The sequence below is a fragment of the Vipera ursinii genome (assembly GCF_947247035.1).
Source record: "Vipera ursinii genome assembly, chromosome: 1".
Taxonomy (NCBI): Eukaryota; Metazoa; Chordata; class Lepidosauria; order Squamata; family Viperidae; genus Vipera; species Vipera ursinii.
This window is the reverse complement of record NC_139512.1, coordinates 102,410,637-102,553,880: the sequence shown is the minus strand read 5'-3', so window position 1 is coordinate 102,553,880 and position 143,244 is coordinate 102,410,637. Positions and strand designations below refer to the sequence as shown.

Genomic DNA, 143,244 nt, shown 5'->3' with positions numbered 1-143,244 from the left:
GTGCTGAAGAGGATGAAATTGACCAGTTCTATGAAGCACTACAGCACCTTATAGAACTAACACCAAAAAATGATGTTCTTATCATCATGGGGGATTGGAATGCTAAAGTAGGAAGCCAAAAGATAACTGGAATAACAGGCAAGTTTGGCCTTGGAGTGCAAAATGAAGCAGGGCACAGGCTGATAGAATTCTGTCAAGAGAATACGATGGTCATAGCAAACACTCTTTTCCAACAACCCAAGAGACGGCTCTACACATGGACATCACCAGATGGTCAACACAGAAATCAGATTGACTATATGCTCTGCAGCCAAAGATGGAGAAGCTCTATACAGTCAGTAAAAACAAGACCAGGAGCTGACTGTGGCTCAGACCATGAGCTTCTCCTTGCAAAGTTTAGGCTTAAACTGAAGAAAGTAGGGAAAAGCACTAGGCCAGTCAGGTATGAATTAAATCATATCCCTGTTGAATATACAGTAGAGGTGACAAATAGATTTAAGGAATTAGATCTGATAGACAGAGTGCCTGAAGAACTATGGACAGAGGTTCGTGACATTGTACAACAGGTAGCAACCAAAACCATCCCAAAGAAAAAGAAATGCAAGAAAGCAAAATGGCTGTCTGAGGAAGCTTTGCAAATAGCTGAGGAAAGGAGGGAAGCGAAAGGCAAGGGAGAAAAAGAAAGATACACCCAATTGAATGCAGAATTCCAGAGAATAGCTAGAAGAGATAAGAATGCCTTCTTAAATGAACAGTGCAAAGAAATAGAAGAAAACAATAGAATAGGGAGGACCAGAGATCTTTTCAAGAAAATTGGAGAAATGAAGGGAACGTTTAATGCAAAAATGGGCATGATAAAGGACCAAAATGGCAGGGACCTAACAGAGGCAGAAGAGATTAAGAAGAGGTGGCAAAATTACACAGAAGAACTATACAAGAATGAGCTTAACGTCCCTGATAATCACAATGAGGTGGTCACTGACCTCGAGCCAGACATCCTAGAATGTGAAGTGAAGTGGGCCTTAGAAAAGCTGAGCAACAACAAAGCTAGTGGAGGTGACAGTATTCCAGCTGAGCTATTCAAAATCTTAAAAGACAATGCAGTAAAAGTGCTACACTCAATTTGCCAGCAAATTTGGAAAACTCAACAGTGGCCACAGGATTGGAAAAGATCAGTTTACATTCCAATTCCTAAGAAAGGCAGTGCCAAAGAATGTTCAAACTATCGCACCATTGCACTCATTTCTCATGCTAGTAAAGTCATGCTTAAAATCCTACAAGCTAGACTTCAGCAGTATGTGGATCGAGAACTACCAGAAGTGCAGGCAGGATTTCGAAGAGGCAGAGGAACTAGAGATCAAATTGCCAACATACGCTGGATCATGGAGAAAGCTAGGGAGTTCCAGAAAAACATCTACTTCTGCTTCATTGACTATGCTAAAGCCTTTGATTGTGTGGATCATAACAAACTGTGGCAAGTTCTTAAAGAGATGGGAGTACCAGACCATCTTATTGGGCTCTTGAGAAACCTATATGCGGGTCAAGAAGCAACAGTGAGAACTGGACACGGAACCACTGATTGGTTCAAAATTGGGAAAGGAGTCCGGCAAGGCTGTATACTGTCGCCCTGCCTATTTAACTTATATGCAGAGCACATCATGAGAAAGGCAGGGCTAGATGAATCAAAAGTTGGAATTAAGATTGCCGGAAGAAATATCAACAACCTAAGATACGCAGATGATACCACTCTAATGGCAGAAAGTGAAGAAGAACTAAAGAGCCTCTTGTTGCAGGTGAAGAAGGAGAGTGCAAAACTTGGGTTGAAACTTAACATTAAGAAAACCAAGATCATGGCATCTGGCCCTCTCAATTCCTGGCAAATAGATGGGGAAGAAATGGAGGTAGTGACAGATTTTATTTTCCTGGGCTCCAAGATCACTGCAGATGGGGACTGTAGCCAAGAAATTAAAAGACGCTTGCTCCTGGGGAGGAAAGCCATGGCAAATCTAGACAGCACACTAAAAAGCAGAGACATCACCCTGTCAACAAAAGTGCGTATAGTCAAGGCTATGGTCTTTCCAGTTGCAATGTATGGTAGTGAAAGTTGGACCATAAGAAAGGCTGAGCGCCAAAGAATTGAGGCCTTTGAACTGTGGTGCTGGAGAAGACTCCTGCGAGTCCCTTGGACTGCAAGGCGATCAAACCGGTCAGTCCTAGAGGAGATCAATCCTGACTGCTCTTTAGAAGGCCAGATCCTGAAGCTAAAACTCAAGTACTTTGGCCACCTAATGAGAAGGAAGGACTCCCTGGAGAAGAGCCTAATGCTGGGGAAGATCGAGGGCAATAGAAGAAGGGGACGACAGAGAATGAGGTGGCTGGATGGAGTCACTGAAGCAGTAGGCGTGAGCTTAAATGGACTCCAGAAGATGGTAGAGGACAGGAAGGCCTGGAGGAATGTTGTCCATAGGGTCGCGATGGGTCGGACACGACTTCGCAGCTAACAACAACAACAACAACAACATAAGTTGTCTGTACTGTTAACTTGTCACTGTACCGAAACAGTATTGGAGTTATGATGTTAACTGTCTTGTGTAATATAATGGAAGTCTATTCATTCTGACTAACTGATGCTATAATGTTGTTTCACAAGTAGTTGCTACTGTATGATGTTAAGTCTTGTAACTTGTATTGCTTGCCAATTATTGCTATGATGTTGTCTGATCTAAGAGGGGAGGGGTGTTATGTATTGGCATCAAGTGTAACACCACGTGGTAAGCTGGAGCAGCTAACGGCTCTCCAGCAACCCAGACTCCAGGTCTCCAGTGCTGCTATAGGCTGCCCCTAGGTGGCAAAGCGTTACTTTAAACCTATTGGCTGCCGCCTAGGGGCCAGGCTATAAATTGCTGCAAGCTGCAGCCCAATTCTCAGTTCAGATCCTGCAAGCAATAAACCATGAGCTTTGCTGAACTCACTTGCCTCATCTCCTTTCCTGCGCAAAGAACTCACTACACAACACAAAGTTTAACACTTACTTTGAATGAGCTCATGATGGTTATGATTCAGGGCGATGATGCTGGGTTTCCTCAAGAAGTTCAGAAAAACCTTGGAATTGGAAGAGGAAGAACAATAAGTCAACTCACTTAAGCTTTGGAACATACATCAAGTCATATCACAATACTCTGTCTCATGAGTTCTTGTCTACTTCACAGAGTCAGTATTAAGTAACTTTCAAGTACAGTAAGTCAGTCAACCACCCTCGCTTGTCTTTCAGGAAGAGCATTCCATGCTGTTGTAGGACCAAGAACCATACATACAACATTTAAAAATTGCAAAAAGAAAAGAATGCTGTGCCTTAACTTCTTATTAGGATTTTTATTCGTCTTAATAAGCAAACGTTATGGGTAACCATAAAACACGGTGACTGTTTTTGTTAAAATGATAATAGCAACATTGTGCCACAAACTCTCCTCCTTTTCAACATGCGCATGATGTCATAATGGACATTTAAAAGGGGCAGGAATTGTATCATGTTACTATGAGCATCACTGCAGATGCCACCACGTCCAAGTAGAATCCACTCTAGCAACCATATTAAGAATCTTCTGGGGTTTTTTTTAGAAATTTACATGGCACAAAACATTTGTGGACTAGACCCAATTTCATCACCAAACAATTTTCATCATCCTCAGTCTATTGGTTTAATCATTTTAAAATTCTTACCAGGTATTTCAGTATGTCTCATACAAACAGAATGACAAGGCCATCATATAGGAATTTGGAGGGGGGGTTGTTTTGCTTGTTGAAATAAGTCAGTATTTGTGGCTCATTTTTTTTTTTTTTTGCATTTTGATATACTGTTTAAAGGTTTCTGTCTTCTATTATAGGTGGCAATTACCACACCAGCAAAGTAAGAATCAAACTGATATAGTTTGGGGAAGTTTTATGAGTTCTTCCAAAAGATAACATGCTGCAATCCTGTGCCATAAACAGTTTTTGATCCATTATAGTTATATACTTCCTTCCTTTCCCCTGTGCAGACAGACATGGATATAGTTAAGTCATAATAAACCTAGAGCAATGTGGAAGCAGGCTGGATGCCACTAAAGAGGTGATATGAACAGTCACATAATCTCCTGACTTGGAATAAAGGACCATCACTAGTAGTTACATACTGATTGTGGGCTGTTTAGCATCTACAGTAGGTCAGTAGGTCTATCAAAAGGTGGCTCAAGGACCCCTATGGGTCCCCCAAGATCCCTTCAGAGGTCCGACAATTCAAAATTATTTGCCAGCCTATGTAGAAAAATAATACAATATAAAAATCCCATCAAATATTTGAGAGAAACATTAGTGGCAGTGAATGAATCAATTTTAATTTTCAGTAGAATAAATATTGATAAAAATAACCGAAAGAAACAAAAGCTCTTTTAAGGTCCTCTGTAAGTTTTAAAGGTGGGAAAAGGTGCTGAGAGCAAAAATTTAAGAAACACTGATCTGGGTCACAGATACCAACAGCCTACATAAGCAAATTCAGCAAAATACTTGCTTTCGCTCAATAATGTTTATGGTGGAGTGACTAATAGGCCAATACATAGTCCTTTTCTTTATGTAGCTAACACTGCTTACGCTACAGTTTTCCCTCTTTCCATTGTTATTATTTAGTGAGTGAGAATTTTGGATCCATCACAACAATTGAGAAACAATTGCACATTCAGTTGTTGGAAAATAGTCACTGGTCTGGATACTCCTTCAGTAAATAGAGTATTTATGTATGCGTCCAACTTACCTGTTGTATTCAGTGTTAAGCTTTTTTCCTCAGTAGATGTTAGATGTTTAACTTCACATCGTATTGTCTTCCCAAAGACCAGTGCTTTTGGATCTAAGTGTATTTTACTAACAAAATAACATAAGTGATCTTCTCCAATCTCAACGTTCCTGGGATTGATATTTTCAGATATTTGTCTCCAGCCTTGGTACCATCTGACTTGTATATCATGAGGTGCAAATTGTGATATAGAAATTGCAAGGAGGATATTCTGATGATCTGGGGTCGCCTTTATTTCTCATTGGCTAAATGAGAAGAAAAAAAATATTGAGCAGAGATGACAGTGTAAATACTGTAATATGTTTCCACACCTTGGCTTAATATGATTAATGAAAGAACGACTTTTAATGTAAGGAAATACTTTAAGGATTGAGCCTCTGGAGTCTTTGCATAAGGGAACTATTGCATGAGACAATTGCATAAGACCAACTCCACAATTTTTACCAAGCACAAGGTACACATTTGTAACAAAACCCAATGAATGGAAATCATGTCTGCAACCCTCTCTTTGGCTGACCGTTTAAGCTGGACACAACAACCCTTTCTGTTGTTGTTTTTCTCAATGTTTGTTTTATTGAAATGATTAAAATGCAAACTCCAAAAAAAGAGGAAAATATGCAAAAGCAAAATAAAGCTAAACAAGACTACATCAACAAAAAAAGTGATAAGCAAGACAAAACAAACATATACATGTTGTTGTGGCTTATTCTACAGTTTTCTTTATGTTTCCATCACTTGGTTGAAATTCAGTAACAGCAGTGCATATGATAGCATAGGCATTTGCAGTATGAGGAGAATGTGTGTGTGTGTGTTGTGATGCGCAATTGCAATTCAAGTATGAAAGGACAGAGATTATGTTGTGTCATTATGCTTCACTATTTGGGTGTCATTGAGGTTGGAAATTTATTTTTATTTTAATTCCATTTATATCCCGCCCTTCTCCGAAGACTCAGGGCGGCTTTACAAACTTAGCAGTAGCCTTCATTCTATGTATATGCCTGCTTATTAGGGCTTTCACACACACCCCAAGCGGCATTATTACAAAGTCAGCTTAATTGCCCCCAACAATCTGGGTCCTCATTTTACCTACCTCGGAAGGATGGAAGGTTGAGTCAACCTTGAGCCTGGTGGGATGCGAACCTGCACTAATTGCAGGCAGCTGGTGTTACTTAAGGAGGCATTAGCCCACTGTAAAATTATAGGTAAAAATTGTACATCACCAAGGTCAACCCTGCTGAGAAATCAGGAGCATAAATCATAATCATAATAGTAAAGTTGGAAGGGACCTTGGAGGTCATCTAGTCCAACCCCCTGCTCAGGCAGGAAACCCTATACCATTTCAAACAAATGGCTGGCCAGTCTCTTCTTTAAAACTTCCAGTGTTGGAGCATTCACAGTTTCTGGAGGCAGGTTGTTCCACTGGTTAATTGTTCTAACTGTCAGGAAGTTCCTCCTTAGTTCTAGGTTGCTTCTCTCTTTGTTTAGTTTCCATCCGTTGCTTCTTGTCCTGCCTTCGGGTGCTTTGGAGAATAGCTTGACTCCCTCTTCTTTGTGGCAGCCCCTGAGATATTGGAACACTGCTATCATGTCACCCCTCATCCTTCTCTTCGTTAAACTACACATACCCAATTCCAGCAGCCGTTCCCTATATGTTTTAGCCTCCAATCCCCCAATCATCTTTGTTGCTCTTCTCTGTACTCTTTCCAGAGGACCATTTATTTAATATAATACTTTAAGTATAGAGAGTCCTCAACTTACAGCCACAACTGAGCCCAACATTTCTGTTGCTAAGCAAGAAGAGTTGTTAAATTTTCATAACAAGTACCTGTTACTGTTAAAGTTACATCGTAGACTGGATATCTGGCAAATGACTTATGCTTCACAGTACAACTATAGATGTTTCCTTGATCTTGTGGTTGAAGTCTCAGTTTGCTGGTGGTTTTGTAAGTGTTATTGCCATTTCTCACAGAAGTACACCTTTATCCAATGTGTAATTAGAATGCTTTTGCCAAAGAATGACAATTGAATCAGGATAGAATTTATTCAATGTACATGTCATTTCCTTTTTCAATTTCAAGTTCCTTTGGAGACAGTTGGACAGTTGGTTCAGCTATATTGCAATTGAATAAAAATGGGATTGGTTATTGATTTTTCTACACATCTTGTATTTTATTTTGCCTTTCAGCCTCTCAAACAATATTTGCATTAACATCCAATTCAAATAACAACTAAAGGGAAAACACACTACAGGAGAAAGAAAGAAGAAAGAAAAGAAAGAAAGAAAGAAAGAAAGAAAGAAAGAAAGAAAGAAAGAAAGAAAGAAAGAAAGAAAGAAAGAAAGAAAGAAAGAAAGAAAGAAAGAAAGAAAGAAAGAAAGAAAGAAAGAAAGAAAGAGGAAGGGAAGATAAATAACAGCTGAATAGTATGAAGCTATTACTCTTGAGTTGAGCTCGTTTCAAATTCATACACAGATCCAGAGCACGGAGTTTAAGGAATAAGAGGGCTCGTTTCCTGTGAGGAACAAGTTAAGGAATTCACCTTTGCTCTGGGCGAGAAATGCATTTTTGCAAAATGGAGGAGCGCTCATTGGAGGAGAGAGGGCAGGTAGCTCCGCGCCAGAGATCCACCTGTGTCCACTTGCCTTGCGCGGTCGGCCCCGTTTCTCCTCAAACAGCCCCCCCCCAGTCCTCCCACCCACCCACCCCAGCCAAGTCTCAACATTTTTCCCGCACAACTTCTATTGCTTTTGCCCTTGAGGCGCCCTCACCTCGCCGCCACTCAAACATTTCCATGATCCTCGCCCCTGCCACCTTCCTGCCCACCACCTTGGATATACAGCAGGGTTTAGCGCTTAGTTTTTGCTTCCTTCCCTGCTGGTCCAGGAACAGAGCCGAGACATGCCCAGAGGCTAAATAAAAGATAAAGTCGCCTTCGAACGGAGCTTGTCTCCTGGCAGTTTACGTGGACACATCCAGGCAGTTTTCTTAGCCGGAGAGCAAAGTGAGTCGCCATTGCCCTTTTTTCTTTTTAATTTCTCAATCCGGACTATCATTCTATTAAAGAGTAACCGGAATCCACCCTTGCACAGCTCTTTATATCCTTTGCCTGAACGACGAAGTCTTTTTTTTTTTTTTTACCTGCGAGGCAGGCCAATGATCTTTGTCCGGGAAACTTTCATTTTCCCTTCTGATCTTCCAATAATGTTTTTTTCAGTTCCTGAAAAACTGGGAAGGAAAATAATTAACCTGATACTGTTTTAAGAGTCTCAAGGAAGCATGCTGAGGCACCTGCTTAAGTAAAGGAGGACCAATAGTACACACTCGGAGTCTGGAAGTTTTTTTTTAGTTCTATTTTAAGTTGGAAGACTGCTAACAGAGACTCCTATCAAATTTTAAAAAACACAAAAAAACTTGCATTTCATTAGATTAGAAAACATTTAATATACTGAAATTTCCTGTCCGTGGGAACAAGTGGAATGGCTTACCTCTAGGCGGTGTGGGTGCTCCATCAGTGGAGGTTTTTAAAGAAGAGATTGAACAGCCATTTGTCCGGAATGGTATAGCACAGGGGTAGGCAACCTTGGCTCTTTTATGACTCGTGGACTTCAACTCCCAGAATTCCTGAGCTAGGCTGGCTTAGGAATTCTGGGAGTTGAAGCCCAGGAGTCATAAAAGAGCCATGGTTGCCTACCCTTGATATAATCTCTTAGAAACCTGGTTTGCAGATTCTACCTTGACATTATTTCACAAGTGTCAAAAATGAAACACTTTCATATGGCCTTTAAGGTGGAGCCTGACACCTCATCAATGTTTTATTGGATCATTTTATCTCTGTATTTTGTCACAGTTTGTCTTTATTTGCTTGTAACCCTCCATGAATTGTTCTTATTTGACAGCATGCTTTGTTGCATGTCTCTGCAACTGCTGAGGCCAAGGAATTCTGATGAATGGAGGGATTGTATCTTTCTATGATCATTGTACAGAATACCTCTCTTTCAGTAAGGGATGGCAAGGATTATGGATAGTAAAAAAGAAAAGGGCAAACCAAAGTGTATTTTGAAACCAGGCCTTTTCCTACAGGAGCACAGGGAAGTTCCTCAAAAAATACCTAGGGTATGTAAGGAAGAATAGTATGACAATTACCTGCATTTTTGATCTGAATAGTTCCCATTGTGAATCCATTTTTTATCTGTAAACCAGGGCTTTTTTTTGTCATAGAACACCCAGAACAGAGTTCCGGCACCTTTTTTGGATGGAACCTTGTACGTTAAGCAAGGCAGATTGTATGACATGTGTGAGTTCTGGCACCTTTTTTTTTAAACAAAAAAAGCACTGCCGTAAACTACATGTAAAATAAAAGCTGGAACAGAATGCAATAGGCCAGAACCTTAGAATTAACACCAGAAGTACTGAGGAGTGTTAAAGACCCTTGATGGCAGTATTTAATAACGTTTCTTTTCAAAATTGTAATTGCATAAACTCTTTAACATGCAGAATGATACCAAACAGGGAAATATTGTCCAGAATGTCTATGTGCTAGCTAAATGGATTTGCATGCAGAAGACATTCATGTAATAAATGGTGAATCTTATTCTGTTACCCCTTTCATTCAAAAGTTTGTATTCCTGCTAATTTGATAGCTCACAAAATATAACAATGACTTGATGAAACAAGACTAAAACATTTATGTGGAAAAAACTACATTCTGCTACCCACTCTGGATAATATCTAAGATGGCGGCGCCTGGAATGGCTGCGGCTGCATTGGCTCTTGAAGGCGAATAGTTTTGGGAGGGATAGTAAGGGCTATAGACCACATGATCAGGAAGATTTTAATGTGTTTGAGCAACATGGTGGAACTAAGGGCTGTTTCCAGAGGAGGCAGAGGAGGAGAAGACCTGGAGCTTATGGAGTGAAGGAACTGGATGAGGATGTCGGCAGGCCCAGAGGAAGAGAGAGAGGCTTTTGGAGGACTTGGTGGCGGCGGCAGTGTGCTCCAGGGGTGAAAAGAAGCAAGGCCTCTTTAAGGAAAAGGTGGAAGAGTCAGGATCAGAAAAAGGAAAGAATACAAGCTAACCTGAGGGCTAATCCACATGGAGCCCCATTTCCATCTGTCCTGTTTGCCATCGTTCACTCCCTAGAGACTAAAATGGACAATGTGAAATTTGAGCGGGCCCCGAACAAGGAGTATATATCGGAGGTGGTGACCCTTTGAGAGCTGTATGCAACGAAATTTCATTTTGATGTCCGCCGATTGGTGTACATTCAAAGTGACAATAAAGTTATCATTATAATAGTATTTAAGAAAAACTCTGGAACAGCAGTATTTACATGAATCAAACCAAGCAAATTGACAAGAATAAGAGGGTGTTGATGCCATAAGACTCCAAACTCCCAACAGACATCTTTCCTGAGCACTTCAAAATGGAGAGGTTTTACTTCTACTAGCCTAAAGACTTTCCCTCTTCGAGGTATTTTGTTTGGGCAGTATGGAAAAACGAAGGTTGGCTAGAGGGGAATAAATGGAAGTTAAGAATAAACCTTTGGGAATAAGATTAATAAAATCCTTGTATGAAAAATTCCCCAATTGGGGGGAAGTAGAGGTTAATATCTTGCTGTACAAATGACCATTGATCTTCTACCTCTATTATCCTGCTTTGAACCAACTGAGCATAATGGGATATTTTCTTTTCTTCCCCTCTGCAAGGATGCAGAAGAAGATGCTCCAACTCTGTGGCATCTTGCTGAACTGCACGGGGAAAGGGCTAACTAAACAAATTAATCCAAGGCTGTTTGCATTTAGGGAGAAATTCAAAGGGAGAGAAAAAAGTCAAGCGGGATGTTAGAATTTATTTCAGATGGTCAAAAATTAAGAAAAGTAAATTACGCTTTCTTAAAATATTTCAGTAGGAAATAGATTCGAAACACTGAAACAGCCAAGTTAGGTTAAGTGTATTTTAAATGCTGATGGGAAATATGGAGAACGAATTGACTGAAAACATTTTCAAAATACTCAAATGCTGCTAGCAAAAGGCCTGTTTTCCAATTGAATTTGGTAATTAGTCTGTTTTAAGGATGAAGGTTATAGGATTTCGAAATTTTTATAATTCCTGGAATTAGAGCAGCTTTTTTTTAAAAGTAGTAAGTTGTCCATAGTTATTTCTAACAAACTCATTTTATAAATCACTCAATTTAGTTAAACATGATTGTCGTTATTTTGATTTGCTCTAGATTTGCTAGAGCAGAGCAGAGCAGAGCAGAGCAGAGCAGAGCAGAGCAGAGAATTATCCTAAGTTTGGGATCAAAATTGGGCAAAGTTCCAGAGTATGACTGCAGCTTTGTATATGTATGTTTTAATTTCATCCAATTTCATCCAATGTTAAAGCACCATCTAACCATTATTACCAGTATGTTGACAAAGGGAGGCACTGTAGAAATTTAAGAAATAGGTTGTACTGACTGTTAACATGCCACTATTTTTTAAAGTCTTATTTATGATCTCTAGATGGTTTTGATAGGGGTTTTTTTTTCATTCAAAGCCACCAGAAGAAAAAGTTGGAAGCAGTAACCAAAGAAACTTGAGTTTGAATTCAATTTAATCTGATTAAAAATTATACAAAGCACAAGTGGAACAACATTCTTCTTACAAATATTGCACTTGAGAGCATATGGATATGTACAACTCTGCCATTCTTTACATCCAAGGTACTCTTGTCCTGATAAGGTTCAAGATGAAGTTGTGCAAGGAAAAGGAAAGCTGATAATAATCCAATTACTTCCGTGATAAATTGGCAACTACCAGAAATGTACCACCTGAACACAAATTGCTTTAAGAAATGAATATAACTTATCTTGCAATGCATTTATGAATTGAAATGCCAGGGGCTCCCTCCTGAGGGAAGGCAAATGGGATAGTGATTTTCACAGTTCCTTTTTTGCTCAGGTGATTGGATGGGTGATTTTGGGATGAGGAGCCTGGAAGAGGAGACAATTTGGCAACTGCCAAATCTTCCCGTAGATAATTCAAACTCATGGCCTTCCCCTCTTCTCAACTCTAAATTCCACCGCTATCAAATTCCAGTTAACAATAATTGGGTGGAAAAGTATGCAGTTTGAAATTGTGCTGTGAAAGTTACTTTCCCTTATAACCAGCCCCTCAAACTATACCCAGTACTTCTAAGATTCCAACTGATTTAATAGTCAGGGCAAACATCATCCCATTCCCATTTGTCAGCTTCCCTGGTGCTATGAATAATTTCAGTGGCCTCTGTGGGTGATCATACTCCATCTCTCTTTGCAAATTTTACTTGGTACGGAATAGGACATTTAAAACAAGACATTGGTAATCTGAACATTTTTGAAGCAAACTGAAAAAAGACAATAACTGGAATTGGATTCCGCACTATCCAATTCTTTGATTATATTTATAATCTAAAACAAAGGGATGAATACCACATAAAATTAAAGGACAGTGTATTAATGGAGCTATAAACATGTGCACGACTGCAAATAAAACACAGAAGATACCTTTTTACAGGTCATATTTGTAACCCACAAGAAAGGTTCACAATATGTGTTGAAGATGTTTACTCTAGAAAACAGAAAACTTTCTGTGGAAGTTTCTGTTGATTGGCTAGTTGGGTCTTCGGTATAAGAAATAAATAAGAACTAAGCCATGAATACTCTTTTGGGCTACAGCTGCATAATCCAAATAAGAATTCATTCAACAAGGGGTTCCCAGTGGTTCCTTCCATTTGGCTGCCCTATGCCATGCAATGTATCCTAGAACTACACATAGCAAATAGAGAAGTATCCAGCTGAGTTAAAAAAGGGGAACAAACTCCATTCACAAGCCTAACAATAGGCTGACTGCATTAAAAAAATATCCAATATTATCTTTCCAACTGTAAGAGGCGAGTTGTGAGAACTTACTATTTTATAGAGCCTCTACTTTACATTCTGCTTTTGGCACATTTTGCCATTGGGTTCAATTACAGCCTTGGGTAAGTGAGATTGAAGGAAAATACTGAACAGGGTAGAGCCCACATATTCCATTTAATCTAAGAGAGAGAGAGAATTTCCACAGGATCTTCAAAGTATCTACTTGGAGTCACATGGTCCTTAATAAGATCCAAAATGGGAAACTTCCTAGTTCTGTGTAATGTAAAGCTTGAAAGGATTGCTCAGGGAAGGACAGGTTTTCTAATAGTTAAAATTGTTTTATAAAAGAGAATTTAATCCATTTGGAGGTCAAAATCAGTATTAACAAGGGTCCCTTTTAATTTTTCTACTGAAAAGAGGGTGTTTTTCATTTTGTTATATACAAAAACTGTATTTTTTTTAAAACACCTATATAAATAATTATACATTATGTTCCATTTCCTGGAAATAAAAGTAATTATAATTCTTCAGTGATGGCTTTGTGTTCTTATTTTTTAATCATCCCCCTTTTTCTTCAGTCAGAGAGAAATGTTACCTTCAGAAAATAATTTGGAATTTAAGTCTTATTACGAAGTGAGAATTTAGACCAGCAAACATTTCTCTTTAGATCAACGGTACTTGCATCAAAATAAAAGTTAATATAATGGAGGAGTGGATGCATTTACCAGCTGAAAGAATGAGTTGGATTTGAACTGTAAGGGTCAGGACATTTCTATTCGTGTTAAAATGATGGAGAATGTTTGTATGCATGCCTTTTATATTTGTAGTCCTCTCAAATAATGTAATGTGATTAAGTATTTCAATAACATTCAAAATGCAGTTTCTGACAAACATTGTTGGAAACTCACTGATGATTTTGAAATGGCTCTTTTGTGATGAAAAAACAATGCAAGGTCTTTCTTAATTCTAAAAATATTTCTGCTTCTAAAGAGCTTCCTTTCGTAGTTCGTAGAGAGATAAATGCAACTGGCATGTTACAAAAGGGAGAAGAAAAGTATCCTCTTTGCAGCCAAAATGCAGCGATGAACTGCATTTAGTTAGCAACAATAAAGATGGCTAAGTCAATGCACTTCAAGCACAGTATTTCAGTGTAAAGAATTTTCACATTGGTATTCATATGCTTTTATAAAAACAGAAGATACATTCACTGTTTCCCATGGCTCTATGCTGCAATTACACTTCTTTTAAAAAATTAGAATTTTCTGACATTGGATCACAGATGTTTCTTTTCAATGGATATTGAAAACCAAAGGAATTGTTACAACTCATTCATCCATAGCCATGAAATTACAGCTCTAAGGTGTTGGCACTTTTAAGAATATATTATCATGAACTGAAATGGGGGTGGGAGGCGTTGTCTCTTGTTTAGACCAGTTCTAAACTTCTCCAACTTCAAACCCATTACCAATGGAGAACTTCGAGAAATTTAAGGGGTTTTACTCATCTTAGACTTTCTTCTTTACAATATCTCTATAGATGATTTAAAGGAGAAACAGGAAAAAGATTTTCAAAAGCATAAATGATAGGAAGCCAAATTATACCTCAGACAAAAAGAAGACTCTGCAGGGAAAAAGTTACGATATCCTTTTGTCTACCTATGTGTAATGACAAAACTAGAATATCCACAACTTTAGGATCCTGTATTATATCATTTGTGCCTTTGAAGATCTACACACTGAATTTGGATTTTTAAGCCTATATGAATCCCACAGGAGAAATGAAACTTAAAATTATCCTTCTTTTCACATTTCTTTTTAGTCTCTGATTATTTCACCCACCCACCCCCAAAATGTGTATAAACCGAGGCACAACTGGTTAAGGATGAGACTGGACATGATCCGATCTAGCAGCTGCTTCTTGCACTGGTATATTTCCTGGCGCTAACGGCTGATTGCTGCTCACTGGATGATTTTGCACATTTCCATCTAATTGTGACACAGCTGTAACACAAAAAGTTTTTTTTAAATGTTAATTGTTTCATAATACAAAGCTCAAAAACTCATTAAGTAATGTTTTTGAAAAAGTCCAAGTACAAACAGTATTTGCATAAGGGAACAGAATATTTCATCTACATATAAAATATTGCACAAAATATATAATACACACTATTATTTGACATATTATTCTGATATAATGGTAGAAGCTTTGAACATGATGCTCGCTGGTGGGACACACAGCCATATAACCTGTGGACGCCGAGGGATGGAGCAGCTTGCTCTCCTTCTCAACATGAGCTCCAAAAATTCCTGGAGGAAATTTCTAGTAAAAGGTAACTAAGTAATTGGTGTGGGGGGGAAGGAATGTGGGGTTCTGGCAGGAAGCGGGTCCAAGGCCTTCAGGGATGCAAAGCACAGGTGCTCAGGCTGTGGGGCAGGCCCCGGGCAGAGCCTGCATTAGGTTTCCCAGGGGCCTTGTGTGAGCACATGGCCCTCTTAATGACCACATTGGGGAAGGCAGGGATGAGGAGGTCATTAAGTGAGGTCACATTTGTGTTTCACTTCATGGCTGTTATGATATCTGACTGTAATGGCCAGGTTTCATTATAGCAGGGGTCTTCAAACTTGGCCCTTTTATGACTTGTGGACTTCAACTCCCAGAATTCCTCAGTGAGCATGCCTGGCTGAGGAATTCTGGGAATTGAAGTCCACAAGTCATAAAAGGGCCAAGTTTGAAGACCCCTGCATTATAGTCATCGGTCGAGGACTGTCTGTATACTCTTGTGGTGAAGGAAGGGCAGGTAATTTTACTATCTTGTTTTTACTAGGCAGGCAAGTAAAAGGCAACCAATGGAAGAAAAACAGAGCAGGAGGAAGAAAAGTTACTTACATGGCTGAAATTTCAGTTCTCCACCTGGACCTGAAGGGGGATGTCCTTGCTGTAACTTCTTCTGTTGCATTTGTTTAAAGGCCTGTAAAACAGTTAATTTACATGTAACAAGATGGAGAACATTTAAAGCAAGGTCTCAAAATTTTCATTTCTTATAATAAACTGGCATTTATGTTTCTGGTCTTTCTTGCCATGCTAAGCCAGATTCTTCAGTTAAAAGAAGCCGGAATCTGCAATTTTGATGGACCAAGCAGGAACTTAAACTGAAACATATCACAAACACACAGGGCAGAGTTACAAGAGGACACCTCTTTCCTGAACTCAGTGTTCAAAACCAACCACATTATTTTGGCAAATAAAGCAAAAAGTACCAGAAGGGACAAAATAACAACATATTAAACTAATTAACTCATAACACCTAGCACAGCCTGAGGATTTAGGTGGTCGTAAAACACTAAGGGACGCGGTGGCTCAGTGGGTTAGGACGCTGAGCTTGTCGATCAGAAGGTCGGCAGTTTGGCGGGTCGAATCCCGAGTGCCGCGTAACAGAGTGAGCGCCTGTTACTCGTCCCAGCTTCTGCCAACCTAGCAGTTTGAAAGCACGTAAAAATGCAAGTAGAAAAATAGGGACCACTACGGTGGGAAGGTAACAGCGTTCCGTGCGCCTTTGGCGTCTAGTCATGCCGGCCACATGACCACGGAGACGTCCTCGGACAAGCGCTGGCTCTTCGGCTTTGAAACGGAGATGAGCACCGGCCCCTAGAGTTGGAAACGACTAGCACACATGTGCGGGGGAACCTTTACCTTTACCTTTAAAACACTAATAGACAACTGCGCATTCTCTAGTGAACTGGTTAACAGACAGACAGTTCAGAGGAAGGGCACTAAACATGGGGGAAGTTTATGTCCTACAACGTAATAAAAGATTCTAAAACAAAAGTAATCCAGTTGTAGAAATTTTTATAATCTCTTCAGCTTCCCTTTTAAATACATTTTTTTAAACAAAGAGACTCTATAAGAATCTTGCTTTAGGTCAGGGGTGGGGAACGATGGCCGCTTTATGACTTGTGGACTTCAATTCCCAGGATTCCTCAGCCAGCATGGCTAGCTCATGGATTCTGGGAGCTGAAGTCCACAAGTCATAAAAGGGACATCTTTCCCCACCTGTGCTTTAAATGAAGTTACTGCCAAGGATCTGACATTCACTTTGCCCATCAAAAGAGCTGGCCCTTTTGGTCTCTCCAGTACTAGTGAGCCCATCCCGTATAGGCAGCGCAGGTCATCCTCGACTTAGTTCATTTAGTGACCACTCAAAGTTACAACAGCACTGGAAAAAGTGACTTATGATCATTTTTCACATGACCGTTGCAGCGTCCCCATGGTCGCATGATCAGAATTTGGATTCTTGGCAATTGGTTCATATTTATGAAGGTTGCAGTGTCCTGGGGTCACGTGATCCCCTTTTGCAACCTTTTGATAAGCCATGTGAATGGGGAAGCTAGATTCACTTAACAACTGTGTGACTAGCTTACTAACTGCAGTGATTCACTTAACAAATGTGAAGTGAGATGGGGCAAAACTCACTTAACAAATTTCTCGCTTAGCTTTGGGCTCAGTTGTGGTCATAAGTTGAGGACTACCTATATAGGCACTGTACATCACCGCATAGTTGTGATGCTCTATGTCTTTCTTACTGAAAGCAAAATGAACTAGCTTCCAAACAAGCAAAGGAAAGCTTGTAACTAGTTGTACCATTTCAAGTTCTTGTTTCTGAGCCTGAAGGAAGTCTTGTTGTTGTTCTAGCTCTTCCCTCTTTTTCTGAAGTTCTAATGCCTTCTTTTGCAATTCATCTTCTTGTTGGAAAATGTGACTTTCAAATTGCTTCAGCTCTTCTTCAGTGAAGACCTCCTGCTGGTCCAGAGTCTCAAAAACAAGAACAACAAAACTTAACTCCTTAAAAGAAAGCTCAATGGGAAAAATTCAGACTCACCTATATCTGTATTGGTGCCCAAGATTTAAGATATTTGATGATTGCTTACATTTGGATAAGGAGAAATTGTGCTTTTAGAGCGCTCTAACATTCCTCCCAAGTAAAGGCAGGACTACAATTTCTCAACATTGCCCTTACTGTTCCATCAGCTTCACATTTCCCTATTGCGTGTACACTCCTGGAAGTAATTTGCCTTTGGAGTAAATTTAAAAAGCAAATTGCAGTCAACCTCCTCCTCATTAAAGGGAGAAGAACTGACGTCTACCACATCACAGAGAAAACCCCAACAGAGACCACCTGCCAACAATAGACATAGCTAAGTCTGAGCATCTTCTGAGCTGCTTCTAAAACAGTTTGCACTTCCTCACAACAATAACAAAGCTGAACTATGTCTACTATACTTGGCTTTTTCCTTGGATGAAGTTGAGTCCAGAAAATATATGGTTATCCACAGACATAGTTTTCATACCCCCATGATTTCCCTTGAGTACCCTGAAATAAAATAGAAGCTCTTAAGCTCTTAAGGTTCCTTTGCAACTATGGACTATTACTGTAAGGAGAGAAATACTCCTTTGCTCAAATTCTGTGGCCATAATGGGCATGCTCATTCGGTTTCAAACAATGAAGTTGCTCCACAGAGAGAATTATGCCCAGTGTCCTCAGACTCACTGTTCAGATTTTATTTTTTTTATAATGTCGTTAATAATGACAGATAAATACAAAAGAAGAAACAGAGAGATGGTTAAAAGTTCAAAACAGTTGGGCCATTTGCTGATCACTACAATCAGTCTTAGTTCAAAAGTGACATTTGTACCTCCCAGCTTTCTGGCTCCGAAAACTCTCTTTTCTCTGTAATTCTCATGAACTCTTCCAAGGTGATTAACCGGTCTTTGTTAACGTCAACCTTTTAAAAGAGAAGCAAATATATATATATATATATATATATATATATATATATATATATATATATATATATATATATATATATATATATATATATATATATATATATATACACACACACACATACACATACACACACACACACACACACACAGAGTTTAGGCTATAGAATTTATTTATTTGCAGTCCTTAAAACAAAAGGAAACAAGATTGCAGAAAAGTTGTGACAGAAGTAATTGGTTAGTGCTACCCTACTTAAGAAAATCCGTATTTTGGTACACAATAAAACAAGCTAGGATCAGTTACATTGCATAAAACGTAATGGGAATAGGGATGGGAATAACTGATAAGTGCCCAAGGAGCAAAACACAAATTAATCTCATCTCATGGGGTGCTGCAAATATTTCCATCCTGATGTCATACGTGCAGTTTATCTGTAACATTTAGAATTACTCAAGTATCAATAGCATGTGAAAATTCAATATTTTTCTTGTTAAGTAGCAAAACAAGACAACTCTCCCCCCCCCTCACATAGCCAGACCAGAAATATCAAATTTGCATAATAATGGTGAATGTGAAAGAAAAATAGTTCATCGGGAAGCTGGTTTTCGCAATGACAATAGGCTGGTCGTCTAACAATCTGAACGAAAGGTAGAAGTTTTAATAATTTTATAGCTTTAAATATACTTACTGTAAAAAGTGGTAAAGAAAACCACCATGCCAACCTAACACTAGCTGGAATAGCATTCCTATTGATTAAAAATAAAGTTGGATTCACACAAACGTTCCCATCCCAAGGCAATCTGTTCATAAACAATTATTCATTGCACAATTTTAGTAGATATTCAACAGCTAACTATGTAATAAAGCTAGCCATATAAGGATAGACAGACATGTAGTAATAAAGTTACACTGTATTGGGGTGGGGTCAGGAAAGCTCTGAAACAGGCATCTTCAGAAACATTTGGAAAATAAGTCCACTACTGAAATGCATATTTATACATCTGTTTTTAATATTCAGTTCTTTAAATCTCACTGAATGCCCATCTCTACAATAAGAACTGCCCCAAATACAGACAAATATCTTTGTATTATTCTAAGAAGCTGTTTCTCCTCTTTTGCTCCTTGGTGTGCTTGCACGATGTGGGTTTTGTTTTTTTTTGCAATGTCCTGGGATGGTCCACAAAACTAAAACTCTGTGTGCACTTTCCAGATCCATACGCAAAGGTGCCCGACAGTTTGAAAACTAAGCAAACAGATATAGCAGTGACGGTGAACCTTTTAGAGACCGAGTGCCCAAATTGCAACCCAAAACCCTCTTATGTATCGTCGGGTGCCGGGTGGGTGTGGCCTATTGGGTGGGTGTGGCCAATTCGGTGGGCATGCCCCATTGGGTGGGCGTGGCTGCAGTGGTAACGGCAGACTGGGTGGGACTAAAAAGTTCAATCAATTCCAACTTTGCAAGATCTTTTTTTTCCCCGCGAGAAGTTGAAATTGACTGATTGATTGAACCTTTTTTATTTTTTGCACAGTGGCGGAGGCCTAAAGTGAAAAGGTTTTATAAAACCCAGCTGAAGGCTTAGGACTGGGGCAACGGTGCGTGTGCCCACAGAGAGGGCTCTGCGTGCCACCTGTGGCACATGTGCCATAGGTTCGCCACCACGGAGATATAGAATCTGAATGTGAATTAAGAGGAAAATTACAGAGCAGACTTTTGTTGCAATGACCTGTCAATCTACCTGTACAAAGTTCAAGGGAAGAATAGGGTCAGCATTCTGCCACGGCCTATGAGGATTTTGTCATACACGGACTCTGTATTCATGTAGGAACGAAATCATGCCTGTTATTTTTTACCTCCTGTCTAAAAATCCTGACAATTTGAATGAATATAATGCACAAACCAGTGGTTCATGGAAACAGTCAGACAGTCATAATAAAGTGTCATAAATACAGAACTGGAGCTATCAGAAGGTATCTTGTTTACTTGTTAAAAAATTTTACGTGTGAAATATGGGTTGGAAGCAATGATGGGCTCCACATAAATCATCCTGTGGACTAGATGCAGGTTCCGCTGCCATACCTGCAACAGAAGAAGTTTGCTAAGTTATTTGTAAAATGTGTGCCCTTAAACCTTACCTCATTCATGACATGTTCTCTCATTCGCAGCCTCTCTTCTTCCATTTCTATCATATCATCCTCTTCATTTTTGGGGTCGTAGACTTTCTCTAGCTAAGATCAAGACATTTGTTTTGAACAGGCCATCCAAATTTATTATGAAAATACATTGCTTTAATATTTATTTATTAAACGTACACCTCACAGACAACTCACAGCAACTTACTACATATATCAAAGTATAGCAAAAGTTAAAATAGTCACAGTATGATTAACCTCATAAACAGCAAAAAAAAACAGATTAAAAATCGATATTTATGAGACAAATGTTTTCTTTCAAATGTTTAATAGCACATACTTATATCTAACAATCCATTTGGAGATATTCAGAGAGGTGCCTTGAAAGAAGCCCGTTTTGAAGTGTACAGCACAGTCAAACCTCAGCACAGAAAATGTTTTGTGACATTAGTATTATATCATAAACTGTATTACAATGTTTACATCATAAAATGTTTTATGAAATTTGCCAAATTTCAGTTCCACGGGAGTCAGGAGTCTGGGATTTTTAGATGCATTCTATACTTTAGCCCATTTGAGATATCTTGGATCAAAAGGTTTTGCCCTGCAGTTAAAGGGTATTTATTGATGGGGTTTTACTAGTGTATAGATTGACAGAGGACACTGAAACTTCAATGTTAAAGATGACTAAATTATTAAGAAATTGAGGAATTAATCTTCCATCTATACTCAAACAACCCACATATCCTTGAATAAAAAGGTAAAGGTAAGGGTTCCCCCGCACATGCGTGCTAGTCATTTCCAACTCTAGGGGCCGGTGCTCATCTCTGTTTCAAAGCCGAAGGCCAGCGTTTGTCCGAGGATGTCTCTGTGGTCATGTGGCCAGCATGACTAGACGCCAAAGGCACACGGAACACTGTTACCTTCCCACCGTAGTGGTCCCTATTTTTCTACTTGCATTTTTACGTTCTTTTGAACTGCTAGGTTGGCAGAAGCTGGGACGAGTAACAGGCGCTCACTCTGTTACACGGCACTCGGGATTTGACCCGCCAAACTGCCGACCTTCTGATCAACAAGCTCAGCGTCCTAACCCACTGAGCCACCGCGTCCCTTTTTTATTCTTGAATACATATGCATAATTATGGGACATTTACACAATACTGCTAATCTGAGCTTAATGACTGCCAGATATTTTGAATGTACTTCTCATTAGTTTATGAAAGCCCAAAATGATGGGGGAGCCTGCTTAGATTAAGATATATCACTCTAGTGACATTCAGTACTACTGAAATCAATTCATAAGCTGTTTTTTATTATTCAATTAATATCTGAAATAGTAGATACTGATGACAACCTATGTTAAATATTTTGCTGACATTCACTGTATTTGTTAATGTAAATGATCCTTCAATTGTTACAAGTGCCCCAAAGAATACCTATAGAAATAGTATTACTATTCTGTTTTGTACAAATCGTATTAGAGTTTATGATATATTTAATTAAATATGACAACATATTTACCTCCCTAGTAAATAGAGCTTCTAATTCCTGTTCATCCAGAAAACCATCAGCATTGACATCTGTTAAAAAAGGCATGTAAATATAAATTACAGAGACACCCGTCCATAACTCTAGAACACAATCAATTCCACTTTAATATTTGTATATGTTGCTTCAAGTCATATGGTGGGCTATCTGATTAGGAAAAGTGAACACAAACCCATGTACAACAATGTGTGTGTGTGTGTGTGTGTGTGTGTGTGTGTGTGTGTGTACGAAAACATATATATATATATATATATATATATATATATATATATATATATATATATATATATATAGTGTGTGTGTGTGTGTGTATGTATATATAATATGTATGTATGTAGTTGGGTTATACAGTATATGAAAAAAAACATTTCGTGCATCTGTTGAAGTTCTCTAGAAAAGCACATGCCAAGATACATTTGTCAGTCTGAAAAGTGCAAAAGATTGTCAATGTTGTGATAATTCTATTTTCTAATGTTTTTAACTATAAATCTTACCATGCAACTTGAAAAAAGTCTTCGCATCAAAATCATTAGGATCTAGGCCATCTGCTTCCTCCCATACCTCTTTCAGTTGGTCTTTACTTCCCTGAAAGTTAATAATGAACACCATTTGTGCAAATGATTTCACAGAAGCTTTTAAATTAAAAGAATTAAAATCACACTATGTTACCCAAAGGACTTCAAAATCTAGTTAATTTTCCCCCAAGCACTCTTTGGTGGGGTTTTTTTTGTTTGTTTGACACGTACCTTGCAAGGAAAAGACTGTGATACATTATTTCTCTGCATCTTTAGTATAAATTCTTATGGTCACAGAAAACTATAAAGCTTTACAGATATAAAACATATTTTATATTCACCCTTAAAACAATTTCAATCCTTCCGCAATACGTATGTAGGATTGACATCATTTTGACAAAAAGATGGGTAGAATTTAGTCACACTGCAGTTTCCACAAAAAGTGAAAAATATATACTGCTCAAAAAAACAAAGGGAACACAAGATAAGACATCCTACTATTAAATACAGTACATTGTGTTGTTTAAGTGTTCCCTTTATTTTTTTGAGCAGTATAGATATTTTTGAAAAAGCCCAGAATCTTTCCATTTTTAAAATGTCCTAATTAGTTGAGAAATAATTGTGTGGGAAGCATAGGAAATGGCATTTATACTGGGTTATGGTCTAAAAGCTTAATGAAATCAATGACCAAAAGTCAAGCTCAAAAACTGTAATATTTTAACGTGATAAACACTGCCATGATATTGAAGTGATATTGAAATAAATGAAAATATAAATGATTTAGTATCCATTTAACTGACTTTGGTGAGCTTGACTTTTTCAGTAAGCCTAAGGATCCCTGCCAACATGTATAAAATTCTGATGAGTTCCATTATCCTGGTGTATGACCAAAATAGAAATTTTATTTGATGTGTTCCCTTTCATCACATTGTTTTTCTTTAATTTATCTTTGTTTTAAATGGCTTTCATATTATTATTATTATTATTATTATTATTATTATTATTATTATTATTATTATTATTATTATTATTATTATTATTATTTGTATACCGCCCTTCTCCTGAAGGACTAATGTTTTAATTGTTGGGGTCATTCTACACTACCCAGAGAGACTTTGTGTGAGATGGGTAGCCATTTAAATTTGATAAAAATAAAAATATATAAACAAATACACTTTATACAGTGTGGGTAAAAACAGCGAACTTACAGGATGGTTAACCTTGGGGTGATCATTGTGCTTTTTTTTCATTTCCTCATATTTTGCTTCTTCTTGGCGCCTCTTATCTTCATCCAGTGTTTTTAAATATTCTCTCCTTTCATGTTCTTTCATCATCTCATACTTTTTAAACTCCTCATGACGGGTATTGTCATAGTTTTCTAAGTCATGTGTAGCCTGCAAATAAGAAGAGTTAAAGATTAGGGGGGAAAAACCTCTTTTTTTTTCCTAGAGAGAAGATAAACATTGAGCTAAGCAGCATTGAGAAATTCCCGTTTGACCAGGCCATCTTCTTGTCTCCCTCAGGACATTTTTCTCGGGATATATCCAAGTTTGTAAAGAATTCCTGAACAATAAATTCCCAAACAACCACCATCTCCTTCAGATTAGCAGAAAATGAAGATATGAAGAAACTTAGAATTATTGTTGTATACAAAATATCTTCACTGCATCTAGACTTAAAGTAATTATGTAGTATAAGAAATTCTTAGCCATACTATCTAAACTTACATGTAGTTTTCATTTAGTGACTGCCTTGTTCTACAACCTTTCACAAACACAACAATGATGAAAAAATAACTTTATGACCAATCCTCACATTTGCAACCTTCACATGTCTCTAAAGCAAAGAAAGCTAAAGTAAGATCATAGGCAAAATTGCAGTTTCACTAAGTGACTGATGATGTTATGTAGTTGTGTAATGACACTTCTGCAAGCAAACAACTAAACTCAAAGAGCACCAAGGACTCCAGAATTCAACCCTAATTCTAATTCTTTTTACTAATCTAATTTTTTAAATTAGATTCTTTAATGATAATGAGCATTAATTCCTTAATACTTTTCAACATCTTATATAATGCTTTTAATACTTTAGTTGTCTCCCACAGAGAAAATTCAGCACTATTTCCTCAATCCCTGCTTCATTTATGGAAGTATACAGTACAGTAAGTAGTACATGGTGCTTACAGCAATTCTCATCATCAAATATCCCATAGTAAATATTACTGACACTAGGGGGTGCTAAAAGCTCATTTTTTATGCCTCTGCCTCCATCTCTACAAAATAGGAATAACAAAACTGACTTATTTCGAAGTGTGATTGTTAACACAGTTACTGTCACAATTAAACTGACCGGCCCTGCACACTTTATTTTATTTTATTATTTATTACATTTCTTTGCTGCCCATCTTGCTTTGAAGCAACTCTGGGGTGGCTTACAACATTAAAAGCAATAAAATCATAAAAGATAAATTATTTCTAAAAACAATAAAAGTAGAATAGACAAAAATCTTTAAAGTAAAGGGGTGCCATTTGGACTCACCATGCTTTGAATGCAGACCCCAAACACTCCCAAATTTGTTAAAATTATTAGAGATAGGCATAGACACATTAAATATTTAATTACGGTAATTAGTCTTGAACCCTTGCCGAGTTTTTGAAATGCAGCTCCCAGCACATCACTCAAAGTATAGACTTTCACTCAAAAGAGTTTGTGCATTTAGATTTGGATCATTTATCTGTAAATAATCCAGTTTGGGTAGTGTTGAAGGTGCTAGTCTAGAAATTAGGAGACTTGAGTTCTAGTCCTGACTTAGGCATGAAAAACCAGCTGTGTGATTTTGGGCCAGTCATTCTCTCTCAACCCAACCCTCCTCATGGGGGTTGTTGTTGCAGGGAAAATAGGAGGAGGAGGAAGGAATATTAGATATGTTCACCACTTTGAGTTACAAAGTAATAAAGGTGGGGGTGAGGTCTAATAATAAGTAATAAATATATGCGCAATCTGTGGCTTTCAACCATTCTTTTGATGGCCTACAAGACAGAAGCACTGATCATGGACCTGTAAATTCCAAAAGTGCCTTTTCAAAAGTCAACTGGACTTCGTTTTTCCTTGAAGATGTTTTGCTTCTCATCTAACAAGCTTCTTCAGTTCTGGCTGAATGGTGGAGGATGGAAGGATTTATATCCTTTGCAGCAATCCTCCTATCCTTTACCATTCAATAAGAACTGAAGAAGCTTCTTGGATGGGAAGCAAAACAGTTTCAAGGAAAAACAAAGTCTAGTTGCCTTTTGAAAAAGCACCTTTAGCCAACCATGACCCGGATGACTGAGAATCTCCATAAACATGGACCTGTAAGATGTGGACAAACAAAATTGTTTTCTTGCTACTGAGATGGGAAGAGAAGGGCATTAACTTCCTCTTTCCCTCCTGCATGCAGGGACTAGCACAGCTTCCTTCATGGAAATATGCCCTATCTTTATTTTTCTGTTCAACCTTTCCTGATTCTCGGAGATTGCCTGAAGAAGTTTGCCATTGCTTCCTTCCTGGGGCTGAGATAGATGACTGGACCAAAGTGGGAATAGAACTTACAGTCTCCCAGTTTCTGGCCTGGTGGCTTAGCTGTTACTCCACCTCTCTCTACAACCTATCTTTACACATTCATTTATCCATTCGTTTATTTCAACTATGCTTTTCATATCTGCAATTCTGTTGCCTGATGGAAGACCATCTTTTTTTAAAAAAAGTTTTTATTAATAAGTTAATAAATGCAATAGTTCACTTATCTGTGGAGCAGATGTTAAACAAATATATACTTAATTATATTTTAAAGCTATTCAGGATCTGCTGCATTGAAGAAGCTTTTCCTGCCATCACAGAATGATTTTTAAGTTGCAAATGATTATACCTTTCTAACACTGCAAAATAAACTATACTATTATTCAGAAAACTGAGTACATTTAAACTGATTTGAATATTAATTAAGCAGATTGTTAATCCAGTAAACCAATATTGGTTGACTAATATAAAGTTTCTTCCAAGTATAACAAAATGTGAGAAGGAATTAAATTGGCTCAGTTTAACGGTTTAAAGACTTAGTAAAAATATAAAGGTGCTTATATTGGCATGAGAACATTAATTCCATGATGCACTATAAGGAACATGAGCAGATGGGTGGGGGGCACTTATTAAGTGCACAAATCTTGTGTAACACAACATTATATTATGGATTCAAATTGAGTTCCAAGTTAAGATTCCTGAGATATCTATGAAAGATATTTAATACTGACAAATTAAGAGAGAGAATTGCAGACCAGTATAATTTTTTTAAAAAAAGAGCAAACAAGCATCTGAGAAAATATTTGCTGAACACTTACAGCTTTGATTAGCATGTCTAAATCTTTAACTTCAAAAGTGTGAGGGTTGTGATGGTTCAGATGCTCAAACTGTTTGAGAAGAGCTTGATGGTCTATGCCAGAATCTAAAAGCAACCCACACAAAAACAGAACTGTGGTGACTACATTGATAGGTACAATACAACAAGAACTGGGTAGAATTCAAGAGCATATTTTAAAAGACAATTCATATTTTAAGAAGATATTCACAACCTACAGCACTCATAAGGTTCAAGGGAGGTTTTAAATTTGATGAAAAATGCCCAGCCGATGTAAAAAGTAGGTCTCAACAAGGTGTTGTTGTTGTTGTTGCCACCAGCACACATCAGAAAGATACACGTACCCACAGACTCCAGATATAAAAACTGACTAGTCCAGATCTTGAATTGATTTTCAATCCTGGTAAGAGCATGACTTCCTCCATGTCATGCGAGGATAATAGGCCCGCTCAGGACAGGTCAAATCAGCCAGGGCGATTCTTCCCTCTAATCTCAAGACAATTTCTCAGTTAGCTTAACACCTATTTATGTGGAGATTATAAAAATCTGCTTGACCTTAACCACAGGGTCAAGGTTTAGAGCAAATGAGAATATACGCCAGTTAGGAAAAGCTATCAACAAGAGACAGAAAAACCTGTATAACTGGACCAGCATTGGATGCTTGAGATTATGAATAAATTTAGGTTGCAAACGACAGAGCTTGGGTGTTTAAATATATATATATAAAAGAAGGTATGTCCAGTGTTCTTAAAGTATGACAACATTTTTAGAGAAGAATGTCTCTACATTTGCTACTTGATGATATGCTATGCAATCCAAGCAAGATGCAGGTTCGCAGCTACAAATTAAATTATTAAATTATCAAATTATTTTCCCACAGATTTTTTTTAATACACCAAACAATTCTTACTAAGGAAATAAAGACACTAACCATTTCCAATCAGTAAATTATAATCCTATCCCTCTCCAAAGAATTATACCTTTGGGGGGGGCTCTTCATAAGATGAAGAAAATAGATTTTAAAGTAACAATATTTTATTGGTAATATTATTTATTATTCCTTATTTGGGTATGATCAGAGAGTTAAAAAATTGATATACAATTTTCTGAATTCCATTAAGGCAACACTGGTTGGGTATGAAGTGCTTTCTTCCTATACCCCACTCCATCTTCATAATATTTGTGAAGTGACCTGCAGTGTAGTGATATGTTTTGAAATGGAATAGATTTAGTCAAAATAAGAGAAGGAAAAAGAAATGTAAAAGGATGATTGTTTAAACTGGTCCTAACTCTTCGACTTGGTTTCTGGTGTTGACATGCATTGTACTGTTTTTCTGATGTCAATATGGAAGTGGTTTGCCATTGCCTGGTTCTGGATTGTTGCATTTTGGGATTTTCCACTTTGGTCTATAGACCCAGGACTCCCCGGTAGGGTCCCATTTAAACTCTATCCAGGTCTGACTATTTAACTTTTTGAAATCGGCCAAGGTCACTTAATTTCTACCATCTGCTGTAGACAAGATGTTAATTTCTACCATCTGCTGTAGACAAGACAAGTGTTCCACAATCAAAGTTAAGTTCTCATTACACATGATAAATTTTCACGAGTTTGAAAATATGGATTATTATTTAAAAACTGTTATTCCTCCTATACAGAGATTTACTTGAATAGTTAATTTAAAAATAACACAAAGCTATATGGCAATGTCACAATGGAAACTTTCTTCTTAAAACTAATTCAATGTCAAGCAATTTATTTTGCAGGTGTTGTTTCTTCAGAACTAGCTTGTCATTCTCACCCTTAATTTCTGAAGAAAACAAGAATAAGTAATGAAATCAAGAAAAACAGAGGAACACAGTTTTATCTGATTCAAACATAGCTGTAAATGAAGGTGAAAACTGAAACATTATTGCCAATTCATCCATTTTTTCCCTTTTGTCTACTTACCTTGATATGCATCCATCTTGGCTTTGATTAACATCCTTAATCTTGCAACTTCCTGCCTTTTTAGTTCATCCAGTTTTGTTCTCACCTTATGGCCAACTAAGTCTAGCTCTTTGCTTAACTTTCCATTCTGTTAACAATAAAAGTCACCACAATTATTTTTCTAGAGGGTAATTTCATTGGTTACCATCTATAACTGAATGCACAAAGTAAAATAACATTACATTGTCTTAAGAGAAACCAAGATCTGAAATTTTCAAACTCCAAGCAAAGCTTTTTTATCTATCATCTATCTATCTATCTATCTATCTATCTATCTATCTATCTATCTATCTATCTATCTATCTATCTATCCTCCCATCTCACCAAAGCTAATTCTCAGGCAGCCAAGATTAATCCAATAAAATAATCCATTTTTCAGCTCTCAGACAGATTTTTGAGGCACCGCTCCAAAGGCAGAGCCTTCAGCACTAACAACAATTTCTGCTTTCTCTGAAACATTTTAATAGATGTGCCACTTGCAGTATTTTTAAGCAATCTTATTTAGACTACAATTGAAAATATGCAGCGTCTTCTACATCACAATCACTCTGGATTAGACCATCATATCTTTTTTGAACTGAAATCTTTGTGGAGTGGATGACTCCAAAAACACATGCTGTAATTTGGCTGTAACAAGTCATAACTTGATATTGAGATGATCTGGCTTATTAAGATGCAAAAGATTGATCAATAACGTTTTTTTATTTAACATTAATTTCACAGGTAGTTTCCCAACACTATGTCTCAGCTGTTGTTTTTTTCACGCTGAGTTAGAAAGGAAAATCAGTCCTCACTTGAAGTGGGCTGCTGCTTATTAGTCATTGAACATCAAACAGCATCACAAAGCTAGATACTTTCAATTGGCCTGGTGTTTCCACCTCTGGCTGAAATACATCAGAAAACAGGCAAAATTACTCCCTTGCATAGGAAAGTAAGAATTAGTTGATATTTTAATCTGGATAAGAAATTTGTTCCAGAGTAGTGGAAGAAGATTGCATACAGAAATAATAAAAGAACTCCAGGAGATTATAAAGTATTTCTAAAACTCTTCAAAATACTCCAGTTAGTACTGTAGTAGTTACTCTGCACTACAGGTGCACTGGCATGGACACATACATATATACTTTTATACATTTAATATAAACACAATATAAATTAAAAGACATTTTGTGGGGTATGTTCCTAAGGAATAAAAAGGCTCCTCTTTAGGCTGCTTCTGTATTAAACAATGATTACTATATCCAGTTGCCAAAAATCTGAGCCCATGCTTGCAGTGCTACTTAGACTTAATTTAGACATTGAATATGGCCCTCCAGATGTTGTTGAGCTGTCCTTCCTCCCCACTCTGTAATTGGATTTTAGTGGTTGGCACTCACTTATGTTTTTATACATATATCCATATCCATTTACAGTACATGTACATATATAGTACATATACATACATACATATATATATGATTTTAAGCTGCCCAGCATTACCTACAGGTAAGATGGGTTTTATAAATCAATATTTATTTATTTATTTATTTATTTATTTATTTATTTATTTATTTATTTATTTATTTATTTATGGGACTTATATGCCGCCCTATCTCCCGAAGGACTCAGGGCGGCTAACAACAATAAAAACAACAATACAAAAGTTAAGAGAAATTAAATAAACAGCCCCAAAATCAATTAACTAAACAATTAAAAATTAAAACATTTTAAAAACCCATCGTCAGTCCAGGTCAGCCTGATGAAAAAGGAAAGTTTTGAGGTCGCGGCGAAAGGACCAGAGATCCAGGGCCATCCAGAGCTCAAGGGGGAGTTGGTTCCACAGGGCTGGTGCTCCCACAGAGAAGGCCCTCCCCCTGGGGGTCGCCAGCCGACATTGTCTAGCGGCACCCTGAGGAGGCCCTCTCTGTGTGAGCGCACTGGGCGATGGGAAGTCGTCCCCGCCAGCAGACGGACCTGCAAATATCCCGGGCCTAGGCCATGTAAGGCTTTAAAGGTAAGTACCAGCACCTGAAATCTCACCTGGAAGACAACCGGTAACCAATGCAGCTCACGCAGGAGGGGTGTAATGTGGGAGCATCGGGATGCTCCCATCACTACCCGCGCGGCCGCATTCTGCAATAAATGTCTCAGTCCACCTCCCCAATTGTCATCTGGACCAAGTATTGGGAGTTGTGTTCAGCAATTGCTGAAGGCTGCATGATATGGGTTGGGGAAATAACCTGAGCTTATACATAATACTAAGTAATAAATCATAGTTTATAGATCAGAATTGCTAGGTTCACATAATGTATTTAATCAAATCCACATACTATATTTTGGCTTAGCAATGTGAGAACCCAGTTGCTATTCGTATCTGCGCAAGTTACTTTTTAATTTTTGTAGCTTTGTGTTTTATTCTTGCCCTGTACACCGCCCTGAGTCCTTCGGGAGAAGGGCGGTATAGAAATATTAATAAATTAAATTAAATTAAATTAAGTTAGATAATGTAGAATTGCAGAACGTAGAAAAGTTTCAGATAAATATTCCATGAGAAAAAGATGTATCGATATGACAAATTAAATCAGGATCCAAAATAATTAATTTTATTTTTTGTGGATTTTTTTCTATTTGAAAACAGAATTGTAGGTTTTGGCTTTTAGGGATTTTTTCCCCCAAAAGAAACTACATATTTAGTATTGTTTCACACACATATTTATAGTGATTACATTCTCCCTCACTGAACACAGTGAAGATAAAACAACACAGCTCATTATTTTCATTTTATTAAAATTTGCTAATTACTATACGTACCTTTATATCTTCTACGTTTGTTGTTTGGAGTTTCTCTCTGAAATGTGCGTCTGTCTCCAAAACCTCTATCACTTGCCTGAGATAGGCATCATAATACAATCCAGTCTCCTTTAAGATATATATATACACATATAATTACCATTAGCTGGCAGAGATGAGAAATGTTCGTTTATCTATAAAAATATTATTATAACTACAGTAGGTGTTCTTTTCTTTGCTGATTTTCCAACAACCAAACAATCTTTTGTTATTCAGTGCTGAAGAGGTAGCAAATTCACACAGCAACAATGAATTTTAAATACACACACATCCTATGAATTTAGTTCAATTTGAAGTGCCAATTTGGATTTTACTGGCACCTAGAAAGAAGAAAAACTTTTTCTCTTTTCTCTCTGAAATTATAATGGAGACTTAAGCGAGCTAATGCTAACCTTTCCAGGTTTGAGGAACTGGTCTTGCAGTTCCAAACACTTTTAAAGACTGCCAGATTGCTTTGAATCTTTTCAGCCAGCCTTCCTTCAGAAGCAAGTCATGTTTGGCAAGTTCTTATTCAATGCATTAACTCTTTCTTAAAATGTTTCTGCCAACAGAAAGCAAAGGCCTGCTTCTCCTAACCAGGTCAACTTTGTTGTTTAGGAAAATAATTACAGTCTCTTCCACTTTGCAAAGAGGTTTAAACCAAACTACTGGATGTTATTTTTTCCTAAAGGTAAAGGTTCCCCCGCACATGTGTGCTAGTCGTTTCCAACTCTAGGGCCCGGTGCTCATCTCCGTTTCAAAGCCGAAGAGCCAGCGCTTGTCCGAGGACGTCTCTGTGGTCATGTGGCCGGCATGACTAAACACCAAAGGCGCACAGAACGCTGTTACCTTCCCACCGTAGTGGTCCCTATTTTTCTACTTTCATTTTTACATGCTTTCGTAGACCAAGCCAATCTCCCTGTAAAAAATTCAGGATCAGAAGTCAAGATGGGAGGAATTTGACCAATTTTATCTCTAAAACCCAAAATCAAGGATCCTGTGGCTTAGATCAAAAAAAGATTACAGCCTGTCAAACTCCCCCCTGAACAGATAGATAGATAGATAGATAGATAGATAGATAGATAGATAGATAGATGATAGATAGATAGATAGATAGATAGATAGATAGATAGATAGGCAGGCAGGCAGGCAGGCAGGCAGGCAGGCAGATAACCTTTATTGTCATTTTTTTCCTGTGGGCACAATGGCACACATTAAAAATTAAATTTAGTTGCTTCCTCTCAAAGTGTACACATACACAACACATTTAAAACATACTATATACAGCATATGTATATACAGACCTACACCCTTACATATAAGTAACATACAAATATTATTCACTGTCCATCTTGAATACGTAACGGAAGGAGAAAGCTTTAGAGTTCACAAGGTCAATACTGAATGGAACAAAGCTGTGACTGAATCTGGATGTTCTGCTTCGGATACCACGGAGCAGATAGCAGATAGCCCTCATTTTAAAGTCCTAACTGGAATCGGGGTTTCTGTCTCTAAGCAAAGCGGTCATTAGGTGACACATCATGTCACTGTGCTGCTTTGCAGTAGTAGTTCTGGTAGCCTCAGTTGTGGTCATTAGATGAGGGCTGTGCCATCATTAGGTGAGGACTTTACAGTTCTCCAGAAACTCTGGAGAGAGAGACCTAGAGAGAGAGAGAGCACCCTTCAGCATAGGAGACTCTACTGCCCTGCCCTGCTCGCCTCCATTTTAACTCTCCCCCATATGCCTAATTTCCCTATCTCTGCTTTTTGAAAAGTATTCTTTTTTCCCACCTAGGATGGGATTAGCTCAAATTCTAGCATTTACAAATGTCCCTCACTTAACAGCCATTTATTCAATAACCATTCAAAATTATGACCAGACCGAACAAGTGGTAGTTCGGATCAATCCTCAACATTACGGTCGGTGCAGTCACATGATTAAAACAGCACACCTTCCTTCTCCTATACTCCCCACAACAACCTTGTGAGGTAGATTGGGCTGAGAGAGAGAGAGAGTAGTTGGTCCAAAGTCATCCAGCTGGCTGTTCATGGCTAAAGCAGGACTTGAACTCACAGTCTCCTGCTTCCTAGCCTGGTGCTTTAAGCCAGAGTTCCCCAATGTTTCCGGCTTTATGGACTGAGGGGGGGGGAATGGGGGATGGTTCCATGCAAGTGCACGTGCACAGCTCCATTTGTACCTACTGCTCACTTAAATGGAGCTCATGAGCTCACCAGCTGTTTCTGTGCCCCAGTTGCAAACCCCTCATGGCCCACTAGTAGGCTGCAGCCCACAGGCTGGGGACCCCTGCCTTAACCCACTAGAGTCTAGACCACCCTGGCTATAATTAAGCATATTAAATGAGAAATAACCTTATAGCATGGCTGGCTCAGGAATTCTGGGAGTTGAAGTCCACAAATCATAAAAGAGCCAAGGTTCCCCACCCCTGGCCAAGGACAATGCTTTAAACATCACTTTGCTTTTATTTAACTTTTTCATCTTGGCTTTCTTTGGCTTAATATTCCCAAAAGCTAATAGGGAAATACCTAGATGCAGCTGATCTGTATGCCACACAGAGGACACTAACACCAGCAGTGTATTACATTCTAGTCTGAAATATTGCATTATTTAAAAAGCCACTATTAAGAAAACCACATTTATTTAAATGACTTACCGGATTATCTACTGTTGCGCTGTCTTTTTCTTGCTCCTGTACTTTTGTCTTGTCTACATCTATAGGCACTGCTTCCAGTATAATTACAACATAGGTCAGCAGCAAAACACACTGTTGTAATAAAGTAGTTCTCCATCTTATCTGAAATAAAACAAGATAGCTCTGAACAATTTCCAGTATTGCACACTGTATTTTTCCCTGCTTTTCCCAGTGCCAATATGTGACCCCACCATAATATCTTGCACTGATCTCTCCTCCGCCAATCTCTTTAAGGTCCTTACAACACACTGAAACTGATTCTAATGTGTAGCACATCTCTGCAAACCTAGCCTAATTCCTACCCACACATCATATTTATTACAACAGCCAGCATACTCTATTTTATTCACACCAGAACACAGCTATCTATACCTATTTTCCTCTTCCATTTTCAATTTACAATCAATCAATTTTTATTACGGTCACAGACCAGCATTACAAATAAAAGCATTAAAAACAATAATTATCATTAAAAAATAAACAACAAATTAATATACTACTATTAGTAGTGGATTGTCAGTGGACAGTTAAAGAGTCTGCCTAATTTGGCATACAGCATAACAGAATTTGGCCACATTCAAAGAAGCTACTTCGTACTGATTTGATAACAGTAGTTGTACATAAAAAGATCAGTAGTTCCTGGATTTATTGGATAAGGTGTTATAAATTGAGTTCATGAGTCCTTGTAAAAGGTGCAGTATAGCAGGGCATGAGCTGTAGTTTCAATGGACCCTGGTCTACAAAAGGGCACAATCTCAGCTTATATGTTGTTGTTGTTGTTTTGTATCAGGCTTCCAAAACTGCTGTGGGAAATGCATTGCAGCACGCTAAAGTTTCCCCTTTGAATTTTGGGGAAAGTTATTTGATCATCTCATGGCTTTAAAAGGAGAAGTATGACTGCTCAAGAAAACATTCTTTGGAAAAGCAGCCCAATTTTGCTGGATTTCCAGATCTTTAGTACATTGTTTAAATGCACTAAGTGCACACTTATATCCCATCATTAAAAGCACTTCCCAGGAGAAACAATACTGTACTGAAGTTTTTGTGAGAAAGCTTGAACCATATTGATTCGAAATTGTCTACTATAAGGAGAAAACTCAAACCTGTAGGGAAAAAGAGTAGTATTATGCAATGTGCAAAAATGTAGATCCATGCAACTGTTTTGGCTTCAGTTAGTCCTGCTTTAGTACAACATTTGGGACCCAGTGCACTACCTGAAATATAGCTCTTAGGAATTTAGACTGTATCCTTTCCAGAGTAGTAAAACAGGAGTAAGGTCCCAGCTAAGCACCAAAGAGCAGTTGTGCATGAGCCTTAGCTGAGTATAACTTCACTGCTACTGGAATACACTGTGGTCCTCTGGAAAAATGGAAAGACAGAATTGCTACTAATGTTTTTAGGCATTTTTGGGTAACAGTTTTGATGTGCACTGTGTTTAGTGGAGTTATGGAAAACTATGCCCAAAGATTTAAAGGATTTGACTTGCCTGATGTTCTGACCATTTATTTTACAGGTGTGCAGTTTAGATCTTTTTGCAAAGATCGTGATCTTAATTTTACTGTTGTAGATTTCAAAGGGCTCTTCAGTGCAGTAGCTAGCTATAACCTTAATAATAATAATGATGATAATGATGATGATGATGATGATGGTAATAATAATAATAATAATAATAATAATAATAATAATAATAATAATAATAATAGTTGGAAGGGACCTTGGAGGTCATCTAGTCCAAACCCTTGCTCAGGCAGGAAGCCCTATACCAGGGGTAGGCAACCTTGGCTGTTTTATGACTCATGGACTTCAACTCATGGAAGAGCCTTGGTGGAGCAGTGGGCTAATGCCTCCTTAAGTAACACCAGCTGCCTGCAATTAGTGCAGGTTCGAGTCCCACCAGGCTCAAGGTTGACTCAGCCTTCCATCCTTCCGAGGTAGGTAAAATGAGGACCCAGATTGTTGGGGGCAATAAGCTGACTTTGTAATAATGCCGCTTGGGGTGTGTGTGAAAGCCCTAACAAGCAGGCATATACATAGAATGAAGGCTACTGCTAAGCTTGTAAGCCACCCTGAGTCTTCGGAGAAGGGCGGGATATAAATGTAATAAAAATAAAAAATAAATAAAAACTCCCAGAATTCCTGAGCTAGCCATGCTGTCTTAGGAATTCTGGGAGTTGAAGTCCACGAGTCATAAAAGAGCCATGGTTGCCCACCCCTGCCCTATACCATTTCAGACAAATAGCTATCTAGTCTCTTAAAACTTCTAGTGTTGGAACATTCATAGCTTCTGGAGGCAGGTTGTTCCACTGATTTAATTGTTCTGTCAGGAAATTTTTCCTTAGTTATAAGTTGCTTTTCTCTTTGGTTAGTTTCCGTCCGTTACTTCTTGTCCTGCCTTCAGGTGCTTTGGAGAATAGTTTGACTCCCTCTTCTTTTGGCAGCCTCTGAGATATTGGAACATCGCTATCATGTCACCCTTCGTCCTTCTCTTCATTAAACTAGACATACCCAATTCCATCAACTGTTCCTTATATGTTTTAGCCTCCAGTCCCGTAATCATCTTTGTTGCTCTTCTCTGTACTCTTTCTAGAGTCTCAACATCTTTTTTACATCATGGTGACCAAAACTGGATGCAGTATTCCAACTGTGGCCTTACCAAGGCATTGTAAAGTGGTATTAACACTTCACGTGATCTTGATTCTATCTCTCTGTTAATGCAGTCTAGCACTGTGTTGGCTTTTTTGGCAGCTGCAGCACACCGCCGGCTCATATTTAAGTGATTGTCCACTAGGACTCGGAGATCCCTCTCACAGTTACTACTATTGACCAAGATACCACCTATACTATACCTGTGCATTTGGTTTTTCTTGCCTGAATGTAGAACCTTACTTTTCTACCACTGAATTTCGTTTTGTTAGATAGTGCCCAATGTTCAAGTCTGTCAAGAACCTTCTGTATCTTACACCTATCTTCTGGAATGTTGGCTATTCCTGCCAGCTTGGTGTCATCTGCAAATTTGATGAGTTCCCCATCTATCCCCTCATCCAAATTGTTGATGAAGATGTTGAAGAGTACTGGACCCAGAAACAGAGCCCTGGGGCATCCCACTACACTTCCCTCCATGTACATGCAGTTCCATTGAGGACCACACACTCAGTACGGCCGGTCAGCCAGCTACAAATCCACCTAGTGGTGATGCTGTCTAACCCACATTTTTCTATCTTATCAAGTAGTAGGTTGTGATCTACTTTATCAAATGCCTTACTGAAGTCCGAGTAAATTATATTCACAGCATTCCTCTGGTCCACTAATTTTGTCACCTGGTCAAAGAATGCAGTAAGATTTGTCTGGCATGGTTTGTTTTTGACAAACCCATGTTGGCTTTTAGTAATGATTTTGTTTGTATCTAGGTGCTCGCTGATTTGTTGTTTCATTATCTTTTCCAGAATCTTCCCAGATATTGAGGTCAGGCTGATAGGTCTGTAATTTCCTGGATCCATTTTTTTCCCTTTTTTGAAGATGGGAACTACATCAGCTCTTTTCCAGTCCTCTGGTAGTTCCCCAGTGCTCCAGGATTTTTGGAAGATATAGTTCAGTGGTTCTGAGACCACATCTGCCAGTTCCTTGAGAACCTTGGGGTGTAATCCATCTGGTCCTGGTGATATGAACTTGTCTAGGGTGGACAGGTGCTGACTTACCATTTTCTTCCCTATCTTAACTTGTGTTTCTAATGTTTTTTACGGTACTGTTTTGATAGGTTGGACTGTTTTTTCCCTTTGTGTAAAGATGGATGCAAAAAATATAAAAACAAAATATAGAGATTAAGCAGCAGAGGGGCTAGAATGCATCTCTGCCTTTCTCCTCTCTAAGTTAGAATAGTGTAGTGGTCTTGTGTGCTGCACTGAACTTTGATTCTGGAGTTCTTGTAAAGATTGTACATAAACAATAATAAGCGCATGTCAATGGATGTATGCAGAAGCTTAAACCAGAGCCTTTCTCTGGTAACTGGATCAAATGTGGACCTGAAATCAATAAATGCATGAGCCTGTTTCAGACATGTATATTTTTGCCAAGTGCTGAAAAATAATGGCATGTCTACAAATAGAGTCCACACCTGAAGCCGGCTTGCTCACCTGCCAGTAGGTTCTCTAGGTCAATCCAATCGACTGACCTATAAAGCTCTAAATGGCTTGGGTCCGGATTATCTAAGGGAACACCTGCTGTCTGCATCAACTTCCCATTGTCCTGTGCGCTCCCACAGGGAGGGCCTTCTCAGGGTGCCGCTGGTTAAGGAGTGCCGGCGGGTGATCCCCAGAGGGAGGGCATTCTCTGTGGGTGCGCCTGCCCTTTGGAATGATTTACCTGTGGAAATTCGGACCGCCCCCGATCTGAGTTCATTTCACCAGGACCTGAAAACTTGGTTTCTCGATCTATCAGGCCTGGACTGAAGGGGTTTTGGCTTTTTATATATTGTTTTAATTGTTGGGCTTAATTAATTTATTTTAATTTTATATTGTATTTTATGCTGCCCTGTAAACCGCCCTGAGTCCTTCGGGAATAGGGCGATATAAAAATCTAAATAAATAAATAAATAAATAAATAAATAAATAAATAAATAAATAAATAAATAAATAAATAATTTGTTGTACACTTATTCTGCTTAAGAGGCTGATAGGCTAATAGTTAACAGGCAGTAAATGGGCACCATAATGGCTAGGCCCCAATCCTCTGGAATTTGCTCAGAGCAATCAATATAAGTAAGCTGGAAAACAAAGATAGGGGTCTACCACTTCATATTATTTTGTAGTATTTCAGATTTTTTTTATTTTTTATTTTAATTCCATTTATATCCCGCCCTTCTCCGAAGACTCAGGGCGGCTTACAAGTTTAGCAGTAGCCTTCATTCTATGTATATGCCTGCTTGTTAGGGCTTTCACACACACCCCAAGCGGCATTATTACAAAGTCAGCTTATTGCCCCCAACAATCTGGGTCCTCATTTTACCTACCTCGGAAGGATGGAAGGCTGAGTCAACCTTGAGCCTGGTGGGATGCGAACCTGCACTAATTGCAGGCAGCTGGTGTTACTTAAGGAGGCATCAGCCCACTGCTCCACCAAGGCTCTTTGTGGTAAAATCATTGCCTGGAGCTTTAAGCAAGTTTTAACCAATCAATGAGTGACTTTATTTCAGTATTTGTAACTGGGGCCCAATTTGGGAGCAGGTTAGCCTCGGGGATCTCTCTTCTTGTGAATACTGCATAATGCTCTAAATGGTCCCTCCCGTACAGAAGGAGGTATAAGATAAAGAAGCAAAAAGGGATTATCAAATGGGAGGCTATCAGATGCCAAAACAGAGTAGAGTTCCTGGCTTGGGATGCTGTTATCTATAGCTGCCAGAAAATATTGGGGAAGTCTTTTTTTTTTGTATTGTTTGTATTGTTTCTTCAGGAACATAAGATCTTGAATAGGACGCCCTGTTAGGTTCTCTTTGTATAATTTAACCAATATACTTTTAAACTGAAAACATTCTGTGTATCATACCAGGGTGGAGAGAGGTATGCCTTACCCTCTTGTTTCATTTTCTTTGATATCTGGGTGGAGAGCACTGGCTGGAATAACTGCATCAATTTGGCAAAAATCTGCAAAGGGAATTCTAAGAGCTCTCACTAACTATGGTAGTATGGAGATGCAATGCTGCTTCAGATGAAAGTAGCTGAGAGGTTTACTCATTAAGTTTCTGGGAGCATTTACCGCAGATCAGACCCACTCTAGATCTGATTCCCAAACTGGAATGGGTTTTGTTTCCATAAAACAATTATCTAAAGCAGACATGCCAAACACAAGGCCCGGGGCCAGATCCGGCCCACGAAGTGGTTTCATGTGGCCCGCGAAGCCATCCTGGAAACAGTGAGGGAACGGCCCCCACTGCCTTGGCCCTGGCCCAGAGACCCTCCTCTTGCCAGAGACCCTCAGATCTGTCCCACTCCTGCCCAGGCCCCCATAGGCACCCTTGATGCGAACGATGTAGAGCTGGCCACGCCCACCCAGGCCATACGCACTCTAGCCACGCCCACCCAGTAGGCCACGCCCACCCTGGCCATACCCACCTGGCCCCCTGAGGGCAACCACAAAGCTGATGCGGCCCTCAATGAAATTGAGTTTGACACCCCTGATCTAAAAGTTTTATGGCTGTAATTTCTAGGAGCTTATCATTCAATTTACAACAATCCTGTTTAAAAACCTACCAGGACTATGTGCCCACAACCTTATGCCCTTGTTCTGCTAAGCAAGTCAGACTTTCCAACCTCCTTCATTCTCTTCCCAGGTTGCATGGCTCTCACTCCTGGACCTTGACATTAAAAACCACTTGCAATCTGAATTCCTTCCAACTCAATTTCTTTTTTTCCATCCTCCAGTTGACCTCTGCTGCAATGCTAAAGACAACTACTACAACAGCTACTTTCTGTGTTCATTCCTCCTGAGTCATCTGTTTTATCTCCAGCTCTCAACACCTGTCAGTCTCCTTTTCTCCCTCACTGATATTTTCAAGATGTGGCTTCCAGGGTACTTCCAACTATTTATTAAACATGGGGCAGGGCTTGTTCCTCAGCCACAGAGTTGTCCTCATCACTACACATTAATTCATTATCTTTGTGAGACAATTTGAACAGACAATGCTGCAGCTATAGCTTTCTGTCCTTCACCAAGGATCTCTGAAGCTACCCACTCACATCCAACATTAAAAGTGAAACACTACTTCACTTTTTTCCATATCTGAAACTTCTTTACTATCCTCTATCCATTTGAAACCGCTTTTCATTTATACCCAATCCTTTCATAAACCTCATTGGCATTCTCTCTCTCTCTCTCTCTCTCTCTCTCCTCTTCAGCTAACATTCTACTACCCCATCGTATAAAACCCCGCTCAAAAATGGTTTAATAATATTAATAATAGTATTTTAAAACAATAACTACCTGTATTTGCAACAAGAATAGCAAATTAAAAAGCCTAATTAATATATTTATTCTTTATTATTCCAAAATTTATTATTTATTTCCAATATTGGTGAAAAAACATGAATATACTTTATTCTAGCAAGGATGGAAATACCAGAGAAGTTCTCAATAGCAGTTCAAATATTCTATATAGTTTCCTGAATGGCAGAAGACAGAGGAAATGGCCTTTTGAAGGACTTACCTAAAAGGACAGGAAGAACTGCTACCAAGGCAATGGTCAGATAAAAGAAACATGAATCCTGGGCAGGAATGTAGCATATGTAAATGTCACAGACATTATCTTCCCTGATTCATATGAAGATATTTGGGGACATTTGCAAGATTCTGTTGCCATAACAATAAAAATAGTACAGTTTAGACCTACATGAGATTGATTTCCTAATGTGGTCTACCTTGAAAGGCTAATATTAGCCATACGTCAACAACTGTGCAGATTTAATTCCATTCTATTGTTGGAACACAGCCAGCTCCCACATATTTGCCAAATAAACCCTCAAGCAGTATTAGGAATAAAACCTTTTATGCAAAACAGGACAAAACACAGTGGGGGGATGAATGGCAATCCTAACTTCTGATTACGTTTGGAAGTATAAATAAAAGACAAAGACATGAGGCCCTCTTTTAATCTCAGACAGCTAAGAGAAATAGGTCCATGTTCCTTTTCTTCGTTTGTTTGTAATTGGAAAAGCAAACAGGAAGACTTACTCCTTCAGCTACATTTCAAAAGACAGAAATGCAGAGTGAGGCCACAATCCCTGATGGTTCTTGGGTATTCATGGGATTATCCTATGTGGGCTTTGGCAATCCAGATAATTAAATGAAGGCAAGAAATACAAAAAGTTAACTCTGCTACCATCACATAATCATCTGGATTGCTGCCCAGATAGGGTAAGTCTAAAACAAGCAAGGCAAAAAGAAAAAGATTCACTCCCAGCACATGACAGAGAAATGGCCCAGGTTAGTAACTGTCCCTACTCCAATTTACTCTTGCGCTATAGTTAAAAGTGTAGAATTGGACAGAAGTAATTAAAATGGGGGAAGAAGAAAGAAAACAGTAAAGTCAGCAGACGACAACTCAAGTGTCACCTGGTTTAGAGGTCAGCCATTCTCTCTTCGTCAAAACCATCTCACAATTTTGCTGCTGTCTAGGCAGCTTCAAAAAATAAATAAATAAAATAGAAAAAGTCTTTTGTGTGAAGATTATTTCAAAATCAGCTGGAAAAGGGCAAATACGTTTCTTTCTTCCCCTCTCTTCCCGCCCCCCAACACCATCCTGAATGGATGGAGCTCCAAAGTTCATCTAATGCAGGGGTGTCAAACTGCCGGCCCATGGGCTGGACGCATCATCCGGAAGCCACACCCATCCCACTGCTGGCAAAGGCAAAACTGTCCCAATACATTGCGCAACGTCACATGACGTCACAAGTTTGACATGAATTCACATTGTCTACTCAGTGGAAAGCCCATAACATGGCATAATTACAGCAGCATATTTCTGTTCTTCTTTCCAGCAGCAAGTATTGAGAAATACAGTGTACTACCTCTGGTACTAGTGGTAATATATAACTTCCATGTCTATTAGTCAGTGAGACATCAACAGTGAGAACAAAGTTCAATTATCCCACTTGGCAATGAAGGTCACTAATCATTTGCCCTCCTACAACTCATGCTGTGATAAAGATAGTGAACAGATAAGAATTGTGTAAGGATTTCCTCTGCGAATGAAATGGGGGGGGGAGGCAGAGAAAAAATATATGATTGAGGTCATAATTTGCAAGTATTACACACATTAATAAAAAAATGGGAAATGTTTAAAAGGAGGAGGTGCATCTCTGGCACAGCAAAAGAAGAAAAGGTAGACACTAGTCATACTTTCCTTAAAAATTATAACTGGGTCACTGCAACTACAATTTCTCATGACACATGTAAACATTATTTCCAATGACAGTCACAACACACATGTAGAGTGTTTTTAGATAGCTTGGTTTCAAAGCGTGTAGCACTTTTAAAGATAAATACTGGCAGTTCAGCTGAATCTTGAAAATGGATGATAAGCCACAAAGTTATGTAAGAAGTTGAAAATTATGCACTAGGAACTTTTAAAAATGCTCTTTGAAGGCAGGCAAATCAAGAGGTTGCCAGACCATGGTATCTGTGGTTATGTTATCTATAAGCAAGAATGGGCTTGATCGGACACACCAGACTCAGCTGAGTTACTAACAATGGTGACAAGACTTGTTCAAGAAGAAACATGTCTGAACTGCATATTTTATCTTTTAGGGGAAAGGCAGGGCTTTTTTTCTCATAGAACGCTCAGAACGGAGTTCCGGCACCTTTTTTGGATGGAACCTTGTAGGGTAGGCAAGACGGGTTGTATGACATGTGTGAGTTCCGGCACCTTTTTCTTTTACAAAAAAAGCACTGGGGAAAGGAATCCCCAAACAGAACAATTTAAAATGTGCTATCCATTAACCATTTCTATCATTTAAACTGGGTTTCAAACGATTGTTCTTTATCCTCTTGTTACTTCTTTCATGCAGGGGCTCAACTCATCTATATTTTAACATGGGCACACAGAAACACATGCAGAATACGAGCCAAAACAAAATCTAGAACCAATTTCCACATCCACCCGCCAAATATGAATCGCATTGCTGAAACGCATTCCTTCCAATTTTCATCCCAGGATTTCCAGAGGCTAAATGGTACTAAAAATTAAATTAAGCAAAGAAAAGTAAGCCAGAACCATACTTTCCACCTGTACTTTGATATAACTCTATAGCATTAGGTGGGATAGAAAAAATTAACGTCCACAGCTTGCTTATTCAATCTTCTGGACACACATACAAACAATTCAGTTTTTCTCTGTCCTGAGGGAACTGGGAAACCGAGCTACGGTTAACTGTTTATAAACAGTTTGTTATCTCACTTCTTGTGTGCAGTAAAAGCCAGAGCCCCAGTATACATAGCAACCTGTTTGGCTAACTATAGCAGGCTCATCTAATTGACGGCAATGTGAAGAGATGCATAGTCCCAACTAAGGTAATCTTACAGGTTGTCCTTGGTTAACAATCACTCATTCAGCAACCAGCATCATCAAGGTTACGTGATTGCAATCCGGGCACTTGGCGCCTGGCTAACAATTATGATGATTGCAGTACTTACATTTATCACATTTACCTGATTGCATTTGCGACCTTTCCTGTTGGCTTCCCACAAGCAAAGTCCATAGGGAAGGTGACCAAAATGGTTACAATATGCTTCAATAAGTCACACACACTCCAGCAGCTTTTTCCCCCCATAGTCAGGTTCCCCCAAGGAACCCGACTAAGGCGCCATGGCACCTTGCACCTATGGCAACTACCCCCAGCCTGCTCACCCGTGCAGCAGTCACCATTTGTACACCTAGCAGCAGTCACCATTGGCTCCCCCATATTGTGCACGTCTCAATGGCCACAAATTTACCTTCATTTACCTTCAACTACTTGACAGGAGTTATTCCCAGCTCAGCTGCATTCACATGCGCTAGAACAACCACTTTCACACTCTTGCACATCCGGCAGCAGACACCCCTGGCCCCACCATGCTGTGCCTCACTGGACACTCATACACATTCCCCCACTCATCGGCAGCCAGCCCCAACCCTGCTGTACTCACACCATTGCACCTTCGCCACCATGGCAGCAACTACTTACCTCCCCACCAGTCTGCTTGTGAGCTACCAGGGAATTGACTGTCGGCTTCCTCCCAAAGCAGGCAGAAACTTTGAGGTGAACAACAGAAATTGCCCTGTCTAAGCCATATGATCGTGTAACCTCACACTTTACAATCATATTGCTTAGCAATGGAAATCCCAGTCCCAATTGCCATCATAACCTAAGGACTACCTGTACATGCTAGCTTATCATGATCTGCAAAGAGCTCCCACATTTTTCTTAGAGATCAAAAGTCATTTAGAGGTACAAGTGATCTTTCTAGTCTAGAATCTTTCTGGCTGCAAACCAGCCTAAAATAAATCAAAGTCATTTTAAAAGAACCATAAAGCCTTTTATTTAGCAATGACATAATGTATATTTTTTGATCTACACAAAAGCCTGTGAAATAGAATAATTGAGAGTACAATAGATTCACTGAAGAGCAGTACATTCCCTATTTTAAAAAGTTTTGCCAATTATATTGGGGTCAACTATGATATTATCTGATATTTGCAACCACGGACTGATCAAACATACTGGTCTGGTCACAATAGAAAACTTAAGCATGGTTTCTCACAAGTTAAGCCCTGCAGAATGCAATGGAGCAGACTCCCTGAGAAAGTGCTTAGACTGTAGATTCAGACCTAAAACAAAAACTGGATGAAGCAGACAGACCTAAGATACATAGAACAGTATTCATTTCCTTATTGAAGAATGAATTAAATGTACCTAATACAATTTCTTCTGCCATAGTCAATGACATTTAATCAATAAAAAGGTAAAGGTTCCCCCGCACATGCGTGCTGGTTGTTTCCAACTCTAGGGGCCGGTGCTCATCTCTGTTTCAAAGCCGAAGAGCCAGCGCTTGTCCGAGGATGACTCTGTGGTCATGTGGCCGGCATGACTAGATGCCAAAGGCGCACGAAGCGCTGTTACCTTCCCACCATAGTGGTCCCTATTTTTCTACTTGCATTTTTACGTGCTTTCGAACTGCTAGGTTGGCAGAAGCTGGGACGAGTAACAGGCGCTCACTCTGTTACGCGGCACTTGGGATTCGACCCGCCAAACTGCCGACCTTCTGATCGACAAGTTCAGCGTCCTAACCCACTGAGCCACCGCGTCCCTGATTAATTAATTAATTAATGTATTTAATCAATACATTCTCTTTAAAGTGAAACTGATCTATATTTCTTCTTGGCGAAATGAACAGAGTTACTGGCTTCCAGGGAAGGACAAAGCTGCTATATTTTTGGCAGTTGTGATAAAGATAGAATTTTTGTTTTAATACAGTTTGGCAGCTAAGACTGAGAAAAAGTACACCTGAAAAGTTAAAGGAACAAAGGCTGGCAGATGCAGCTTTTCTCAGCCATACTTATGCAACTATTAGAGGTACAGAACATATATCACCATAATAAATGTGAGTCACTTGCTGAAACACAGGCAGTTTATAGCTTAGTTTTGACCAAACTAACTGAAATGCCAGTTTTCATTGTTTTAATTAAAAATTAAACTTAATTATTAAAAAGTAATTGCTGAGAAAGACTATTAGATCAAGGTATGCAGTTAAAAGGGAAACATTTATACATTTATAATAATAATAACAACTATAACAATAATAATAATAACAATAATAATAAAGTTGGAAGGGACCTTAGAGATCATCTAGTCCAACCCCCTGCTCTGGCAGGAAACACTATTTCATTTCCAACAAATGGCTGTCTAGTCTTAAAAACTTCCAGTGTTGGAGCATTCACAGCTTCTGGAGGCAGGTTGTTCCACTGATTAATTTATTTGATTTGATCTTTATTTTTGGTCAGCTCAAGACAGCATAAATACTTAATGCACCTGCCTCCTATTTTTCCACCCCAACAACCCTGTGAGGTGGCCTGGGCTGAGTGTAAGTGATTTACTAAAATTACCAGCCAGCTCTGTCTCCTGGTGCCTAGCCCAGCACCTTAACCACTATACCAAAGAGACTCTAGGGCAGACATGTCAAACACAAGGCCCGGGGGCTGGATCCGGCCCGCAAAGTGGTTTCATGTGGCCCGTGAAGCCATCCTGGAAACAGTGAGGGAACGGCCCCCACTGCCTTGGCCCTGGCCCAGAGACCCTCCTTCTGCCAGAGACCCTCAGATCTGTCCCACTCCTGCCCAGGCCCCCATAGGCACCCTTCATGCGAATGATGTAGAGTTGGCCATGCCCACCCAGTAGGTTATAGGCACTCTAGCCACGCCCACCCAGTAGACCATGCCCACCCTGGCCATATCCACCCAGCCCCCTGAGGGCAACTGCAATGCTGATGCGGCCCTCAATGAAATTGAGTTTGACACCCCTGCTCTAGGAAATCACTTAAGCACTGGGTCTGTTCCTAGATCAAGAAGCCCATTAAAAATCAAAATAATCACAAAATTATCAAGGAAACTTTGATATCCATAATTGATCAACTAAACTGAAAGCATGAATTTGGCTCCTTCTCCTCATCTCTCCCACAGCATTGCTTCTTCTGTTTGATCCCTTTTCTTCCTCTTGGCAACCCATCAACTTTGACTCTCAACAAGATAATGGAGGACTTAAGCCTGGGAAGCCCAGGCAATTGGCAGCAAATACTTATCTTGTATGATTTTTAAAAAAAACAAAAAGTCTAACCAGTGGTCTATATACTAGTATTTGGAAGGGAGGCAAGTAGGAATTCCTGTAACCATACACTAGCCTAAGAAATTGAAAAAAATCCTGGAATAAAATAAAATATTTAGCTTTTAAACTTAGAAAAATTGTATATTATCCACACAGAATCAATCCCTCGGACAGTTACCAAGAACAAGCCACTATTATAACATCGTTACTCAAAATGTATTGATATCCACTTTAGAAAAAAGGAACGTATTAACTGAAAAAAGATTTATAAATGATAATTGTTCGATATTCTGTTTAATGTTCACTGGCAATAGTTCACACACGCATGAGACAATGTGGATTACAAGTAACCTTCGACTTACAACCCTAACTGAGCCCAAAATTTTTGAGACAATTGTTAAGTGAGTTTAGCCCCATTTTACGACCTTCCTTGCCACAGTTGTTAAGTGAATCACTGCAGTTAATTTAGTAACACAGTTGTTAAATGAATCTGGCTTCCCCACTGTCTTTGCTTGTCAGAAAGTCGCAAAAGGCAACTACATAACATTGGGACATTGTAACCATCATAGAAACATGCCAGCACCCAAGGCTCTGTATTTTAATCATGTGACCATGTGGGTTGCTACGATGGTTGCAAATATGAAAAATGGTCATAAGTCACTTTTTCAGTGTTGTCGTAACTTTGAATGGTCATTAAATGAATGGCTGTAAATCGAGGACTACCTGTGTTCCACTTAAGACTGGAGGAATACTTTCACCAAAACAGGAATGAACTGCACACCTACCAATCAATTTTATTTTCCTGCTGCATCTCAGCGCATTGACATACACAAACATCATTTCAACTCTGATTCTTGTACAGAATCTTTCAGATGGTTAAAACATTAGACTGTGACAAAATGTTTTTACCAACAATTCTAAAATAATTGTAGATGGTATAATTTACCACACAGTTTTGTAAGTGTGAAACAAGAATGCCATTCAAAACTTCAGGAACAATAGCCATAATTAAGGAAGCTGAGAAAGCAGGAGCTCTTATGACCATGAGCGGGTTCAACCACTTATCACTTTATCAGATCCAATTAAAGAATACCAAAACAGGAAAGCGGATGAAAAAGCTTAAAGTTTATGACCAGATCTGCATAACAAACCTCAGAAATCTAACCTATCTACCACCCAGAGTACAGTCAGGCAACTTTGGATATCCACACTGTTTTTGGATCTGATATTATTGCCACTGGGTTATATGGTTTTACGGATCCCATCTCAAAATTCCAGGTTGCCTATGAGATTCTGTGAAAAAAAACACCTAACCATTAGTTATCATCATAAAAAATAACTCTAATTATCACAGATGTTAACTCATTTCACGCTAATTTGTCCAATAAAGTTGGATTAAAATCTTTAAAAATAGCATCTTTGCTGGGGCTAGAACATTTCTGATCGTTGTGTTTCTATGCATTAACAACTACGTTTTCTTTTATCTGATTTGATTCTAGGACTGCCCGACTGCGATGTGACTTACATAGTTGGCACTACAGTCATTCCCGTAACTACACAATACGTGTCAATGTCTTTTAGCTAACTCAAAGCTCGCTCATCTCTTATCCTTAAAAGCGGCTTCTTGGGGATAAAATTGATGGCATTTTTCATTAATATTATCCATAGATTGATACCCTGGCAATATTCTATCAGGATTTTGCTAACTTTCATATACACATACTGTCTCCAATACTAGGAAAATACGTAATGGTCATCATCAAATGTAGCATTTATAGCCAATCACAATACGAATGATATCTGTTCAGACTCAACAGAAAAAAAGCCCACAATGTGATTTAAATAAAAAATGTTTAAAATAAAATGATCACAGAACAAAATGAAAATAAAAGAATAAAAGAAAACACATAACACTACTTTTCATCGTCAATTCCAACTAAGACCAATTAAAAGGGGAAACATTTTTTACAGGCTTTTAAAGTAAGTCTATACTTGCTTAAAAAAAAAGACATTGATAACAGACGCAGAAAACAAACCCCACAATAGGCAGTCTCTAGATCAGTTCAAAGGATTTGCAAATAATTATTTTGGCAAGAAATAACAGCTTTTCAAGTTCTTCAGAGGTTCAGCACTATTTCTCCTTAACAAGACCAAACAGTTCTTACCACAAATGTGTCAATCAGCTGACAAATGCAAATGACACATCCAACAACTGGTTATTGCTCACTACAATGTTAGATTGCATCAACTTAAGTGTAGATTTCAAATTACAGAATATGACAGTTTCAATTTAAGTTTGCCTGATCAATTCCCATTTCAAGCATTATAGCAAAACTGGAACAGCAATAATCAGAGCTACAATAATTGGATTTCAGTCCTATGAAAATGCAGTGAAGGAACTAGGAATGTTTAGCTTTTTGAAGAGAAAACTGAATGAGACCATTCTAGAGTGCAAGGCACAGAATAATGATACTGATGGGAAAACAGATTCCAACTGAATATTAGAAAAACCTTCTAGACAGTAGGACCAGTTCAATGATTAAATCAATTACAAGCACACAAATCAATTACACAGATCCTCTAGGCTGGATAGTTCAAGCAGACAACAACAGCTATCTGTAGGGGATATTTAATTTGGATTCCTGGACTAAGCGGGGATTGGCTTCAATTGTTTAAATGGCCCCATTCCAACTCTGTGTTTTTACTCAGACTTTAATCAAGAAGGAATTGTTTTGTGTAGATATGTGACATCTTTCTGTAATCTTTCAATGCTGGCTTCTAATGTCCAGGTAGTCTTCTTTTCTGGCGCTTATAGCTGTTCTCCAAATTGTTTTATCCTACCTGAATTAGAATAGTTGGAGGCTATGCAATTCTTTTGAAATTCTCCTTGTTGAAGATTTTTTTGCCCCCAATTCTAACTCAAGTAATTAAATTTATGCCACTTTTATGTCTCAAATTAGCAATCTTACTTTGTTGGAATTAGAGGTTATATGGCTGACTCATGGTAAGACAAGCACTAATTTTCAATATTAAAATGTAGGAATAGCAGATGTTTGAAATTAATTGAAATATGCTATAAATCATATCCACTCGTGTTTTCCTACTTCATGGAAGAAATTATGGACATTTTAGTACATGTGGTATAGTAGCTACAGTAAGGCTGTGCAGCACTTTGGATGTGATGGGTAAAGGGGGGCTCCAGAGCTTGCTGGGTGTTTACGTACCTTCTCTCAACATGCAGCTATCTGCCAAAGCTTCACTGAAATCTTTTGAAAACATGTGATCAAAGGAGCTACTTCTATGTCCTACCTGTGTGCCTAGAACTTTCCAGCCAGCAGTTGCAGTTCACATATCTTGAAAGTTGCTGAGGTTGAGAAATACTGAGGAATCCAATGGATCTTCTGTCCCAGCATTACAAAACATGTGGCCCTCCAGATGTTATTGAACTACAACTCATCCCTCAAAATTAGCTATGTTCACTAAGTGAGATTGTTCCTTTGGAAAAGCTGGAAGATAAAGAACTGGATGTTTCTATCCATGTGGATTACCAAATGTATATAAAAAAAGAAACACCTAACGATCCTTCCTTATTCCCATTGTGTTTAGCCTTAATAGTTATCTGAAAACATTGCTACTTGCTAAAGCCACAACAGAATCATCAGGAATATTTAGTTTTATATCTAACTTTTCCACTAAGGGAAATGCCAGAATGACTAATAATAATAAAAATACAGAAAATAAAGTAAATCTACTATTAAATATAGCAACTGTAAAGACAAAATGAAAATACTTAGTGGTGAAGAATTAGTGACATTTTTTGTAATACAGATTTTGGATATTTGCATTCTCAAAATATTTCACCTAATGCTTTAAAAATACTCATCTAAGAAAATGTAACTCTCATGGTAAAACCGTTAGTCATTATTTCAACACTAAACAGTCGAAGTGTGGTCTGTGGTTATATGTATTACCTCAAGCTTAACAGTAATTTGACATTATTTTGAATTCTGATAATATAAAAACTATACATATATAAATGGCCCTTTCTTCAAACAGCTTAAGTATTATTAACTTATCTCAAAAACAGCTCTCAACTTACTTCTAAGTTTTTGTAATGAAATGGTGTGGTATTCAAAAAATACTTTAAAAGAGCAGTTGTTCCTAAATTAGTAAGCTTCATAGTTGAGGGCTGATTTAATTTCAGTTCTAATTTAATATCTTGCACTACATGGTTTATTTATACAGCACCCCCAATTATATGCCATTATAACAAACCCCACATATTAAAAAAGTACCAAAGGAGGCTACAATCTAAAAAAATGGGGAAGATATAGAAAAGATTGAAATCAAATGAAGTTGCAAAGACTTCAATCTGTTAATTACCTCATGCCAATACTCCCACATGGTAGGACACATAATAATGTTCTTAAATTATAGTCAGGTAGTTCCCAGTTTAACTTAATGATAACAGCACTTTAATAGTTTGTCCAATTATCAAGGGAAGAATGTTCAAATTTGGATTCCTGCACTATGCAAGTAAATGTTTTGAATGGTTCCAATAACATATGTTAAGATGTTTTAATATCTTTTTTTTTAAAATAAGCCCAATATTTCAGGGGGAAGACTAGCATGTAAGCATGAATCACCAAAGGAGGATGAAAAATCCCATGCATACAAGGGAGAAAAAAACAATACTAAATTCCTTCTCAAGTGTACTTTCAATAATAAACATTGCTAAACCTATATAAACATACTTCAGTCAAGTGAGCTAAACCATCACAATATGGACTTATTTTAAACTGGGCATCATTATCGTAAAGCAAGCTATAGAAGCTAATTTGCTTTTAAGCCATATATTTCAAATGCAAATATATCTAATAACCAGTTTAATACATATTAAACACTATATTTTATTCTAATCGGTTCTGCATTTCATATACATCTTAATAAAGCTGATAAATCATTTGCTAGTTTACTACAAAAAAGCTACTCAAGACTCAAGTCTCCTCAGTCTTCAGAGTAGGCAGTAGTTACAAAATGTGGTGTTAAAATATGCATCTTAACTTACAATAAATAACAGTTAATTCGGTGTTTGTTAATATAGATTACTGCTTTTTTATATATTGTTACACATTACAAGACTATAATTAGAGAAGTCAGTTTAATAGCAGTTCATCTTCTTAGAACATCATAGGAGTTTTCTGAATATAAATGACCATGACTAAAACAATGTTAAATAATAAACATATCATTTGTATGGGATCATATTAGAAGCTGATATGACAAACATTTCATCATCCAATAATGACACAATAGTGCAGTACTAGAAGCTTACATTATTACTCATCAGATTGCTTAAATGCCATTTCCCACAACCCCATTAATTACAGTTTAGAACTGTCTTTAACAAGTTTTCCTAAACTCTGGAAAACTAGAGTCTGAAATGCAGGACGGTGAAGCATAACAACAAGGTAACTTGTAACATTTTAGCTCCCCTACGTCTACTTTAATAAGTGATACCACAAGCACCCGACTGCTGTTCCAAGTGCTTTTGCACCCACTCAGGGCAGCATTATACAAATCTTTGCCATTTCGTATTGTACCTTTGCTGACTTTAAATCATTATCCACCCTGTTTGCAAAACGGGAGTGCTTTCATCCCACGGGCATTCAAGAAACTTTACTTCCTGCCATTCCTTCTCGTCCTCCAATGGGGAGCTCTGAATCCATATGCTCAAGGAAGAAATCCGAGATGCTAATAATCCCTCGGACCGGTTCCGCCTCACCCACGGACTGTCAAGTTTTCCAACTTCCCGCGGAGAAATGCACACGCTCCAGGGACAGCCAGCAAGGCCACCCTTCTAATCCCCTCTGATAATGCATGCAATTGCGAAACAAAACCCCGATCACTGCTGGGTTAGGAAGAAACTTGGGGTAACCCCTGCTGATCACCCATTGCTCGGCGCTCAGCTCCGGCTGCCCTCCCTGCTCCGGCGTTAAGAGAACATCTTACCTGCTTCCTCCGGCAAGGATCCATAACTCTAGAGTGGAGACCAGGTGATCCCGAACAGGTTTGCCTTCTCTCGACGGGAGCCCGAACAGCAAGATATCCCGGCGTCGGGGTTTGCTTCGTGCACTCCCTTCTTCCTCCCTCCCTCCTTCCCTTTCTTCCCCTCCCTCCTTTCTTTGCCGATACGCCCCCCCCTGAAGCTGCTCGCTAGACAAACCTAGTCCCCGTTCCCATGGTGACAGGTACCGCCTCTTGCAGCACAAGGATTGGCGGAGGCGCTCCCCTTTCTGGGAATCGCGTAGGGCTACGATTGGGCTACCTCAAAGACAACCAGTTTCGGTTGCGCGACCAGAAATTCAGCAACGAAGGTGGGTTGCACCGGGGAAGGTACGTGGCGCTAAATTAGAGTGGGCGGCGCTTTTTTTTTTGTGTGTGTGTTTTTTTAAACCTCGTTGACGCGCTGCTTTGAGAAGGGGAGCCGGAGGAGGAGCTACGGAATGAAGAGGAGCCAATGGGAGAAGCCTAACAGGTTTCTTTCGGAATCCGGAAGGGGAGCCAGCGAGGGTTCTTTTCTTTTGATTCTCTCGATGGTTTTCCTTAGGGGCGGGGGAAGGTGGGGGAGGGATTGGTGGGAGGATGGGGCAGCCTGCTGTCGAATGCACTGTCTAGCACAGGGGTCTTCAAACTTGGCCCTTTTATGACTTGTGGACTTCAACTCCCAGAATTCCTCAGCCAGCTTTGCTGGCTGAGGAATTCTGGGAGTTGAAGTCCACAAGTCATAAAAGGGCCAAGTTTGAAGACCCCTGATCTAGCATCTGGAATATACCATAGAAACAATGCCACCAATTGGAATAGCGCGCCAATCCATCGCACTGCAACGAAGATACAATATCGGGGCTCCCAGGTTGGGTGGGTGCAGAAATCCGATTGACCACTGAGCGGAGGGAAACGTGATGTAGAAATCTGGGATTTTTGCAGCTCAGATATGGTAGCTCTGCAGCAAATCATGCTTCGTGGAACTCTGCCGAATCTTTTTACTGACATGCATCAGCGAAACGACAGTAGTTTAAAGGCTAACACACTTACGATATGCCATGCTGAAAATCTGCTTTTCTCGTCTCCTAAGTAGTGGAATTTCAATTCCCAATAACGTTGCTGGGGAGCTGGAAGCACCAAGTGGACTGAAGCAAATAAGCATGGATTCAAGTATAGGTACCGTAGTCCGTGACTTGCAACAATTCACTTGGTGACTGTTCGAAGTTACAGCAGCACTGAAAAAAGTGACTTATGACCATTTTTCACACTTATGACCATTGCAGCATCACCATGGTCACATGATTTACATTTGGATGCTTGACAACTGACTCAAATTTATGACACAGTGTCCTGGAATCATGGGATCACCTTTTGCAACCTTCTGGCAAACAGTCAATGGAGAAACCAGATTCACTTAAAAAACTGGAAGCTATGTCTTCACACAATTGTGTGTATAATAGCTGCTGCAATATTACACAAATTAATTACAGGTAGCCCTCAATTTATGACCACAATTGAGCCCAAACTTTATGTTGCTAAGTGAGAAATTTGTTAAGTGAGTTTTGCCCCATTTTATGACTTTCCTTGCCACATTTGTTAAGTAAATCACTGCAAATGTTAAATTAGTAACACGATTGTTAAGTCAATCTGATTTCCCCATTGACTTTCCTTGTCAGAAGGTCACAAAAGGTGATCACATGACCCCAGAAAACTGCAACCATCATAAATGTGAGTGGTTGTCAAGCATCCAAATGTAAATCATGTGACCATGGGGATGCTGCAATGGTCATAAGTGTGAAAAATGGTCAAAAGTGACTTTTTTCAGTGCTGTTGTAACTTCAAATGAACTGTTATAAGTCGAGGATTACCTGTACAAATAATGGCATGACAAAGTAGCAACAATGATGCATTGGAATATTTGCAAGAATTACCACTTGCCTGCAAGCAAGAACTGGTGGGACTGCAAAATAGACAAAATAATAGAAAATTAAGAAGGTAAAGTATAGTGGTCTTTAGAATTCACACAGAGAAACACCTGCCACATAACACCTCAGATTTAACAGTTGCTGATAAGAAAGACAAAAAAGCCTGAATACTGTAATGCAGGGCTACTGCCGGCCCATGGGCCGGATGCCTCACAAGGAAACATCGCCCACCCCATTGCCGGCAATGGGGAAAAAGTTCTGTAAGGTTTTACACTTAGCCTCACAATTGCCCCAGTGTTAATCAGGAATTTAAAAGAGCCAAAGAAACTCTTGAGCTGAGGTTTTAACAAACAAACAACTTTTATTTTAATCAAAATAGTTGGGTTGCCCCATCTCTCTTCCTGGCTGGTAGAGAGATGAAGCCAACAACCAGGAAAGATGCCTTCCACCTTTTATACCTTTCCAGAACAAAGAGATCCAGTCTTGGTACTAGGAACCAAAAGGTACAGAAAAATAATTCCTAGATGATGACTCATACACAGCAACCCAGGTTCCATCCATAACTCCTTTCCCCCCTCCCCTTACCATGCTCTTTTCATGATCATTTCAAACTTATTTGTTCTCATCAGTCAGCCATACCCTTCTGAGATTCAAACCTGGGCCGACTGCGTCTTAAGCAGTTGTTTTAACCCCTAGGCCACAGGCTCTCTCTCTCTGTTAGCTGAGAAGCAAGGAAGATATGTGTTAAATGATTGTTAAGCATTTAGAATACACTTGCTTAGTCCCAGACACGGGACAAATCTTATTTTCTGTTTCAGCCTAGCCCAAGGCCATCTACAGGCAGTAGCCACAGCAGTGGCAGCTCATATTTGTGTAAATTTTTTTGGCTTGCTAACAAAGAATAAAGGGAGACCGATATGATATTTATATCCCACCCTTCTCCGAAGACACAGGGCGGCTTACAATTTAAGCACAAACCAATGTGCTTAGCAATAGCCTTCATTCTATGTATATGCCTGCTTATTAGGGCTTTCACCCCCCCAAAAGGCATTATTACAAAGTCAGCTTATTGCCCCCAACAATCTGGGTCCTCATTTTACCTACCTCGGAAGGATGGAAGGCTGAGTCAACCTTGAGCCTGGTGGAATGTGAACCTGCACTAATTGCAGGCAGCTGGTGTTACTTAAGGAGGCATTAGCCCACTGCTCCACCAAGGCTCCTTATATAATTACCTTTATAATATATAATTACAAATTATCACTACTAATATCAATATTAGTATCAACCTTAAGCATAATAAAATCCCTTCAGTTCCAATACATCGCACAACGTCACAATGTCGCAAGTTTGACATGTCTGCTGTAATGGATACTGCAATACCTGAAGGCAACAGAATAGAAGAGAAATAACTGGAGAAGAGTCACAAAATGTTAAGACTTCCAAATAGAAGCAGAATGACTGGCAAAATAAAGCAAAGATAGTACCAATAGTAATAGGTATCTTGGGTGTAATCCAAAATCATCTGGAGCACCATTTGAATACCACTGGCATTGACAAAATCAGATTGCAAAGGGCAGCTTTACTTGGAACAGCTTACTCCTGTGATGATACCTATAACACATCAAACAACTTCTGGCTATCATAGGTCCTTGGGAAGGACTTGATAGGTGGACAAAAATACCAAATCCAGTCTAAACATCTGGCTGATTCTGCAACCAACCATAATAAAAACTGTGTTCACTCAGGCTTATTTTAAAGGGTTAAATCTTGAGGATGCCCTAGCCAATTAATCTTTTGTAGTATTTATTTATTTACAAAATATACATAGTTCTTTATTCTGTGAGCCTTCAGGCAGAGTTTAGTTAGCTCTAAATTTCTCTACAGATAATGAAGTGATGCAGAGGGTTGGATGGTTCATTGTCAATTAAATTCTTAGCCCCACCCATCCTATACACTTGCCACCCTTCCTTTGAGCAATTTTTGTCTCTCATCTTATAGAGAGATACTGAAATTCCTATAGCCATGATGGCGAACCTATGGCACGGGTGCCACAGGTGACACGCAGAGCCCTCTCTGTGGCCACACATGCCGTCACCCCAGTCCTAGGCCTTCAGCTGGGTTTTATAAAATATTTTCATTTTAGGCCTCCGCTGCCGTGTACAAAAAAAAGGTTCAATCAATCAATTTCAACTTCTCGTGGGATAAAAAAAGTTCTCGCAAAGTTGGAATTGATTGATTGACCTTTTTAGTCCCAACCAGCCTGCCTTTACCACTGCAGCCACACCCACCCAATGGGCCATGTCCACTCGGCACCCGATGATACATAAATTGATTTTGGGTTGCAGTTTGGGCACTCGATCTCTAAAAGGTTTGCCATCAGTGTCCTATAGTCTCTGGGACAGAAGTTGGGATAGAATTATACCCTAAAGCATAATTTACAGTAATAACATGTAACATTTTGTGTATGTGAAAATATATATATATAAATTGTCAATTTCCTGGCTTTTCATAGAAACCTACACAAATAATATTAATTAATATGACTATTTCCTTTTATATAATATCTTTTATAAATGTATTAAAATGTTGGTAGATTCTTTAGACAAGAGGTAATGAAACTTGATAAAAATTGCTATGTTGCTAAGAAAACATTCTTTTTCATTACTACATTTTAGTCATTTTAGCCTGCACTTTAGTCACTGTAAAATAAGGAACTACTTTGCCTTTTGAGAGAAAATTATGCAAGAACTTTATAAATATAAGTTTAAATTCTCCTTTGCAAAGGTTCCCTATAAGGAATTAATCCAATCTGAGAGTTCATATAATATACTGAATATAAATTAAGCATGCAGGTTAAATTTACACAATTAAAATGTGATTCACTTATTTGTGTTTAAGTTGTATGTGAAGACATTCACTATATGATTTATTCATTAAATAGTAATGCTATTAATTATATCTGGGTGGAATCAAGAATTTCCTGCCTGAACTCTTTTTTTATTTCAACCGGATGGTTGAAGGAATTATGAATTGTGAGATAAGAAAAAAATGAAATGCAAGGGTTACAAGATAGTGTCAACAACTTCTTACCACTCCATGCTACCACCTCTTTGAAGAAATAATATACATATATTAAGATCCTAAACATTATTCTGCAATAAATGTTATCCCATCCATATAATACCTAAGCTTAATACTAACTTCTTCAGGTATTATTATTATTAGAAGGAAGGGAAAAATATTTTGTCCATAATCTTTGTAAAAAAGTCTTTCCAGTTGTTTTGTAAGACAGTTACAGGAAATCATGATTGATTTTCCAGTGAGAGTAAAAAAATTGGAACCCTTGCCAGGTATTTTCCCTTTCTCAAAGAAGGAAATCAAATTTGGCAAAACTGTACTAAATATCTGTTGCTAAGAAATTTGCTGTTTGTTCCTGAAAATTAGGCTTATTTTAGAATCTGTTCAGACAGTATTTCCTTAGTAATCATAGAAAAATTATCAAGTGGTATGCCCAGCCTATCAAGTACCATTTCTGTCATCAGTTTACTTTGAAAAAGTAATTAAGAACCACGGAAGAAAGGCAAGACAAGGTGTGAAGACCCACAGAGTTTCCAATATAGTAAGTCTGAGACGTTCACCTTTCACCATCAGCTCAGCCAGGTTGCTAGAGATGCATGGAATTTTCAAAAACAAAATCTGCACATTGTTATGATATTTAATAACACAAAAAGGCACACAGCTCAATTTAGACACAGGTTTCCTGGAAGAATTATATGTGAGAGGACTTAGTTTCATACTTAGAGTAATAGTAACATCCTGTGGCTCTCAAATGTGACATTAAACTAGAATACAAGATTTTATAGCAAATGATAAATAGTCAAAGAAATAAATATGGCTTCAATTCCATGGATTCTTTCTTCATTTCTGCAAGCGTAAATGAGCACAGAAACACTTTCATAGGGAAAATAAATATTACTTAAATATTAAATAAATATACATCCCAGAATATGAACAATTATACATGTCCTAAAGCAGGGGTGTCAAACTCAATTTCATTGAGGGCCGCATCAGCATTGCGGTTGCCCTCAAGGGGCCGGGTGAGTATGGCCAGGGTGGGCGTGGCCTACTGGGTGGGCTTGGCTAGAGTGCGTATGGCCTACTGGGTGGGCGTGGCCAGCTCTACATCGTTCGCATCAAGGGTGCCTATGGGGGCCTGGGCAGGAATGGGACAGATCTGAGGGTCTCTGGCAGAAGGAGGGTCTCTGGGCCAGGGCCAAGGCAGTGGGGACCGTTCCCTCACTGTTTCCAGGATGGCTTCACGGGCCACATGAAACCACTTCGCGGGCCAGATCCGGCCCCCGGGCCTTGTGTTTGACATGTCTGTCCTAAAGAGATAACTGTTATAAAATTATACATGGATTACTGGTTCACTTCCCAATACATTTAGGAGCTATATGAAAACAGCTGTGGTACCTGTAATAATTAGCATGCTTAAGAATTGGCAGATAAATATTGCTCAAATATCTAATGTGATTATAAGTATATATTAGTTTTACATAGTTTATAACTGGTCATTACAATTTTCAATAGAACAACCAGTGGTAGTTCCTATTTGATCTACAGTTCTGCTTGGATGCCCTCCCTACCGTAAATATAAAATGCATATATGATACAATGTATATCCTTGTGTATAAATACAGTCTGTTTATTTCTTAGAGATCCCAGGTGGAAAGATCTGATGATTTTAAGGGGTATGTATATTTTTTATTCACAACACTTCCACATTGGCTAAAGGACCAGAAATAGTGTTGAGCCCAATAATGCCAAATAAACAACACACCTCCTCAGTTTTGGACATCAATAGATATAGTGAGAATTGTCCATATCATTCTGACTGAATGTACATTAAATTATACAAATATGCAATTCTCTAAAAATGAAACATAGGTAAATATGTTCCAGAGCTCTCTATCTTTTAATATACATGTTTCTTTAATGCACACAAAAATTATAGTTAACAAACACACAGTAGTTTGCCATCTTCTGTCTTTGGAGATTCTTAATCATCCAGGTCATGATTGTCCCAAAGCTGCTTTTCTAAAAGGCAACTTGGTTTTTTTTCCTTTGAAAATGCTTTCACCTCATCCTGAACTGAAGAAGCTTCTTGGATGGGAAGTGAAACGTTTTCAAAGAAAAAAACAAGAAAATCCAATTGCCTTTTGGAAAAGCACCTTTGGGATTTGCTATCTTGTATATGAAGAATGATGCATGGAGACAAACTATCCTTTACTTTCATAAACAGTACACAATCTTATCTCACCAAATACTTATGGGAGTTGTGAGACTGGCAACCCACAAAGAGCAAGGGGCAAAGTCATGAATTACATAGCAAAACTATCCAGTATCAATGGAATCTTTAAAAGAATTTGTGCCAATATTACTGTACAGATCTGTTCAAATGGATAGCTTCAGATGCTTTTTTGGACTTCGCCTATTTCAATTTATATTTGGATTTTTATGCTTTTGGCCATTACCCTTATGGCAGGGAATAGTGTATACAAATATTTTTTATGAATAGGGTTTGTCCTCTTGGTCTGACAATGGCCTCCTTCAGGTCCATGCTGTTTTTTTTAAATAAATGCTGCTCTGTCAACCACACCCATTTTAATCTTCAGTATATCCACTGGGAATTTAATCTGAAGAAACAGGAATCCTAAGTGGAAAGAGAGGGCATAGTAATGAATTGTCTACCATTTCCAAAATTTCAGCAAGCCAAGGGAGGTGAACCTGCAGTGTTCCCTTTGATGTTTGAAAGCATGTTCCCATTCAAAGATTGGGTCTGATTTGTTCTGTTCTTAGAATTCCATCTTCCTGGAGGCTCTATACCTTAAAAATAAAATTTTATTTTTAAGAAGAGAAGTTAGTGAAGGTTGAGGGATGGGGAAAGGGAGAGACTGTTCAGTGAGTACTTTGTCTTTTGTTTTGTTTTTTTAAATGTATTGATCTTCTAATTTTACATTTAAGCATTTGGAAAGCAGCATGGTGGCTGGGTTAATCGATAATACAATGACATACAATTAACTTTAGTACGAGTCTCAGGCTGCTACATTAAATTTTCCCCTTAGTATTTACTGTCTCCTGTTTAAACTAATACAATTCTTATTAAATCAAATAAAAATAACATTCTTACATTTATCAATAATTTTTGGCTTATACATATCCTTATTATTTTAACATTCAGTCTTTGTAGACAATCAATGTCCTAATTATTTTTTCCAATTTTTAATTTCCCGTTAATATTTAACTTAACATTTAATATTTATAAGTTCCAAGTTATAAGTAACCAAAGTTCCCATTATCATAATACATCACAAAGTCCAATATTCAGAATACACATCTTATCTATTTGAATATATTCTATTTCTCACCACTTTACATCAACTAATTATTAATACAATATAACATTCTTATTTTCTATTTATATCCAAACATCTTAAATTTAGTAACCAAGTTTTCTCGTTTCAACATCAACTACTTCAATTTTTCTCTTAATGTCTATTATCCCATATTTAAATTAGTAGTTTTAGTCTGTCAGCTAAGTAAAAACGTGTTTATTACATTTATCAATATATTTTAGCATATATATATATATATATTAGCTTTACATTGAACCTTTATAAACAAATGAATATTCAATATTCAAATTTAACTTTTAATATTTATATTTCCAAATTTTCAAATAACCAGTTTTCTTTATCTCAGTTCACAACCAAATCTAGTATTCAAAGTACGTATCTTGTCAAATCAAGTATATTCTATTTTAATCCTTACTAATACATCAAAGCCCCGATTTTCTTCAGCCTTATTCTAGCTTTCTTTCTTTGCCAACTTGCCTTCCATATCCGTGTTTTTAAATCTTCGTATAGATCTCCCTTTGTTATTATATATATTGTTTGAAATAAGAAAGGCCATCTAGTCACCATTTTTTTGAAGGGGCTAACAAATTGTCTATTTTTCTCTCTTAACGTAGTTGTCCTGAAATGTTTATATTTCCTTTGGTCTGTTCTTCTTCTTGATACTCAGGTTTCTTCTGGTTTATATAAAAAGTCTTTTCCATTTTCAAAGTTGTCAATCCCTTTTCTGAGTTTTCCATTAACTGTGTTTGTTGATCAGTTGAATCTTCTATCGTAGTATTTAGCTGCTCCACTTCATTATATTCTGTGTAGTTAATTCTTTGGTTGCAATCAAAGTTTGGGTTCATATATCTGGGCTGACATCTTGTTCTTTTCTGTAGCCTCTTTTCATCAGTGACTTTAAGAATAGTTTCATGAATTGCTTTCAACATAAATAAAATCTGTTCCTGATCTTCATCCATATTCTCTTAGTAGTATAAATTAAAAGCTTTACAATCAGAGAAAAAATAATAATTTTATCACAGAGTATAGAGCACAGCTGAGCTTCTCACAGCTGATTGCCAAGGTTACAAAAGTCATCTATAGTCTGGGCTGCAAGCCAAGTCTCTTTTAGACAATAACAGGTTGTAATATCAGATTTAGCCACAAGATGTCACCTGTTTTGTGTTTTTTTAAAAAACCAAGATTTTTATAGTCTTTTTTTCAAATTTTACTTCTTTTTGTAAGTAAAAACCCAAATCTTCAATAAGAATAGGAAGTCTTTTAGTCCTCAGGTTTTGGAAAGATAGAAATCCAGTTAAAATCAGGTCATTGTTTCAACATTTTAAACTCCCCTGGATAGTCAGTTGCCGCTGTTATTAGAGGGTGGGATAGAGTTCCCTTCCCTCTCTCCACAGGGAGGAAAATACTTTGGGCAGCTTATACAGGTGAAAAAAAATAGTTATGATTGAAGAGAGGTTCAGATCTCACCCAGTCTCATCTGCGCTGCTTTGTAGGTGCCTGGTAGTAAGTTTGACTTCGGCTGTCTGCAGCCTGATGATGAGCCATATTTCTATGGCCGGCCGGTCATTCGTCCTCCAGTTTGGAGGGCTGCGCTGGATCGAACGGAAGGGCTACCGCCCTCACTGTTTAAACACAGGATTATTCAGAAAAACAAACAAAAACGAATGCAGGATGAAGACATTGGTGGTGTATAAGTAGGTAAATTTGGTTATGGTAGTGAAAAATGTTACTCTTTCCATTCTACCTAATGAAAAACATTGTGGAAGAGAAAAAATACAGTTAAAACTGATTGTTGTGGGAAAAACAGGAGGAAGGAGTTTTATGTATGTTCTCTGCCTTGAGTTACTTTTTTTTTAAAAAAAAGGCAGGATAAAATGTAAAATATTTAAAATATTTTATTTATAATATACATTTTGCTTTTTATTTGATGTAATACACAGCTATATAGTGGGTCCTATTCTAAAAGAAAGTTTTTGTAAAATGAGCACTTTAAGGAAACCTCTGCTAAATTAGACTTGTTTAAAAGCAGTACAGTAATGTATCAATATTGTCAAGGATCAAAATGATGTCACTAAGAAAACATGAACCAGCGCACATAATAAATCCTTCATGATTTAAATAACTGAATGCACAATTGCCCTGGGGTTGAGAAACATTTTTAAAATGAGAACACACATTACCAATACAATATTAAAAACAATACAATATTATATTAAATACAATACAATACAATATTAAATACAATATTAAAAACTGACTTCAGATGTTTAAAATTGTTGTTGCAGAACTTCAGATTTTTAGCTGACCTTTTCATTTTCTAAAAATTATGAATATAAAAATATATTTATAAAAAATAATACAGACAGAATAAAAAATTAAATAAGGTCTGCAGGATCAAACCGTCTAGATCAGCATTCTTCATTACCCACAATGGACAAGCTCCAATGGGCCATCCCAGCAATCAATACTTCAGGTAGTAAATTGATATTGATAGCATGATCCTCCATGAACTTGTCTAGTCCCCTTTGAAAATCATTCAACCTGGCTACTGTTTTACAACAACTGTTGGCAGAAGACCCCACAGTTTTTTATAATAATAATAATAATAATAATAATAATAATAATAATAATAATAATAATAATAATAATAATAATAATAATTTTATTTGTATACCGCCCTTCTCCCAAAGGACTCAGGGCGGTGAACAGGGCAAACATATAAAATACAAGAATACAATAATTAAAAGAGATTAAACAAAGTGCCCAGAAGCTTACAACAGTAAGTTAAAATAGATTAAAACAATAATAAAACCCAACATGTGCTATGTAACAAAGCTGCTTCTTCAGTTTGGCCTAAATTTCCCTGTACTTAGTTTCAATTGATGACCTTGAGTTCTAACACTGTGAGAGGAGAAAAAAAAATCTCTTTCTCTTCCTGATACCTGTATCACATGTGTTTTGATAATACCCCTACTATATTTCACCTATCCTAATTATTAGGATAGTATTGTAGAGGAGCGGCACCACCCCTTAATTATTCAGCCCTTATTAGATTTTTTTTTCTAGATCCGTACTGGTATCCTTACAGCACTTTAACCAGAACTTTAAACCCCAGTCTACACCTTCCCACAGATTTATATATATTTATATTTAAGGACATTATTGTAATGGTATTTCTATTTTCTTTTCTTTATAATGCTAAAAGTGGAATTTATCTTTTTATAGCAACTGCAACCACAGCTGATACTGTCAACAAGTTGTCCACATTTCTTTTCTGATCAGTCACCGCCAGTTCAGAGCCTATTAACATTAAATTTTGGATTTGTTGTATCAGTGTGCATTACTTTGTATTTATAAAGCAATGAGAGATGGGTATTAAATACTGAAGATCAGACTTTGTTCTTAAACTTTTTTCCTTAATATGTAGGAGACACCTTTAAAAGTAGTTCAAAACACACATTGTTGGATGATCTGAAGGACTTTCCAATATCCATCTCTCTCTCATACTCTATTTGTCCATACTCTATTTGGATCCTGGGTATTACACTGTATTTTACAGTATGCCCTTGTTTAGTTCAATATATTCCACCTTTCCTCCAGGAGCTTAAGATAACATGCACAGAACTCCCTCCTCAAATATTATCCTCAAAATTATCCTGTCAAGTAGGCTGGTCTGAGAGAGAATTGCAGCCACATCAGTGAGTTTCTGTGCCTGGAGACTTATTTGAACCTAGGCCTTCCAGTTCTACTTTGACTCTTATTTTCAGAGCAGGCCCTCTTTAATTTTGGTTCTAAAATCTTCAAAAATTTGATACATTATCATGTTTGAGATGCTACTTGCCTTAAAGATGCAAAAAAGAAACAATTCTAGAAGCATATTATCCAATTAGAAGTTAAGGGTCACTACATGAGATAGCTATATAAATGTTACAGGTAATCCTCAAATTACGACCACAATTGAGCCCAGAATTTATGTTGCTGAGTGAGAAATTTTTTAAGTGAGTTTTGTCCCATTTTACAACTTTTCTGGCCACATTTGTTAAGTGAATCAGTGCAATTGTTAAATTAGTAATTGGGTTGTTAAGTGAAACTGGCTTCCCCATTGACTTTGATTGTCAGGTCGCAAAAGATGGTTACATGACCCTGGGACGCTGCAGCTGTCATAAATATGAACCAGTTGCCAAGCACCTGAGTGTAAATCATGTGACTATGGGGATGCTACAACAGTCATAAGTGTGAAAAATGGTCATAAGTCACTTTTTTCAGTGCGGTTGTAGTTTCCAACAGTCAGCAAATGAACTGTTGTAAGTTGGGGACTACCTGTATATAAATAAATAAATTTCAAATTGGCAACCTTTCTTTTTCCTTCCCAAGTTTGGATATTTCCCCTCATGGCTCTTTCCTCCCACCCTTTCTCATTTTTAACCTAGAACTAAGGAGAAACTTCCTGACAGTTAGAACAATTAACCAACGGAACAACCTGCCTCCAGAGGTGGTGAATGCTCCAACACTGGAGGCTTTTAAGAAGAGACTGGACAGCCATTTGCCTGAAATGGTATAGGGTTTCCTGCCTGAGCAGGGGGTTGGACTAGATGACCTCCAAGGTCCCTTCCAACTTTATATTATTATTATTATTATTATTATTATTATTATTATTATTATTATTATTATTATTATTATTATTAGACTCAATCAGTATTCTTTAACCTTGAAGATTAACTAAAATTTAAAAGGGCATTACATATCTAAAGAAAGAAAGAGGAAGTCCAGCTTCTTTGGGCTATTTGAATAAATCAGTAGGTATAGATATCCATTTTAGCATTTCATCATATCTTAGTCTTATTAAAAAGGGGGGGAAACTAGAAAGGACTTATGCAGAGAAGAAAATAGTTTCTTTACTGCAGAGAAACAGAAAATAAGCGCATCCATTTACCTTTTTCAGTTTAAAAGCATGGCTATTCTCAACTTAGTGTATGCTGTTCCGTGGTGAATGTAATGCCCTGTAACTTCAGCACTGGGATTGAGACAAACTCTGCCTATTGTATCTGTCATTGGGTAACAAGCACCACCAACAGTATATGCCAGGGCTTTTCAAACTTTTCACCCATTGTACCACTTTTAGGATATGGCAACATCCGAGTACCACTAGTTGCCTAACATGGTGTCAAAAACTTGATGACCAAGAAAAAAAAAGGAAAAAGGAAAAAAGTGATGAAGTACAGGTAGTCCTCGACTTACAACATTTTAAACATATGACACGTAATTCCTTTCCCCAAATGATTAATTTCATTTCCTTTTCTTCCAAGTCCATTTCTCTACCAGGATCCACATTCAGAATCTCTCATCACCCTTGTATCTTACGATAACTATCTCAACATTTTACCATTAAAATCAAGTACATTCTAACTTCAGATTTACCATCTCTACATACAAATATTTATGCCTGATCCACCTATTCAGAGCAGAACATTTTCTAAGCAGACTGCTGATCAACATTCTCAATAACTGAATACACAGTAACTGTGCATATTTGTCATATTTTTTCCATAAGACCAGACTACTGTCGTTCAGATCTATTATATCCTTTTCATTTTTTGTAATTCCACAGATACATAGCATATCTTTTTTCCTTCCACCGCACTTGTTCATTTGTGGTATTCCTAATACATTCTGAGTTGCAATCTTCTCCATGCCATGGTCTTTATAAAATGTGTCCAGTGATATTGATCTCTACTATTCATCACTGTACTGGTCAATCCAGACTTTCATATTGTGCTTTTCAAGCAAATACAGAAGGTATAAATGAGGTTAACTAAATCAATCAGTGTCACGTGCAGTATGCCCTACTAGCGATAAGGACAGTACTGATCAGATTTGGTATATGCCACAAATGTTACTGAAGCCCAGTTTTACAGGATGCACAGAAAAATCTTTAATGAAAATATCTTTCCAGCCACCATACTGTGTTTATACATCACACTCTTTTCCTCAGCACCATATATTTACTTGTTTTGTACACACTTTGTGTACAGACTTTGACATTTTTCCCATCCCTGTTTTCTCCACTGGGATTGGACTTCTACTGTATTCAAAACCAATAATGTTGCCACTGTAGCAGATTAAGTAACGGAAAGAATAGATCTGCTTCTCTGCTCCAGGAGAAGGGAAGCAGCGGGAAAGAGAATGGAAGAACATACAAGAAGACATGAGGAATGATATTCTCTTTTTCTCATTGGCTAGAAAGGGAGAAAGACAAACCCCAAAAGCTGGCAGACTGATTAAAAGAAAAACCAAGAGGAGTGGATGGAAAAAAAGATAGCAAAAAAGAAATAGACTTGGCCTATCTTACATCTGGCCTGCCACTTCTACCTTTTACGCTACTCAATACCAATTAAAAATGTCATCCTCAGTGGATAAGATGCTCCCCATTCTTGTTGTAACACAATAATGTCTTTCCTTGCTTTATTTAAAGTTTTATAAAGGCAGGTTGTTTTCACTGGCTTGCTAGTACACATGAGCAAAAGCACCCATCAAACATTTCTTTACACATGCACCTGTCTGTTCTGCTCATATCAAAAGATTTTTGCAATACAATCACGTCTAATGGTGTCAACTTCCCTCCGCCCTGTGCGTTCCCACAGAGAGGGCCTCCTCAGGGTGCCACCGGTCAGAGAATGTCAGCTGGTGGCCCCCAGGGGGAGGGCCTTCTCTGTGGGCGCCCCGGCTTTATGGAATCAGCTGCCCATTGAGCTCCGGATGGCACCTGACCTTCGCTCCTTCCGACGCGGTCTGAAGACCTATCTATTTGAACAAGCCGGCCTGGCCTGATGGGGGATGTGTTGGGGTTTTTATTGTGGATTTTTATATTATTCTATTGTTTTAGCTCGGGCTCCTATTTAATTCTTTTTTAAATTTTTGTACTCTGTATTTTTATATGTGCCCCGTTCACCGCCCTGAGTCCTTTGGGAGAAGGGCGGTATACAAATAAAATAAAATAAAATAATAAAATAAAATAAAATAAAATAAAATAAAATAAAATAAAATAAAAAAATAAAATAAAATAAAATAAAATAAAATAAAATAAAATAATAAAATAAAATAATAAAATAAAATAAAATAAATAAAATAAAATAAAATAAATAAAATAAATAATGTAAAATATACTGCTCAAAAAATAAATAAAGGGAACACTTAAACAACACAATGTACTGTATTTAATAGTAGGATGTCTTATCTTGTGTTCCCTTTATTTTTTTGAGCAGTATATTCGATGTCTTGATGAAGCTATGTTCCTACTGAGAAAGGATTTAAAATTATAACAAATTGTTATATGAGTTATTTTTGTTTCAGTGCAATTTTCTTTTGGGCTGTACATTCTTTTCTGTAATGAAATCAGCTATTCCATTAGCATTACTGTTTAAAAAATGTAGTTTAAATGTACTAACATTTAATCAATATATTGATTTACTTCAAACGTTTTTGCAAATCCTAACACCGATAAAAGAACTGTTTCGCTTCCCTCTACCCACTTAGTGTACAGCAAATTAAAACAAACATTTTTATTTCACAATACAGGTAGTCCTTGACCTATGACCACAACTGAGCCGAAAATTTCTGTTGCTAAATGAGACAGTTAAAGTGAATGTTGCCCCATTTTACAACCTTTCTTGCCAGTTGTAAAGTGAATCATTGCAGTTGTTATGTTAGTAACATAGTTATTAAGTGAATCTGGCTTCCCCATTGACTTTGCTTGTCAGAAGGTCTGAATCTGAATTTTGATCAAATGGTATGGGGATGGTGCCATGGTCAGCACTGTGAAAAACGGTTATAAGTCATTCGTTTCAATGCCGTTGTAACTTTGAATGGTCACTAAATGAACAGTTGTAAGTCAAGGACTATCTATATAAGCCACTCTATTTACACTCTATTTACACTCTGTGTAAAGATAAAATTAAGCCCCTTGTTTATAAATATTAATTAGAAAGGAGCATGCAGAAGTTTTAGATTTCTTTCTCTAGAATCATAGATTATATACATTTTAACAAATCCAAGTAATAAACTCCAGTTCATCAAGAGTCTCATTGGTAAATTATTATCTCATCCCTACTGAAGATCTTCAAATGTAGTGACAGTCTAAATATGGAGCATTACGAAATGGTGTGTACAGTACAGTAATTGCTTATGTCTTTTAGGAAGAGAATATACACAGGCATTCAGCCAATCAGATTGAAGTTTCTCTATTTCCTGCTTTCCAAATTCTGTGACTTGTCACAGAATGGCCAGTCATAGTCTGAAATGTGTACAGATGGAAAAGAAATTGCAAGAGGTATGGATAAGATTCAACCCAAAAAGTAATCTCAGCAAGTATTCTTTTGAATGACTCACTTGGCATTATTTAATAAGTGGGTCAAATGGAAACATCTAAAGAATGTTTATTATTGTATCTGAGAGCTGTTTTGGAATATTTTCAAGTAGAAGAATAGCATAAAAAAATTATAATAAAGGAGGTTTTTTTCTTCCATTTTATTGTGCCCTAATTAGAAGACATTTTTTTCACAAATCTCTTAAAATATATTCACTTTAAAAAAATGAACTGTAGAATGCAGTCCTATTTCATACATATTCATATAAGATCTATGTTTTTACTAAATATTTTATGTCAGCTAGAAGCCATTTATTAATTTTATAGATAATATTGCAAGTTGATACAAAGAAATAATCAATTTTTCACTCAATACAGGTACATACTTTACACCGTGATGTTATCTCATGCAAATATTGCTTGCCTGCAATATTAATTATGTGTCAGGAAATTCAACTTTGGCCACATTTTTAATTAGGGATTAAAAACAGAATCCTTAAGTAATCTTTTAATCCTATATATGTCTCTTCATATATTAGCCCTATACATGCTTATTCAGGCAGAATTTATTTAATTTTATTTTTTTTCCTCCACAAATGTATATAATATTACAAATTACCGGTAGGCAACTTGAAAGAGTGTTGTATGGGGGTCTGGCTTGTACAATAGTTATTTTTTAAGTATTAATATAGAGTTTAGGGACTATGTTTGCCTAAATAGAATAACAAACAATACTGAGTTTTAGGATAGATTATTTTTCAGAAAATATGATCATATAAACTTCATTTTAAATTTAATAAAAACATTTTATAATTTATACACTCAATTATGAAGTCTTTAGAAGTAAAAATATGTCTTGTTTTTAGTTTTGTCTATCCTGAGAGAAAAGATTGTAACTGATGCTACTAATATTTAAGTCCATCATATTTCTTTAAAACCTGAATAGACAAATTAAATGACAATCTGTTTCCCTCTTTTTCTTATATATATATATTTACTGGGGATTTTTAAATGGTACTTATATATTACATTTAAGGGACGCAGTGGCTCAGTGGGTTAGGACGCTGAGCTTGTCGATCAGAAGGTCGGCAGTTTGGCGGGTCGAATTACGAGTGCCGCATAACAGAGTGAGCGCCTGTTACTCGTCCCAGCTTCTGCCAACCTAGCAGTTCGAAAGCATGTAAAAATGCAAGTAGAAAAATAGGGACCACTAACGGTGGGAAGGTAACAGCGTTCCGTGTGCCTTTGGCATCCAGTCATGCCGGCCACATGACCACGGAGACGTCCTCGGACAAACGCTGGCTCTTCGGCTTTGAAACAGAGATGAGCACCGGCCCCTAGAGTCGGAAACGACTAGCACGCATGTGCGGGGGAACCTTTACCTTTACTATATATTACATTTACATTAAACATACATATATATGATTAATATATGTTTTTAATTATTTCCTAAACAAACTGGAAAATGCATTGTTTAATCAATACTGTAATGCTATACTTGTGTTACTTCATTTCTCTTCCTTTGTTTTTGCTTAGCTTTGCTTGCGTACATTTAGTGCTTTCTTTCTCTGCACTATTTGTAAGAGTTCAGAGATCTTGCATTTGCATTCCAGCACACATATTTGTGCAATTTTCCAGTAATTTACAACATTTTAGTACAGTCTAGTCTAGTGATACAAAGACATTACATTTAAGAGATCAATACTGCCTGAAATTGTGGATATAAAATTTTATCAGACTAGAAGACCTCCAAGATCCCTTCCAACCTTATGGTTCTATGCTCATAATAGTACAGCAATGGATTGTACTGTAATGAATAGTACTGTAATGATATACTAAAGCTAATCATCACAGAATAAACATGTGTCAACAAGTAGGTTGTGTTATAAGATTGTATGCTGATTGAATAGAGAATATTTTTTTAACATGCTTCAAGTTCAAACTGTTACATCTGTAGTAATTATAGTAACGATATAGTTCTTTTTATTTATGAGAATAAGATCCAAAGAGATTACTATTCTCCTTTTGGGACATTAACTGAAGGTTGGAGAACAGAAGAAATAACCATTGTATCATCCTTATAGCTGCATAAAATGCAATTACCTAAGTAGAAATTGGTGACATCCTCAGCCTGGCCCCAACACATCATACATACTGCCATAAACAGCACATCCTAAAGAACAAAAGTCATGTTGTCTGGAAGTGAGCGTGAAATCCAGCCCCCTGTCATACATTTAAGAAATACCCAGCCAGCGTGAAGCAACTAATATGTAGTCTCCTCCTAGAGTTTGCAGTCGGTCCAGTCCAAAATATTAAAATTCTAGTTAATAATTATTCCACTATTGGAATACAGAAAATGATTCAAGTTAAGGGATATCAGGAAATACTGGAAACTTGTAAGGATTTATTGTTCTTTTTTGTTGAGGAAGGAAAGGAAGATGTGTGACAAGGAGAAATAAAAAAAACTTTTCTCAATACAGAAGTGTTAGCTGTTGAACTTTTAACTGTTCTAAAGTTGATGAAACAATGCATTGGGCTGCTAGAACAAACAAATGAAGCCTTCATGAATCATGAGTCACCTGTAAAGTTACATTCTGAGTGGCCTGCGTGGCAGATAAATATGAGAAGAGTGCAGTGTTCAGGTGACATCAGTCTGTTCAATATCCAAGTACTTCCCAGAACAATTAGAAGTACATACATAAAGAATGATGTAATAAGATGGCTAATCAAAATGGTTGTAAATGTTTCTTCTGTGCCTTTAACAGCCACATACTGTAATTGTATAAAACTCAGGTGGTGAAACTCTGATTAATTCTTCAGACCTAAAAAACTTACTTGTTGATTTTTTACTGTTTAAGTGAGATCTGTGACAGAGCAATCTACTTATCTGAAAGCTTGTCTCTGGTTTTCAAAACAGCTAACTGGTTTGCCTTTCAGGTCAGTGGAATCAAGTGTTTTTCTACAAATACAGTCTTTTTTATTTTGAAGGAAATTCTATCCAAAGGTTAGTTATTGGCAGTGTAAGGATTTATTATTACAGTAGGAATTCTCTTGTTCTCCTAAATTGGGATTAAAAATTAAGCAGTGGGGTTATACTAATTCTCAATTACCTCTTTTATTAGAGTCTACTAATTAAGGAAGTTTAGTGAGCTTGATTATTTTGCTTACTTTAGCAAGTACTGCCAGAGCCAATTATTTGTGCTTTATGTAATCAGAAAAAAAGGGTTAGGTAAATCAAGGCGTGAGCTTAAATGGACTCCAGAAGATGGTAGAGGACAGGAAGGCCTGGAGGAATGTTGTCCATAGGGTCGCGATGGGTCGGACACGACTTCGCAGCTAACAACAACAAAAATCATGGTTCATAAACAAAGGCAATGTCACTTAGAAAGGCTAAGTATTTATGAATAATACTAAGGCTGGCCTTAGCCATGGTTTGTTGAACAAGCCACGACTTGATTTGCATGTAATGTTAAGCAATAACAGACCAGTTAGCACGTCCTGCTAAGGCAAAAGGAACCTTGTTGTAATTGCTTATTATGCTGTGTCAATTAATCGGATTGAGTAAAATCATGATTAAGTTAGCCGTCGAGTTACGTGTGCCATACCAACTCGAGAGAAATAGCGTTTGCACAACGTGGTCACTGGGACTACTCCATAGCTGACTGAGTCGATCCTTTTTTTTTTCCTTCAGGGTTCACACCGAACCATAAACGGGGGTTCACACCACCCGCCGGGCGGTTAAATGGGTTTGGCTGGTTCGTCGTTCCGAGTGCCCTGCAGAGGCAGCCATATACCTCGTTGCCTTTTCAGGACAACACCGCCCCACCCCCCGTCCCCCGAATTTGTAATCGGCAGGCGCCTCGCTCTAAATCACGGCGCCGCCAGGATGCGCCCCCCCCCCGAGCGAGTTGGCACGAGCAACTTCTTCCCGGGGAGGCACGCGGCGGCCCCGCACTTCCCGGATCTCGCCTCGGAGGGAGCGCGGAGCCACCCCGCGGCGCTGGCACAGCGCTTCTCTTGCCGCCGCCGCCGCCGCCGATCTTCCCTCCCACCTTCCCTCCGCCAGTCTTTCCTTCTAAGAGCCGGAAGTGAGCTCGGGTGGCGGCGGCGGCGGCGGCGGCACGGAGAGCCAAAGAGGCGGGGGATGCCGAAGGCGAAGAGGGGCGCTCGCCAGTAACTTTCTCCGCGGCCAGGACTATGGGAAATGGCTGCGGGAGCGGCGGCGGCGGCGGCGGGTAGTTTGGGATGGATGCGCGCTGAGGTGAGGAAGGCTTGGAGGGGTGGCGAGCCAGCGGGGAAATCTTTCCTCCCCCCCCCCGGGCGAGAGGGGGCTCGTCGGGTGCGGGACGCCGTCGGCCGCGGGGGCGTTTGTTCGGGGTTTCTGGGTCGCCTCTTTCCCCGGTGGCTGTGGCCTCGCTTCCTCCCGGCTTCTCGGCTCTTTCCTACTTGGCCGGGGGGGGGGAGAGGAAGGAAGGCTCTCTGGTTTTGCTTTCTCTCCTTTCGCCTGAGCCGGACCTTTCCACCTAACCCGGCAGAGAAAGGCAGGGATGAATCGGGATAAGCCGCTTGGCTTGGGACCCCGCGGGGCGCCAAGGCCGGCAACGCCGGCGCCGAGCTGCAGTTGCCTCCTTGAGGCTTCAGGTCTGGAAAGGCTTCAGGGTTGAGTAGCTAAAGGGAGCTTCCTATAACTTACAAGGAGGGTTATTCGACGACAGTCCCCTGGCTCCTCGGCCTCGCAAAGCAGGAAATCCTAACCAGCGGAAGGCTGGCTGGCTGGCTGCCTTGGCTGTTTACTTGGTACCAAAAAACAAGACGGCTGGCTTCCCTTTGGAGTATTCCGAGGCCTGTTTCCACAGCTCTGCGTTTGGTGGGATCTGTAAATAAATGGTATGGGCATCCTTCGGAAGGTTGATATATATATATATATATATATATATACATATACATACACACACACACACACACACACACACACATATATATATATATATATATATATATATACACACACACACACACATACACATACACACACTACACAGCATGTATTTGGGCAGCAATTGTAAATGGTGCTGGTATCTTGCCAATGCTCAAACCCTGAAGTAGTAATTTACCGTAAGAGAAGAACACAGAAAAGGCCAAGAGACCTTCATAAATGGACCAGCAGTAAATAGTTCCTGAGATTACAGTTTAAAACACCCAGCACTTGATTCTCCCTCACCCATGTAGTATATACTCCTTGCTATACTATAACAAAACTTACAGTATTCTTAATATATATTTATAGAGTTGCGTGGAACTTTTATTTCTGTTTTGTTAACAGTATTGATACTGTTTTTGTAAATGCAAAATGAGATTGTATGACAAACTATGGGATCACATTCATTATTTACAGTGCCCCAGAAGTTAACACACAAATTATGTCTCTGAAGCTGAAATGATTTTATTTCTTGGAATGTCGTGATTTAAAAGTATTTTTTGAATTTAAAAATACACTGCTGAAATGTTTCAGACCTTTCAGATATGCAGAGTCATTTTATAATGTGAAAAAGCTTATACTTATTTTCAGTTCTCATAGTTACTACCCTTTATATATGAAGCTATAATAGAAATGTACAACCATAACTTCCTTCTTGCAGTTGCGTTGCAAATACAAAATTATCCACTTCTTGTTACAAGACTATTAAATTAAGGAAAATGGCACCGTTTTAATGGAAAAGAATGGAACAAGTTAAACTGCACTTGCATATGCTAATGTCTTTTTAAGAGCCACAAGAAAGCATCTTTTACATACAGTTCTGTCCCACGTATAGAGAAACTGAATTTTTTGAGCAACTTACCGAAGCTTATTTTTATATTTAGCATGTACAAAGCAATATGGAGAATTAAAACAAACTAGTTCGCTGCAACCATAATACATTTGAAAATGCATTGCTGTTCATTTTAGTTTAAAATATATTAAATTTATTAAGCTTTGGTTATTGTAGAATCAAAACCTATTTTGTCTTGCTTTTACACTTTAGAAAATAGTAAAGGGCAAACACAAGTGAAAGATTTTATACTTGCTTTCAGAGAAGAAAATTAAGATTTTCTCCAGTTTGCTGCTGTGAATTTTTACTGTATATCTTACATATCTTTGTACCAGATTCTCCCCCATCCCCCAGGAATTTTGTTCTCCACCCACCACATTCCATCGTCCTTTGTGGCAGACTTTCATGTCATACCCTACTCCTGCCACTTACTGCTGAAAAATTGAAGGTCTAGGTCTCGCCATAGTATCAGAAAATCACTATAGTAGGTTGAGTTTGTTATTTGAATGTTCTGATGTCTTTTGCTGAATCAGATTGTCAGTCCATTTAATTCTATTAATTGGCAACGGCTCTTAAATATTTGAAAAGGATTATTCCTTCCACCCCTACACATATCCTAGAAAAAGTCTTGAACATTCTGCATAAAAACAGTATCCTCACCATTAGGTTATAGCAGCTTGCTGTGCCTCTTTTAATCACAGTGACTTCTGGGTTTATCCATATGTCACCTTGTGAAAGATTTATCATTTTTAAAATACATTTTTTTGCATTTGCTTCATTGTTCAACAATGACATACAAACAGTGAAGAGCATATGAGAAAAATTGAGGTCCATTGTCCAAATGAAATTGAGTACTGTAGAAACAACAAAGACTTTGAAAGATTAATATTCCTATTCACACGTTAGCTTTGTGGGCTACAGCAGGGCTTTTCAACCAGTGGTACGGGTTAGCTTTGTGGGCTACAGCAGGGCTTTTCAACCAGTGGTACGGGTACCACCTGTGGTACATTGGCACCTGGCAGGTGGTACACGACCTCCTAGAAAAGTGGTAGCGGAGGGGAATGAGCTGAACCAGTGGCAGCATCACACAAGCCTGAGCGAGAGACGGCTGGAGCTGCAGGGCTGTCAGGGCTCAGTGAAAGCGCCAGGATCAGCGCTTCTTTGGGGCTGTCAGGGCTCAGTGGAAGCGCCAGGATCAGCGCTAGGCTCCAGCTGGAGCTCAGCGCTGATCCTGGTGCTTCTGAGCCCAGAAGAAGCATCGATCAGCTGGAATGTTGCAGCATCTCCAGGGTCTTGTGATTTACATTCAGATGCTTGGCAACTGATTCATATTTATGATGGGTCACTGTGTCCCAGGGTAATGAGAAGTGACCAAAACCTCCTGCAACCACCAGCAGAGGTGGGGAATAAAAACCAAACACCCTTCACCCACCCCCGCTGCCAATCGTCAACAGAAATGCTCACAACAATGAAAACCTCGGACAGGAGGAAGAGCGCCACCAGGTGGGCAGGCAGGTGTCTTGCTGGGGGGGGCACTTTTTTCAGTGCCATTGTAACTTCGAACAGTCACGAAGCGAACTGTTGTAAGTCAAGGACTACCTGTACTTTATCGCTTTTTTCCTTTTTTTTTTTTTTTGGTCATCAAGTTTTTGACACCTTGCTAGGCAACTGGTGGTACTCGGATGTTGCCATATCCTAAAAGTGGTACAATGGGTGAAAAGTTTGAAAAACCCTGGGCTACAGCCTGCTGCATCAGTTACCTAGAATGGTGCTGAGGAAAAGAGTGTGATGTATAAACACAGTATGGTGGCTGGAAAGATATTTTCATTAAAGATTTTTGTGTGCATCCTGTTAAAACTGGGCTTCAGTAACATTTGTGGCATATACCAAATCTGATCAGTACTGTCCTTATTGCTAGTAGGGCATACTGCACGTGACACTGATTGATTTAGTTAACCTCATTTATACCTTCTGTATTTGCTTAAAAAGCACAATATGAAAGTCTGGATTGACCAGTACAGTGATGAATAGTAGAGATCAATATCACTGGACACATTTTATAAAGACCATGGCATGGAGAAGATTGCAACTCAGAATGTATTAGGAATACCACAAATGAACAAGTGTGGTGGAAGGAAAACAGATATGCTATGTATCTGTGGAATTACAAAAAATGAAAAGGATATAATAGATCTGAACAGCAGTAGTCTGGTCTTATGGAAAAAAATTGACAAATATGCACACTTACTGTGTATTCAGTTACTGAGAATGTTGATCAGCAGTCTGCTTAGAAAATGTTCTGCTCTGAATATGTGGATCAGGTATAAATATTTGTATGTAGAGATAGTAAATCTGAAGTTAGAATGTACTTGATTTTAATGGTAAAATATTGAGATAGTTATTGTAAGATACAAGGGTGATGAGAGATTCTGAATGTGGATCCTGGTAGAGAAATGGACTTGGAAGAAAAGGAAATGAAATTAAAGTAGAATCATTTGAGGAAAGGAATTATGTGTCGTATGTTTAAAAATTATTGGAAGAATCGATTAAACTCCCAACAGAATAAATTGAAGGTAGTTGTAAGAAAATATTATCTGGAAGCCGTTTGGAATAGAGTGAAAAGAATTACATCACAAAGTGCCACAGAACTATGTAGAATTATGATAATGGAAAGGATGGAAGCATGAACAGAGATGCTTAGTGGGATGACAAAGAGGCTGTGGCTAAGGCAAAATGTACATTAGAGAAGTATTGCTGTAGAAAAAAGGATGAAATGTATAATGAGTGTCACGAAAAAGACTATGCTGTAATCAAATGATTAAGATTAAAAGAAACGGGAAATGCAAAGCAATTTTGATTAACAAATCATTGGAAATTATATGAAAGGACCAATCTGAGGAGCTTCCAACACAGTGAGTGCAATTAAAAAATAAAAATGATGAAATGATTTGAGATGAAACCAAATTGAGAGAGTATTTGAAGGAACGTTTTAGAGATTTGCATGGAAATGATAGTGATTTCTCAAAGGCTGGAATTGAAACAAGTGCAATGTTTGTGTCCAAGAAAAAAAAGCACTAAAAGAAAAGTGATAAATATTACGAGAATGTTGAAAAATATTAAGTCTGCAGAAATAGTGTAATTGGAGAAATGTTCAGATATTGATCTGGTTGACTGATGGAAGGACTTATAATTTGTTTCACATGTGTATGAAGATGCATTTGTGCCTGATACTTGGAAGAATGCTGTTATTATTCCCCTACACAAAGGGAAAGTATAATGGTGTGTACAGAGACATTCACATGCTGACTACTGGACATTCCACAGTTATCCATTAAGAAAACTGGAGCCTTTTTACCAGTTCATATTAACACTGCAAGTAAAAGACTGGAAAAAAAATCTTCACTTTAGTAACCTAAGAGATAAATTGAATTCTAAAGTGAAACCAGTTATTTTGTTGAGATTCCTGTACCACTTTCCTTCCATCTTTCAATAAATCTTGTTAAACTAAGAGAAATTTGCTTTTTGTTGAAATAGGTTTTCCAGGACTTCATAGAAAAGTGTTGTGAGTGAGTAGAAAAACTTTATCTAGGAAAATACACAGCAGAATACTAATTAAATGAAATTAAGAGATGACAATTAGCAAAATTTGAAAATACAATATAGCCAGTTTGGTCTACTGGTTGAAGCACTACTAGGCTAAAAACCAGGACAATGAGAGTTCTAGTCCTGCCTTAGGTATGAAAGTCAGCTGGGTATCTTTGGGCTGAGAGAATAACTGGCCCCAAGTCACCTAGCTCAGAGGTCCCCAACCTTTTGGGTACCAGGGACTGGTTCTCTGGAGAGGTTTTTCCGCGGACTGGAGAGTGTGTGGTTTTGTGTGCTGCCTATATCCCATGGATGTGGCTTTGCTTGTTTATGCGGACTGGTTGCTGACATGCCGTGGCCCAGTAACGGTCCACAGACCGGGGATTGGGGATCCCTGACCTTGCTGGTTTTGTGCCTAATTCATTAACCACTATGCCAAACTATCCCTCTATTTTATTCCCTTGGTTGTTTAATATTTTTATAGATAATTCTGTAAGGAATGCTTGTTACAGTAGAAGTATATCATATCTGGGTTCATGAATTAATTTTTTTATATTTCAGAAACTCAATGGTTTATAGCAATTTCTAGATAATATAGGTATGAATTGAAAAAATATATATCAAAAATCAACATAGTAGTGTTTGACAGGGAAAATAGAGTGAATTTTTGTAGCTTGGCTAAATATTTACCAAAATTGGGGAAATAGAGAAATCTTAAGTATGTTCAAATGTTGTTTGAATAGTTATTAATACAGGTAGTCCTCGACTTATGACCACAATTCAGCCCAAAATTTCTGTTATTGAGACATTTGTTATGTGAGTTTTGCCCCAGTTTACGACCTTCCTTGCCTCAGTTGTTAAATGAATCACTGCAGTTTATAAGTTAGTAACTCAGTTGTTTAGTGAATCTGGCTTCCCCAATAACTTTGGTTGTCAGAAGGTCACAGAAGGGGCTCGCTCACATGATCCCGGGACACTGTAACCGTCATAAATACGAACCAGTTGCCAAGCATCTGTACTTTGATCACATGGTCATGGGAATACTGCAAAGGTCGTAACTGTGAAAAACGGTCAAAACTCACTTTTTTCAGTGCTGTTGCAACTTTGATTAGTCCCCAAATGAAGTGTTGTAAGTCGAGGACTACCTGTATATGGTTTGTTGTGAGAAGTAAAAGTTTATCAAAAGAACTGAAAGTAACTGTTTGTAAAATAATGCTTCTGTCCACTTTGTTATATAGAAGTGTGATTTGGGTAATATGGGAAAAACATAAAACCCGAATGCACAGAGGATGAAGCCCTTAAAATCTATGTATGGTAAAACAAGAAAAGACTAATTCAAAAGAGTAAAATGAAAAAAGTATGATGAGATAGTTTGAGGGAGCATTAACAGGATAAGATTGCAAAACAAATGTACAAAGAAAGAGTAAATAGATTGAAGGAAGTGAAGAATAAAAAATCATGGCTTCCATATACTCTACTTAATGATATTCCAGAGAAGAGGTGAGAAATTTAAATTAGAACAGACAGGTATGAAGTTGTATATCGGGTCTCAAACCATGGGCCGGTTTCATCATACCGAAGCTGCGCCCACCCCATTGCCGGCAATGCAAAAAGAGTCGCAACACGTCACATGGCAAGTTTGATACCCATGTTGTACATGGATGTGGTGGAAGCTACAATGGTTTACAAAAACAGAAAACTTAGGTATAATATGCTTATAGGTGTTGATGTAAAATAGCTTGGACTATATATCCTCTTTTTTCTTACCTCATTTACTATCCCAAACTTGTATTTATTTTGTCTATAGCTTTTACGTACTTGATTTAAATTTCTTAGTTTATGTTTTGACACATCTGAATAGAGGTACTTGTGTAGGTTACCAGTGTACAGTACGTGACTTTGTAATATGTTCTTGATGGGAGTTGGGGGACACATAAATATTTGTAATAGTTACCTATTAGTGGCAACAACTGAGAGAAAGTGCTGGGCACATTGGTCCTGGCCTGGCCTGGCCAATGGTATGTGTCATGTTGGGACCTGTTGAATGGAAAATTGGGGAGATCCTATCTCAGCCTTGCCCTGTTCACTGAATAAAATTACTCTAGGAGCCCTGTGTGCTTTTATGTATGTTAGAGAAAATTCATAAAAAAAGTAAATTTGCAAAGTTTACATCAATTTGAAGAGATCACGGAAGATACATTGTTGGGTTTCTAGTTGCCCAGGATCTAGAAAATAATGCTGGTAAGAAAGGAAACAAATGTCCATAAACTGAAACTCAGCACTCATAAAATGGATCCTTAATTGGATAGTAATCCAGTTAGGCTAGCGGTTGTAACCCACTGAATCCTCAGAATTGTTGTTCAGAGACGGTGAGCACTGTTGCTAGTCAAACAATTAGCTTATGTAATTTCCAGTGCTATTATTTACTGATTGAGGCTGGTGCACCAGCTATAACATTTCCTGGACAGAAATAGCCTGGTCACTTTCCAGTCCTCTAGTATTATGAAAGTTACATTACGCATTGTCTGTTCTTGAAAATCTTTTATGAATTTCAGTTAATAGCAGCAGCTATTCACAGCAGCTGGATTACTAACTAGGTGTATTAAAGCAAATTTATCTTATCAGTTTATTCTAAATCACAATTCTTTATGCTGGCTGATGTATAGGAAGCCCTGAGGAGTTTGGGCCTCAAGTGTTTTGCCACCTTCTGTCTATATTTCATGTAACATATGAAGCTTTCCTCTGGGTTCTCCATCCATTGTTATTAGATAATGTCAATTGAAAACAGAATCTTTTCAGTTATTTTATAGAATTGTACTGTGTACAATTGTGTACTGCCACAACACAAAGGTTACTTATCTATCCAGTGTGGAATGTCAGGGAACTGTTTAGGTTTTATGCCCTCTGTTGAATATTTTTAATGTTTGTCTACATGTTTATGTTTATAAACTTTTCCTTGTATATTTCCAGATTTTGTTGATGGCTAATCTAGAAAACCTTTTAAAGATTTTTAAGCTTAATAGGCTAGTGAGTTAAATAAAGTTTTTCTGAAGGGTTGACTTCCCCACCCCTTAAAAGCTGTAAACATTTTAAAATAAGGATATATTCATAGAGACTATACATTACCATTTATTTTTAAAAAATTGCAGCTAACTCTCTTTGTTAGCATCAGACCTGAGCTCAACAGTTCAATAAATCACAGTTCTTTAAATATTTAAACCTCAAATAATTCTTCACCAGGCTTGAATAGGACTCTCAAACACAGCTTGGCTAGTTTTGATTATTTTCCGCAAACAGAAATGACACCTGAAATTCAGCAGTCGATTTCCCAGTGCAGTTCAAAAAGTCCAACCCTTCATGTCTATAATAACACTCCAAAGGTTAAACTCCTTGAGATCTTTCCTCTGATCTTTTTTTTTACCTTAGCCTGTGTTTTGACGACCTTGTGGGGTAGCTGAGATATATTTTCATACTTTTTTCTAGCCTCAGAATCCCTGCTTCACAACTTTTACCCCTGTGGGGTTGAAGGTTTAGTCATTGTATTTTCCCCTTCATCTCTTTTTGAACAAGTCCTAAAGTTCAGGAACAGAGGTGGGCAGCTGCAGTGATATGGGGAAAATAGGTCTGCCTGTGTTATCTGCTCTGTTGGGGGCTGAGTAATGCTGATGCAAATATATTTGCCATAGCTTGTGGGTTGGTTTCCGAATGTTTCATTACCAGGTTAGGTAACATCTTCAGTGGAGTTTAGGGGAAGTCAGTGTCACTGTTCTTCTGTTTATAAGGGCTTCGCACCTGACCCATCACTAGACCCTCACTTAACACACCTGAAGTCCTTATAAAGAGAAGAACACTGACACTGATATCCTCTAAACTCCGCTGAAGATGTTATCTAGCCTGGTAACGAAACGTTTGGGAACCAATCCACAAGCTGAAAGAGCGAACCTTCACCCACAAATATATGTATCGGTTGTACTCAATCAGATCATAGTTAAAATTGTGCGATAAATGCTAAAAAAATTCTTCCACGTTAAGAAGAGCAATTTGGGAGACATATCTAAGTCATATATTTTCAGAAGTCATATTTCATTCAGTAAGACCTTGTGCCAGCAGTTGCTAGATACAGACATTGCAACTTTAGAGTTGACTCATAATTTCTAATAAAGTAACTTGAGAGGCTTTTCAATTCCTAACCCCTAATCGTGACTTTTCTGTGCTTTGTAGTTAGAGGATTTAATACCTAATAATTGGTTTTGTGACTTAAAAATGTATACAAAAGTGGGCTTCCATTTCTTTTCCATATTATTTTTATTTAGTCAATTTCTATAGCTGCTCATATCAATAACTATGGGCGGCTTACAATTCAAAAAAAGGAATTTCAATTAAACACTGAAAATATTTAAGACAAAAAGCAATAACATCCAGAATATATATATATATATATATATATATATATATATATATATATATATATATATATATATATATATATATATATATATATATATATATATATATATATATGCTTTCTGAGGTTATATATACATATATATACACACATACACCAGCCAAGGTACGTGGCCAATTAGCAATAAAGCCAGGAAATGGGCTTCTTGACACATTCAGCATCTCAGGTTTGGGTTTGTAGGGTCTTATGAAAGGCTAACATAATAGCCTTATTGTAATTTTCAAAGACAGGATGTTCCATAGCACAAGAGTCACTGCAGAAAAAGCCTATCTTCTAGTCGTCACCAACCGATCCTCCTTGACTGAGAGGATCTGTAGTATGCCCATTCTACTAAATCAAGATGGATGGGTAGAGATCTCAGAAGAAGGTGATGGATTCAAACAGCAATCTATTTTTTCATAACTTGCATCTATTACAAATTTGATTAAGAATGCTATCTTGACTCAGTATATTTTAATTAAATGTAATTCTTAATTTTAAAACCACTTTTCAGGTTTTTCAGAGAATTTAGATTGCATACCTTATTAGGTATGACAGTTGCCTATGTGCTGATACTGTGAATTTTAGATATTGTCCAGAACTATATTTCTGTCACTACATTACAGTGCCTTCCAGTTCAATCTTACAATTACATTAAAAAAGAAAAAAGAAAGGTAGAAGTCTTAATAGAGAATATACAAAATAGTCCTCTGCCTATGATTACAATTGGGACCAGAATTTCCAGTGTAGATCATTGTGGTTATTAAGCAAGATGTCCATGTGAATGCTTTACTCAGTGACTGCAATTCTGGCTCGCAGTTGCATCGTTAAGTGACTGGGTTGTTAATCAGATGGCGTGAAAGAGCTGCCTGCCTTCTGTGGGCAAAAAGAACCGTCTATGCTGGTCTGGAGAAACAAAACTTGGATCCTGGAGATCTGAGCTTCCTTTCTCTGGCTCACCACAGGAGTTCCCCTCCCTTCCATGTGTGAAAGGGAACCGCCATGCTGGGCCAGAGAAACAAAGCTCAGTTCTTTAGGATCCAAGCTTCCTTTCTCTGGTCTCCGCAGGAGTTCCTGTTCCTTTCTTGCAATTGTTTTGAAGGCTAGAAATGGCCTTTTTCTACCCCTTCAGAAACATCGCATTTGCTAGCTGTCTGGCTAGGCCTTGGTTTGACTTAGCTTACCCGTCAACAGTTGTACAAGAAGATAAAGGTGAGTGGGTCTGGGTGTAGTGGGGCAGGAGACGTCTCTGGGCCTTCTAGGCATATTGGAACAAGAAGTGGGCAGGGAGTGAGTGGGCCGAGGAATCCAAGGCCACAGCAGTTTTGTGTGTGCTGATGGGTGAGTTGGGGACTGATGGTGAGATAAGCAGGTGGGGTAGTTGCAGCACCTCCCCCCCCCATGATTATAAAGGGGATGTATGGTGCCAAGCGCCAGAATTTCGATAATGTGATGACAATGTGATTTTTCTTCTTGTTAGTTCCTTGATGAAAGTATTGTTTTTGTCTATTAATTCCTACGTATCTGGGTATTGGTTGCTGGAGAGGAGAACTTTTTTATTGATTCTTTTGAATAGTGTGTAAATGTGGCTTATTTGTTTATTGATGGCTGATTTGTCTGAATACCAAGCTTCTGGGTATTCCTTAGCGTGGATTTACCCTGGTCTAGGATGTTTACAGTTTCCCACTTGAAACTATGGTTGAATCTCTCCCTGTGTTATCAGAGTAAAACGTTTTCATTGTGTTTTCTGACTGTTAGTTGGTGTTCATGGATGTGCATCTAGTAACATCATGGACATATCCATGCATTTTATATTATTTTCTTTGGCAACAATATGGAACTGGTTTGCCATAACTTTCATTTGGGGTATTTTTCAATTTCTTAGTGTATAGCCTGCAGTCTTTGATATTCCCTGGCAGTCTCTTATCCAAGTAGCCAGACCTGATCTGTAACCAGGCCTGAACCTGCTTAGATTTTGAGCCAGGCAAGAGCAGCTAGATGGTGCCACCTGGTGAGGCTATTCCGATACTCTTGCTTAAAACAAGCTTTGCTGGTGTGTGCACGTGCAGTTGTGTGTATTACATATTTTATCATATAAAGAATGTTTAGTGCTAAACAAAGCTCCGTGACTGAGTGCATACTTAAATGTAGTTCCTTCCTATTTGAATCTGATATTCCAGTCCAGCTTACTAACTTCTTGTCAGGTTTTTTTTTTCAAATCAAAAAGCAATGTTCTGTTTTTCCTTGTTAGTTCTACCGTAAAACTTCAGGGAATTTATTTTATATTTTGCAGAATTCCCAGAGCATTAGTTTTTTTACACTGTTTTTCTGTGCTGAAAACTTTACATTTGCACTTCTAGTAGAAATTTTTAACACAATGCTTTTAAGAACTGAAAACCCCTTTTTCTCATTGGGAAAAGTAGGTTTTGGAAGAGACAGATCACCTGCTTGTTAGATCAGCATTGAATTGTATTAATGATCAAGGCAATGTGATGCATGATTTAAATAATTTGCATTTACATAAAGATACTGAAGTGATTTCTCATCAAGCATTAAATCTGTGGAGATATAAAAACAAACAGTATATAAATATTTACTTGTTTTAACTGCTAGAATAATACAAGTGTTATTGATTAAGCCAGACTTCTTTATCTTTTTTTTTCCTGAGGCAGGTGATGTAGTACAGAAAATAAAAAAAAATACTATCAGCCCTATTATGGTAGTTTTGATAATAAGCTTCTGAACTAACTGCTTATATGTTTCCATCAATATCATAGTTGAAGAGTGGTCTTTATTTTTTCAGAGTTTGTTTGTTGTTTGCATCTATATACTACTGAAACACTCATACCTGTAACCTTTAACTGGGCAAAATGATGCAGCATAGGGCAAAATCTTTTCAACCAAGGTACCTCAAATGGGGTACAGAATGCCAGAATCCATTACTTCTGAGGGAATGAAATTTAGGAAAGTTGTGGCTGCTTCAGAAATATCTTTAAAACAATGAAACAACAATGCCACGAGTTGTCTAGTATGTAATTACTCCTCATTGAAAGGAGCATGCCACCTATCTGAATAATTAGGTTTTTTTCTCACTAAAATTTAATTGGGTTTTATATTTCTGTAGCCTAAATCTGTAGTATTAACTCCTGTCTTGCACTCTGAACAAAAGATATTTCTTGACCTGAGCAAATCCTTTTCTGTACTTAAAGAACAGTGTCATAGCCCCCTTCTACCTTCTCAAAACTAAAGATGTCCTTTAATCTATTTTCATAGGATTTTCCCCTAAACTTCTTCATTATATGTTTTTGAATCAATATCATTTTCTAAAAATTCTTAAGTGTAGTTCCTGGAGCTGAGAATAGTAGTCAAAGTATGGTCTGATCTGAGTAGAATAAAATGGAAATATAGCTTCATTATTTGGAAGCTATACTTGCAGAACTTAAATTTAAATTTTCCTTTTTTTAAAATCCCATTTATATCCCGCCCTTCTCCGAAGACTCAGGGCGGCTTACAATTTAAGCACAAATCAATGTGCTTAGCAATAGCCTTCATTCTATGTATATGCCTGCTTATTAGGGCTTTGGGGCCCCCCACAAGTGGCATTATTACAAAGTCAGCTTATTGCCCCCAACAATCTGGGCCCTCATTTTACCTACCTCGGAAGGATGGGACTCGAACCTGCACTAATTGCAGGCAGCTGGTGTTACTTAAGGAGGCATTAGCCCACTGCTCCACCAAGGCTCTTTTTAATAGCTATATCTGTTGATTTTGCAGCCAATTAGTAGTAGTTGGGGTTTTTTTTGCAAATTCTAGACCAGTAGGTTGGCTACCAATGAGATTCCAAGTGAAATTTATGATGTTGACAATACCCTATGAAGCCATTCATATTACCTGAGAGACTGCCCTTCTCTCATTGTCTCTGCCCACTCTTGTAAAGACCAGCATGATGTGGGTGTTTTGGTTCCCCTCCTTGAAAAAAAAATGTTATTTGTTGGGACGTTATGCCTTCTTTGTTATAGCACCATTGAATGGTATTCTCCCAGAAATTTGCATTGCCCTTATATTGCTGCCCTTTAAGTGAGCCTTGAAAATTGGACTCTTTCCCCAGGGTTTAGGATAAAGAGTTGGCAAGGGGGGGATTGTTTTTTATTCTATATCTTTGTGTTATCAGTTTCCCTTTGGGTTTCTGTCCTTTATTTGAACTTATTATTGGGTTTTTGTATTGGCTTAGTTTGTTGCAAACTGGCCATAGTCAACTGAATTGAGCACTTTATGAATTTGATTAAATAAATAAGAAACTGGAATCCAGTGCTGATGCAACAAGGCTACTTTAAAGCACCTAGAGTTATCTAAGGAAGCATTATGAATGTCTTAACTTAATGACTTTGGTCTACAATATGTCGTATTAGTTGTGCCATATTTCTAATATATATTCTATGTTTTCCCATTCTTCTATCAACCATATTCTTTTGTTTAATCCTAGTACTACACATTCCTTCATTCTGCCCAGCTTTGGTGGGAATAATGGAAGAAAGCTAGAAGCCTGTGATGACCTTAACCCAGCCTACTTGCCTAAAGGCATTAAGCAGAATCACCCCTGACAGGTAAGCTATGAGTAGATGAACAGAAGGCACTTTCTTTCATATTAACTATAAGTGCAAGTAACTGGAGCTTGGTGATTATCTTTTAATCTCTCTGAGAAACTAAGGAACTCAATTAGCTCTGGGTTTTCTTCTGTTAGGCTAGAGGGGAAGAGACTGATAAATAGAAAGGCTACTTTTGAGGAGAAACAGTGCATCAGCAGTTCTCAGGGCTGTGTATCTCAGTGACACAAAGAGAAAACACTGAATAGCATAGAAATTATTTTAATATTTTTTTACATTTATACTTTGCAGTGTCATTGTTCAGAACAATCCAGATGAGTAATCATCTGATATGAGAAACTTAAGTCAAGAATAGTTTTAACTGCAATATTTCCAAATATACAAATTCTTAATGCCTTTGTGTATTCTGTAGGAATGTATAATAATATAGATCCAAAGCAGGAAAGGTGCTTCACATCTGGTGCGAGTATACTTGTTGTACCTGTCAATGGCTCCTTAGACAAGCTGTGACTTTTTCTGATCTCATACAATAGCCATAAGATCTCAGAAAAATACACATTTGAATTAAGGAGTTAAAGATAGGATAATATAGTTGCGTCCTGTTGGTGCTTCAGGTATTTTTCAAGGATACCATGCAAGCCTGGGAAAAGTTGTGGCATTGTTAGGTAGCTGCTCGCTGCAAGCTTGTCCATAGTGGATCAAAAGCACCTTTCCAGCTTCTGATCCAAATACCTAAAAAGCCCTAACAGACAGAACTTTAAAGTAAAAATGGAGAATAGCGACTTTGTAAATACTTTCAGTATTATATGTTTTTTCCCCTACACTAGTTTTATTGAATCTGTTTGAACATTTTGGGGCCAAAGATTTTCAGAAGAAGAATTGAAATTGTTCATGGACATCTGCTTTCACAGAATGGCCCAGATATCTAGCAGCAATGAATTTAAAGAACATTCATCACCAGTTTTGGATCCAACAAGGCCCAAAGAAGTGGATAAAGAAGAAGCACTGCAAATGGAAGCTGAGGCTCTGGCTAAGATGCAAAAAGAAAGAGTAGTGGTTGGCAATAGACAAAAGAGTGATACCTTAAGCTACTCTTGGCCAAGCGTACAGTCCTGCAGAAAACAAGATCATGATCTTATGGTGTTTCCGGAGTCTGATGGCAAGAAGAAGGTGGATGATAAGTTAAATTCAATTGACATAGACAAACTTACATGTGCTGAATTAGAGAAACTACTTTTAGAAGAAAATCTTGAATCCCAGAAACCATCTACATTATCAGCCACTCAGATACTTGGGGCATCATCTTCACAATTTTATTCTCACCCTGTTGCTCAAAGAAGTCAGTGGACGTCTAGTTTGCCTGGGTCTTCTAGTTGTGCCGGATCTTCTGTTTACCCTGTACCTTCTTTCAATAAACAAGTTGGTGTCTTTCAGAATGGCTTTCATCCAGGTGTATCCACTTATCAATCTACAAAGCCTGCCTATCTTTGTCTTCCAGAAAGGTCTCAATACATTTCATACGCGCTGCCATTTACTTCAACGTTCCATCCCCAAGGAAGTGTACCTATGTACCATTCAACACTTACCCCCGAAATGGCAAAAGTATTTGATAAGATTGCAAGTACTTCAGAATTTCAGAAAAATGGGAAATCAAAGACAGACTTAGAAATGACTGGTGCTAAATCTACTATTAGTTTGCCAACCTCTGAAAGCTCCAATGATATTAGTAAGTTTGATTGGTTGGATTTAGATCCTTTAAGTAAACCAAAGGTGGACAATATTGATATATTTTATACTTCAGAAGATGGAGGAAAGATAACTAATACTAAAGTTGTAGAAGATCCTTGGGATGCTGTGCTACTAGAAGAGAAGTCTCCAGGAAAGAGCCATCTTGAAAGAAAACTGAGTGGAAAATCTGCTTCTGGGGCAACAGTTACAAGAAGTCAGTCTTTAAACATTCGAACTGCTCAGCTTGCTAAATTACAGGGCCAAACTTCACAGGTAAAACATCTTAAAAATATTTTTCCATTTAAATGCAGATGTTGCTTTGCAAACCTTTCTTACCAAATTTAGATGAAAAATTGTCCCCTTCCAATTTATACAAATAGGTGTAGAGTAGCATCCTATTTGTTAATATTCCTCAGTATTAACAACCAATAATGTACAATGTGTGTGTGTGTGTATTTCTGTGTATTCTAAATGGAATCTCGAAATGGCTAATTCTTGCAAGAAGCTTTGATAACTAAAGTCTGTGTAACATGATAATTTTTATATAGTTTTGAAAATACAGCAAGTCTCCAGGTTAATAATGCTCTGGTTTAAAAATACAGCATATCTCCAGGTTAATAATGCTCTGGTTTAAGGATGAGCTATAGTTAAGAATGGAGTCCATTGCAACAAAATTCAAGTCAAATACACAGTAGTTCAAGTGAAATACAGAATGGTTCTAATTTATTATACAATACTACCTATATGGTGTTACATAATAATAGTGTACTGGTTTGCATATAAATTTGACCTAAGGACAGACCTTAGGAATGGAGCTTGTTCCTAAACAGGGGACTGCTTAGTACTTTCACATAAATAATAAAATATTATTTTAATCATATTTTAGCTTGATTTTGGTACTAGCTGTTTTACTGAATTATGCCGTACAGCTTGCCAAAAGCAGGACTAGCCCAGCTCCATTATTTGCTATTCAGAAGACGTCATTTAATTAAATGCTATTTCCCTGAATATACTTGGGCAATATTAAATTAGACATTTCCTGATGTGACATCATCATGTGACATGTCCCTTAAATCAGAAGCAAATGAGTAGCTGTAATGGCTGACACAAAATGGCATAGGTGGCTGGAATGAGGCAAGTCCTCTTTTCAAAGTATTCAATTTTTTTTTGATGAATCAACTTGACTATGAACAGCTGTATAAATGTTTGCTCACATCTTTCCATAACAGGAAAAAAATGATATATTGGATTTTGAAGTATCCTCACTTACTAGGCATTTCAAAATTTAGTACCACAAGAGCCTCATAGTAACCTAATATTATTTCGTGTTAGGTTGGGTATTTTGAAGCAAATGTAGTTGGAACTAAGAAAGCTTGTATGTGTATACATTTGTGCGTATGTAGGTGTACGCACACAACTTTCTATTCTCCAAATTTTTGCTATAGTAGGTATAAGTAATCACAAAATACTCATGTACTGAAAGCAAATGAATAAGTCTGATCCCAGTCCACCAGGGTACTTTTCAGTCTAAAATAACATTTCTCTAAGGCAGGTGGGCATACTTCCACACAATCCAGTGGAGCCCGCAGGCATTCTGTAATAAAGTTTATGCTAGGTTTTGATACACTTATTACTTTTTAATAGAAGATTTCTAGGAGCATGTGCTTTAATATAACTAAGTAGCACTGTTTTTTTCTTAACTGTGGAGAGAAATATCAAAAAAGTAGAGATACTTCTGGCACTTCAGCTCTTGCCACATTGTAACTTGGCTCTTTTTCTTAAATGCTGTAGAATGGAACCTTTGAATCAGAGTGTCTGGGAAAATTTAAAGAAATTACAAAGCATACAAAGCACAGAAATAATCCAGCACATCTGACTTCCACTGTAACATAAAATCACAGTGAATTGCTTCCTAATAGCTCATCCAGAGATGCTTTTAGACAAAACATCTGTTGTACAACCACTTTGCCAAATCCACAGAGGTTTTTTTTTTTTGATGGGTTCAGAAATTACAGCTTTAGGCTGTTAAAACTACTTAAGTCTTTCTGTGACTTCCATTTTTTATTTTATTTTACCAAACTCCAGTAAGAGAAGAAATTCAAAATACTTCTGTGTTCTCTTTGGTAAACCACCTTTGTTGGAAGTAACTGTTTAGATTTAGAAGAAGCCTTGGCATAAAAACTCATTATCTCAAGATTGTTGTTGTTGTTAGCTGCGAAGTCGTGTCCGACCCATCGCGACCTTATGGACAACATTCCTCCAGGCCTTCCTGTCCTCTACCATCTTCTGGAGTCCATTTAAGCTCAGTGACTCAGTGACTCCATCCAGCCACCTCATTCTCTGTCGTCCCCTTCTTCTCTTGCCCTCAATCTTTCCCAGCATTAGGCTCTTCTCCAGTGAGTCCTTCCTTCTCATTAGGTGGCCAAAGTATACATGTATCTCAAGATACATGTATCTAAAACTCACAGCTGTAACTGCAGCATCCAAAACTCTGCCTAATGTTAGATATTTACAAAGTAAATGAGGTAGTAATGAAATATCTTGTTTCCATGAAATCTTATCGACATCTCAGCTAAATTTAGACTGACACAGGTTTATCACAATAGCAAAAACTAGTATTGTTTCTTCTTGGGTGAATGTAGTAGAATTGGAGAGCTCTCTTTCACCTGTTTCCTCACCACTATTTCTGTACCAGCTGAAAGTTGCCAATTGAAAGCAGCACTGATACAGACTATCCATTTCTATTACCAAAATTGCTACCTTTAGTAAACGGGTCTATGTAGATCAGCTTTCTAAACCTTTCCTGTATATATATATTTTATATCTTATCTCACTTCACTTTTTTATCCTTACATTTCAGATAGACAATGGGACCAGTAGCCTGCCAGGAGAAAACAAACTTCTAAAAAACATTGAATGGCAAAATCAAGAACAAGCAGCATTTTGTGATGCCATTGCAAAGTAAGCAATTTAAGGCAAACTCAGCCACTATTATTAATGGAAATGTAATGTCAGGAATCTGGTAGTCCTTTTTCAAATAACAAATTTTATTGCACAGCATAAGCTTTCATCAAGTGAACGGTAGCTCAAGGAAGCTCATGTCTTTTAGTAAAATGTGTTAATCCGAAAAGATGCTAACAAATTTCTGTGGGGGTTTTTTGTCACCATATTAACACAGCTGTTCCTACAATGAAGATAAACTATGTGTGCCTTTTAATGAAATTATCACTACTGTTTTTATATACTAGTGACAGAAAACTTTCTTCCTGTTCATATTTTAAGGTTTTGAACATTTTAACAATGAAACTAGTCTCTGAAAGTTAATTTAAGTGTCTTGGTTCACTTATCACACTAAGCAAAGAGTAACATAGGTTGGACATGGGTGGCTGAATCAAGGTTTGGTGAATAATTTACAATTCCCTGGGTTTATACAATGTGCTTTTTCTTTGCTTAAAAGAGCTGTAATAGTACAGTAGCACAATTGTAAGTTAACTCTTCCCACGCCAGGAGTTCAATCCTGACCAACTCAAGTTGACTCAGCCTTCCATCCTTCTGAGGTCAGTAAAATGAGGACCCAGATTGTTGGGGGAAATGTGCTGACTCATAAAGCACTATGAAGTGGTATATAAGTCTAAATGCTATTGCTAAGTGCTATTGGAATGATGTATGATCCAAGCCAAGATTTTGTATGAACCCTTTTTTTAAAAAAAAAAAAATATTTTTGCATGCTATTGACCACACTCTAGAATTTGACAACCATGATTTAGCATTAGCCATGGCTAAGGTGCTGACCAATAAATATGTGTCATATGATACCCCAATCATTCTCTATTTGAGCCAATTAAAGTAATCCTTTGCTAACAGTATTTTATGGATTTTCATTTGTGTGTGTGTGTGTGTGTGTGTGTGTGTGTGAGAAGTGTTTGTTAAGTATTTTAGAGTGCCTTGCTAGGCCCCAAACACGGGACAAATATTAGTCTCAAATATTAGTCTCCCTTTAATTCTTTGTTAGCAATCCAAAAAAATTTACACACACATACACACACACACATATGTATATATATATATGTAAATTTTTTTGGCTTGCTAACAAAGAATAAAGGGAGACAGATATGATCATTTCAAACTTATTTGTTCTCATCAGTCAGCCATACCCTTCTGAGATTTGAACCTGGGCCGACTGCGTCTTAAGCAGTTGAGAACAAATAAGTTTGAAATGATCATATCTGTCTCCCTTTATTCTTTGTTAGCAAGCCAAAAAAAAATTACACAAACATGAGCTGCCACTGCTGTGGCTACTGCCTGTAGATGGCCTTGGGCTAGGCTGAAACAGGAAATAAGATTTGTCCCGTGTTTGGGGCCTAAGCAAGTGCATTCTAAATACTTAAAAAACATTTAACACATATCTCCCTTGCTTCTCAGCTAACAGAGAGAGAGAGAGAGCCTGTGGCCTAAACAACTGCTTAAGACGCAGTTGGCCCAGGTTCGAATCTCAGAAGGGTATGGCTGACTGTTGAGAACAAATAAGTTTGAAATGATCATATCTGTCTCCCTTTATTCTTTGCTAGCAAGCCAAAAACATTTACACAAATATGAGCTGCCACTGCTGTGGCTACTGCCTGTAGATGGCCTTGGGCAAGGCTGAAACAGGAAATAAGATTTGTCCCGTGTTTGGGGCCTAAGCAAGTGCATTCTAAATACTTAACAAACATTTCACACACACACACACACACACACACACACACACATATGTATGTATGTGTGTGTGTGTATATATATACATATACATGTATATGAAAAAAGTCAATGAAACTGCTCTGTGTGAAGTGGGGCAAAATTAATCCCAACACACTCCCTTTCTTTCTCAAAACCCTATCAGAAATAAAGCTAAAAAATAAAGCTAAAGTGGCATGAATATTACTTTCGAACTAAGGATTGCTTGACTATGTATTAGCTGTTAAAACAACATGCCTTCCTTAACCATAATCTGATGAGTGGGCTGGGTTCAGAAGGTGTGATGCAACTGAATGCAACAGCAGTCAGAAAATGATACATCTGATGATAGTGGATGCACACCGACCTATACCAAACTAATTCTCCAATTTCAGTTGCTTAATACTAAATGGCTTGGGTCTGGACTATCTAAGGGAACATCTTCCCATCGTCCTGTGCGCCCCCACAGGGAGGGCCTTCTCAGGGTACCGCCGGTTAATGAATGCCAGCGGGTTATTCCCAGGGGAAGGTCGTTCTCTGTGGGTGCGCCTGCCCTATGGAACCAACTACCCACAGAATTAGGACTGCCCCCGACATTCACTCATTTCGCCGGGACCTGAAAACTTGGCTCTTCGATCTGTTTGGTCCACACTGTGGGGTTGTTAATTTAACTGGGTTTTAGATTTACTCTTGGGGCTTGAATATAATTATTTGTTTTAATTGTTTTTAATTTTTTGTATTCATGGTTTTAACTGCCCTGTAAACTGCCCTGAGTCCTACGGGAATAGGGCGGTATACAAATCCAATAAAATAAATAAATAAATACTGCCTATAATTTAGTCCTTTCTGGAGCATACTGTGTCCTGAAGTAGATACGGAACAGTTCAACTGAACCATCCATTCTCGTTCAGTTTCATCTTTTTTCTCTTGGGATTAGCTACAATGGGGATTCAGTTTTTCTTTTTATCCACTTGTTTTTGCAATGTAGTTGCGACAGTAGTCCTTTAATGGGTTCCGGATTTATAGTTTGTTCTAATTTATCTTTTGTTGTTGATGGCTAGCTGGTGTTAGTCATTATTTGGTAGAAACCATTCTTATCCAACTGGGGCCCTTTTCAGTCTGCAATTTGTGGAAAATGAATTATGTTAACTTTGAAAGTTGGAGGAGTATATTTCCATTTTGACATGTGAAACGAGAAGCTAGGCCAGAAATTAATTCTGCTTTTTCAGGCTTGGAGGTAGATCTAGCCATACGAAATCTAGCTATGGTAAATCCTTCTCAGTCCTTCGTTCCTTCTATGAGCAGATTATGACATGACTGCCTTTCTGAATCTTTCTGTCCTTTTCAAAGTAGTTCTTTTTTAGAACAGCTAGTCAACATTCTTGCCATTAAGCAAAGAGTTTATCAACTGCTGGTTGAAAGGAAGAGATGATTTTATCTCTCCCTCCCAATTCTTCCTTTTTTAAAAAAAATGTCCTTGTGCTGTCTTCTAGCCTGCTGATATTTTTCTCATTTGCATTGACACTTGTTTGGCTGCACATGTATATAGCAAGGAAGTAGGTAGAAAAAATCTGTAGTTTATTTCAGAATTACTAACTTTACACAAATCAGTTTAAAACTATTGCAGAAGCTTTTTTTAAAGGTGGAATTGATGGATGATTTAAGATGATGAAAATATTGAACCTGGCAGAGGATGTTGTTTAACAGAGTAGAGAGGGGATTAAATTAATAATGTTAAGAAAATTAGATTAGCTATATAAATCTTAAGAATTTTAATTCAGAAAGTGCATTGATTTCAATGGTAATCCTGCATAATCATGCTTAAATTTGCAATTTGATGCCCTTTGTGTTGCTTCTTGTTCTTGTGTGTTACTCCAGTGATCATTGTAACTGCATTTATAAACATGTTGTTTACAGATTAAGGACCAAGTTTCCTCATACCAAGCATGATACAAACTTAGGTTTTGTGTTGAGTCCAGTCATGTTGCAGAGAAATGTAAGTGGAGAGAACTCCAGCATCAAGATTTCAATAGAAATTGAAGGTTTTCAACAGCCAGTGACATTCACATGTGATGGTAAGTGCATTTTAATTTTAATAGGTATATTTCAGTAGATTGAAAGATTGCCAAAATAATGTTGGTAATGAATTACACCCTTGAGGGTAGTCTTTGACTTACAGCCACAATTTGGCCTGGAATTTTGGTTGTAAGTCATTGCAGTTGTTAATAGGGTCACCACGTGACTTGACTTAACTTTACAACTACATCATGGCTTTCTTGGGCAAGGTCATTGAGTGATCATGCGGGTTGTTAAGTGGAAAGCAGGGGTGCCTCGGGTTGGGTGAATCTTAGAGCAGGCCACAGGCAAGATAGGGGTTTTTTGCATTATGCATGGCGCAGGGGGGTTTAAAAAAAAAGAACTTGCCTTAGCTTGGCAACACAGCAAGGCATCACACTTTTTTTTACCAGGAAATGCAAAATATCTGGCAGCTTCTATAGTAGAACATGAAGCAGTCTCCTTGCCCCCAGACTGAACACCAGGGAAACCTCCACAGCAAGGCACAAAGCAGCTGCCCCTCAAAAAGTTCCACACAAGAGGGAGACCTCAAAGGCACAAAGCAGCCCCCCTCCCCCGATGAAGCTCCAACTCCTGGAAATGTTCCAGCCCAGCCACCCACACTGTCCAAGAGACCTTCACAATGTTCTTCCTTTCATGAGTTTGTCCAACTTGGTCCTTTTACAAAGAAGGGGGGGGGGGGAGAATGCTAAAGGCAGCCACTTAGCTGCAGTCTTAAAATGCCCCTTTTCCCATGCTCCTGGGTGGGGTTGGAGTGCGGAGGCTGGCTTTGTAGTAAAAAAAAAGAAAGAAAAAGAAAAAATACCTTTACTTTTCCAAGGGTCTGGAAAGAAAGCGCAGCTTTCCCAAAACTCCACAGAGCATCTACAATTCCAAAAGGAAACATCTGGCTGCCTTAGCACTTCCCCCCTCCCCCTTCTATGCAAAAGGCTAGCCTCATAAACGTCATGGTTTTAAGACGTTTCGTTTTGACTTCCGTCAGTTATCAAGCACGTTCCTAGAGATCAGCTTTACAGGAGCCATTTCCATTGGAACTGATATTTAAAACGTGGACTTTTACCTGTATTTTTAATCCCATCCATTATGTTCGCAATATACATTTTGTTTTCCTACCTTGTTTTTCCAAGTCTGGTTTATCCGTAGAGCATCAGATATACCTTTTATTTACAGCTGAATGGATTTTTGAGGATAAATTGCTGTTAATTTTTTATTCTATTACTCAAATTGCTAACTACAATATGTCAAAAACTCTTCAGGTTGCATTGAGTTACTTGCTCGTGTTTTTCTATTTTACAAAACTGCCTTCAGTTCGCTATTTTTGTTGCCTTTTCTTCTGTCTTTGTTTTTCTCCAAACAGTGAGTTCTCCAGTTGAACTTATAATAATGCAGGCTCTTTGCTGGGTGCATGATGACTTGAACGATGTAGATATTGGCAGTTATATTTTGAAAGTTTGTGGACAAGAAGAAGTTTTACAGAAGTAAGTTTTGCTTTGGTTACATCCTGATTTCTACAAAACTATAGTGAATGCAAATTTGACTGTTACTAATAGGAAAAAGAGTAAGTAGTTTAACAATCAGAATTAAAATAGGTGTTATCATTGAATTTGGAACTCTACTGTATTCATTTAGATATGGCATATTGTTTATTTTATTTTATTATGGTTTTTATCTGTTTAAATTTCAGATTTATAATAAATCATTCTAGCTCTGTCAAACTTAACTATTCTTAGAAAAATATGCTGTCATGGAATACATTCAATTGTCTAATGCAGAATCCTGTAGTATTTGAAAATGGCAGCTAGTTGTAAAAGCATGTGTCTTGTCAGTTACTTATTTTTAAAATGAGTATATTTTTTGGCTTATTGCAAGTTCTGCATCATCTCTTAGTCTGGAGTTTTATTAAGAGTGATTCTGCCAACTTTTCATGTTTAAAATACATGCTACAGTAATGGGACAATTACATCAGAACAAGCAAAGCTGGGAATATGAATCCTGTTCCACTTAAATATGCCATAATAATAGTTTTTTATTGAAAAGTTTTATAAAAGTTATAATATTATCCCATCCCCAAACTCCCCCAAACCCCCTCCCCCTCCCCCACTTCCCAAAGCTGGTTACAGGGTTACAAATATATAATAATCATAATCTAACAAACATTAATCAATTATATAAATAACCAAATACATAATACACTTTAACCTGCCTATAACATAATTACAAACTCTCTAAAATATAAAAAAATATTTTTTAATAAAATTATAACAATCTAAAATTTACTCATAAGCTAAATGGAACTTTTTAGTCCCATATTTTTTCTGAATATAATCTATCCATCTTCTCCAGACCGAAATGTATCTTTCTTGTGAATAATCCAAGTAAGCAGAAATCTTAGCCATTTCTGCTAAATTTGACACTTTAAGCGTCCACTCCTCTATAGTAGGCAGACAGTCCTTCTTCCAATATTGCCCTACCAATAACCTCGCAGCTGTTATCAAATTCAACATCAAATTAATTTCTTTAGTATCACAATCTGTAATAACACCCAATAAAAATAATTGTGGAGTAAACTTTTATCTTTCTCCTAAAAATCTTTTGAATGTTCCACCAAATTTTAATCCAAAAAGCTTTTATATTTCTACAGGTCCACCAAATATGAAAATAAGTAGCATCCAAACTACCACATCTCCAACATTTGGGCTGTAAATTAGAATATATACAAGACAACTTTTTAGGATCCAAATGCCATCTATAAAACATTTTATAAAAATTTTCTCTTAAATTTTGGACTTGAGTAAATTTTACATTTCTAACCCAAATTACCTCCCACACATCCAATGGAATTGGTTCTTGAATATTTTGAGCCCACTTTACCATACAATCCTTTACCAATTTCATTTCCGAATCCAATTCTATTAAAGCATTATAAATTCTCTTTATATGCGCTCGAGTTTGATCTTTGATCTGCTTTACCAAATTTTCATCCATCAGTGTCAAACCAACCTTCTGATCTAACTTCCACCTAGCTTGCAATTGCGTATACTGAAACCAAGACTGTACGATATTTTCTTGCTTTAACTCGGCTACCGACCTTAGTTGCCAATCACTCCCTACCAATCTAAGTAGTTGCTTATAAGAAATCATCTCCAAATTCACACCCATAGATACCCCCTCTATTGCGTGTCCAGGAATCCCCCATATTGGTATTTTATAATTCAGCTTATAATAATACTTTCTCCAAACACGCAATAAAGCACTTCTTAAAATATGAGATTTAAAAGCCTTATCAACTTTTTTATCATAAATCAGATATGCATGCCACCCATATAATAAATCCCATAAATAAAAGTATACTTTTATTGGTCAAATTAAGCCAATCACTAACCAATATTAAAACCACTGCATCATAATATAATTTCAAATTAGGCACCTTAAGTCTTCCTCTTTCCCGAGCGTCTTGTAAAATCTTAAGTTTAACTCTCGGTTTTTTCCCCGCCCAAATAAATTTGTTAATACCCTTATGCCATTCATCCAAATTAGCATCTTTTTTCAAAATAGGTATCATTTGAAACAAAAAGAGAAACTTTGGTAAAACATTCATTTTGACAGCTGCAATTTTTCCCAACAAGGATAATTGTAATTTTTTCCAATTATTTAAATTATTTATTCTATTTTCTCTATAGTATGTAACTTCTGTTTTTTCCTTAATTGATAAGCTAACCACCTACCAGGCTTATTTGCATTACAAAAAGTATTATGTTTCGCATATCGCAAATTAGTTGCAACCTGATCCGCCATTAACATATTAAATTGCTCTTTCAACAAATTTATTGAAATCCTTAAACTCTTATCTGATGGATTCAAAGTAAAAGCTTTCTCCTTCAATTTAATCTCTTCTTCCAATTCTTTACGTTTTTGCATCTGCTTACGCCTATGACCATTTTTCATATGAATCAAAATCCCCCTCATGTAAGCTTTGCTGGCATCCCAAACCATTTCAATCGGTGTTCCTTTATGCATATTCAAAACAAAAAACTCTTTCAAATAATCTTTACATTTCTCTGAAAGTACATCTTATCTAAATAAATTTTCATTCAATCTCAAAGATCTTCTTATCCCCTCTTCCCTAAATAGTTCCATCCATACAGGACTATGATCCGACAACGTTCTAGGAAAAATCTTTACATTCTTAACTCTGGGAACAAGATCACCAGTAATTAAAAAAAATCAATCCTAGAAAACGATTGATGCCTGTCCGAAAAAAAAGTAAAATCTCTGTCCTCCAAATTCCGTTCCCGCCAAATATCTCTTAGTTCCAAGTCATCTTTCAAATAAAAAAAACCTTTAGGCAATCTAGAATAGTTAGGAGAATTTTTAAAAGACCCCTTCTTGTCCTTACTTGAATCCAAAACACCATTCCAATCACCCATATAAACAGATTTATAATCCAATTGAATTAGCTTATCATGTAAAAACTTATAAAACTTTTTTGCTGTTGGTTAGGAGCATATAATCCAATAATAAGAATTTTCTTGCCTTGTAGCAATAGTTCAATAATAGCATATCTTCCCTGTGGATCAGATTCAATTAGTGTAGCAGACAAGTCTCTTCTTAAATAAATAACCACTCCGCTCTTTTTATCTGGAGCAGATGCTATAAAATGTAATCCCAACTGGGAGTTAATCAAATACTTTTGATCTTTTATACTAATATGAGTTTCTTGTAAGCAGACAGTATCATTTTTATGTTGCTTCAGGTAATGAAACACTTTCTTTTTTGTGGTGAATTTAAACCATTAACATTCCATGTCAAAAGCTTTATCGCCATCCTCAGCAACCTGGAACCTCTGGAACGCCACCTGGAGCTCCGCAGTTGGTCTCTTCGGTCGCGCCCCTCCCACCGGCTCCGTAGTAACAGGGCCTTGTATCATAGACCCAGAGTCCATCTTCTGTTTCAGTTGTTCCTTTTCTCTCCGTTTGTGCGCAGCACGCGTCATTCTCTGCTCTTTTGAATCACCCTTTGACAGCAAACTGTTCAGTGGATTCAGCCAATTGTGCCTCTCCAACAAACTTTGCTGATGCGCCTTCAACTTGTTGTTTATCTTCTTCCACTCTCTTAGGTAATGGAGATGGTGGTGAACCTGCTTTCAGGACATAAGTATAAAAATCGTTTGCCTTTGCAATCGTATTAAGCCTTTATCGTGTCCCTGCATAATTCACCACTATTCCAATAGGTATTTCCCATCTGAACTGAATTTGTCAATTTTTAAGCTCATCACACAGAAAACCAAAATCCTTCCTTTTTCTCAACATCTTAGGAGGTATTTCTTTCAAAATTATAATATCTTGACCTGCAATTTGAAATCTCTGTTGATAGAAGGCCTGGATGATCGCATTTCGAAGTGACCTCTTAGAAAAATAAATCACCACATCTCTAGGTAATTTCTTCTGCCTCGCAATCCAAGAATTGACCCTAAAATTTTTTTTCACCTCCCTTAATAACTCCTTAGGATCCCATTGTAGGATGGGAGCAATGACTTTAATCACCTCTTCCAGTAAATCCTCACGAGGGTTTTCTCTCAACCCTCTTATTCTCAAAGCAAATTCCATTTCTTTATACTGTGAAATAATCATCTCATCCTCAGTTTTATCAATTTTGTTTTCTGCTATAGCAATTCTACTTTCAAGTTTTTCACTATTTTCCACAACTTCATCCACACAATCATCTAAACGTTCAATATGTGCAGCCAGCCCTTGAAATGCAAACAAAATGTCCTCTCTCATCTCTCTATTTTTAAATTCAAGAAGATTAGCTACCTCTTCCTTTATTTGTTGAGTCATTTCTTGTGCCTGCAGCTTCAAAGCATCCTGCAAATCTTTCAGTGTAAGTGCTGGTGGTGGAGGAGAGGGTGGGGGGGATCTGGGCTTTGAAGTGGATTGCGTTGCAGATTGAATCACTGGCAAAGAGATTGAAGTTTTAGAGACAACAGGAACTGCCTGCCGTCTCGAAGCCATTTTCCAACTTGCTACAATTCATTTTCTCTAATCACTTTCACTTTCCCTCTGCACTTCAAAAAAATAAAATCCAAAGGGACCCTTGATAATAATAAGAAGAAGAAAAAGAAGAAAAACAAAATTCTTTAAAACTCTGAAATCCAATATGTTGTTTAGATTTTAACAAAGTCTTCGTACTTTATTCTTTCAAAAAGAAAAAACATTTCAGCGCCATCTTTTCTCTTTCTCTTTCAAAATCTGATTTATGTATGGAGAAGATTAAAGCACTCAAGTTAAAGTTCTAAATACTTGCAACTTTACTCCTCCTGGTCAGCTCTGTCTGCTTTGAAAGCAATCATAAATCACTGTAATCTGCAGATGTGGATGCAGTGTCTGGCTTCACCCCTGCACGGAGCAAAGGCGTCCTGGACTCGGAGAAAGCCTCGGACTCTGTGGGAGCTCTCACCCTCCGACCCCCAGATAATTCTGGGAGGTCTTGGGGAGCTCTACCACTATCCGAGGAAAGCTCACCTCCCCCTCTTCTCCCGAGGGGGAAGTTACGAGCTGTGGGACAGCTGATTGTCACTGTCTCCGCGGATCTAACGAAGCCTCAGGACGGGCGGCCAGAGAAAAGCCGCCATTCGGCGCGGCGTTGCCACCGGAAGTCCGCCATAATAATAGTTTTAAATATGTCTAGAGTTATTTTATTCGAGAAATATATTTGCTCAGCGTGTTTTTGATGCTTAGAAGACTAGCATCCTAATTACTATTAATAACATAGTAAGCAGAAATTCAGAATAATCTGTGTAAGCTTTTCCAACTGTGATTGTTATTAGCCCCTTTCTAGTTCTGCTAAGCAATATTAGAAATTAGAAAGGGGAAAACTAGTGAAGGGAAGGGAGCCATGGATTCTAAAAACCAGGTCCATATATTCTTATTTATTTATTTGTATCCTGCCTTTATTATTTTTATAAATAATTCAAGGCCTATCCAACACACCTTCCTCCTGTTTTCTCCACAACAATCCTGTGAGTTGCATTGGGCTGAGAGAGAGAAAGTGACTGGCCCAGAGTCACCCAGCTGGTTTTCATGGCTAAGGCAGGACTCGAACTCTTGTTCCATTGAGAATCTTATTGATAATTTGAAATAGTGAATAATCACAGCATTTATTGTTTTCACAGCAAGCATTGTGTGGGAAGCCATGAGTATATTCAAAACTGTCGAAAGTGGGACACAGAGATTATTCTACAGTTATTGACTAATAATGTTATTTGCAGAGATCTTGCACGAACAGTAAGTACAAGGGAAGCTTGTGTATCAAAACAACCATCATTTATTCTTTTTATATGTATTATTGATGTTCTGCATATTCCTTGTTTTTATTATTGTATTGTGAACTCGTGTCTTGTAACCATAACTCACATGTACCTAGAATTATCTCTGGTCTATTTTCTTCCTCTCTGTTATGCAGCTCATCAAGTAATTCAAGAACAGCGAGAAAGTCTCTTTCCGCTGCTAGTTCTTACAAAAATTGTAAACAACCCTCATTACAAATATTGATTAATTGGTTTACTGTGTGCCATCGAAACAATATCGACTATTAGCAACCAATTAGATTTTCACCATTAACAGTCACTAACCTGGCCCTTCAGATCTTCCAGCAGTGCACCCATTGCCACTGTGATTCCATCTATCTTGCCGTTGGTCATCCTCTTCTTCTCTTTCTTTCCGCCTTTCCTGGCATTAGAGCTTTCACCAGAGAACTAGATTTTCACAAGATGATATATCCCAAGATCTCCACTCTTGATACTGGCCTTAGAAATAGAAAAAAACTTTCAAATTGAGCTCAAATCCTGGTGTCTAGTGGATGTATCCATACAGTTTTCCCTAGTGTAAGAAGACAAGGTGGTTTATCATTGGGTTCTTCTGAAAATGTTTTTACCCTTCCAGTATAGACTATAGTCCTGTGATTTCCTGCTGATCTCTAAATATTAACCATTCTTACTCTAGTCTTTAAAGATCAGCCAAGATATTTCTTATTCAGTATGTTATAAATTGGCCCTAATGACACACTAATATATATTAAACTGACTAAATAGCAAGGATTGCTGATTTGCTATATTCCGCTTCCAGATACTGTTTTTATATTTATCTGGCAGCTTAAAGGCTAGGATGGAGAATCCATAGAACAGCAATCATTGCTACAGGTGAAAACACAAATGTAGGAAGCATGGAGGTTTTTTGATCATGGGGTGGTGTTTTTTTTTTTGAAAGTCTTAAGAAATCCAGTAATGAAGCTAATAATGAATAGACCTGTGAAACAAATTACTGTTACACGTAGGTTTGTTATAAAAATTGGTAATTCACCCTGAGCAAACCTAGTTAAATTGGAGGATGCTATCAGATATTAGCTCTTGAATATGAATTTAACAGCCAGCCACTTTTTAGTAGAGAAATTGAAAGGACACTTTTATTACCAGTTTTCTATTTAAGGAGGTAGCAAAAAATGCTAATTTTCTCATTTTCAGAACTCTCAGAATAAAACTTGCTATCCATCTTTAGATTATTTTTTACAGGGCAAGGGAGAATATTGATAAGTTTGTCAAATCACTTATGCATTTTCTATTATTAGGAAGATGATGATGGGACACCAATAGATTTGGCAAAACATCTCTGCCATGTAGAAAAGTTTTTCAGAGAGACCATTCAGAGGTAACAACTTTGTCATAATATTATTTGTTTCAATTTTGGTGCTGCCCAGCACCAAACCAATTCTAGGGGTGTGTGTGTGTGTGTGTGTGTGTGTGTGTGTGTCAAGATGGAAAATCCAGACAACTAACTCCAAAATATATGTAACATATTCAAATATTTCTAATAATGGATTCCATCTAACCTACTCCAGTGATGTCTGGGAGAATAGCTAGTTTGTTAGAGCCTTCTGGAATGCCAAACATTACATTTTGTAATCAAGCATATGTCATGGTGCCTTTTTATTCGTTTTACAAAGCTTATACTAATAATATACACAAGTAATAGAATTATTCTCATTGGTTCCAGCCACTCTCTTGAAGAACTATTAGAAGCTTATCACAATCAAGTTGACATAATACTTAAAAATAAGGTAAATGTTATCATTCAATTTGTCTCCTATCATGATTATGCAAAGAAGCACTTGGCAATGCATATTGGTGTGAGTATGAGTGACTTACTCCTTCAACTCTTGAAATAGCTGCGCCCTCTGGAAGACTCTGAGTGCTTTAAAGGCTTTCTGACTGTCAAGAACCTCTTGGAAATTCAGCTCATTGGGGAGAAGTGGTTTTTTTCTTCATCAACGTATGTTGCAAGACACCCTTATGAATCATTTCTCAGCCTACTTCCTGTACATTTCATGCTTTACTAATCATACATTTATAATAATATTTATATACATAAATGTATTTATATTTATATTGTATCATAAGCTGTTTGTGGTTTGGGATTTGTTAGATGTTATTGCTCAAACACAATTTTTTTCCTAAGCTTCACTTTCCAATCTACTTTAAGCTTCATATATTACGTTTCGTCTTCCAGTTGAAACATAATAGTGCCCTCAACCAGCGGTCCCCAACCTTTGTGGCTTGGCAGCCTGCCTGGTGTGTGTGTGTGTGTGTGTGTGTGTGTGTGTGTGTGTGAGAGAGAGAGAGAGAGAGAGAGAGAGAGAGAGAGAGAGAGAGAGAGAGAGAGAGAGAGAGAGGGAGAGGGGAACTGGACCGCATGAGTGGGCAGGTCAGCACGCACAGCTGAACTTGCAAAAGTGGCGGGCTGGCACACACACATGCACATGCAGCTCGACTACAAGTTGAGTTACATGTGCACCGCCCTGCCACTCGTGCCAGTTGAGCTACGCGCATGTGTGCATGCTGACCCGCCTCTCGCACAGCCTGGTTCCAAATAGGCCACGGCCCAGTAGTGGTCTGCGCCTGGGGTTTGGGGTCCTCTGTCCTGAACTATACTTTATCTTATTCATGTCACCAGTATGGCATTTTCATCTGGTAAGAAGGAGTGTTACTACTGTTAAGTAAAAAAAGTGGACATTGGCAACATCTAGGATAAGCCAAAATTTAAATGAATTCACTCTTTTCTTCCATTAATTCTTCTTCCATATGATATTTCTTGTGCCACTGTTTGCCACACACAGGTTCAAACATAATAGGACTATCCCCATGCTGAACAAATAATCTCCTGTGCAGATTATTGTGTACACAATACTGTTCTGTGAACTTGTCATCAGTTTTTCAATACAATATGCTTTAGAGTTGGGTGGCAGCCAGTGGAAGAATGGGTGCAACTAAATTTAAAATATTTAAATGGACTCATTGTATATAATACCTGCCTTATTATTTCTCTAACATATGCCGAAAACATCTATTTGCCGACAAAATGGCATCTGTCAATGGAACAGATTTCCTCTCTCCCTGCACATTCCTGTAAATCAAGAGGTATATACAATTCCTCGAATTGTAAGGGTATTTGTAGGAGGAATAGAAGGGAATGTTCTGCTGGTTTAAGAAATGCTGGATTTTACCTTTAATTTTACTCTTATTTTTTTCTCTCTCATCAGAATCGGTTTAAAGCAGTGGAACCAGTCATTGAAGCTGTCAAAAAAATTTGCTTTGCGTTAGATGGGGTAGAGACTCCAGCAATTACTGACGCTATAAATAAGCTGAGAAGAACAGTTAAACTTTCAGGGAACAAGAGCCCTGAGGTAATTAGGTATATCCTGTAGTTTTGTGCTATGTCCTATTTATACAGTGGTGTAAATACTGATTCAGACCCAATTTCTCCATCATGTTAATTATCTTTTAAGCGAGTTGATACAGTGAGACTGAGAATTTTTTATTCTGATTGCTGAAAGACAAACTTTGCAGTGATGATGGTATGAACATCACCCAATTAAAGCCACTTTTTGCTTCTATAGTACAAATATGGAGTAGAAAAGATTTTGTGGCATAAATATCTGAGTAATAAATAGAAAACATTCAGGCATTTAATAACAACAATTCAACAAAGTTTTTTCCCCAATTTGGAGAGTTTTATCACTTTTTTCATATCTCACTGGACAGGGATCTATAAGATCATCTGATGACACTAGCAAGAATCCAATTGGTAAGTACAAATTAAATATATTTGTTCAATCTTTTAAAGGGTATTCTGATCACTACCTTCTTAACATTTAAAAAACCCCAATTGTTTAGGTCCTTTGCAATCTGAAAATCCTCTTCAAATGAGAATAGATCAGCTGACCTCTGCAGTCCATGCTCTTCTTCAACTCCACTTGAACTCATACCACAATCCTTCATTAAGCACTCCAAGGACTACAAAAAGCACTAAAGAAGCATGGACTGCCACAGAGCATCTCCAGTTCACTGTATTTGCTGCTCATGGAATTGGCAATAATTGGGTTTCAGTGTGAGTATTTAAACTAAACAGTACCTTTACTCTGAATATGCTGTTCACTTGATTGACTACATTTTGCTCTGTTCCTAGTTACGAAAAATATTATCTGGTTTGCTCTTTGACCCATAATGGAAAAGATCTCTTCAAACCAGTCCAGTCCAAGAAGGTTGGCACATATAAGAGTTTCTTCTATTTGATTATATGGGATGAATTGTAAGTGCTTTTTTTTTTAGTTTGCAGACTCTTTATGTAGCGTCTGTCACAGTCCTTTAAACTGCTAATTAATTTTTGAAAATCCCATTAACTTTGTCAGCTAGTAAAAAGACCTTTCGAGATAATTAGAAAGTACAGGCTAGGCTAGGGAGTGATTGGGAGAAATGCTCATGGTTCTGTCACTCATTTCTGTGTCTGAGGAAGACAACGGTGGAATCCCACTCGTTACACGTAGCTATTCAAAACCTCAGAATGGCTGCTTCAAGGTCCTCTCAGTGTGTCTGGGGTTTGCCCTGCGTAGCTAAAAAAATTTTTTAGCTTATAATGACATACCTAGAAGACCTCTGAAAGCTCAGAACAATCATGTTGGGTTTTTGAGGTTATTCTCAAGGGACGCGGTGGCTCAGTGGGTTAGGATGCTGAGCTTGTTGATCAGAAGGTCGGCAGTTTGGCGGGTCGAATCCCAAGTGCCGCGTAACAGAGTGAGTGCCTGTTACTCGTCCCAGCTTCTGCCAACCTAGCAGTTCGAAAGCACGTAAAAATGCAAGTAGAAAAATAGGGACCACTACGGTGGGAAGGTAACAGCGTTCCGTGCACCTTTGGCGTCTAGTCATGCCGGCCACATGACCACGGAGACGTCCTTGGACAAGCGCTGGCTCTTCGGCTTTGAAACGGAGATGAGCACCAGCCCCTAGAGTCGGAAACGACTAGCACACATGTGCGGGGGAACCTTTACCTTTACCTTACAGGTTATTCAAGAAATGTATATAAAACAGTCATTGCTTGTTTTGCACAAGCCTAGCAATTAGAAGGAACCATGTGTAGAATTAAATGTTTCACACATAAACAAAATGAATTTGTCATACATAGCAAATATAAAACTTGTTGCCTAGGTTCTCAAGTTGAGTTGGTTCAAGACTAGATAACCAGTTCTGTATCTTAATGTGTGGAACCAGCCATTTTAAGAAAAAATATCATATTTTAATTAGCCATTATTTGCATAAAAATCTTATGTCAGTTATGTGTAATATTTGAGATCAAATGTTTTTTAGATATTGATGAAATTATTTTATACAGTGGTTTCAGATGACATGAGGTAATATTAATGAGATTTGGCAGGCATTGAACATATTAACTAATTCTTTTTTCTAAAATGTAATAACGATCTAACAAATCACTTCTATTATTTTACAGAATAATTTTTCCCATCCAAATTTCTCAGTTGCCATTAGAGTCCATCCTATGCCTCACTCTTTTTGGTATTTTAAATCAAAGTGGTGGTAATTCACCGGATTCAAATAAGCAGAGAAGAGGCCCAGAGATGCTGGGTCAGGTTTCCTTACCGCTCTTTGACTTTCAACGGTAAGTATTTGAAGCAAACAGTAAAATACTAGAGAACCTCTTTAATTTTTCTGTTCAGAGGACTGGTGAAAAGGAGAAGAAAAATCAATATGAATTACGCAAGTGAGATTCTAAATTCCTTCATTGCTACTTGTAAAAATATATTTAAAAGCTTTACTGAAGAAAAGTATGTTAAGTTCAACTCACAAAATAGGTCAGCTCCCATTAGTGGTATGCTAATAAATATATAACCACTGGATCTGCCAGATCCATTGTGCAGCTGTGCTGCAAGTTACCAAACAACTTAATCAGTGCACTAGGCATATAGCTCAACTCTGCTCTTAAACTTAAAAAATTCCTGAAAATTTAAGGATTGCTTCTCACAAGCTGATATGAGCCAGCTCCAATATATTACTGGCTTACAAATATTAAATCATTGCTGCCGGCGTCAACTTACCTCCGCCCTGTGCGTTCCCACAGAGAGGGCCTCCTCAGGGTGCCTCCGGTCAGAGAATGTCGGCTGGTGGCCCCCAGGGGGAGGGCCTTCTCTGTGGGCACTCCGGCTTTATGGAACCAGCTGCCGGTTGAGCTCCGGACGGCACCGGACCTTCGCTCCTTCCGGCGCAGGTTAAAGACCCACTTATTTGAACAAGCTGGCCTGGCCTGATGGGGGATGTTAGGGTTTTTAATGGGTTTTATATTGTTACTGTTTTATCTGGGCAATTATTTAATTCTCTTTTAATTTTTGTATTTTCTATTTATATGTGCCCTGTTCACCGCCTTGAGTCGTTCGGGAGAATAATATAATAAATATAATAAGTATAATAAATGAAATGAAATGAAATTGTATAATCTGTTTGAATCCTGTTGAAGCCAATAAAATTCAAGCAGTCTAATTTGCAGTGCTGTAGTAAGTCTACTACATAAAGAATTCACCCATTCAGAAATTACACTACTAATGTATCAACCCGTATTTTCTCAGTATATTTTTCTCCTCATTTATAATAAAGTGTAAAGCTTCCAATATCGTATAGTCAGGCAGCCACATCCTCTGCATGGATTGGCATGGCTGGGTTAGGTTGTCTTCAGGTATGTGCACGAAGGGATCTCACTAAAGTTTGGACCACTGGCAAGGTGGTTATGCATCCTCATGCAACCTGAGCAAATCTGGAAGACCCCTTGAGGTAGATGCACCAGACCTTGCAGAAGATGTAGATGGCTGAGTGCTTATGGTTTGCACAGGTCTTCTGAAGGGTGTTTTGTCTGTGGAGCATCAGCCTTTTGAGATCTTTTGCTGCTAGACATTTTAGATGGGAGTTTTTTAAGAACCTGTCTTGTCAGTTCTTTTAGAAATGTCATGCATGCGGGTGTTATTGTACAGTTTCTCAGATGTCACTGACTCTTGCTGACTGCCATATAACAAAACCACCACAACTTGTCTTAATGTATAGTCTTGATCTATACAACTAAAATGTTTAACTGTAGCTCCTAGAGCTCTTTTTTCAGCTATAATGTGCTGGATATTTGGGGGGAAATTGTTATATAAATATACTTTTAAGTAAGCATTTGGAAAAAAAAGCACATACAAAAAGGTTTGTATAATACTGTCTAGTCTAATCTTGTATTTATCTGTTTTGGATTAACATCCTACTATGTTCATTAGTAACCTTGAGTATTTTGGATTGCCTCGATATAAAATTTTCTATAAAAAGGGATTGTAGGATTTATATTAATATTTAATACACAGAAATTTCTGTAGATCACAATTATACATGAGGAATTAGTGGTGTTCCTCAGGTGATAATTTTTGTTTTCTAATATGTATTCTCCTGAAATGTGGACATTAAATTATATATTCTATGCTTTTAGAATGTTAACATGTGGAACAAAACTTTTACATCTTTGGACACCTCCTCAAAGCTTATATGGAGTAGCACATAAAAAAGGAAACCTAATGGAAAGGATAGTGTTGCAGGTAATACTGTTTCCTCAATGTTTTAAAAAAGCATTTATATTCTACTTAAAGTGGTAAAATGTAATATGACCTGTTTCCCAATAGAAATAGAATTAGGTCCCATTTCTGTTTGGTCTTTCAAATCATCCACAAAATAGCATATGAGAATAAAATTGTTTTTATTTTACTAGAGTTATCCAACAAGCCATTCCAAGCATTTTGAAGTTTCCAGGATGCTTAAATAGGCCAATTTGCACATAGAATAGTAATTTTGCATTTGAGATTAGACATTTTGTAAAGGTTCGTATCTGAAATTTTTAAATATTTTTTTCCACATGCAAAGCTGTTTGCAGAGTTAATAAGATAAATTAGAATCTCTTCCATATTCCTGAACATATTCAATTCTGAATGCCTTTCTGTCGAAACATTGTTTGGGGATTTTCTCCTTATATTTTTGTTTGATTTGTTCTCTTATCCTGGGGTATTGGTATAATACAGACATATGTACTTATTATTTGGAAATGGTTGCATGGGCATTCAAGAGTTTCAGCAGTGGTTCCTCCCATGAATATTGAGAGATGCACTTCTCATTTATGGATTAATAAGAGCTCATGGTTAACCAGAAACAGGCAATATTGCTTACCTATTGTAAACCATAATGACAGTTTGTGGTTTGTGGCTCTCGGAAGTAGTGTGTAAGCATGTATAAGTATTACATGCTTAACCTTAGCCAGATCACAAACAAATGATTTGGAAACTGCACTTTCTGTCCACTTGTGAGAAAAAGGGAGTGTCCAGACACAAAAGCCCCAGTGGAATAATGTTGCACTAAATTAAACTTAGAAGCAGTTGTGAATATTAATTTACTGCTGTTTCCATTTTAAAATGGTATCACTTTGATATGGTAAACAAAATAGCAAGCACCTGAGTTTTTACCATCAGTGCCTACTTCATATACAACTACTGTATGCAATACACATGACAAACTTTCAGATACTATAAATGTCTCCCAGATATTATTTTCATGTGGTGTATTTTATTGTGTATCTAGAAAACTGTGCCCTCGTGGACCATTATTTCAAAGATATTTCCTTACCAGATTCTGCCAATGCCTTTAACAGTCAGAGAGCTTCTAATATATCACCTTCACTAGAAAAGTTGGGGTGAAAATAACCCTTGCTCTGAATCGTGTGGCATAGTCTTAACATCAGCCTAGGAAACGTTTTATGACATTTAGCCCATATTGAATTATATAGCACAGTCAAACATCAGCACAGGAAATGTTTTGTGACATTTTGTATTATGTCATAAATTGCTTTATGATAATGGCTATTCATAAAATGTTTTACAAAATTTGCCATGGGAGTCATGGGCTCCGGGGTTGTGGATGCATTCTATAGGTAAAGGTAAAGGTTCCCCTGCACATGCGTGCTAATCGTTTCCAACTCTAGGGGCCGGTGCTCATCTCCGTTTCAAAGCCGAAGAGCCAGCGCTTGTCCGAGGACGTCTCCGTGGTCATGTGGCCGGCATGACTAGATGCCAAAGGCGCACGGAACGCTGTTACCTTCCCACCGTAGTGGTCCCTATTTTTCTACTTGCATTTTTACGTGCTTTCGAACTGCTAGGTTGGCAGAAGCTGGGACGAATAACAGGCGCTCACTCTGTTACGCGGCACTCGGGATTCGACCCGCCAAACTACCGACCTTCTGATCGAGAAGCTCAGCGTCCTAACCCACTGAGCCACCGTGTCTCTATGCATTCTATAAGTTGGCCCATTTTTAAAAAAAATCATTCAAAATGTTTTGGCCTACGGTGCACTGTTTCACCCAATTAAAGATTGCAGGAATCAGTTTTTAATAGTATATAGACAAGACAGTAGGGAAGGAAAAGAAACAAGGTGAAAGAGATTGAAATTTAAGTGTGAAAAAACTGCCGGTGGAACTTTCTGTTTTGCAGTGTATTGATTTATTATTTTAACATTTCAGGTTGACTTCCCTTCTTTACTATTTGACATTATATACAGAATTCCTCAGGCTGCAAACAATTCCACATGCAATTCTATAGAAACGTTGGAAAAAGATTCAAAGGAGCGCCTCCTTTCCATTATTTCCAAAGAGGGTACATATGGGTATGTTCTCTTGGTTCCTTCGAATTTCATATGCAGATTATTTAGAGATCATTCCCTAGCATTTATTTCTGCTGTATAGGTAATAAATTTTGACAAGATTCTGGAGAACTTTCAGAACTACATATGACCAGGACACATCATTTATTTATTTTCAAAATATAATCCAAGTGCTACTCAGAAGGGGATGTTGAGTTATTAAAATCTTGAACAATCATATAACAATATTTTTTTAAAATTGGCATTTATAAAAAATTGAAGTATGCTCAGACTATTGACTTTTAATCAAATACAGGTTGTCCTTGACTTACGACTGTTGAAAGTTAAAACCGACTTCCCCAAAACTAAACGACTTGATGTGGCGGCCACCCTTACCCACTCACCCCCACAGTCACAAGATTGCATTTTGGGCACTTGGCAGCCAGCCCACATTTATGACCGTTTGCAACATTCCACAGTCACATGACCACAGTTTACGATAGTTTTGCCAGAAAGCAGTGTTTACTTCCAGTTTCCAGCAAAAAAACAGCCTACTATAGCAAAGAGTAGCTTCGCTTAGCAATTGCAGCATTCAGTTTATGTCCACAGCATTTGCATTTATGCCACACACGCAAAAAAAGGTTATAGAATTGGGTAGATCTCTTGATGACCCGCTTTATGATCAGGCTCAATTATGGTCATAACTTGAGGACTACTTGTAGTACAGTATTTGAAAAATTCACATTTTTACCTTCTATCAGTGTCAGAGTCGTGAGAATTTTCTATTGACAGAAGTGAAGAGGCTGATGAGTTTGGGAAGTCAAAAATAATGCTGCAGATGACAATGGAGAAGAAAGGATGGATAAGATTGTCCTTATATTCAAAGTTGCTTATGAATTCAAAGTTTCCTCCATCAGCCAATGTGCAGTTCAACTAAAATAGCTTTACCATGATCAAAATGCTTATTACTCATTACCCAGTTATTTCATAGCAGTTTGATATCATCAAGATGATCCAGCATTTCCTTTGTAAAGAAGTTGTTAAAACATGAGTCATAATACCACGTGAAATTTTCAGTTCCTCTTTTAATCTGTTCTGAATTTTTGGAATAAATGAAAAGAGAACAGGATGAATGATGAAATTCATTGTGGCTGTAATAATAACATTAATATTTTAATTGATTTTGCCTCAGAAAGAATAGTTTCACCCAGGATTTGTTTTATGGTTTCTAAGTGTATGGTGACTGTAATGGCAATGTAGTGAATTAATCAATATAATTGGAATTACTTTTTATAGATTATCTAAGAAAAATAAGGCATTTTTATGGGAGAAGCGGCATTATTGTTACACACATGCAAGCAGCCTGCCCAAGATACTGGCTAGTGTTCCAAACTGGGATTTGACCAATCTGTCTGAAATATATTTGCTGCTTCAACAGTGGCCTCCTTTACCTCCACTTTCCGCATTAGAATTGCTGAACGCAAAGTAAGTTAGATCCATTTATTACAGACTCTACTATGTTTTGAAAAATATTATAGATAATGAGCTATTAAGCATTTCTAGATTATTTCTAAGTAAATAGCCTCTGTAAGTAAAAGCCATATTACTGGTTTCAGCATTTTGCCATGTGGTATTGTTTATAGCCCAAAAATTATCTTGTATATCCTACAATTCTAAATTGGGTTATTTGCTAGGCTGAAACTATGACATTATATTAGCATTTATATGTAGCTACATCAATTTAAGGTTAAATATAGGATGTAAGTAAAACGGTAACTTTTCTGGTGTAATCTACTGACATGAAAAATGGCCTTTATCCTACTCCTTATAAACATCATTTAATTGTCACATTATTATTCATTGCATAAAATCTTTATGTGTAGGCTAAAACTTTATTTCTAATGTTCCCCATTAAAAGTTTCTCAAATATCCTTGGAACGTATATTCTTGCCAAACTTAAAGTGTGGTTGCAACTGATCTTCTGGTTTGTAGTTTTGCAGATCAAGAAGTAAGAACAAAAGCTGTGCAGTGGATTGAGGCAATAAGTGATGATGAACTTGCTGACATTCTTCCCCAGTTTGTTCAGGTCAGAAAAATATCACATTAATCATACCGAAAAGGAAAAAAAAGGCATTTGTAACTACACAGAAGTTATTCAGAAGCCACAATTAGTTTATGGAAGTAACATTGGGAATTTTGATATTAGGTCTAATGAATGAGATATAATGTTTCATTGTAATTGAGCAGTAGCAATTACTGGCATAAAACAAGCCGTTCTGTTTATTCTATTTATCTGTATCTTTTTCTGTTTCCCAATTATTTCCATGCAATTTCTGTTGCTTATTTGGCACCCTCAGGTTAAACAACCTGAGTGAACTTTATTTGCATTTGTTTATATTGAGTCTAGTAAATTAGGGTCAGTGGTTAGGATCTAATGATTAGGGTCAGCACCAAGATATAAAGCCAGGTGGTGTCTTTGTAAAACCTGAGAAATAATCAGAAAGAAAAAGAAATGACCAAAGCCTCATGCAGTCCTCAGATTTTGCATTAGATTATCTCTGAATTTTATGAGTTTTTTTGTATTGACTTGAAATCTTGTGAAATGGTGTCCTCATAAGATTTCACTGTTTGTGTGGAGTGTTAATATATCTTTGGAGTTTGGGGCCTGAAAAGATTATCAGCCCATGGTATATGATTGAGGAGTCTATTTGAGGCAGAAAATAGGCTCATGGAAATCTAATGACTGAAGGAGCAAGTGTAGAAAATTCAGGAGAAGTAATTGAAAGGATGTAATAAAATAAAATTTGTTGGTTCATATATAAATTAAATTATGTAAATTATTGTGAGCCTGCCTGAATGTTGGGATTAACATCTAAGACCTTTAGATGTTCCCATCTCAAATATCTTTTCATTTATAAGAATAAGAGATAGGTTATATTATGTTACAATCTTGTCTGTATTCCAGTTATTTATAAAAACAATAATATAAATAAGTAAAAATAAATTTTTTAATGCTGCTGGCATATTTTTTACTTACATTGCTTCAGAAGCATCTTGAATATGCTTCATATGCTCCCTGTAAAAATAGATTTATATTTTGTTTGCAAATTGCTGTTTAATAAGGTGGTTTCAAAGGCTGTGAGTAAAAAAAGATCCAAAAATTTGAAGTCCTTCTGCTATGTGAATTGGTAAGGAGATGCAAAAGAAAGGGAAGTGTAAATGTTATCTTTCCTACATCTAATTCTTTTAGATGGACTATGCTTCATAGGAACATAGGCAGACAGAATGGAATAAATAGATAAACTGATTGATTGGTTGAGTCTGAATGGTAAGTTTCAACAGTGCTAAATAGATTTGTAACTCTGTATAAAACTTACCTTTTGTGTATGTCTAGGCATTAAAATATGAAACATATCTGGACAACTCTTTAGTCAGATTCCTCTTGGCCCGAGCACTAGGAAATATTCGAATAGCACACTACCTATATTGGTAAGATTTATATTCTTTTTCATCATCTTCCAACAATGCTTATATTTTCAAGAATAAGTCGAAAGCTGATGTGAGAACTTTTAAATGAGGAATATTCATAGATCTTTATAGACCAGAAAAAAATGAATGCTGTTGCTGATAGAAATTAATTAGGTAGCCTGAAAAAGCTAGTGCATTTATTCGCTGAAGTTCTGGATTGCTTTTTTCTGTTCCAAAGCATTAGTACCACATCTTGCATTAATCTCTGAAACTGAATTTCAGGTAACACGTTTGTGTCTTAAGCAAGATTATTCTTTACATACAGATTTAAAAAAAATCATTTAGCTGATTTCAACAGTACTTAAATATTGTAAATGCAGTGGAAGGTGCTCTATAAATTAATGACAATAAAAGAACGATTCCATATGCTGTTGTCCTCTCTCCACACGTTCTCTGTTGATCCATAGTATGAATCTTCTCTTGAAACTGAACACTGTTTTATTTTTATGTACATAGATATTGTTTATTTTTAAAAAAAAATCAGTAAAAACCAGAAATTAAAACCATTCATTCACTCTTAAGACCATCTCCTGGATAGTAGAACAAAAATCAAATTCAGAGTGCAACCTGCTATGTCTGCTGACCAGTAACAAGTTGAAGAGCATCTCCAACTAAGGCAGATCTGGGTTTGAATACAAAGGAAAATACTTTAAGTATGTCCCTTCCTGACATGTGTGCACATGCAGTATTCATGTCCTCTTGGGACTTCGAAACACGAGTGCTGCATTCATTGAGGCTTACTTAAGTCAAAGATTATATCAGTCCTTCGTCTCCTTCCATTCTCTGGGTCATAGATCAACCAGCCAATTGGAGCATGTGGTTTCTGCTGCTTTCTGCTGTTTTGTGGTTCTGTTGTAATCCAATTATTATTGCAGAGGACCAGGGTGCTCTAGTGGTGAGGGTGTTGGATTAGGGGAGAGCAGATCCAGCTTCCGGTCTTACCATCAGCCACAGAAATTTGCTGGGTGACTTTGGGCCAGTTGTTGTCTCTCTTAGCCCAAACTACCTCTAGGATTTGCTGTTGTGGAGACAAATAGAAGGAGGGCACATTATAGACCCTGCCCTGAGCTCTTGCACAAAATATGGCTCAAAATAAGCATGTGGGAAGGAAACCAATCTGAAGTTATGTCATATTTCAGGTTACTAAAGGATACGTTGCATGATACCAAACATGGAATAAGGTATGAGCATATCCTCGGTGCCTTCCTCTCCATCTGTGGCAAAAGTCTGAGAGAAGATCTGGAAAGGCAGTCAAGACTTGTGCAGATCTTAGGAATGGTTGCAGAGAAAGTAAAGCGGACAAGTGGATCAGCCAGACAGGTTGGTGAAGTGATCAAGGTTACGTACACACACAGACACACAGACACACACACACACACACACACACACACACACACACACACACGGATGAAAAGCACACGTTACATTTCTGAATGATGCAATCATATTAAAATCAGCCAGAGTTAGGTTGTTAGGTTACTTGTGCATCCCTTTTAGATGATTCTGAGCCTTTGTAATACGGACAGAAAATGTACAACCCCGAAATACACCCCTGCTTGCTTCACACACCAGATTATGTTATAAAAACCCACTGATACAACTTAATGCTTTATTCATAATGAAAGCAGTTCTACAAATTTTATTTAATGAAGTTTATCCTTGGATTGGTTATTAACAGATGGTTCTGCAAAGTGGAATGGAACGTGTCCAGTCTTTTTTCTTGAAAAACAAATGCCGCTTGCCTCTCAGCCCCAGTCTTGTAGCTAAAGAATTGAACGTGAAGGTATGAGCTGTGTGACCATAATCATTGGTTCCCCTATATTCTTCTCATCCTTTCCCATCTCTGCCTACTTACCTTTTGGATCTGCAAACGTTAGGAGATTGATGTTCTCTATTTTGTGATCTGCAAGCTGCTCAGGAGAATTGAGGACATAAAATACATATAAACCACAGAATTCAGGCCTCTAGTTTTGACTGCTCTGTAAGAATAACTCTAAACACACTAGGCTATCCTACATAGATGAAATCTTGTGTCCTGCAGAGAGGCTTGCTCAGAGCTAGATGTCCCACATAAGGGACAGAGCAGTCCTCTTAATGGTGCAGTACATTTCAAAAAACTCAAAGCATTTTTAAATAATCCAATTTTGTCTCCACCCTTGCAAAATGCTCACAGCAACAGCTGTTTCTTCAAAATAATCTTACTTCCTGTGATCGATCCTCCTTATGTCTGGCCCAGTCCATATCTCTTCTTCCCTCTTAAAGCTCTCTTCCAACCACGTCACTGGGCACATCACTGAGTAATTTCCTCACTGGTGAAACTGGCCGCCTCCGTCTTTCCTCAGTGTTCGAGTTGCCAGTCATTACTCCTGAGTCGGTTGCACTCACCAAGCTGTGTCATTCTCCTTGTTAGTTGGCAGGAAGTTGAATCCCAGCTGGGAGAAGTGCTGCAGGAAGAAAAGCAACTGTGTTTTTATTTTTAACCTCTCCTTTACTCACAAGTAGCCATTCTGTCTTCCTTATTTAAAACTTCGTTTCTTATTCTCTTTATCTCCTCAGGTTCTCCCTTTTTAAGCTGACCTTTTTCCTAGCTGTGCCTCCTGTGTTCCTCCACCTCCCCTCTATTTATTGTTTGCTTACTTCTCCTGGCAAACTTTCCCTAATTTGTGCAACTTGAATTTTTTTTATTTCTCAACTCTGTTGCAACAAGCTAGGTTTGTATTATCTTTATGAAACTTCTCCAAGTAAAAGGAATACAGGATAAACCACGTATAGTATAAACTTCTAAGTTTTTAAAACTGCCCTTAAAATTTTCCTATATAGTAATTCTGAGGAAGCAGGATTCCCCTCTGTTTAAGGACTTACAGACTGGCCCTGATGATAGACTTCCTTGTTTTTGATGTTGTTCCCACTTGAGGGAACAGCTAGTATATTACTAGTAGGTTTAATGAGGTTTAATTAATCCATTTGTTTTAATGTAAAATGTTTACATGTTTGGAATACCACTATTTAAGAATTTCCTGGGCCTGTAGTGTTACATTTTGTAATTGTGTATATTCTAATTATTATTATTATTATTATTATTATTATTATTATTATTATTATTATTATTATTATCAAATGAGCAACTGAACAAAACCAAATTTAGGACATTTATCATTTCTATTTAACCTTTTCATTTTTATAATATCAACCATGTTTTGTATCTCTGACAGGCATGTTCCTATTTCAGTTCTAATGCAGTTCCTCTTAAAATTGCTTTGGTGAATGCAGATCCTTTGGGAGAAGAAATTAATGTAATGTTTAAGGTACATTTTTTGTTTCAATTACAGATGTTTCCCCTCCAATACTGTAGGGAGTGTTAATTCCACGGGGAAAAAAAATTCTGACCCTTCATGGTCATAAAGAACCCTCTGGATGCTTTAAGTCTGTGGGGGGAATTTGCACACGTTAAATGAATGTTCAAGCATTTCTAAAATAAGCTTTGCAAAGAATAATGGTTTCATGTTAGAGCATATGAGAGGTTTAAAACGTTTTGTGCCAGTAGGTACTGTTCTGTTAAGTTTTGTTTTGCAATGAATTTTTGCCCTTATCTGCCACTAAATTTTGTATTGGATACCTTTTTGCATTTATTTTATAATATTGGAAAAACAGGGTATTTCTTTCTAATAGGGCAATATTCATGGATTGATGAAAAATTACCACATTAATTGTAATTGTAAAAAAGAAAACAGATAGCTTTGGAGGGAGCAGACCGTATGTAGTCATTTCAGTCGACCTAGGTTATAAGAAGCATTTCAGTTATATTTTCTTTACCTACGGCTTATATTTTTATTCATGCTTTCTCTAGTTTATACTAAATATTGTTTCATAAATGAAGCTTGAGTTTCTCAGTATACTAATTTTCAAATAAATTGTTTTGCAGTATAGGTAGTCCTTGGATTACACCGCTTATTCAGTGACTGTTCAGTTATGACTGCGCTGAACAAGCGATACGTATGATCAGTTCTTGGGGCTATGGCCATCCCAGCACCCCCAGAGGCATGTGATTCAGCTGCTTGCACTTAGGAAAGTTGCAGCATCCCTCAGTCACATGATTGCCATTTGCAACCTTTCCTGCTGGCCTTCCAAAAGCAGAGCTAATAGCAAAGTTGCTCCTGTAGGTTGCTCCTACTCCCACCACTTTTTCTCCCAAGGAGTAGTACTGCTCTCACACACAAACACATACACACAGATGTGCCTACTCATGCTTGTGCTGGGCCACAGCACCCATTCGTATTATAAAGTACAGAGGAATAAGATATTAATAGACTTTGATGAAGAAAGTGAACAAATTTCCTGAGAGATACAGGTTGCAAGTTGCTCACCTTGTTCTGTACTGTTAAGACCTAGAAAACTGATACTAAAAAAGAAACACTAAAATATCCCAGATCAGTTTCTGGTGTTAGTGTATAATAAAATAGGCAAAACCGACATTCGTTGAACCTCTCTTGATATCATTTAAATCTTTCTCTCATTTGTGACTTTTGTTTTTTCTCAGGTTGGAGAAGATCTGCGCCAGGATATGTTAGCGTTGCAAATGATAAAAATCATGGATAAGATCTGGTTACAGGAAGGACTGGATTTGAGGATGGTTATGTTCAAGTGCCTTGCAACTGGCAAAGATAGAGGTAGAGTTTTAATTTCTTGTCTTGTGTTATCTTACATGCAATGTTAAAGGTTTGTCTGGCTACTGTCACAATTTCTGACAGGAATGGCAGACCCAACACCATTATTGTAAAGGCTGATTCTCAGATGCCACATATTTGCTAAGCAGCCCAGAATACAATAGCCATAAAAATAATTGGCATTAATTGAACTGCCTAATATACTTGCAAAACCCATCTGCTGTTAAAGAAGTCTGCTGCTAGTATACAGAATGTTGAAGAATGTTTACTTTTTTATTTATCCATCTTAAATATTAAATTGATTTGTCTGCAGCAAGTGGCAGCAGCTAATTGATGGCTGACTTCCAAAAACATAGGCATAGCTGCTTAGTATTTGAATGAGAGACCATGTGGAATTCCAGACTGCAAACTGGGAAATTCAAAAAATGTCTCATAAGAGCACAGTGCTAAAATATTTCCATGCTATTTCCAGGAAAACTAAACTCTATAAAGTCATCAGCTCAACTTAAAGAAGACTTTGTTCCATTTTTTAAGTTGATTTAAAAATAAAAGAAGATTTGGGGTTTTTGGGATAAGTAACAATCTTTAAACTGAATTTTTGAATTATTTTACAATGTAGTATTATATAGTATTTTAAAAGCAGAGAACTGTATAATAATCTATATTGGCAAGCGATTGGGATTTAGAAACTTTATTTAAAGGTTATAAGTTAAATATTTTTTGTCAAAGGACCACATAGTAACATGTATTATAGATTTTTTTATATCTATTAACTTTTGCTGATTGATTTAAAGGAATGGTAGAACTTGTTCCAGCTTCAGATACTCTTAGGAAAATTCAAGTGGAGTATGGAGTGACAGGATCCTTTAAAGATAAGCCTCTTGCAGAATGGCTAAGAAAATACAACTCTACAGAAGAAGAATATGAAAAGGTAAACTACATACCATTTCCAAATAGGAATTTATGAGACCAATAATAGTAGTATCTTATCTGATGAGAGCTAACTGTCTCTGGGACTCATTCACATGTCATATTTAATAATTAAATAAAGGACAGTGCTACCTTAAGTGGGTCATTGGCATGACAGTTCCAAGTTCCATCTTTGAAACAGCTGGAAGTAATGGGAATTTTGCATTTAAGTGACATGCTCAATGCTTGGCAAATCACAAGACAAATTATTTAAATCAGGGGTCTTCAAACTTGGCCCGTTTGTAGACCCCTGATTTAAAAAATTTGCCTCTCCACTCGTATGGAAAAATAGCTCCGAACATTTCCTATTTTTTTATTTTTAATCTATCTGAACTGGGATTTTAGAAGTCAAGAAATTATATTGTTAATGATATTTTCCAAAAAACTGATATTTAATCATAATTTTGAAACATTCTAAATTATGTTGTTCTTCAATTAATGAATGTTTCTGCTATTGCAGCTGATCTCTGCATGCTAAACAAGGTGCTTTTCTTCAAATTATATAATGAAAATATATTTAATTTTGTCTATTTTAGGCTTCTGAAAATTTCATCTATTCCTGTGCTGGGTGTTGTGTGGCTACCTATGTTTTAGGCATCTGCGATCGCCACAATGATAACATAATGCTTCGAAGTACAGGCCATATGTTTCATATTGACTTTGGAAAATTCTTGGGCCATGCACAGATGTTTGGAACCTTTAAGAGGTATGAAACTATGAGGAAATTAAAATGTTCTACCTCAGTAATTTGAAAACATGGTGGATTTTGCAATTATAATGCCCCATCTTGAAAAACAATGGCTGTAACTTTTGCCATATTGTGTTAACTTTTGCTTTTACCACACTGAAGGTGTCACGTCATGATTTTTCTGTTATGAAATATTTTCACAGAAGTGGTAAAGGAATTAGGTGTTTCTATAATGTCAATCACTGTTTTTATAGTTTTCTTAAATTTTGTTTTGCAACGTTGGTGCTCTGTATTAAAATGGGAGCTTCTTTTTTCTGAAGCATTCCTGCTCAATTGGGAATCAAGAACATTAACCCCTAAAAGTCAGATTTGCAAGGCAACAATGATATATACAGTTACAGCAATGCTTCCTACCAGCAGTTTGAACAAGCAAGTATTTTTGCCTTGCTTCACAAATTCCCTGATCTGGGGCAGGATATAAGTGAAATATAACTTATCTTTAGCCAAGTCTTGTTTTAGAACATGGTGAAATTCCAGCATCTGAGGTGTCAAATAATTCACATGTTATTTAAAAGAGCTTTAAAAAATCTGATCATTGAGATTGATTTGTATTTGCTGTTGATTTTTATATCTGTGCAGAAACAAGCTATACGTTTTACCTTTGCAACTCAGTTTTAGAGTTTCTTGATTTTAAACAATGTCATACTTGGCTACATGCAGGATGCAGCATTTAAAAATAAATTCTTATTTTCTATCCTTTGAAAGGGATCGGGCTCCTTTTGTGCTGACATCAGACATGGCTTACGTTATCAATGGTGGAGAAAAGCCCACAATTCGTTTCCAGCTGTTTGTTGATCTCTGCTGCCAAGCTTATAATTTAATCAGAAAACAAGCCAACCTTTTCCTTAATCTGCTGTCCCTGGTAATATTTCTACATATCACTGATGTTAACAAAATAGCCTTTAAAGCAAAGAACAGAACTATGCTGACACTTAATTTCAAATTAAAAGTTCTGAATAGCAGGCAAAAATCTGGAAAGCCTTTTTAAAATAAATGCTTGTTTATGTAGAAGTAGGTAATGTATGTTTGCTTATTGGAAAAGTAACTGTTCATTTTACAGATGATGTCTTCTGGCTTGCCAGAACTTACTGGAGTTCAAGATCTCAAATACGTCCAGGATGCTCTTCAGCCCCAAACTACTGATGCCGAGGCCACCATTTTCTTCACAAGGTAAATAATTTTAAAATCTTGTTTCTTGCATGCACCTATTGCTTGCAGCTAAGGCCAGAGGCTCAATTAACTTCCACAAAGAGAAGTTCTACCTATTTGCCCTTATCTTTGTGCAACTTTAACACCTGGTTTGGACATTTGGGTGTATAGAGGACTGTAGAGATAAGGAAATGTCTCCTTTCTTATTTTGCCCATGAGCCTCACTGACTCCGGGTAGGTTTCTGCATACAATTCGAGGTGCTAATGACCACAGTAAAGCACTACAGGGCTGGGTTACTTGCCTATGTCTAGTTAGAGCTGCCTATCTCAAGAGGATGCATAGAGTGGGCATGCTTCAAGTCCCTTTCCTTCAAGCAGGGTCAACTGATGGGCCTTAAAAAAGGGACTACTTGGTTGCTGTGTCTGCCTTTAGAATGAACTTTCCCACCCCCTGAGATGCAGGCGACCCTGACCTATTAGCCTTTCAGGGAGCTATGAAAACCCAGACTCTTCTATGCACTGGGCAAGACAGTGATTAAACTAGTTCTGTTGGGAAAGGGAGTGTCTTGTTATTCAGCCTCTAATGGTTTTGTTTTTATTTTGCTATTTTATATTGTTGTAGTTCTGATTCTTTGGGTTTTAAATTGATTTACACTGCTGAGATGTCAAAGTCATGATTTTGGCAGTTTATAAATTCTGTAAATGGACAAACCAAAGTTAATCGTCATTTAGCCTACACTCATTCAGCGACCATTCAAAGTTACCATGGTGCTGAATGAGGGGGACTTGTGTCAGGTTTTCATAGTTGCGGCAATCGCAGCATCCCTGCAGTCCCATGGTCACAGTTTAGGTGCTGGGTTGGCTTGCAATTAGCACATCACAATGTCCTGCAGTCACATGATTGCCTTTTGTGACCTTAACTGATGGATTCTGACAAGCAAAGTCAATGGGGAAGCCAGCTGAAGGTCCCAAATCTGATCCTGTGGGATGCTTCGACTATGGGATGCTTCGACCATGGAGGATTTGCCTTACAGTGGCAATTGGGACTGCCAAAATTTAGTGATGGAAGTTTGCAATATGTTGTGGGTTTTGCATTTCCAAAAAGAAAACTTGGGAATTATTCTATATACACATAGTTCTTTGGGTTCAGCAATAGTAAACTAGTAGCTCTACCATCATCTATTTCTGTTTTATATCTGGAATATTAATTTTAAAGTTTTCTATCATGATTACTATACAGTGATATCTTGATACTCATCATTAATTGGTTCTGGGAGGTGTGACAAGTGCCAAAAGTGATGGGCACCAAATAAATTTTTCCCATAAAGTTGCAAGGCAACTGACACCAACAAGCTCTAGTTTGTGCGTTGAGTACCAAACAGACTACGAAGTACTGGGACAAAACTTTCACATCAAAACTCATCAAGTACCAAATTTGACAAGTTTCAAAGCAGTCGACTACTGAGGTACCACTGTACTAAAATTTGAACTGTGAAGTGATCCCTCATATTCTTATTACAAAATTAAAGTTGTAATTGTAAAGAAACCAAAAGATATTGGCACACTTGTAACATATGAAATTAATATTCTTTGTTTATTTCTAGGCTAATTGAATCAAGCTTGGGAAGTGTTGCTACAAAGTTCAACTTTTTTATTCACAACCTTGCTCAACTGCGTTTCTCAGGGCTGCCTTCTAATGATGAGCCAATCCTATCTTTTTCACCTAAAACCTACTCACTCAAACAAGATGGTCGTATCAAAGAAGCATCTGTTTTTACCTACCATAAAAGATACAACCCAGATAAATTTTATGTAAGGCTTTGAATTATATTTTGATTCATTGTGATTTCTGTAGCTTCCTTCATTCACTTTAACCAGCATATTTTCACATGTATCCCATTATAGCAGCAATTTCAGATTTTTGTTGTTTTTCATTTGAGTGCAACTTATCTACCTATGAGTCAAACCATATTGAATGCAGTAATATCACTGAAGGAACATCTGCTTTAATGGATGTTCCATAACTTAATGATACTTAAGTCTTGGAAATGAAGTTTAGGGTTTTTGTACCAGAAGTCTTCAGACAATCATTTTGTTCAACAATTGTTCAAAGTTATAGCAATGCTGAAAAGATGATACTTACACCTGGTCCTTGAAATTACAGCTGTTGTAGCAGCCCCGTAGCCACAGGTTTAAAGTTTGGGTGCTTGGCAGCTTTCTCAGGACCGCAGAAGCATTACAGAGTACATCACACACACACACGTGCCTTTCCCCCCCTTCAAAATGGTTCTGTTTCAGTGAGGTTTGATGCCTCAGTTGCGAGGTTGGAGTGGAAAAAATATATATGGTTGCAGCACCAAATATTGAAATAATTGTATTCAGAGCAAGCATATCAAGGCTATCATATTGTCATCATACATCAATCTGGTCCTTCTGGCTTGTAAACTATGTCTCAAGGCAAAGGAAAGATTGAGAATTTTGCTACTGGCATTGCTTTTTTTCATTGGACGATTCGAAATAAATATAAGGGTGTACCTTTTCAAGTCTGGTCATGTCTGCTCCCCCACCCTCAATTCTGAGAGTTGAAATCTTACCACTTCTGCAGAGAACAAGATTTGGAAAGTTTATAGCACAGGATTACAGGAGTTAAACTTTTTAATAGTGAAATGTTCGCTTTTTTCTTTGGCAGATCTATGTGGTCAGAGTTTTGAGAGAGGGGCAAACTGAACCCACATTCATTTTTCGCACATTTGATGAGTTTCAGGAGTTACACAACAAGCTTGGGATCCTATTTCCTCTTTGGAAATTACCAGGGTACGTGTCGCAATTTTATTTTAGGGGATTGTTTTTGTTTTACATACTGTATCTAAAACTTACCTATTTAGAGTTTTAAGATTAGCACATTGCACATTGGAACATTTTCTTTATGAAGTAAACGAGTAAAGCACCCTGTTTTGGGGGTTACTACTGCATTTAGTCTGTTTATAGATCAGCTGGATTTACATGAAGCCCTGCACATTTCAACAATACATGTAGTGCTCAGGTTACAACTACTTGTTCAACAACTGTTCAATTTACAGTGGTGTTAAACAAGGGGGACATAGAGCCGGTTCTCAGAGTCCTGGCCATTGCAGCATCCCAGCAGTCACATGATTGCAGTCTGGGTGCTTGGTGCCCACTGCAGGACATCTCAGTGAGCTGTAATCACGTGATAATGACCTTTGACATTCCCTGCTGACTTCCCACAAGCAAGTGATGGAGAAGCTGCATCTAGTATACTCTTCAGGTTTTATTATTTATTTATTATTATTTAGATTTATATGCCGCCCTTTCCCGAAGGACTCAGGGCGGTTTACAGGATGTTCAAAAGAAAATCAATACAAAAGTTAAAACAATTTAAAAAAAGATTAAATGAAACCCTGAGAGAAAATAAAAACCCCAGTTAAAATTAAAAATTTAAAATTCTCAGCCTGGGCCAGAGAGCTCGAAGAGCCAGGTCCAGTTCCCGGCGGAATGAACGGATGTCGGGGGCAGTCCTAAGCTCCGCGGGCAGCTGGTTCCAAAGGGCAGGCGTGCCCACTGAGAAGGCCCTACCCCTGGGTGTTACCCGTTTGTATTTCCCATTTCAGTCACATTCTAGGGGAAATAGGTGGCATAAAAATTAATAAAAATAAAATCAGATAAATAAATTTTGGATAGATGTACATATACAGGAAACACTTTAGCTGAGATTATCAGAAAATAGATGTACATACAGTATACATGCATGAAAAGACATCTGCTGAGCCATCCAGAAAAAATAACTCCTTCAACACTTCATGGAGCAATACGTCATGTTGTAATGCTTTAATACTTTGCATTGCCTAGTCTGTATGATTGCTTTTACTTGTTTGCCTCAATGAAACTGAAGTAACTTTTTACCTCTGTTATTGTAGTTTTCCTAGTAAGATGGTTCTAGGAAGAACTCATGTAAAGGATGTAGCAGCCAAGAGGAAAGTAGAGCTAAATAGCTACATACAAAGTTTAATGAATGCATCAACAGATGTATCGGAGGTAATTCTTGACAGTAGCCTGCAAAATACATAGATGAATTTATATATAGTCTGTATGACAGTCAGTTCTTACTGAAATTTTATCTTTCCCAACCTAGTGCGATCTTGTTTATACTTTCTTCCATCCCTTACCTCGTGATGAAAAAGCTGAAGGAATTGATGGAATAACTAGGTGTACAGGTAAGAATATAGTTGTACAGTTTAATTAGTATCCTGAATAGCACAATTATTTCTGTGAACTCTGAAGCCTCTGCCATGTGGAGTTCCCATAGAATACAAAGATATACAGTGCAAATTGTGTTAAATCGTTAGAAGTAGGAATGGAACATTCTGGAGAACTCTGGGTATTCTGTTTCCCTTGGATACATTTTGAACATTCTCTCAGACATCACATTCTGAGGCAATTTGCCAGTTTCTGGAAGAATTATGATTACCACATAAAGTGTAATTATGTTGTATAGCTAAATAACCAACAGAATTCAAACTGCTGATGAAACCCTGGTCCCCAGAATCCTTTACACATGCCCCCTCTGTCTATTCTGGAGGATTTGAAGATCATGAGAGCAAGGAAAACAGCAAAGGGAAATGGCACCCTTTGTTCTGACAGAAGCAACCTTCTTGTACAGTATCACTTAAAATGTGATTGTACTTACTTTGTTTCTATTATGAAAAATTTATTACCCTGCCTTTATCACTTTATATGTAACTTAAGGCAGTTTAATGTACCTGATATTCCTTCTTCCTCTTTTTTCCCCCACAACAGCCTTGGGAGGTGGGTTGGACTGAGAAAGAATGACCGGCCCAAAATCAAAATGAAATATTTGTTTGTTTTTAGATGTAGGCCCTTCAAGTCCTACCTCAGGCAAAGTAGGAGGAGAAGTTAAGTTGTCCATCTCCTATAGAAATAAAACTCTGTTTATCATGGTGATGCACATTAAAGATTTGGTAAGTATATAAATGTGCTCACATTTAAATAATTGTAGTATGCTTGATGAGACTGTCTTCCAAAAGCAAGATGCATATCTTTCTGGGGGGGGGTGAGGAAATCAGGCTCAAGCAATATGAGGATTATATCCCCCAAAATAGTGAGGCAATTGAATATTAAAATTAAAAATTAAATATAGCAAAATCATTAGTTCTGTTTCACTAAAATTAAATGTAATTAATATTGTTACTCTCCAGTCAGATATTTAACATTTTTTTTCCTTCTGTCATATTAAAATTTTCAATTGATAGCATCTTTGGCGAAGTGAATCAAAACTTGCAAAGACAACGTGCAGCCCCATGTCCTTAAGCTACAGGTTCTTAAGGAATCCTAAGGATTGTACAAAATAATAGCAACAAAGCAATAAACAATAATACAATTTATTTGTTTATTTAAAAGATTTGTAAGGCCACTCTGGGCATTTCACAACGACAATAAAACTGTAAAAACCATAAAAACCATGCAACAAAAACTAAAAATCCGATGTTTCAGTCAACTGCTCAGGGTGCTGCAATAACCCTACATAGGCTTCACCGCACTATTCCAGTGCCTGGGTAAAAAGCCAGGTCGTAATGGCCTTCCAGATGGCTAAGAAGGTGAGGACTTGCCAAATTGCCACAGACAGAGTGTTCTACAAGGTATGGGCAGCCACAGAAAAGACATACCGTATTTTTTGGACCATAAGACGCACCTGACCATAAGACGCACCCAGTTTTTAGAGCAGGAAAACAAGAAAAAAAAAATTCTGAACCAAATAGTACCGGTATACTAGGAAGGAAGGAGGGGGGAGAAAGAGAGAGAAGGAAGGAAGGAAGGAAGGAGGGAGGGAGGGAGGAAGGAAGAAAGAGAAAGAGAGAGAGAAAGAAGGAAGAAAGAAAGAAAGAAAGAAAGAAAGAAAGAAAGAAAGAAAGAAAGAAAGAAAGAAAGAAAGAAAGAAAGGAAAGAGAGGAGGGAGGAGGGAGGGAGCAAGGAAGAGAGAGAGAGAGAGAGAGAAAAGGAAGAAAGAACGGAGGGTGGGAGGAAGAAAGAAAGAAAGAAAAAGAAAGGTAGGTACCGGTAGTTTCTTTTCCCTGAATAGGTTTTCTAAGATGCCAAAGCAATTTCAAACAATTTTATTTATATATTTATTTATTTTAATTCCATTTATATCCCGCCCTTCTCCGAAGACTCATGGCGGCTTACAAGCTTAGCAGTAGCCTTCATTCTATGTATATGCCTGCTTATTAGGGCTCAGCTTAATTGCCCCCAACAATCTGGGTCCTCATTAGCAGTATTATCTTGCAAATGGAAAATCACTTCCAATAAACTTCGCAGAGAAACCTGCAGGGACAACTCCTCACGGCTTTGCTGGGGCAAGTCACCTATGAGGTTTAGTTTAGCAAAAACTATTTCTTTAGCAGCGAGGTAAAAGAAAGAAAATGTGCGCGCGCAGGGAGGGGGAGGCAGTCAGAAGGCATGGCAGGCACGTCTGTATTTCCTCCCCTGCCGACCAATCACAGGGGCGGGGCGGAGAATTCCATGTCTTCATTCAATCACGTCTCTCCAATGGAGCTGATGGACTGCGTTGACTGAACGGGAGACAAGTGTTTTCGCTTACCTTCGGACCATAAGACGCACCTCGTTTTTCCACCCACTTTTGGGAGGGGAAAAGTGCGTCTTATGGTCCGAAAAATACGGTACTTCCTAAGTCCTACTAGATAGCATTAGTTCAGATACCCAATATTTGATCTAGATATACATTACTCTTGGGGAGAGGTGGTGCCCCAAGTAGCCTGATCCAGTGCTGTTATAAAATACCATTCACCCATAAGCATTAAATTATCACCACATTTATAATGTCTGGTAAAAATTTGGTCTTAAGTGATTTGGAGCTTTTATCCATTTTTTAAAAAGGGATTGTAAATTATTGCAGTCATCCTGGAGAAGTCGTGTCTATGCGATTGCTAAGACTTGATGACATGTAATTAAATGTAGACATTAAGTACTTCCCCTGCTCTCTTTGAATATGGTTGTCCTTTTTTAAAAAAATTATTCTTTTTGTCAGGTTACTGATGATGGTGCAGATCCTAATCCATATGTAAAGACGTATTTGCTTCCAGACATGCATAAAACTTCTAAGCGGAAAACCAAAATATCACGGAAAACTAGAAATCCAACATTCAATGAAATGGTAAGTTGAAATGGGTAGTTTTTCAAAGCAAAGTGTAATATAGAAACCATCCGTTGAGGGATAAATAATAGGAATACAGGTAGTTCTCACTTAACATCCATTCATTCAGTGACCAAAATTACAATGGTGCTAAACGAATGGACTTACGACGGACCCTTGAAGTTCTGGCCATTGCAGCGCCCCCACAGGTGAACAAAATTAGTACATACTTGGACTCATCCATATTTATGACCGCCTTTTGGCTGCCTGCCTATCCACTCCCACCAGCTACCCCTGCTGCCCAGTCCTGCCCACCACACCACATGCCTCTACAGTACCAGTCAGGGGCTTCTTGTGTGCCTTCTTTTGTGCTAGTGGTGCTTGGTTTTTTTGTGCTAGTGCAGGGGTAGGCAACCTTGGCTCTTTTATGACTCGTGGACTTCAACTCCCAGAATTCCTGAGCCAGCCATGCTGAGGGGAAAGGGAGAGGTTTCCAAGCTGAGCCATGCTGGCTGAGGAATTCTGGGAGTTGAAGTCCACGAGTCATAAAAGAGCCAAGGTTGCCTACCCCTGTGCTAGTGCTTGCTAGGGTTTCTGTCCACGCACCAACCAGGACTTTCTTTCGTGAAATCTCATGCCAGTGCAGCTAGTGCCTTCTTTGACATGGCTTCCTTTTTTTAAAGAAGGAACACAAGTAGGCCCTGGTCAGTACAGTAATGGCATGTGAGAACAAGATAGGTGGGTTGGGGGAGTTCAAGAGGAGGCAGCCCCTCATTTTACCAAAGCTCAGGGTTGGGAGGGACCAAGCCAGAAATAGCTTGAATTGGAGTGGTTCCTCAGCTAACTACTAGTGGGATTTGGTTAATGATGCCAACAAAGACTGTTTGGATTGCTGTACTTATTATATGTTTTGTTGTTAGCCGCCCTGAGTCCTTCGGGAGATAGGGCGGGATATAAATCCCATCAATAAATAAATAAATAATAAACCCTAACCTTTTCCTAAACTTTATTGATATTTTGTAAACTGTCTTGTCTTGCACTGCTTCTGAATTTGTTTTTTTGTTTTTTTAATAGCTTGTGTACAGTGGATATAGCAAAGAAACACTCAAGCAAAGGGAACTTCAGCTAAGTGTACTCAGTGCTGAATCTCTGCGTGAAAACTTTTTCCTGGGTGGGATCACTCTTTCTTTAAAGGATTTTAACTTAAGCAAGGAGACTGTGAACTGGTACAGGCTTGCTGCTGCACCATATTTGTGAACCTGACAACTTACAGAGCTGACAATATGACCTAAATAATCTTAACTCCATTTCTATATGATCACTTTTCTCTACTTGAAGATAATCCATACACTTTAGCTTGAAACACTGCAATTTGGTGGATTGTAGTTGGACCAGCCTTTGCAGAACTTTACACAAGACTTCTGGCAAGTCATCTGCTTTGTGCTTTTACTGCAATATAAGCATCGATGTATATGAATTGTATAAATGTAATAACTTGTTATAAATGCAGTTCTGAATATGAAGAAATGTTTCAAATTCAGTCTGAGGGGGTTATTCTGAATTATTTCAATCCCATTTGAATTTTTTGCCTTGATATACTGCAAACTTGTATAATTCTCTTTATAATTTATAATTATGAACACTTTATAATTCTGCTTTCAGCACATACAGTAGCACATTTTTTTAAAAAATGATCATGACAAAATTATTTTTCAGTCTGTTAAAAGGGAGGCCCAAATAGAAGGATAGAAATTCAGTGTAGCATTTAGCCTTATGACTCATAAAGCTTCTTAGAGGCTATTACTAGAATGAGTGCCAATAATTGAAATTAAATTATAAATAATGGTGCCTTATTTTGTTGCTTATACCTCATTTTTACTATTTAAAACATTTTCCAATGCTAAAAGTTAAACTTGCTAAAAATGCTTATGTGGTTCATCATATAAATTCTTTAACATTTCCCCTTTCAATTTAGGTCCACTTTAGTTCAGATTCATTAAAAAAAACCTTACCAACAGGTTGTTGAACTACAAATATTGTATGAATGCAGATGCAATTGATTTTCCACCATGGTTTGCTATAAAGCACATGTTTTTTCTTTAGGTAAATATATGGGCTATTCAACAGTAATTTTGAATTTCAAAGTAGAAGTCCCACAAAGCATAATTTCTATTATATATGAATTAAAAATATGCATACTATAGAAAAAGGCCAAGTATAAATTGCACTAGCTATTATATAGTGAAGTGACACAGTGACTTTTGGAGTTAACTTTTAGATTTTTTTCATGAATAGTAAGGGAATAATCCACAAAGCATTTTATTTCAATTAAAACTGATTTGCCATTAGTAAAGATAATAAAAGATACTGTGCATGAGGTATGGTAGATTGTATTTCAAATTCATTTCTTTAATTTGTATCCAGCTAATTTGTAACACTTGGAGAAAGCTGGGTATAATTGCAATATACTAAACCCAATATTTTGTTTTTGTTTTTTTAAAAAGCTCTTGTAGGAATTAACATTCCGCAGAATGGTTAATGTTGAAACCCAAATACTTTAGAATAAAGATACAGACCGCTGAATTTAAAGCAAAAAAAAAAAGGCATGATGAATAATACGATAGACTGACAATCTATTGCAGGCAATTAAACGAAAGTATATCAAATGGTTGTTAACCTGAGGTGCTGAAATGTTCATAATTGACTGTAAAATAAATTTGGGGATTCCTCAGTGTTAAAACTGCATTGTGATTAATAGAAGCTACTTAACATTTTTAGAAGTTTAGTAGTTATGTTAAATATGTAAGTTGTAAGCTATAGAGTAAACTAACTCGATTGTATTTCCTGCTCACTTGATGCTTTTTAAGATGTATTCCATTCCATCAACAAAACCACAAGTCATATAAACACAGGGAAGTAGGCTACTGTTTTTGTGAAACATTGCATTAGATTAACTATAAAGCAATATATACTGCTTTTTTGCAGTCTGTAACTACAGCACAGTGTATCACAGCACAAATCTAGATATTTTTTTAAAAAACCCTTTAATGACGGTGGTTTGCAGCTGCAGTTCTTGTCTGGATGTTAGAATATATGCTGCACATTACGGTAGTATTGCCATTATTGCATCCTGTGCCTTTGCCCACCATCACCATTTCTCAAAATAACTTCACAATGAATAAAGCTCTTCAGGTACATTCTTACAAAAGTGTTTTTCAGTTACCATTAAACATGTAAAGGAGCAACATTAATTTTGCATCTCTTTCAAATTATTTATATTTTTGTGATACACAAACTTTGTTTTAAATAATACAAATATTTAAGCTGATATACAAAAGGGTAAGGGAATAATCACAATCAAATGTAACACTTTACTAAGGAATGTTTTTAAAGTGTGGTCTCATGGCATTTTTATACTTTGTGAATGAAATTAAATCCTATGCATCAAATGTGGACTGCAGCTAGAAGTCAGTTTGTGTCTGTACATTTACTTCAATATTTTGAGGAAAACATCTTACTTTTAAGAAAAACAACCTCCATATTTTCTGTACTAAATAATTAGTTATGACTTTGCACTGAAAATTTTTATATTGCCTTTTTATGACCTATACATATATATAAAAAGCATGGGAGATCTGTGGTATTTCTCTATTTTTAAAATTTAAAATGATCCAGAGATGTTAGTATCTTGCCTTAAATTTGATTGTTTTTTCCAGGATACAATTAGCTTTTAAATGGAAGAAATATTTCTAGAATCTGCAAAATATTGTTCACTGTGTATCAGTGGGCTAAAATTTAAAGCTTCCATATGTGGAAAAAATTACACCATTCTCAGAATCTATAGGAATTTAATAATCTCTGTGTGGTATTCTCAGTACTGTGATTAACAATTTGGCAAAGGTTTATAAATAATAAAATGCATTATAAGTAAATGTGGATGTTTGGCTTCAATTGTTTCTTATCTGTAAGAATCAAATACTTCAGCTATATTACACTGATAGCTAATAAAGATGTACATTATTTCTATCAGCCTAAACCCAAAATATTTGGGTTAAATGTGACTCCATAACTGTCCTACATTACATTAAATACTATTTAATAAAAAACATTGTGCCTCTTTGTATGTGTGGATCAAGAAATCTAAGCGCAAAAGTTTCAATCAGGTCTATTCCACTGAGCATTTTTAAGAAACTTGCTTCAAATATTAACTATATGTTGCCTCTTTGTTCTTTTCTTACACCTAAATCTGTGATCTGTAGTCCTGTTAATCCTAGCACTAGTCAGTAGTAGACCATATATTCTGTGAAATCTCATGTACTTGGTACCAGATTAAATCATTTTGAGAATTACTGCCAATCACTGAAATGTCCATTGTGGTTTCCTACCTTTAATATTTTCACTTAAGAAACACTAAATGGAAAGATAAAGGAAAATATGCTAGCCTACTAACTATACCATCTTTATTTCCATTAATTCTTGCAGGTCCTTTTAACTATCTTTAAAAAATAAAAATATAGAATTGGTCCAGTGCATTTTTTGATTTCCCCCCCCTGCCTATGTAGAGAAAGTTCAATTAAAGAATGGTAGGGAGCATTCTTCAATGCTAGAGATGACAAAAGTAGCCTGACTGATTTGCTATTGGGTTGAAATGTCATGACTGCTGTTCTTTCCCCTCATTGCAGCCATTTGGTGGAGCGCCCATTATACATCCCTCCTAGGCCCTAGATGACAGGTTCCTAATCTTTTTGCCATTACACCTTCCTTTAGTATAATCTTAATGTACACAATTTCTCCTAAACACGCAAACACCAAAATGAAGACAAATGAGCAACGAAAAAAATACAGTGTAACTTTGGGAACGATGTATTTATTGTAGTAATGTACAATTAAAAGGTTCTTCACACCTTCGCTAGACTCCCGGAGGAAAGTACACCTTACAATGGGGAAACCCTAAAGCAGGTCTTCAAACTTGGCCCTTTTATGACTTGTGGACTTCAACTCCCAGAATTCCTCAGCCAGCTTTGCTGGCTGAGGAATTCTGGGAGTTGAAGTCCACAAGTCATAAAAGGGCCAAGTTTGAAGACCCCTGCCCTAAAGGACTTATTGCGATGTTATTTGATCCCAAAGGATTTGATATATTTTGGGGGTGGAAGTGGCCAACTGCTGTTCTTTACGCACAAGGTAAAATTGTAAAGTTGGGAACTTTTTTAAGGTTACAGATGTCTGAAGAGCCAATCTGAGGATACACATTACGGTTAATATCGGGCAATTAGCCCCACGATGCGATGGTAGGCGGCGGTCGAGGAGCTTTTCCGTACAACCAAATCACACCATCAGAAACATTTTGCCGCTGCCATTTGCCGCTTCAGACACACACAATCAATCTGTCCCTCCCTCTCTTGTCTCCCACCCTGGTCTCTCAAGTGGAAAGACTAAGAAAGGAATGCTGGGAGGTGTAGTTCGCCAGCAGGCGGAAGGACCACGCTGAAGAATAGCCGCGTGTGAAACCGGAAGTCTTTTCGTTCCGCCCGCAACGTCATTTCCGGCGGAAAGCAAGCTCGACTTGCAAGGCTGCCTTTCTCGCTTCTTTCTTTTCGGCGCCATCATGGGTCGCATGCACGCACCCGGGTGAGTTTGGCCGAGAGCGGGGCCTCGGCGTGAGGAGATCCCAGGAAGACCGGCGGGAATGGTCTCGCGATCTCCTCTGGCCGTAGTGTCGCGATCTATTTCAGGAGCGTTTCCTTCGCTTCTGTTTTGGAGGGCTGGGTCGGCCTTTGCTTAGAGGCCGACTCGGTTGAGGACTGGCGGCTTCCTCGTTAATCCAGTGGAGTCGCAGAGGAGAGGCGGTTGGTCGCGCCGCAGTTTGGCCACCTCTCGCTCCTGCTTTGTTTTCAATGAAACATCCGGGCATCTCTTACAAAAGTCTCGGGAGGCGCCGCTTGTAGGAGACGGGGAAATAAGTGTGCAAAAATTGGAGAAATAAGTGTGCAAATTGGAGGCGGCGGCGCCTCGCGGATTCCCCGTACTCTGGTGCAAAGCTTTTATCGCGTCGCTCGGGTAAAAATCAAAAGCTACGCAGCCCTTGTAATTCTAAAAGCTTGGCTTCTGGATTCACTGACAGGGTTGATCATGACTTAGGTGCTGGCAATTCTAGCTCACTACGGTATCAAGCTGGTTAGTAGTACCCTGTGGCGAACTGTGTGCTTGTCACATTTTCTAAAATAATGCTCTCTGACTACTTTTTACTGTCATTTTATTGGGGTTTTTATTATGTATTAACTGTTTTTTAATGGGCAAGTATTTAATTACTTTTTAACTTTTGTAATTCTGTGTTTTATTCTTGCCCTGTACACCGCCCTGAGTCCTTCGGGAGAAGGGCGGTATAGAAATATTAATAAATTAAATTAAATTAAATTAAATTAAATTACTTCTCTTTTCAACAGAAAGGGCCTGTCCCAGTCGGCCTTGCCTTACAGGAGAAGCGTACCTACAGTAAGTAGTTATTCAGCCTGCTTGGGACTTGATTAAAAAGCATCCGACTTGCAAAGTGAAGGATGCAAATTGTTTATAAACATCCCACGGGCTAAATTATTTTAAATTTATTTCCTACAATGATATTTTGATTTAACAGTTAAGAAATAAAATGCCCCTCTTGCAGTTAATTAGGAAAGCGTCTTGATGTATGTCCTACCTATTTCTTAAAACACATGTCTGAGTAAAAAAGCTTTAAAATGAGAACATAAATATTGACCATCTCAAAGTGATCTGTTACATGTTAAATTTTGAATAATTGCTGAAAATCTAACTTTAACAGTTGGGATAATAGTTAACATAAAAAAATGCTCAAGCAGTTCCAAGCTCCAAGACAATTATACTCATGAGAAAATTAAAACTTGTTACTCTAAGCAGTTTTGCTAGCATATGGAAATACTTAAGCTACAACCTCTTTTTGTAGTTTTAATTCATGGTATATGTTATAGGTGTCATACATGCTGCTCAGTTCAGTTACAATCAAAGGCATTAATTTGGGGGGAAATAATATTTAACTGACCAGAAGACTGTATAGCATTGCAGTTTCATTAAATTGTACTTGTATTTTTTCAGAGTTAAGTCTATTACTTCTAAAACCACAGTGTCAAGAAATCAAAAGCTATGTAATTTCAAGGCATCCTACTTTTATTTTTCTTTTGGCCTCTGTAAGTGTGTGTGAAGATATAGCAACTGGCACTTTTAATGCTTTTCTCCTTACATAATTCTCTTTACTAAGAGCTTTTTACTTTTACTTTTTTTATTTTTGCAATTTGAAATAGCAGAATTATTTATTACATGTTCTGTGTTGGGTGGTTGCTATCTGATATATCTGAACTTGAATCGCTGACAATTGAACTTTTTTAGTGGCTGAAACTTACTTCTGATGATGTCAAAGAGCAGATCTACAAGTTGGCTAAGAAAGGCTTGACACCTTCCCAAATTGGTACGTTGAAATAAAATGCTGTGCTAAGAGTAACTAATAATATGTACATGAGGGCATGTATATTGGTTCTTAGTTATAAGCCATTTAGAGGCATTTGGGAGCCAGGCAGCCAAATAATCCATCTTATTGATTTGGTTTACCTTGATAAACTTCCCTTGGTTTATTGGCTGGCTAGTTCGCTTATTGGCTATTCATAGTTTTAAGTATTTGTAACTACTGTGAGCTGTATTGGTTGCTGGTCTGCTTTCAGGTGCAGTCTGGGTGCAATCATGGCATGGGTCCAGATTACTTGACGGACCATCTTATCCCACTGGGATTGGCCCATCCCACTCGTGCCAGCAGAGGAGGCATGCTGTGGGTCCCATCAGCATGCGGGTGCAGGAGGAGGGCCTTCTCTGCCTTTGTTCCTGCCCTCTAGAACATCTCCCTCCACCCCATGTAAGATTGGCCCCAACCTCTTATCCTTTTGTAAAGGCCTAAAGACCGGGCTATGCTAATTCGCCTGGGGCTCCAATGGGGGAACAGCACAGTGGAGATGGTTGATGGAGTAACAACAGATCCCACCTTCTCCCATTTCGCCCCCCTCCCCACGTGTCCTTTATTTTAATCTCTGGTTTTAATTTATTCAGGTTTTAATGTAGATATATTTTTTATGTCTGTAAGCCACCCAGAGTTATGGTAAGATGGGTAGCGTGCACGCACACACACAAATATGTAGACATTTTTTCTTCAATAAAGTTCTGATGATTAATATAATTGAAATCTTAGAACCTACTTTTATTTAAGGTATTATTGAATTGATAGTTTATTTAATGCCTTTAAATATAATTGCTGCTGCTAAAATTGTACATTTTTATAGCTTTTACTGGACTGCCTTACAGTGCAGGTTGCAAGCTATTGTTTGCGATCGTACAGAAATCTTTATGGTAGCTAATGCTTCTTGGATGTCCAAATGAATTAATACGTTTAAACTTAGGATACTTTAAAATTACAGTACTTCCAAAAGTGCTTCCTTTGTTTTCAGGTGTAATACTAAGGGACTCGCATGGGGTTGCCCAAGTTCGTTTTGTGACTGGTAACAAAATTCTGAGGATTCTTAAATCCAAGGGACTTGCCCCTGATCTCCCAGAAGATCTTTACCACTTAATCAAGAAAGCAGTTGCTGTCCGCAAGCATCTTGAGAGGAACCGCAAGGTAAAGTAGCAGAATATATTCCATCCTCAAAATTTGAAAATGGGACCTACAATTATTCTAGAATGGTGGTTTACTTTTGAGAAGTTAGTACCTTTACAGTAAATTAAATACAATTAGATTAAATGCTGGATTGTATCTTAAGATCCTAGTGCTAGTGGAATAGGCACTGTTGAAACATACTATATTTTCCGTAGATCTGCTCTGGTGAATTAGGAGAAAGGAAGTAAGCACAATGATTGGTTTAGGAGTACTGCATTATTATTCAAAGAAAATACAAAACAGATTGTTGCTAGGCTGCCTTTCAAAACAGTATTTGAAAATGTTTTGTTTTTGATGGAAGGATAAAGATGCCAAATTCCGACTTATTTTGATTGAGAGCAGAATTCATAGGCTGGCTCGTTACTACAAGACCAAGAGAGTACTCCCACCTAATTGGAAGTAGTAAGTATATTTTGCTGTCAGTCACAATATGGCTATATTGTTAAAACATTGGCAGCAGTTTTCTGTTCCTCTGCTTAATGTTATAGAAAGAAATGGCATTTATGTAAGGAATACTATTATAAAGTGAGGCAATGTTTGAAATGTAAGCGCAGCAGTGGCCTTTCTGAAATACTTCCTAACTATTCTGTATATAAGTCTGTTGATTGTAATGAATACATTTGGGGTGCATTAAGATACATTCAGTTTGCACCTGTTCAGAAGTTGCTGCAGATTTGTACTGTGGAAAAGTATAGCAAATGGGAGGAAATGATATAACTTTAATCCCATTAATATGACTACTGAGCTTTGCTTCAGGTTTTTTTTTACATTTAAGTCCACTTCCAGGTTGCTCACTGTGATGACAGTTTTCCAACCATTCGCAGTTTCCACCAGAAAGGTTTTTCCTTTGTGTTGGCTAGTCCTTCCTTGGATGTCTGAGTGAGCTGCTGTAGACGATAAATTTAAGCGTAATCTTGTTGATGCCACAAGATGTCATGTTGATGAAGTTGCTAAATTTTTCTTCTCTTCTTCTGCAGCGAATCATCCACGGCTTCTGCTCTGGTTGCATAAAAAATTCTTACTACGACCATGGGAATCTAAACCATCTTGTAATGGTGTTATGCCTACTTCAGAGCGATGTCATTGCTTTCTTACTTAAAATTGGAAGGACAAGTTAAGACGTATACTACACCAATAAAAGCTACTGGATTTTTTCCCCACTTGATAATATAATTTGAGTTCTTTAAAGCTGCTGTTGTCCTGCAAATATTTTTGTTTTCATATAAATTTACTAAAGGTTCTTATAAACCGTGTACACATTGAGTGTTGTGTTGAAATTTTTCCTATCAAATACCGTGCTGTCTTTGGGAGACAGCATTAATGAAAACGGATGGCTTGAAGTTGCTTCAGGCTAAAGTCAGAAGTGCTTATATTTCTCAGTGATATTTGTTTGCAGTTAGAGTCAATGGTTTTTGATGAATATCTATAGAAGGATCAATCTCAAAATGCTTCTTTACCCATATTGTGAGTTAGGGAAAATGGGCTTTTATAGGCTACAGGTTAATTCTTTCAAAACAAGAATTATATGAAGGCATTTTTCATTCAATTTGGAAAAAGTGGATTTTCCCTTTGATTAAGAATACAGCTATGGTAATGGAGATAAGGGCCACTTATCTTTACCCTTCCCCT

General features: G+C 37.7%; 3 protein-coding genes across 4 annotated transcripts; 2 read left to right on the top strand and 1 right to left on the bottom strand.

Moving 5' to 3' along the window:
• Positions 1-11,401: 11,401 nt before the first annotated feature.
• Positions 11,402-54,189, bottom strand: NUCB2 (nucleobindin 2). The gene is made up of 13 exons (XM_083348765.1): positions 53,931-54,189; positions 34,537-34,677; positions 31,847-31,954; positions 29,018-29,144; positions 27,053-27,156; positions 23,888-24,073; positions 22,659-22,749; positions 22,138-22,196; positions 20,620-20,712; positions 18,395-18,484; positions 17,343-17,513; positions 15,591-15,672; positions 11,402-14,704 (listed from the first exon to the last, which is right to left on the bottom strand). Exons 1-13 carry the CDS (start codon positions 53,952-53,954, stop codon positions 14,580-14,582), a joined length of 1,401 nt encoding a protein of 466 aa, XP_083204891.1. The 5' UTR covers positions 53,955-54,189; the 3' UTR covers positions 11,402-14,579.
• Positions 54,190-74,832: 20,643 nt separating this feature from the next.
• On the top strand, positions 74,833-136,844 carry PIK3C2A (phosphatidylinositol-4-phosphate 3-kinase catalytic subunit type 2 alpha). 2 transcript variants are annotated; one of them, XM_083348756.1, is made up of 34 exons: positions 74,833-74,927; positions 88,989-89,109; positions 89,937-91,110; positions 93,698-93,798; positions 97,468-97,625; positions 98,984-99,104; positions 104,798-104,909; positions 106,249-106,328; positions 106,674-106,737; positions 108,217-108,360; positions 108,719-108,761; positions 108,851-109,064; positions 109,143-109,265; positions 110,460-110,627; positions 112,476-112,581; positions 114,546-114,688; positions 115,961-116,149; positions 116,657-116,750; positions 118,059-118,153; positions 119,332-119,512; positions 119,871-119,975; positions 121,405-121,497; positions 122,730-122,859; positions 123,651-123,787; positions 124,362-124,531; positions 125,279-125,435; positions 125,634-125,743; positions 127,327-127,534; positions 128,412-128,536; positions 129,658-129,775; positions 129,873-129,954; positions 130,610-130,719; positions 132,804-132,929; positions 133,983-136,844. In XM_083348756.1, exons 3-34 carry the CDS (start codon positions 90,001-90,003, stop codon positions 134,163-134,165), a joined length of 5,100 nt encoding a protein of 1,699 aa, XP_083204882.1. In that variant the 5' UTR covers positions 74,833-74,927; positions 88,989-89,109; positions 89,937-90,000; the 3' UTR covers positions 134,166-136,844. The 2 variants fall into 2 exon arrangements, with proteins under 2 accessions (XP_083204882.1, XP_083204883.1); XM_083348757.1 differs by lacking the exon at positions 74,833-74,927 and adding an exon at positions 75,502-75,553.
• A 1,593-nt stretch (positions 136,845-138,437) lies between these two features.
• RPS13 (ribosomal protein S13) lies at positions 138,438-142,870 on the top strand. Its single transcript, XM_083350143.1, has 6 exons — positions 138,438-138,536; positions 139,352-139,400; positions 140,304-140,382; positions 141,407-141,576; positions 141,917-142,017; positions 142,593-142,870. The coding sequence occupies exons 1-6, from the start codon at positions 138,514-138,516 to the stop codon at positions 142,624-142,626; spliced, it is 456 nt and encodes a 151-aa protein (XP_083206269.1). The 5' UTR covers positions 138,438-138,513; the 3' UTR covers positions 142,627-142,870.
• The last annotated feature ends 374 nt before the right edge of the window (positions 142,871-143,244 follow it).

Coding starts and splice junctions, on each gene's coding strand:
- PIK3C2A (XM_083348756.1), top strand. CDS start 90,001: ATGGACATCTGCTTTCACAGAATGGCCCAGATATCTAGCAGCAATGAA. Junction 108,762..108,850: donor CACTAGCAAGAATCCAATTG/GTAAGTACAAAT, acceptor CCAATTGTTTAG/GTCCTTTGCAATCTGAAAAT. Junction 110,628..112,475: donor CCGCTCTTTGACTTTCAACG/GTAAGTATTTGA, acceptor CTATGCTTTTAG/AATGTTAACATGTGGAACAA.
- RPS13 (XM_083350143.1), top strand. CDS start 138,514: ATGGGTCGCATGCACGCACCCGG. Junction 140,383..141,406: donor CTTGACACCTTCCCAAATTG/GTACGTTGAAAT, acceptor CTTTGTTTTCAG/GTGTAATACTAAGGGACTCG. Junction 142,018..142,592: donor CTCCCACCTAATTGGAAGTA/GTAAGTATATTT, acceptor CTTCTTCTGCAG/CGAATCATCCACGGCTTCTG.
- NUCB2 (XM_083348765.1), bottom strand. CDS start 53,954: ATGGATCCTTGCCGGAGGAAGCAG. Junction 24,074..27,052: donor TAGACATGCTAATCAAAGCT/GTAAGTGTTCAG, acceptor TCTTATTTGCAG/GCTACACATGACTTAGAAAA. Junction 20,713..22,137: donor AAGCTCTATTTACTAGGGAG/GTAAATATGTTG, acceptor TCTTGATCTTAG/CTAGAGAAAGTCTACGACCC.